Source organism: Hippoglossus stenolepis, chromosome 3 (genome assembly GCF_022539355.2).
Source record: "Hippoglossus stenolepis isolate QCI-W04-F060 chromosome 3, HSTE1.2, whole genome shotgun sequence".
In the NCBI taxonomy this organism is placed as follows: Eukaryota; Metazoa; Chordata; class Actinopteri; order Pleuronectiformes; family Pleuronectidae; genus Hippoglossus; species Hippoglossus stenolepis.
The window spans coordinates 25,337,696-25,481,874 of NC_061485.1; the positions used below are offsets into that span (position 1 = coordinate 25,337,696).

At 42.9% G+C, this 144,179-nt stretch overlaps 1 protein-coding gene across 3 annotated transcripts; it reads right to left on the reverse strand.

Annotated features, from left to right (window-relative positions):
* Positions 1–11,896: 11,896 nt before the first annotated feature.
* pdzrn3b (PDZ domain containing RING finger 3b) lies at positions 11,897–111,026 on the reverse strand. Of its 3 annotated transcripts, XM_035147978.2 has the most exons (10): positions 110,140–111,026; positions 103,571–103,657; positions 101,126–101,233; positions 20,117–20,370; positions 18,213–18,300; positions 16,157–16,255; positions 15,954–16,016; positions 15,551–15,652; positions 15,061–15,177; positions 11,897–14,299 (listed from the first exon to the last, which is right to left on the reverse strand). In XM_035147978.2, exons 1-10 carry the CDS (start codon positions 110,851–110,853, stop codon positions 12,800–12,802), a joined length of 3,132 nt encoding a protein of 1,043 aa, XP_035003869.2. In that variant the 5' UTR covers positions 110,854–111,026; the 3' UTR covers positions 11,897–12,799. The 3 variants fall into 3 exon arrangements, with proteins under 3 accessions (XP_035003869.2, XP_035003879.2, XP_035003887.2); XM_035147988.2 differs by lacking the exon at positions 103,571–103,657; XM_035147996.2 differs by lacking the exons at positions 101,126–101,233; positions 103,571–103,657; positions 110,140–111,026 and adding an exon at positions 32,473–32,793.
* Positions 111,027–144,179: the final 33,153 nt, after the last annotated feature.

Genomic DNA, 144,179 nt, shown 5'->3' on the forward strand with positions numbered 1-144,179 from the left:
GTGCCTTAAAGTACATAACAACAGTGCATGGAATTAGTTTCATATCACAACAGAGCTGCTCTTGAAAATGAGAAAATATAGATTTTTTGATCTATAGATCTGTGTTTGGTTTTTCCTTACATTTATTTTGTAAAATCTACACTTGCATAAAGTCTGTCTCACAACTGGTATAGATACTGTAAATTGTTAGCAGGTATGATATTATAAATGTCTCTATAGCAGCTGGAGTGAAAGCTGCAGTGAGTGAACTGAAGTCTTTGATCAGACCAGTCAGTAAAATAACTATGAAATTAAACTCTCTCCCAGAGCCCCCCCGACAGCGGACCCCTGGGGGTCTCGGGACCCCCCTCAAATCCCTCTTGGCCGCTGTGAGGCGTTACACTCGGGTTTCATGCATCAGCAGCCGCCTCGAGAGGAGAACTTTTTAATGGAAGTGTGGTCAGCATGCAGCGCATAACAAATCACACTAATAGTCTTGAGTCATCGAGTTAAGTGGAAGCACTCCCCTCGATGACTTTGACAGGATTAAAAGACGAAATACATGAAATCTTAAAGAAAGTGATTATAACACAGAAGTTACACTCTTAGTTGGGATTTGAAAATATTTTGTGGTTGAGCAGGACTGAAAGCTCCCAGTCATGTCCTCTCTGATTGGGTCAGGCAAGGCCACGCGCAGTCTTCCTGTCATCCAATAGAGGGTACTGTTTAGTTTCCAAGCCAGACCAAACGTGGCCCCTGAAATCAGAATGCAGGCCGAGTCATCATGCTCCTGCGAGTGAATGCATGCAGGCTGTGACACACGCTGTGCGCCTCCTTATGTGCTGTCTTGAAAAAGGCACACAGACACTCTGTCCTCCTGCATCCCTGTGCAGCTCTGTCCGCAGGATGAACCCACGCCTGTCTTATATTGTCTCCCTGTCTTAGTGTGAGGGGACGTCAGAGCTCGCTGCCTGTGAATGCTTGTGAATGAGCTGAAGATGACATAGCCGTCTTTTTCTTTACTCTCCAGATGCCAGGGAGAATGTTAGAGTCTGATGCTGCTGCTGGAGTTAACCTGTGACACATTCAACACACCTCTTGAGAAACCGCAGACATCAGATCAAGTCCCACGTGTCTGAGAAATGAGACACGTGGGACTTGATCTGATGTCTCATTTCTCACAGGAGAATAAAAAAGCTTTTATTGGAATGATCTAGAATATGGCGATTTTAAGGCAATGCAATGTGTTAAGAAAATAAACAAGGTCAGAAACTGATGTCCAGGTCCTGGATCAGGTGTTGGCCTGGTGCCAATGTCAAGTTCCATTTTTCTGGCACAGCAGGGTGAAGCATTCTGAGCCACTCTGACAAAATGGCAAACAGCGGTGGGTGGGATGCGGTTGAGTGTGTTGGCAGACTGTAAAAGTCTGGGAGGCTGGGACATTTATTTACCTCCACTTCAAGAACACCAAGCACACCGAAAAACGGAGGCGGCAGGGAGGCTCCACCGCAGGAGGCCTCCAGACAGGCTTCACAAGAACCGCTTAGCAAAGTGGGTACAGTGAGAAATACTATGTAATACTCTGAAATGGTCAGTGAAGAAATATTGGATTATTCTGATGTTTGAGGAGCTCAGTGAGGGGGTGGGACTCTCAGCGGGCACCGAACTCAGGACGTGGACACTATTGAATTTCCACTTCTTTGTCAGAATGGCATCATCACAGAGGAAGTTAGTGGGGGACTGCTTTGATTTAGACTATCTGTATCGTTCCTTATCAGATTGGCTTCCGGTCCTGTCATGCGTGCCAAGCTGAGAAATTCATTTCAGACAGCATACATGAAATAAAGTGGTGACATTTATGCTTGGCAATAAAATGCTGGTTGTAGCTCTGCCAGGGGGGATGACAGCAGTGTGGAAAGAAGGCAGGGTAAGCAATTTCCTGGGGCCCTGAGCTGAGAGGGGGCCCCTGAGTACAGCTGTTTACAGCAATTTACAATTTAGTGAAACCTCCTTAAATTCAATGATTTGTTATGTACAGGAGACTGCAACGACACTGTGGTTGAAAACCATCTATAACAAGGCAATTTTAGAGGTTTGGAATTCTATAATTCGAAAAAGTCTAATGTGCCAGGGAGAGGGGGGTCTGTTCTTTGCACAGTATGTATAATCTTGATGATAAAACAATTGTTGAGGATTGAATTTATGTGGTTCGGCATCGTGTTTCTTTGGTTGGTGGTGATGGTGGTGGTCAGGGGGGGTTCTGCATGGTTCAACGTAGGGCCCCAGATCCATTTTGCCTGGGGGCCCCTAAGTCCATTGAAACACTCCTGCTCAGGCACATAGAAATACTGTTGAACAAATAGGAAATAAGCAAACAAGTATCCGAGACAGTCTAGAGTAGTAGCGGCATCTATTGCTTTTGTGTCTGTCCTGGGAGAGGGATCCCTCACATGTGGCTCTCTCTGAGGTTTACACGTGTTTTCTCTACCAGTTTTTTTCTTACCCTTTATGAGGGTTAAGGACAGCACTGTCAAGGTTTGTGTGGAGAGCAACGTGGACCCAAAATGTAGGAGCAAGGCAATAGGCAGATCCAATTAAAAAAAATTGAATATATTCCAAATAAGGACAAAACAGGAAGCAGGACCAACAGCAGGAAACAGGCAAAACTCCAACTGTCCAAGAAAAGAAAACAAGGGAGGAAAAAAACAACCCGGCAGCAACTAAGATCATAACTAAACAGATGACTGGACACAGACAGAACTTTGGACTTGACTTAAATACAAACTGAACTGATGACAAACTAGAGACAGGTGGCACAGGACAAACAGGTGAAACAAATCAAGGAAACGCACAAAGGCAGGAAGCAAATGGAACAGAAGCACGAGGGAGATCAGAATTTCAAAATAAAACAGGAAACAGAATGAAACACAAATCTTTGCCCGGAATGAAACATAGAATGAAAGAAAATCTGAAAACAAGGAAACACAGGTAAAAGTCAAATAACCAAAAGAGTCCATACTTAGAACAGTCCAACAAAAAAACAAAAACTCCTTATCCAAGAGTATAGAGCCTGACAGAATCATGGCAAGCACCTTGTTAAGATCCATGAGACAAACTGTGATTTGTGACAATGGGCTATAGAAATAACATTTGATTGATTGATTTATCATATTTAATCTATGCAACCATCTGATATTCTTCATTACAACAAGGGACACAGCACTGCAAAATCTTGAAAAAAACAGAGCTTGGACCTGGAAACAGATATCACATGCACAAATTAACTACTGAATTAGCAAATGGTAGAATGCTAACATGCTAAACTAAGATGTGAACAGGGTTATATTGTACCTGATAAACATCAGTATGTTAGCACCGTCATGGTGAGGATGTTCAGCCTCACAGAAGCAGTAACAAATGCAGATCATAATGTCTGTTGTCTATGGCAGGAGTAGGTTTAAAACATGGATGACATGCATGACATTATTTCCAAGATCATATTCTCTGTAAAAGATTGACCACCAAAAAGAAGAAATTCTGTTTTGCCATTGTGAAGTTGGAGGAAATAATGTGACAGCCACTCTTTTCCATTTTTAATTCATTCAGGGAGCTCACTGATGGCAGGTTTCATCCACCACCCTCCAGTTCTTTATCGTTCTGGTGCTCAAGCAGTGTCAACATTTACATTTTATTTATGTCCATACTAAAATATCCATCTAAACCAAGAAACATGACCAGTATTCATCAGGTTATGGCCTCTCTGCAGGTTTACCACACTCTAATGAAGTACACTAATTGACTTTACTCACCGTGTTGGCAGCACATGGCCCGTCTGCTTCCCCCAGCCACTCAGTCTAATGGCACTGAAGAGTCTTGTTTATAACAGCCCCAGGCTTTTAGAGGCCTTTTCCAGAGATGCGACCAGCTCTTTGCCCAGGGATGTAATAAGTGTGAATGGGGGACTAATAAAGATGCAATTACAGCAGTTGTATGTGTGTGCGGCAACACTGCTGTTGAGTGGGATTGTAGATGTGCATCCTGCAGCTGAGGAGGCATGTTGCTTAGATGCTTTGCAATGAAGATGATAATGGATTGTTAGAACACACTGGAGAGGCACATTGGGAAATGTCTGTCTGAGCTGCTGCTGTCTGTCCAAATGAGAGCTGTAATTTTTCAGCTCTGTGGTTCCAGTATGTCTGACAACATAAAGTCATAAATAAATAAGAAAGTTACTGCGCTCTTTACACTAAACGCAGTTAATGTTTATTTATTCAAGCCCCTCAAATCCAGCAAAATGAAATAGACTCTTTTGAGATGGCCACTTAAACTGTATTGATCTGTCTTTCAGATGGAGGAACATAAAGTTGAAATGTAGCTTGCCACGGATGGTGGAAAACTGCTGCTGTGGGAGGCCAGGAAAAAATTGTGAGTCATAAGCGCAGTTCATTCAACACAACAACAGACCTCATGTCACATTTACAGCTGCTTGTTGTATTCTAAATCAATAGGCAGTAAAGAAGAGTTACTCACCAAGCCCATTGCATGGCTGCGAGGTCTAGAGACCATGCAGCATATAACATGGACAGGACGTGAATTACTTGTGTTACATCATGGCACACATTATAAATGGATACGCGAGATCGAGATAGTAAAATGTATAGAGCATCTAAATATAAAAATCAAGCCTTCCTAATATGTGAACTTCAGCATTACCTCATACTCTCTAGAGATCCTACTAAACCTCTAATGGTCAATAAAAGCCCCAATAAACTGCAGCACACATGCAAAGTTAGACAATACTGTAGTACTGTGTCATACTAAGGCTATATCCTTACTAGTACGTTTTATTGTTGCTACATTAATGATCCCTGTCCACACAAGCATTTTGGCTCTGTATCCGTTTTAATCCTCGTCGATACTAACATACCTGAAAACGCATATCACATGACCACTCATGTACACTGGGCCTGTGCGTGCTGGTGTAAACAGGTAGACATGTGTGTGTCTGTGCAAACAGATTGCTCAAATAATAGCGTGTCTCCTATACATGTAAGCAGTTGTATCATTAAAAAACTGCTGACCCAGCTGTTTGCAACTAGGTCAGCAACATGTTACGTTCCACACTGCTATTTGAGACTAATGTCAATTGGGCCTCATGTGATAGGGACCTAATGAATCAGCGAAGGCTACATCATGACCAAAAAGACCCAATCAGCAAGCAGCTGTCAGTGTCTTTGTCATTGTTTCCAAACATGTCGGTTTCTGTCCGTCCAGACTAAAATGCAGCCCCAGAGTTTTCAAACTAAAACGGGGTTAGCAGTTTCCAAACTTTCTGTAAGAGTAGCGTGGATTCGAGGTGTATCTTTAGCAGAGTTGATGTCTTTTCGAACGAAAACGTGGTTGTATGGATGTAGCCGTATGCCGTACAGGAATACATTTCTGTCCTGTAAGAGGGAGACAGTGCTGATATACTGTATGGATATTGTGTTCATTTTATACCAGTGAAAGACCTTTATTATAATTAGACGGCAGTTTGAGCATGTTTTTCTTTCTGCATCTGAAAGTGATGCCTGTGAAGTCTTTCAATTACAGCTTGTCGTGCTGAGATTGTAATTCCTCACTCCAGTGGGGGGATTCTTTGAAAATAAGGACCATTCCACAATCATTTCATGTAGCACATTACATTGTTGCTCATAGGACTTTCAGATATGCAGACTCACAGTTGAATGCCAATGTATTATTTGGAATAAGTAAAATGAATCGTTGCAGTCTTTGAAAGGCTGTGGACATGTTCGAAAGCAAACCTTGGGCCAGGAGGTGAAATTACGTAATACTTCTACAATTTCAGTTTTGACAAACACCAGGAGTGGGAGCAGGGGAAAACATCAGCTAGCTTGGCTCTGTCCAAGGTTGAAAGAACTGTCTAGAGTTTGTCACCATTTAACAAGCTGCATCTTATTTAATTTACCTCATCCATAAATAGACCCGTAACATAACAAGTTGTGATTTCTAAATCTCTACACTGAGTTACATGGTGTAACCATGTCTTGGCGGCCGACTCTAATAAGCTTTTTGCAGCTTTAGCGCAGTCTGTACCAAAAAGTTGCTTCAACATTTGAACAGAGGTAATCAAGTATTTTGTGACAATCCAAAATTTACACCCACGTTGGCAGAGTCTCCAAGGTTTTTTTAGGCTTGCACCGTGTGTCTGTGTCTGAAACTCCAGTCTGGCTTCGTTTTTTCTAAACTCATGCAGTCAGCCTGTTGTGACAGTGCTTTACCTAACACTTCAGGATGTAGGTGTTATCCTCACTCTCACTCTTTGAACATGAGCGCTCATGCAGTTGGCACAGGGGTGAGATAAATCCTTTGGATCTAGTGGGAGATGCGGTGGTACAGAGGAGGGACGGCATGTTTTTCCCTCTCATTCTCCTTTTCTCCTTTTGCACGTTCTGTTGCCCCCACCCTGCTGACCGAAGCCTTTAATTTGGAATGTATATAATGGATAAATTAGCTGTCAACCAATAAATCTGCAGAAAGGGAGCCATGGAGGTTCATGCGATTTGACCCAGGAAACTGCGCTGTGAGAAAAGTTGAGCAGGGAGGGACGAGCTGTGGGAGGACGGACCACTGTGAGTTATGGCTCCGCTGGGCCATAAACAAAACACAAGCAATGGGGCCTTTGAAGCTAACAAGACCACGCAAGGGTCAAATACGTAGTTAGAGACATTTATGTCTTTGGCATTCAAAGAGTTTGGCTTGCATTTTACATCGAATGGGGAAAAAATGTAGGCAGCTGAGACAAAAACGTGTGAGAGAAATTCAGAAAAAGCTAAATTCAACAAACAAAAGTCTAAGTTTTAAGGTATGGCGTGAATACAGTGTTTATTACAAACATATATCATGCTTACTTTTTGTTGAGAGAGGAATTACATTTCTGGCTTCATTCGTAACCACAGTGTTATGACATTTCATTTTTGATGGTTATCCCTGTGTGTGGTTATGTTGGAGGTGACGTACCCGCTGCTGACAGGATACGTGCTGTCTTATTGCCTGTGCTGACCTTTAACTCAAAGTGCAGCGAGATGGCTCAAAGACAGAAGCATTGACAGCTTACATACAGGCCTGGCTACAGATAATCATGGTGCCACCGTATGCTTGTAACAGAAGGTCTCTTAACGTTAATGGGGATTTTGAACTTTCAAGACATACTTTCTGTCTTGCCTTCACGTCAGACTCTGTTTTTCATCTCTCTCTTTCAATCAACACTTTCTGCCTTATCTACAGACCCGGCTCTGGCTCTGTTTAGAGTTTTTTAAATTTCGTCTAAAGTTTATGACCAAAAACTCACAAACTTGATGAGATTTGTATTTTGTGTTTAGTTCTAATCACAATAAACAAAGATGGCAAATAAATTACTGCTAAACAAATCCACATGTTAGCCCTGTAAGCTTGTTAGCATATTGAAATTAGCACTATTTCAAAGCACCAACATCCTAGCATAGTTGTAGACACATTTTCTTGTATTTTTGTTGCATTCAAATGATAAATAATCCAAAGAAAATTGAACTATCCCTTGTCTTTGCCTTTGTTTCAATCAGTAATATCACTAAGCTCGCTTTCCTGAAACAATAACCTACATCTTGTACTTCTTTATAAAATACTTTGTACTCCGATGATTGACAAGATTCAGTTATCACACACATGGCACACACATACATATACTGAAACTTACACTATCGTGTTTTCACAGACAGATGAATCATTTCACATGTAAACTATGATGGTTTGGCTTGACAAGTGGGGGAATGTATGTCAATGGCCATAATCAATTCTTTACCTCTGATAAATCTACAGTATATATCTAAATTACTGTTAAGATGGGTCCGTGCATGTTGTGCAGGCCTTTGCACATCTTTATTACATCTTTCGTAGGAAAACAAAATGTTCCTTTCCTGCCATGAATCACAGTAATGTTTCTGTGTTGTTCCATCTTGTACTTGTAATAAATCAGAAAAGCTCATGGGTTTTATTATGCATTTTACATACAAGATATATTTAGTTACCTCTGGAGACTCATTTATCCTGGCCGTCGCGTACGAGTTACTAGCAAACCCATTGTTCTGGATTGAAATCAGAATGATAAAACGCTGAAAAAATACAAACGCAGTTGTAACTTCAAACAATATCAACTGATCAGACATGAGTATTTCTGACAGAATCACAGGTATCGGTTAAATTGAGTGTGTAAATATACAGGAGAGAGTAATTTACAGTTTTCAAAGAGCTGTTCATAAGCACGTGGGCTTTGCCTTGTCCCAGTCGAAAGCTCATTCAGTATAATGCTTTTTTAAGTTTTCATCTCACATAATTTTAGGGATGTCTTTGAACCATATTTGAATTTCTGATAATTTAAAGAACAGTTTATTATTGTCTTCAATTTTATTTACCAGACAATAAATCCATTGTTTTATATATCAGGGTTATCACAGTAATCTTAATACCATTAACTTAAAACATGGAATAGTCATGCTAATCATGGTCAGAATGACTGTTCTAAAAACAAATATCAGCTCATGAATGTGGTTTAGTGATGAGTGCTGAAAATGCATTGTCTCATGTAAAGTAACATTTTGCAACATTTTAATTTTCCATTTTCCCCATCAGCAGTATTTCTTTGGATGCAGCTCTGAGTTTATTGTTAATTTCACATTTTTGGAATAAAACTGAGAAATTAAATATTCAGAGTTCATAGACTTAAATGCTCTGAGGCCTCCACATCTAAGAGCAACCTTTTTGACTGATGCGAGAACATGAATATGTGGTTCAGCACTTCTTTCTGTTTATCCAGCAGCTTGTTCTCTTTAATCTGAGATGTGAGATGTGCTAACACAGTCTTCACACCTGCTGAACTCGCTGGAGCATTGTGGTGCCTCCAAGGTTTTCTTTTCTTTTAATGTAGGTCATGCAAAAACTCAGGCACAACAACCTGGGCCACAAATAGTTCCTGATGTCACCTGTCAAAAGGAATTTTGACTATGGTGGTAAATAAAGCAATGCAGAAAATGTTGTCCAGGCTTGTTAAGCAGGTACGAGCCCTTTGGTGCATCTCAGTCTCCATTGTGAAACAGCATCAGAATCAGCAGTACTCGCAGGCAGCAGAGACGCCTCCTTATCAGTTAATGGATGAGTACACTGGAATGTCGGCCTGTTCTCCGCTCTGACATTTAAACCGATGAGTCCTGCTCTCCGGCTCAAACACAGGACTGCCAGACCGGGGGGGGATGTCCACCTTTATCACAAAGATAATAAAAATACATGAGGATAGCAAAGCCAAATATGTGATCGACTAATCTCCTGGCGTTCTGTGGTGGCAGGGGGACATCCCAGAGTTGATTATGGGAGCCTTTTGTTTGCATTGCATGCCATATTGTTATCTCCCATTAAAAGAGTGTGTAAAGAGTAGCCAGACATTAATCACAAGGCTGGGGTTCAGTCAAACTAAAGGAGGAGTAATCAATTCAAATCTGACAAGACACGGAGGAAAAAGCTGAATTTGCACCCCAAGCTGCTTCCATTATCATAATCATCCCCCTTAAGTGATGCAGACTTTATGTGACAAGGGATGAATTCATGAACTACCTGAAAACTAAAACAAGCTGAATGTATTGTAGGAACTAAAGTTTTATACAACTTGGCCTTAACTGCTTTAGTTTTTACTATTCTTTTATTTGTCTGTGACTTGAAGTTCATCTAATCAAAAGTGTCCAGGTAAATAGTGTGCACAGAAAACTATATCAATTCTCTTTTTTGGTCATTGTGGGGCAACAGAACAAGCAGCAAACTCAACAGTGATGTATTACGAAGCTGATAGTGGCCAACATTATTTACACATCCAGCAGTAGTAGAGCAAAATTAGCATGTATTTGGAGGTGTGTTTCTGGCTACCTGATGACCTTTAGTCCCATATTCAATCTCTTTTTGCTCTGTTTTTGGTCTCTACCACAGACTGTATTTAAAGATGGATGGCACGTTTACACTTCCTTCCACTATCCAAAAATAGACCAAAACACTTTGGATACCAACGCTGCATCTTATACATTTGGAGCCAGTCTATGCAGTAGTCAGGCCCAACTGACACGCTGCTCGACCAATCGGGAGTCAGTCTCAGGTGTCAACCATGACATTTCCCACCGTTTTTATAGCATCTTAAAGCAAACTTACAGGAAAAATGAGCACTTGGACATACACTGCATCAGTGTGACAAGAACCACCATAAATGACAGAAACCTTCTTCAAGATAAATATTTTTGATGTGTACTCATACTTTTTAAATTGGATCCATGCCCCCTCCATTAACATGGAGGGGGCAGCAGCCAGCCACCAGGTGGCACTTGAAACGCTTTGGCCTCATTTTAGAACACACATCATTCCTTATATACAATCTATGGTCTCTTCAAACTCCTGAGAGAAATGTCTTGTAAGCAGCTAAATGCTATATTCTCCATCTATGTTTTTCTTTTTAATTGTTGCTGCAGGCAGTGTGCAGTGAATAGAGAAACCATAAACAGCAGTTGTGGGCCATGAAAGATGGTAAAATTATCCGTAGAATAGTTGTGTTACTACAAGTGAGGATTTAAAATAGTTCATATTTATTTGTATGATGTTTAAAAAGGTATATTAGCATGTCATACTCCTGAGTTTGTAGTTACACCAAATATCTATGAATGCTGCCCTAATTGTTGTCGCCTCATTAGACACAAAAGATGTGTTTGATGACTGAAGTTGTGTAGATCAGAAGAGACATGGAGCTGCCTTTGTCCTCAGTAATGATGCACTAAACTGATAATTGGAGGATCATATGGGACTGAGGGTATGAGGTCCCTCTAACAGATGGTCGGAGACTGGAGTCAGATAAATAAACCGTTAGCTCAGCGACGTTGCCATGTGAGGGGGCCTCATGCCACATTCACTAACAACATTCACTAACACGAAACCACACAGTGTGCTGTCAGATCTTGGTTTTACACGGATGGGCCTCTTTTCTTGCTGAGAAGAACAGTAGGCCACGATGAACCAAAGCCACCGCTGTAACATCCATGTGAAGGAAGAGCAGTCATGACGACAGGAGGAAAGAAAAGATACAAAGCTTTGTTGTCAGCCTTTATGTGTGGACAGCAGGATTCTCTGCTGATTGGACTGTTGTATGTTGACGCCAGCCAGACTAACTGATACCTTGCTCTTGATCTGACTTGAATCACAGGCAGTAAACGGACTCCTGCTACTTCCATCACTACAAGTTGGCAAATGTACATGAATCTGACTCTGTGATCCGTTAAACATCCCTCCATTCCACCCATACAGAAACAAAAAAACATTCACTCTCACATTCACACCTTCGGTCAATTTAGTCTCCAATCAACCTAACCCCAAGCAGCATGTCTTTGGACTGTGGGAGGAAGTTGGAATACCTGGAGAAAAGCCACACAGACACGAGGAGAAAATGCAAAAAGGTCCTACTGCGTTCTTACGCTATGGTCCATAACACTTTTACCGTCCATGCAGACTGTCAGACCACATAGTTTCAGTTGAAGCATGCAATGAAGTTCTTTCTCATATGTGAGAACGGATCATTTACTCTTTGATCTGTGTACCCGACTCTCGTGCAGGTGAGTGACCTTCGTGCATGTGCACCCCTATCGCTGCCATAGATTGAATTCATTCTGTGGGAAATGCTGAAATGTATTCAACAAGAGAGCCTAGGAGGCTTTTGTAACACAGCGTTAAACACTATATAGAGTAGGGTTTAACAAAGGGTATATTTGGATTCTTCTTCCTCTTATGTGCCTATCATTATTATAATAATATAATTTGTTCATGATGCAACAACGCTTAAAAATGACAAATCCCAACAACGTTTCAAAGCTCATCATATATAAAACAATAATTTATTATTTCTCTCATTTTACAAGACATCAAATTGTGTGGCTAACTAAGGATTTGTAATGCTGTTATTCTGCTCAATACATGTAAACCCTAAGAAAGCAAAAGCGACTACAACGTGTGTTTCAACAAACAGACATTTCAGTATCAACAATGTGAGAAACATCTTTCTTTCTTCTAAACATACGTACAGACACAATGATATCATGTTATGTTTTTCTCTGCATTATGTAACAGATGGTATATATCGCTGGTGGTATCAACTTTGGTAGATCAGCACCCATAGAGAGAAATTAAAACTAAAAAAAGTGGATTTGTTACAAAAATTTTATTTTTTAATTTACAAAAGTCCTTTTGAAAAGGATTATGTGTTCTACCTTGCAGGGAAAAAGCATTGTTTCCATAAAAGCATTAAGTATGCATAACAGTAAAATACTGATAAGAGATATATAGTACAAACAAAATAATGTATAATAGTGTAAATGCTGGCTGTTTTCTGTATGGCACACGGTCTTTACACACTTCTGAAAACCTTCCAAAAAGTCAAATATTGTTTTTCCGTTTCCAAAATTATTCAAAAGAGCAAGCAATAAGGTAGAAAAGGTTATTGAAAGAATCTGAAAAATGTTTCCAAAATCATCTTCATAGCCATGTCGAGTTCATGTCCAAGTCCAACCCTCATCTACAGGAGCTCCTCTTCACCGCAGGGGTGGAAAATGTCTGATCAGAAAAGGCTTTCCTTATTTCCTATTTACAAAATGTTGCCACATTGAACGAGGCAGGAATCTCTACCCTAACTGGTAGTGTTCTATGTACAGTCCATTACACTCCAGTCCGTCCTCCTCTAGCTGGCCTGACACTGGACTCAAGGCAGGATTTAGACTGTGGTCACGGACAGGAGTGAGTTGTAAACCCTGGTGCCGTCTGGTGACTTGGTACCATGAGTCAGCAGTTCCTGGATCGTCATCCAGTTGTCGAATATTTTCTTATTCCTCTTTTTCATCATCTTTTTGTGGCTGAGTTCGATGATGTTGGGCTCCTTTTTGTCCTCCAGGTAGGTCTGCTCCTTCAGGCAATCAGCTCGGCTCTGCTTCATGAACTCTCGGCGCTGCCTCTGCTCCTTGGCCCGAACGGCGTGCTGCTTCCTCTCCTCCTTGCTCCAGTAGCGGCCCATCTTCAGCTCGCTTATGGCGTCGTCGTCTGTGGTCATGCCGCTGCGTTCCTCGTGAATGCGGAGGGCGCGCTCCCTCAGCAGCTTATCCCGGATGGGGCGCTTGGTGATGTAGCGCGTGCCATCGCTGCGGATCTTCACCTTCCACTCCGTCTTATGCTCCATGTCACTAGTTGTGATTGGGTCCCGGCACATACTGACAAGACTCATCTGGCTCTGGGCGTACTCCACAGCCGATTTCTGCTGGATCAGCTGCATGTAGCTCTGGTAGTGCTGGGCGTGGGCGGGGATGTGAGCGTGCTTGTAAGGCGAATGAGGATAGCTCCGCCCAGACTTACTGGACTCTCCTAGCTTCTTCTCCTTGCCCTCCGCCTGCGGGGCTCCATCTTGATCTTTGGAGGAACCTCTGCTGCGGCTTGGGCCAGAAGCATCCTGGACGGGGGACGGGACTGGTTTGAGCAACCTGCTGGTAGAGCCAGATGCCCCGGCCGGATTCTCTTCTCCTCTGCGGAGTGAGTTATCTGGAGACAGCTCCAGCGTGAGAGGCGTGCTGCGGCAGCTCTCCCCAGTGTTGTAGGCACTGGAGCTGTCCTTGTCTGATTTCTCTGGCAGCTCTGTGATGTCTGAGAGCTCATGGTGACAAGCTTCTATGCTAGTATTGTAGTTGTGGAAACCGCTGTCGTGCAGCATCCAGGACTCACGGCACTGCTCCTTCAGTTGCTGCATCTTGTGCGCACGGACGATGTTCAGGCACTCCAGCTCGATGGTGCGCAGCTCCTCATTGAGTAGCTCCAGCTCCTTGTCCACACACTCCTGGTCTTGACCTCCTGCCCCGCCGCCCTGGCAGTACAGACCCTGGGCTCCGCTGCTCCTCATCTGGCACTTCAGCTCCAGGAGTTCCCTGAAGCGCTCGCACTCGTCAGCCGGGATGCCCAGGAAGTCGGTGTCGGTGTAGTCAGTGGAGATGAACGACTCGCTGCTGAAGGGCAGGTCGGTGCTGCCCAGCGTGTCCTGGCTGTAGGTCAGCTTTCTGCAGCTGCCCAGCGTGTTGGAGGCTGTGGTTTGGTCATCGCCTAGGTTCTCCTGCTCCGAGCTCTCGTCATTCCGCGTGCTCTCATCTGTGCGCCCAACCCCACTGTCCTTCTCATGGTGGTTGGACAGCAGCGTGGCTGTGTCGGTGGTGCCTCCGTCCTCCTCGTGCTTCTTCTAGAAACACAGAACACATATAGCTCAAAGATAGTGGTGCATCTAAAGCAGCTTTCAGACATGCACTGAACTTATTTGGAGGGGCTGTATGTGAGAATGCAAATGTCTGAGTCAGTCACAGCGGACATTCTGCGAAGATTCTTCTGCCACCCCCTTGTAAAAACGATATGTCAGCGTGAGGCCATGTGAGAATACAGCAGGAGATCTTCTGGAGAATTCACCACAAGCGAGTAGGTGCATTGATGACGTTTTCTAACATGCGCCAGAAACAAAACTAGGAGCCACACACGTAAAACGCACAGATGAAGATGTCGACTTGAAAAGACAAAATTATTTGATAGGTTTTGGTGATCTGGGCCAACGGCAATATTTATACGCTACGTCCTGCCTCTGCCTGCTGAGCCAGCCCTCGCCTCAAATCTCCAGAGATTTCTGTGTTGTTGTCAATGTGTCTGACTGGAGAATCTCCTGCTGTGTTCTTCTTCTTGTTAAAAAGCATTACTTTTTTTCATTTTTTGACAAATGATCAGAGGAACAGGCTTCCTGCTGAGTTTATCTGTGAAATTATACCAAAATGTCACAGGCTCTATTTTGTGTAAATAGAAAAAATGTTGCTAATAGCGACTGAGCAGCTGTTCTGCAGATCTGGCTCTGTCAAAACAATCTCTAGATGAACATACTGTATGTAGTAATGCAGATTGATTGTGCAAGTTTGCTTCCCGAAACTGTGTGCGTGTGTGACAGAGAGAAAGTGAGTTTACCTGCTGAAGCATGCTGGCAGTGAACTGCATGGCCTGATGGTGCTGCTGCTCCAGCATGTCCATGTGGAGGTCATCCAGGAAGTCGTTCCTGTCATCATCCATCCAGCCCTCATCCAGCTGTGATGCAGCATGAAGAAGAGAAGCCTCATTAGGCGCAAACATTCATATGCAGAGTTGTGCTCAAACAGTGGTACAGTCCTACTCTTGTTTGTTCCCATCAAAACACAATACTCACCATATTTGCTTCAGAAATCCAACATATGAGGTTTGTATTGCCTTGTTATCATTAACCTTTACTGAGCTCTATATATATAAGTTCATTTATTTAAAGACCAAACAAAACAATTGAAATGCAAACACAAAATCTAAAATCTTGAAACAAAAGGAGCCGAAAGAAGAATAATCTTATATAATCTGACCTTCTTTCACAAGACATTAATTAACAAAGCAAATAATTCAAAGATCAAACCCATGATGAGATCCTAATTACCTGCATCTCTGGTCTGGCCACCAGCAGGGAGATATTCTGGTTCCCCTCACTGGTCAGCAGAGTTACAGCATCCTCCCGGTTCTGGATCTCAATACCATTGATCTTGATGGACACAGACAGAATGATTTAAAAGCCTGTCCTTATTTAATTGTAAACATGTCTGTTTGTACATTCATCGATACATAAATAAACCACAGTCACAAATCACAGTTTGCCTCAGAGGGTGCAACAAGGTGCGACATCCCTGCCATCAACCCTCCACAAGAGTGAGGACAAACTAGCATTTAAATTATACTCTAATAGGCTTAAACTTGATAAATGCAAAAACAGTAATTAGAAATCGAAGTGGAATAGTAAGTGCGCAGGTGGGTCATTGAAAAACACAAGATTATAGAAATCTCACCTGGATGATTTTGTCCCCTTCTCTTATTCTGCCGTCCTTTGCAGCAATGCTGTTCGGATCAATCTAAAGAAAACAGAGAATAAAGCGATAAGAGAACAGGATTAATCTCCATCTGTCTGTCCATGCAGACCTTTTGGGGATAATACCTTAATTTGAGCTTTAGTGTTAACATCATCATTTGAGAGTTATGGTGCACCACATACCTCACTAATGTAGATCCCAGCCTCGTCCTCGTCATCAGTCCTGTAACAGATGGTCAGGCCGAGCTTGTCTTGGATGTTGGCTCGGTATAAATCCACCTCCTGGTGCAAATGAACAAATGGAAAAGTTAATATCCACTCGCTTCTGAAATGATTCTGTTTTCCCTTTTTCAAAATTGAGGGGATAACATTTTTATTTCTGGACAGACTGAATATATTGACTATGTAATGGGATCACAGAGCAGCAGCGATCCATCAATCACTGTAATGAATCTTTCAGCCGGACTAGAGGGAAGCCATTGGTTTTTTTAGAGGCCTGTGACAGAATGAGAGATGATGCGGCCGTCTGCAGACGGGCAGAGTCCCGTCCCTCACTTGTCAGCACCTGTAATCTCACAGATACAGAGAAAGATACGAGCAGCGCTGTTCTTTCAGGGCAGAGGACGGCCTCCAGAGGTTTAATAAAAAAACGAGCTGTCCCAGAAGCAAAAGGTAAAGCTCGACATTTTGGGGAATAAGTTCATTTGTGTTCTTTCAGAGAGTTTGATGAGGATCCACACCAGAATATGTGAAGCTACAGCCAGGAGTTAGTTAGCTCAGTGCAATGACTGGTCTCAGGAGAAAACAGCAGGCACTCACTAAATCAACAGTTTACATTTAATTTGTACAAAAAACAAGTGTTAAAACAACAAATTCCGATTTTAAGGGGCTAAAGGTCTTTCTTATTTCACTGACATTTTTCAAACTAGTGATTTGGGATTGGAAAATATTTGCAGCACTGTCCAATCAAATACATTTAACTCTGTAAACAGGAAGCTGTGATATAACTAACCAGAAATAACACTTTCAGGGTAAAAATGATACATTAATATATATTCCAATTACACTATATCAAACTAAACTGCCAACCTTTTTAATGTGTTTATTTCTTTCTGTATAAATGGAGAAATATACTACTTCAGATAAATGTTTCACTGCTAGAAGTATTCGTACAGTTTACAATGAAAGATAAATATCCAGTCATGTTAACCTAATTGACATTTAGTCATTTAATCAGATGTTAGCCTGCAACATTAGATTAAATATTTAAATACAGTTTGCATCTTTAAGAAACAGCATTTAGGGCGGATGTCAAGTCAGATGTGTTGACCTTCATTCCCCTCTTTCACGCTTTACAACAAACTGACGTTAGATTTGTCACCTGGCTCAGGCAGCAGCACTTGGGGGGAGTGCAGTTAGACTCCACCTGGAAGTCACCGGGTGTAAATAATGCTTAACAATTTATTTCGTTTAGCAAAGATTTTGCAGAACGTATTAATATATCAATAATATTAACAGAAAATCTGCAACATAAGCTAAACTTTTACTAAAATAAGGATTTTTAATATGACAAACTTTAATTCATAGTAACAGATACAGATACACTATCAAATCTAATTCATTGTTGTGTAAATTAGAGACAGACACTTGGTTTAGTCTGTGTTGTTCTGCTGTGCATCTGCCATTAATCGTCCTGAACATCACCTCTCGCCTCTCCACCTCATACTTCCTCCGTGGTTATTATTAATATCGAGCAGTAGGTGGCTGGGGGTTTACTGGGAGGGGGTGTGGGGGTTGGCGGAGGTCACTGGGGGAGCACAGCAGAGGCTCGATCACGACCTCATCATGGCCTCATCCAGGCATTGTTAGTGTGCATCATAAGATTCATCACTGCAGACCCATTATCTGTGCCATCTAATTATCCAGCGGACCTCGTCTCCACTGCGCCGCGCCCGAGGAAGACTTATTAGGCCTTGTCACTAATAAGTAATGATGTCACCATTGTGCATCTGCTGGACCAAACCAACAACTCGATTTCTGTCTGGCCGATCTCAGGGTCTGTATGTAGGTTGAGTCCTCCATCAATAACCACAATACATCAGGAGCTGTGCTGGCCAGCAAGGCCACTGCAGTGGAGACACAGAGGCGACCTCAGGTCTGCTTATGGACTAATAATGCACTGCTGGCCGAAAGTAGATCTTCATTGAGGAGACAGTGGAGGGAGGGAGAAGATGTTTACCTCATATTCCAGCTCCTCCCGTTCTATGTCCTGCTGAATGCCCTCCAGGAAATCATTGGGGTCAAAGTATGCATGTCCTGCAGGATGCCTGAGACGAGAAACAAGAGTGTAATTGGAAAAGAGGGAAATGCTCGTTTAACATTTACACAGTCAAAAGTGAGACAAGCAACACATTTGTCAATCTGGATTTTAATTTGGCCCCAGAGTTTGAAAAATAAATGAGAATTAGAGAGGGAGTAATAAGAAGTCAATGCTGAAATGACTCTTGAATCAGATATATTGAAGCTACACCCGCAGGCTAATCACAAATTAACACGCTGCGTGATTAATTTGACTCTGAAATCAATTATAGAAATCATGATTATTCATTAAAGGGCAACTGCTGCTGCCACAAATAGTAGAATGAAGCCAGACTCAGAGCTGCAGGGCACGCACGCACGCGCGCGCGCACGCACGCACGCACGCACGCACGCACGCACGCACGCACGCAGAGACAGAGAGTGAGAGTGAGAGTGAGAGAGAGAGAATGAAAATGAATGAGCATAATTCTAATGTGGCTGTGTGCCTCGGAGGAGTTGTCATTCTCCATAAGTGACAGGGGCACTTTCCCTTCAGGCGTGGGACACACCCCGTGTGATCACAGCAGTCTGGGCTAGAAGAAGAAGATAAGGAGCCACTCTCTTAATTAACTAATAGGGCGAGAGGTCTGATTGTGTGTGAGAGAAAAGTGACCTTTTCAACATAGCATTCAAGACATTCAAACCAAAGATTTCCTGTATCTTCTCATTTAAAGTGGACTTTCTGGAAAAGACAGGTCATTGTTGCAGAAACGCGTTTATTCTCCTTGGCATTGCAGCAATTCTACAACTAAATATTTTTTGTTTTTATAAAAGTCTGGTTGAGGTCAGTCTCCATTACAATTTTAATGGTACGTAAAGCTTTATGGTAAAAATCATCTTCGACCAAGCAGGTTGCCAGTAAAGCTGGGCCATCTGCTGCTGCTGAGCGTCACTGTCAGTACGTGGACTCAAGATCAGCTCGCTGAATTGAGCTCGAGCTGGATTTCAAACTGAAAAAATAATGTTGGTAATAAATAATGCTGGTGGTGGTTGTTTCTGGAGAGATGAGACATGGTTCAGGAAGACTGGTTTGAGTCATTAAACCATTAGTTTGAAGGCTTTTCTGATGCCATAACACAGCTATCAGAGCAGAAATCATTTTATCTCCTGACTGGAGGTATACTACTAGGATGGAGTGTGAAGGCCATGTTGAAGAAAAAAAGAGTAAAGTCACATAACTGCTTTATGAGAATAAAGTCACAATTTTACTAGAATTAAGAAATAAGCAGCAAAGAGAACCCATGTGCGCCAGAGTTTCTCTCCTTCTAGAACCAAAATCTTGAACCAATCTCAAACTATAAAACCTCTTTAAACAGCTCACAGATGTAACCAACGGTATACAGTCACCCACTACCAACATTTCCTCCTCTACAAAAGAGGCGATATCCTTCAAGTCTGTGTGTTTCTTCGGAATGGAATAAGTTTCTTACACAATTTTTTAAAAGTCCTGATATGTATGATAGCCTAATGTGTTGCTGAGAAAGTAAAGTATTAAGTATTATGCTATTTGTGAGACCCATACTAAAGGATAACTTAAAAAGATGCACATTCCTCTTTTAAACGCAGACAACGGACCAATGTCCTGATATTCCCCCTGTAAAATGACTCGTAGCCTCAAGTTATGACTTCATTCTCGTAAAAATGTCACCTTTTTTCTTATTATTCTCAAAATCTCAAATTATACTTCGTCGTAATTTTGCAAGTCAAGGCCTTTACTGTTCCGTGAAAGTGAACGGAGTGTGTGGGGCCTCTCGCTGGGTCTTTATGAACCGAGCTGGTACTTACTCCTCTGTGAGCAGATACTCCTCCAGCTCCATCATGGGTGGTGAAGCAGGAGGCAGCTTGGTGAGGGCCATGATGTGCTGAAGGGTGATGTCGGTCTGAGTGCTGGTGTCCGACACCTGGGTGTCAGCGGCGGGGCTGACCGATTTGGGGTGAGGGGCCCGGCGCAGGACCTGGACCACGATGGGCTCCTTGGCGGTGCGGAAGGCCTCCACCGCCTGGTCGTGGGTGGCTTTGGACAGGTCCTTGCCATTGACCTGGAAGAAGGAGGAGAAGACGAGGAGATGAATTAGCAATTTTTTATCAAAAAATACAAAATAATTGCGCTGATGCAAAACATGCAACCTGTTTTTTTTCCATTTGAACTGAAAGGATACTCATTACAGCAGACTGGTGTAATGTTATCACTGATGATTAAGACCTCACATGAGAACCATGCCCACACAAACTTCAAGAAGCAGCGTAGTTCTGTTTGAGAACGACTCATTACTGCCTCGGCTTGTTTTCCAGGGTCACAGTCAGACCAAGCAGAATAAGAGCTTAATTAGCTGCCGTCTCTTTTTAATTAATCAAGGTCATTAGCCTAGGCTGCACGATGGAGCTCTCATTTAGCTAACTAATTTCTCAGCAGACGACAAATTTGACCTCTCATCAGAGACAGTGGATCGGGCGCAGCGCTTTAACCCCAGAAGATTAATTTGAGCAAAAGGCTGCGGCGTGTCGCGGAGAAGAGGCTAATTAAGCTTGGTCGAGGCACTTAAAGTTCTCTGTGTATTGATGAAAGATGAGAGCGGGCCCTCTCAAGTTCCTGCTCTCGACAGAATGTATCAGCGGATCCAGAGAGACTTAAAATGAAATGAAGGAGACTTAAGTCTGCACACACATTTGTGATGTCCAGAATGTCTGGATGTGTGCTCAGATTAAATCAAAGCATTTCCGCTCCGGCTCATCGTGTCACCGGGAGTTCACAAAGCAGCTTCTGTGGGAACAAAAACCGCGGATGTGGAATCCTGAAAAAGTGGTGGCATAATGAATTTTATTAAGAGCAGCATCCATTGCATATTGCATTCTGGGTCATCCCACTGGCCCTTCGCTTTATCGGGATTTGCAAAGAGCTTCTGGTCCTCGTTCAGTCGCCACATCATACGGATGCTTTTGTTGGTTTGTGATTTGGGGATGTGTTGAGAGCTTTGATAGGATCTCAGCCCGCGGCTCTTCCCACTGCACAGGCTTCCCCCCTCCTGCCCCTCCAATGCGCGCACACACACACACACACACACACACACACACACACACACACACACACACACACACACACACACACACACACACACACACACACACACACACACACACACACACACACACACACACACAGTCTTCTAGGAATAAATTTACTTTCTAGCAGGGCTGCTAGGCGTAGCGTTGCAAGTAATGCATCTTTAGCATCCTTCCTCACTCCCTCTGACATTGAACATACGTGTTTGAGGATTCATTTTCTGATAAACATGTAGCTGGTTGGGTGCGCCTGCCTCCGGCTACGACTGTCTCATCTGAATTCATGTCGTAGTTCACAGTCTTAAAGTGTGGTGCTGCACATCAAGAGCAGCAGCGATATTAAACCGCCTCCAGGGAACGAGCGCAGCATATATACAAAACAGACATTGAACCAGACAATGTACAATCTTAGAACATATTTGTAAAAAGGAATGTGTGTGTGTGTGTGTGTGAGGGGAAGGAGAAGGAAGGCTGGAGAAAGTGGGAACTTCATGCAGAAGTCAAAAGGGGGTATATGCGCCCACTAATAACCAGAGCAGATTAATGCTAATCTTGGGTCTGCAGTATAATTGGATCATCTCAGTGGACTCAAACTTCTATTCCTCCAACATCAAAACTTGGCCCAAAAAATTAATAGCTCATCTATTTGCAGTTTGCTTGGAATAATTTGACACTGAGAAAAGCCAGTTCTCATATCACAGAATAATAATGTGGAAATCCTTAAAAAACAACCTTGAAACTCAAGACCGCTGGCCTCTGATGAGAAGAAGAAATGGAAAACTGGCCCTGACCGTGAGCTGAAACTCAACCAGGACAAATAGTATCACAATCTAAGAGAGACATCTTAATTCGTATTTGTTGTTGCTGCTGGTATAAGGAATGTGCTGTCCTAAAATCAAACATGTCCGCACATCTTTGTTTTCCCACAGCGAGCCACGATGTTGCACATCAGCTGAGGAATACAAGCGCCTTTGTGCTTTCTTCTCTCTGCGCGCAGGCTCCAACAGTCAAACCTGGTTGCCAGGAATCCCAGGGCTACATGAAGGCAGTGAACCAGAGACAAAGCCTTTAGCCCCCGTCTTGTTGAGCCCACGGCATTCTGCCTCAGCGCTCTCAATGGGGGGAGTCTCCTCCCAGCTTCAGAGGGGGTCCCGCGGCCCCCATTCACCGCGCTCACCTCTGACACGGAGCGGCCCTTTGCAGTACACTGAGAGAAAACACACAACACTCCCCCCGACACAATACACAATGCTTCACCACCGCTGAGCTCTCCCACAACGCTACGTTAACCCTGTGCTTTAACACAACTGCAGTTCAGCTGCTTGTGGCCAACAGAAAAGTCAAACAAACGGGACTTTAACAGTTTCACTATGAATACGTCCTCAAGTGTAGTGAAAAACCAGGTTTCCTACTTGAGCTGTTGTTCATGTTGACACAACGCATCGGTGACTGACGCGCTGAAATGACTCTGTCAACCTCTGCTGCATCCTCTGAGAGGCGTCTCTGTTAAATCCATTTTAATGACAAGAGGACAGTACTTAAGTGTCTGTTGCGTCGCTGGCTGGGGAGGAATTTACACAGCTGTGGCTTTGGTTATTCACAGCCTATGTTCTTTAATTAAAATGTCACATTTGACCTCCGCAGCAACAGTGGACTCGGGGACCTGTGTCCCTGCCTGTGCACAACGACTTGGTTGAGGCTCCTTCAGAGCAATTCAGGATTTCAGATTTTCTCGACGCCTCATGTGATAGTTATGTCAGTCGTCAGCACTCTGGGTAGTAATTAGGGGCAGCAGGGGTGAGTGGCGCTGCGAGGCCCTGGCGTGGTATCATCCCTGGAACGCAAATCGAGTAGGATTGAGATGTTGATCTAGAAGTCTACGTGTGTGCATGTGTGCATGTGTGCACGTGTGTGTGTGTGTATAAAGTGATTGCTAATCCTCTGCCAGAGATGCTTATCTACCAAGCGGTGGACTCACTCTCTTTCATTACCATCATTATATTATGGTAGATGGGGTGCGGCTGCCTCAGGTTTTCAATGCATTATTTATCTATTTTATTATCTATTCAGGTAGTCTCACTGAATCTGAGCTCTCATATTCATGAGAACCCTGGTAACAAAAAAAACTAACACACAGATAATAGAAAACTGAATTTAGTTTTTGAAGTTAATAACAGCTGCCACTTCTGCCAGGCTTTCAAATTCTAAACACATTTCTACAGAATGGCTTATAGTTGATTGTTTTTTACTATTACTTATGTTTCTTTGATCTTTTTTTCATTTGCCATTACCTTAAAATTATGTTTTTCACTTTATCTACCACCTTTGATTTCAGATTTTGTTCTATCTTTGTTGTCTTTGATTTTAAATGGCATTGCATTCATTTGCTTCTAGACTTGTTTTTATTTGTCCTCTTTGTGAAGCACTAATGGCTGTTTTGAAAGAGGCTATATAAATAAAACTATTATATGAATATGACAACTACGTCAGGCTTATTAATAGGGTATGCAACCCTATTAAATGTGAAATTCTGCTCCAAAAAATTAATTAAAGGGGACATAACTAGCAGCAAAAAAGTGCCTGAGCCACCGTATCGCTAACAAAACCCACAGTTCTAATGGTTATCATACAGAACAAGGCTTTGCGGGATATTAAGTCAATTCACAGCCTGCGTTGTGTAACATTAGTCTTTGATACGGCCATTCAGTTGCCACGTAATCCTTTAATAAAGAGGAGGACATCATTACAGAGCCAGTCTTTCTGTTCCTTGGGGAAACGCACTGAGGTGAACAGAGTGGAAACTCTGGCAGGCAAACCTTTGGGAGCTGTGCGGAGAGAACCCCGGGAACTCTATAGACAGTTTAAAGAGCTTCCAGAGCCGGGGCGCACTCGCCTCCTCTTTCTGGTCGGATACACCTCTTAGACAAATTCTTCAAAGTCTGTATTTTGGAACGGAGAGGAGCAGCTGACGTGATGGAGAGCATGCAGACTTATTTTCGTGGGAGGCCTGTATAGTTTGAGAGGCAGTGTGAATGTGGGTCATTCTTCTTTAAAAACATGGTTAATCCCTCTTTTATCTCACTTTGAAACCCTTTTCATAAGAAAGAAAGAAAACTGAGGGACCAGCCAATGAGAGTGTGAGGATATGCACGCTTTTAAGTGCCTCTTTAAACGTGCACACACTGTTCTTTTACCTGACTGGATGGGAATCTCTCCATGGTGTGGGTGTTGAAAACACAGCATTTTTTATTTACTTCAGCACGTGAGTTTACTGAGGATTACAGAACAAACGGCTAAAAAGGTAACACTGAAAGAGACCCCACTGTTAACTTTCACCTAATCTGATTTAAGCACGGGACACTGTGTTCTCCAGAGCTGATCAACCAAGAATCCAAATCACTTCCAGTACACTCTGTTCTGCCTCTGTGTAATCTAATGATCCTGGCTGAAGGTGTGAAGTCAGCCCTTTAACATCAATGACCTCTGAAAGAAAACACATAAAATATCTAATAGATGAGATGATCTTCTGATGATACTTAAGAGTTTAATTTGTGTTTTTTAAGTGGAATCTCATCCATTTACCCATTAGCTTCACCATTAATCCTTTTAGGAGCCAATCCCAGTTAACACTGGGCGAGACGTCAAGTGCATGATGGACATGTCACTGGTCTATCACAGTAACTAAAAGATTCTAAATGAAAACTTAAGAAAAAATGAGAGCACCACTGCACAGTAGAGCTGGACGTGGACGACCCACTCTGCCTCCCTACTGCACAGCAGGTTCGTAGCATATATATCACAATGTTATTTTAACAAACCAGATCCACTAATAGTCTTGGTAATCACAATAAGTCAATATCATGTAGTCCCACTTGTCTGAAAAAATAAATGTGCTTTTTAACACAAAGAACTCACAACGAGTATCATTTTCCAATCAAAGTGGCTGCCTTCATCAGCCTCAAAACTACATGACACATTGTGTGTTACAGAACAAAAGGAAGAGCTCTCACACAAGCTGATAATCTGTGGCATCTGAATCGACCTGACGGTTGTCTGACCTGAGTGCAGCCTGAGGGTCACGTGAAATAAAGGGCGGAGTTCACGGGCGAGGTAATATCAGCAAATGAGCTGGAACCCCGGTTCATGTCATCAAGTCCTGCTGAACCAGGCTTCTCCTCTTCGGAACCTCAGTAGCTCCACGCACACAAACACACTCCTCAACCCACATGATAAACAAACCAAACACACATATTCCCTCCGAGTGGTGACAGTACATTCAGCTCTATGTCAGGGACAAGTCTGTTTGTTCAAGTTTTATCCAGCAGCGATCAACAGAGCTGCACAGAGATGGACTCCACTGGAAGAAGGCATTAGTCACACACAAAAAGCTCAAAGTATGGCAACGCCACAACAAGTCCCTTGGAAGTCTCATATCCAGGGAGATCACAGTTCCCTCCGTGCAGCTGACACCCACAGTTAAGCCTGAATCCTGCTGTTACTGATACATGATGTGTCAAACACACTTCTTCAAAAGGCTCCTTTTCACAGCTTGATAATCCTTAATCATTCGAACGTGCCTCACAAGTTGGAGCTATTGAACAAGTGCTCGCAGCCCACATGGGCCACGCATGTTTTATTCATGCACACGCAAGTAAAGCACTTACAAGGTGTGTGTAAGCTTATTTTATAATAAGCAAACTCAATCATGTATTAGATTAATGCAACAGCCTATTGATGCAAACTAAGAGCGCTGAACGGCTGGAAACGATTCAGGAGGACGTCTTCCCCTGATTTCCCGATGCGTCCGCACGAAGCTGAACTCCTCCTGTTCGTGTTTCCTTGTAAAAAGATCAGAGCGCCTCGTCTGTGCGTTGCACCGTAAAACAACATCTGTGACTTCAATATAGGTCGGAAATGTGCTGATTACGATTTTTTTGTCCAGTGAGTCTGTGATGTGCTTACAAATGTTATGATGTCTTTGTCATTATCTCACACTGAGTTGTAGTGCATGCTGTCCTGTCAATCACAGGTTTATAAAAATCTGTTATGGTGTCTGGTTGAAGCCTCATGGGACTTCATAAGCATGTCTGACACTGAGCCACCCGCTTGACATCTATACTGAGTGACATCTGTGGTATATGTCACGACAAAATATACATTTTCTTGTTGAAACTGGATGTGTGTGTCTGCTTTAGGCAAACTCAGTTCATTAGTACTTGAAAATAGTTAAGGTACTTAGCAAAAATGTCAAAAAGATATGAGACATGAATACAGAATTTCAATATAATGTCAAAAAGTGGCAAAATTTCAGCAGTTAAAGCGTAGGCCTGCTGTGGTGTCCTCTGGCAGCCGGTTGGAAAAAATTGATGTCAATGTTTCTCTTAATTAATTCAATTAATTCATTCATATAATACAATTTATCTCTCCTGAAAGGTTTCTCATTTTTCATATTACATCAATATGTGTAATCATATACTCAAAGCTCATTGACAGTTTGTTTTCGGACTATCTTCCTTAGTACAGTAATCCTGGCTGGGCAGATATGTCTCTGTTGTGGCTCTGATCCCTCTCTGTCATTTACTGTGGACTAACAGTAAGAACGCAGGCTCCCGGGAGGGCTCCCCTGTGGCAGCCCGCCACCTGCTCCAGTGTCTGACAGATGTGACGCCGGCACACCACGGCTGGTCTTAGCCGTTATTTAAAACACACAGTGTCAGGCCCCGGTGGCCACTGGTGGTCCCTGCTTTGTCTCCGTACGCGGCCTGTGTCAAGCCTCATTACGGGAGCTGAGATGAGCGGGAGCTGCATCTCAGGAGTTCTCTTTTTCTTTTTTCGTAAGTTCTTTGATGACAGGGTTGTCTAACAGTGGGATGGGGGGTAAGTGGCTGAGGAGATCTCTTGTACAAATATTTACATCTCATCTTTCTGTCTGTCTGGTCCAGAGGATGTCACACCGAGACCATCTGCCACTTCGCCAACATGGCGTCCTGAGCTGAGGGTGACATCTTTGCAGCCTTCAATCACAAACATGCCTAATTAGGCAGTGGCACGAGTAGAAAAAGTTTCAGCATAATCATTTGTAAACTTCTTAAGCTCGGGAGATGAAACAAATTTTGTTTTGAGAATGTTGCTCTGCAGGAAACGGAGAGAGACGAATCGAAAGAGAACGACAGATACACATAGAGGGAGAGAGAGAGAGAGAGACTGATGTCCGATCAGTTCAGCGCGGATCAGAGCCTCAACAGTCGGCTTGTGCTGAGGCTCTAATTAAGCTCTGGCTCTCGTATGAGCCGCAGCACGGCGCCACAGCCATTACAGAGTACTTCTGGAGAGATTAAGAGCCCTAGGACTGTCAAACAGAGTTTCCAAGGCCTCTACCTTAAAGTCCCTGACAAAAGCAGCTGAGCTTACATCTCCACATGGTGCTTACCTTTAGCTTTGAAGCAAAGACCGAGGGGTTCACCGCTGTCAGAGGGGTCAAGTTTAAAAGGGAGCACCGAGGCCGGTGCAGCTCAGGCCTTAAATAATTACAGCGAGAAGGGAAAACACTGTGTTGGCTGCGTTTAATAAACCTTAACAATGTTTGATCTCCAGTATGGCTGTATTTGACTTTCAGTGGTGTAAACAAAACATTTCCTTTGAGTATGCAGATAGAAAAGCTTTTCTCCATCTAAAGCGACTGTTACCATGTCAGCAGACTGTTGCCAGTGATCCTGCCAGGACTGATAAAATGCCTCCAGGAATGTGCAATCTGTTGACTTTTATAAAAAACATATTTTTCATGCCTCCAACATGGGAGTTAGAGCTAAGGTGTTTAATGAAATGGAAAGATTTCAAGTGTTCATGGATTATTAAACCCTCAGAGAGATGAGGCGGAGAGCAGAGTGGGCGCTGTGCCAGGCTCTGATCAGAAGGATCTGCCTGTTATATCATTTAAGGAGAATTAAGACCTCCCCACAATCCTGCAGGAGGTACATGCTAAGGATGTGCTGGCATAGATTTCGTACATTATTGTCGACTGTGCAGCCACAGAAGATGCATACAATATAAAAATGCTGTGCATTCTCACTAGATTGAGCTTGAGTGTGTATAAGAGCTGTGGCCACGACCAAGCTCCTCATGATCAACTCAGCAAGAAATAAGAAATTAGCGTTTCATTTATTTTCTCCATTCAAATAGAAAGACTTCTACCCGCCGGATTAACAACAGGCTGACATCAGAGTATAGGTAGACGCAGTCCACATAGTTGACAATGACAGGATCATACCAAAGTCTTTAGTGTGCTTCCTAAATTACAAACCAAAACTAACCAGATCAAATGGAAACAATGGAAAAAAAAACTTCTATTCTTGGCAAGTTCAACATAAAATCCTGTCAACTGACCATTATGACAGAAGCTGATAACAAGTCCCTTCACTGCATTTTATAATGCACATAAAATATGAAGATAGTGCAACACAAAAAGATGTTGAGAATTTGCCCAGCAGATAAATATTTGAAACATTAATTTCATACACTTCGCTCTTGGAGATGACAAGGTGGAGTCACACAAAAGTCACACAAGTGACTGACAGCTCATAACTTACACACGTATTAGGGTATAGATATATTAACAAAACTAAAATCGTTGCACATTACTCCTTGAAATTCACCAATCTAATCTTTCCCCAAATATGTTTACCACACTGTGTGGGACTCGTGGCAATCGTTTTATGCAAGATAACAAGGCGCCAGGAATTGTGTTTGCACAAAGAAAAAAAACTCACTCAGCAGCCAGCCATGACTGAATGAATCTGCTGGTGGAAGCACTGAATATCATATTGACTGTACCGGTAAGTAGAGACATTAAGGAGAGAGAGTGTATCTGTGTAATGTGACTCAGTCACGTCCTGGATACATGAACCATAATCTGCTGAATAAGGGCAGTGTCAAAGCTGACACCAATACAACACAACTCTTCAATACACTATCTATTTGAAAAAAACTGCTTATTAGTAATATATATATATATATATATATATATATATATGGTGGTATTGCATGGTGAATGCAAGTTTAGCCAAAATAGTGTGAGCTTGGCTATTATTAACCAGTGCTAGTAATTGTAGTTAAAGGGTGCACATTGTTGTAGGTCATATGTAATGATTAAACATACAGAGCGCTGGACCATCTGCTCTCTCATGTGTAATGTGTCTGTGCTGCCTGAGATCGATCTTTGTGGAATAATTGGTCGAAGGACGTGAAAAACTTACTGTTTCTCATAAATCAACATTAAATAGACAAAATATCAAACTCAACTTCAGTCACTGTGAATAGGTTAAAGGAATAATTCAATAGAGCCTGGGAACTTTACCAGGTTAACTGATCAATTCACTATTTTTACAACATTTTATAGACTGAGCAACCAGGCAAATAAAAATGCCCCAACCAGGACTTGGGTGTGATGACAAATTTGTTTGTTTGATTCTTTCCATGAGCACAACCATTACCGAGCTTTGACACAGGATAAAGGGGAAAAAGCATGTTTTTGTTTTTTCAAGGTTAACCATAAATAATCTACAGCTTGTTGTCTCTGCTGTCACATGTCAGAAGCTGACTGGTTTGTCTGAGGGCAGCTAAAAGACTTGGGAAGTTTAAACCTGTGCACTGACTTTAGCATCATCCATACTAAGACATTTTCACTTTAAAGTGAAGTGTGTTTTAGCTCTGTATCAGCAATAATCCCAGTCCATACCAACACACCTGAAAACGAATATCACATGAACAGTCATATATGCTGGACATGTGTGTACCGCTGTGAACAGGAAGTTGATTCTCTACTCTACAGCCGGTCCAATACTTACATCAAACACTACAAATGAGAAAGAACAATGGTGAAAGGTAAGATGATTTAGTTTCCTGGACCAACGATGGAACAGAACTGTGAGTTTTGCTTTCACTGCTGGTAGTTAAATTGGGATTTATAAGAACCAATCGGGAAGTGAATGCTGGTGACAGCATCAGTTTCCAAACATCTCCATTAAGGCTTGTCCAGACTTCTGGAGTTTTCGTACAGGGCCAGCGGTGCTTCCAAACGTCTTCATTTTAGGCTCTTGAAAACTCGTAAACGTAACAACGGTGCTGCGTTCAAAAGCCAAAACGTATTAGTTTGGATGCAGCCTTTCTAAACAGTGGCAGAAGCAGTAGCCGGCCACTGGAAGATAAATACGGAAGTATAAGCGCAAAGGGACACATAAAATGACACTGTGACCGAGAGAGAAGGCAGAACAATGCCAATGACAGCGATCTGCTAAACACCATGTTTTTGCTGTAGTGGTGGGTTGGGGGTGGAGTTTAGGGCTTTCTGACCCCGATGTTAGCACCCATAATCCATTTATTATGCCACTGCATAACAGCCATGTTTTCTCTGAGGCGAGCCAAAACCTTCTATCTTTTTCCTCCCGCATGAAAATCAAAGCCAAAGTATTTGCAGGCACAATGACAGACACCCCCTGTTATCTTCCCCCAGACAGTAGTTTTTCTGGGGGAGAATAATGATTGAGATCCACAGAGAGCTTCATCATTACGTTCAGTTAAAGCCGCCACTCGCCACCCGGCACCCTGTGCAGCAAATGAGATGTAATTTGGTGTGACAGGAGGATAACATTTGGCCGGGGTCCATTATGGATGAAAAGATGGAGAATTCCTTTTCTTCTTTTTTTGTTAAATCACATTTGCGCGTATGACAGCGAGCAGCCCCGAAAGATGTGTCTGTCAGAGTCGTACACGCTCTCTGCCGTCTGACAGGTCGCTGTTTTCACTCATTAGACCAGACCAGCCCTTGAATCCAAACACTCAGATGAATGAAGCAGCGCTCCCGAGTGTGTCGTCTCAAATAAGGTTGACAAAGCGGAGCCTGAGGGAGCAGAGAATGGCAACATGCCACGGAGGGTTTGTTCTGGGGCACCACATGACACTCACAGAGCAAACGATACACCAACATATTCTCCACTGAAGGAATACACAACAATTTAGTCAGTTAAAACTTTAACCTGACTTCAATAGGAGACGTTTCTCTTTGTGTTACAGTCCACAGCGACTGAGCTGCAGAAGGTGGGTTCATGTGAGTTTATCTGAGGGCAGAGAGGATCCAGACAGAGGTGGACCATGGTACATTGCTTTGAAATAATTACCAACATCTGGGGAAATTGGCAATTTGATAATTTTCTACATGAATCCATCAATAAAACATTTATTTTTTTATTTTTCAGTGTAAGGACTGTAGTTACCAATGCTAAGTTTTCATTATTTATCGACCCTTCAAATAGTTTTTAAATTAGAAATTTGTGAATAATGCCAGTGTCGAGGTTGATATTTTTGAAAATGCAGAAACATTCTGATATAAAACAAAGAAAAGTTGTCAAATCATCATCGCCAATTGATATGAGCCAAATAATCAATAAATAGTTTCAGCACTAATCAGTCTGAAGTCTTGTTTTAAAGAAACTTGAAAAACTGTAAAATCAATGAATGACAAAAAGTTGTCCTGCACTCTCATGTGAAAACTTTATACATGTTAATGGTGCATCTCTAGCACGTCGCTCTATTTTCTTTGGCGGAGGAAAACCAAAAAGAGCAAAACAGGCAGAGGAGCGTTAAACATAAACTTTGGTGGAAAACCAAACAGGGGTTAAAGCTCGAAAAGCCCCAAGTCAGCATTCAGCTGACAATGAGGAGGTGGGCAGTGATCGGCGCACACACTAGCAGACGCATTGAGAGAGCTGTCACCTCTTCATCACCCCCTCCTTTAAGCTACAGCGCACCACCTCTCCCTGACCCCTGCGGCCAGAGTTCACGCTGCTCAGCTGCGGGAGCTCCACGCGAAGCAACTTTATTGTACGCTTCTAACAACCAGCCAGTGAAAGCCCCCCCACCCTTCTTCTGCTCTGTGAGCAGAGCAAACTCACAGCTACAAGTTAACAAGTCGGACAACACCATAAACTACATCACCATTCTAAGAGAGAGACGAAGAAGCACAGTAAAACAACTAAAAGTGAGTTAGTGAGTAAAAAAAACTGCTGCATGAGGCTTGGTCACAGTACCTGGCAGACTTCATAGAGTAGTTTGTACTGCTCCTGAGGCTTCTGCAGGGTACAGAGGCTGCATCCCATGGTGGAGGAGATCACACCATCCAGGATCCCCCCTGCAGCCACTCCAGGCAGGACAAGAGAGAGAGAGAGAGAGTGGGAGCTAGATATTTTTTCTTTTTCCTCTCCTCTCTGAAATGCCTTCGTCTGTCAGCTCCGTGTCTTTTCTTCCACTGCCACACAGCGACTTCGGCTGACAGGACTGACTTCCCCCAGCTTGTGGCTCTATCTCTGCGCTCAGCCTCCTCTCTCGCTCGCTCTCTCTCTCTCTCTCTCTCTCTCTGTCACACACACACACACACACACACGCTAAGCCCCCCCACCCCTCCTCACCTCGCACGCACCCGCCCTCTTGGTCATTCTCCAGCCTTCTGCTGAGCTCACCGAGGCTGGTGCTGGGGCTCAGCTACGTAAACCCCCTCACGTTTATTAAGCATCCTCTTGTTGATCATTCATCGAGGTGGGTGCTGACATCATGCAAAATAGGCATCATTAGATCTATAGAAACAAGCTGAGTGATGTAGAGGCTTCTCACTTCTCACGACAGCATGTTTTCTCTCGAGGGGCCCTGGAAGCTTGTTTGTTAACAGCTCCACACTTTTAATTTGAAATCCAGCTGCATATGCACGAGTGCTACATGCAGGCATTTATCCGTGACAGTTGATTAAGGCGCTAATTATTTGTGATTTACGCGTCCAAATATGTACCATGGCTCAGTTGGAGCATATCCTTTCTGTGCCCCAGTTAAATTCAGCACTTTGTGACCTCTGGTAAACTAATCCAGCAGAAAGAGACGCCGAGCATCTTTTCCTCGTGTATCTCTCTCCCCACATGCCCAGGCAGCACAAACAAATAAGGCAGATAAATATTTATGCTGTCCCTCCCCGAGTGCAGCCGGACAAACTTTACCCAGCGGAGCATCCTGTGCATGTCGACAACATAGAACGGTTCTCTCAGTCCTTCATGGAGTCTGCAGCACTGTGTGCAGACAAAGGCTCCATATCTCTTGAGTGTTTGTTCCGGTGCCACACAGCCAACTGTGAGAGCTGGTTACAATCTGCGGGTTTGTAGAGGTCAGAGATAATAATACTATCGAAAAGTTTCCACTTGCAGACAACATGATGAAGTGTCACAGCAGCCTGGGCGTATGAATTCACCATATGATGCTTCCATTCCTGATTTAATAGATGTGAATTACAAAGGGTTGCTTCAGTTTCATCCATACAGCAAAATACCTGGATAGATTTCATGGCAGGGGTGGGGGTGGGGGTAGAACCCTGACTGCTGGCGATAGTGGTATTTCCTCCCACCAGATGTGTCCACTGATCCCTATCTATCAGCACCTCCACACCTTCAGCCCTTCTCCACATTATTAGCAAGGCTCAAAGGTTCCCAGTCAAATAAATGTCAAGTTAATTTTATGTAAATATTTTCAAATGCCACAGAAAACTAAATATGACATCTGAGCAAAGGTCAAATATTAGAAAAAACAAACAAGTCAACTCAATTTTGCCATATTTCATAAAGGAAACACTGTCAGAGTATCTACCTACTAATACCACAGATATCTGTTTGTCTGTATGTAGAAGACATATCCTGTGAAACATTTATCTTATTGGCTTCACACTTGGCAAGTGTGTTGTAAAGTGTGGTGTCAAATTTGGTGCGATTTGGACACGTACTACGTTCAATATAAAAACATTTTAATAAAGAGGCAAACAGCACCTTGCAGCCAGTGGAGGCTAAACATGTCTTCTTCTACATCCTCGGATAAACTACAGCAGCAGCCTTCAACTAGCTTTTATTTTGAAAAGTTGTGAACTCTGGTCTGAAGATTGTGAACAGACCACCGAAAAAGCCGACATGCAATGTATGGAAAAAATAACAGCACTTAATTAAATCATTCAGACTTATATCAAAAACCTCACACATGAACAGTACTAAAGCAAATTCAAAGCATTGACGATAAAATATTCATGATAAACCAGGTAGGATGAACACAAAGTTTTCGAACATCACTCTGCACCAAAGACTTGTAAAAAGCTCTGCACACAGCGTCCAGCACACAAACAATACAAAGTGACAGTATATTGTAGAACTGTTTGAGGAGGACTCACTGATGACAAGGAATAATTCTGAAGTAGCTCTGGAGCTTTAACACAGGACAAGAGAACAGAACATTACGAACAAGCATGTTAAGAATAGGCAGTGCAATAGTTTCGTTAAAAGCACAGGCTTTGTGGCATATTGGCTAAAAACTCCTGCTTCAAGCAAAGTTTGTTAGAATGTCATCAGAATCTACCGTTGCTAATCCCTAATTTCATTTCACATACATACACTCGGGATAGGAATTCGGCTAATGAGATTTCACTCTCCCTTTTAAATCATTTAATCTATGCTTGTCTTCTGTCCAACTGCTATGAACCAAGAGTTAATGTCTGTCTACAAATAATTTCTCCTCCTTTTTCCCACAACCTACAGAATCCTACAGGAAGATCTAAAAAAAAATGAAACGATCTTAAATTAAGATCCTCAAGGCAGAAGAAGTGATGGTGACAAAAAGCCTCGGGGCAAAGCTGCAGAGGTATCTGTGCGAACGCAACAATCATTCATAATCACTGCAGGCTTTGCTTGTCTGGGTTTTTAGGCTTAGACTTTCATCCACTGTAGCGTGGAAACTAATTCTACGCTCACATTAGTCCAACTGTTGTGCCTGGGGCAGTGATCAGTGGAGAGTTTTTAGCCGGCGCTCTTGCCTGGCTAATCTTTCTTTCACACTGAGATTATCCCATTCACTAAGTCAAAACGGAGACAGCCCTCAGATATGAACAGCTGCACTAAAGGTTATGGCAGCTATGGCAGAAAAAAAGAAGAACGCGTGTTGTGCTAATGAATAATCGGCAGCAGCAGAACATGGGGCTCAGAAGTCAAACTGGAGGAGCTACAAACTGTCCGGCATTGTGTTCGCAGATTTAATTTTGCCGCTGCTGATTAAATTTCTTGCTCGCGACAAGGTCTCTCTCCTCTGTCCCATGTGGTATGGTTTGATCTGTGGGTTACACACACACACACACACACACACACACACACACACACACACACACACACTTCAGCTTTTATTCATTACTGGTCCACACAGAGGTTCCAGTCTCAGCGGGAGCAAGACCAAGCAATAATAATGTCATGGGGTTTGTGATAATAAACATCAGCATTTGTTTTTTTAATCTTCTTTTAATAGAGACTAGAGAGCTAGAGGTTACCACATCCACTCCCAATTACCAATGTGGTGCTCGGGTCCTGTGCGTTTGATCCATGCTTGGTTGGATCATTCATATTCATAGTGACTGCCTGGTGTTGTGTCTGCGTCCCACTGGGCCCAGTTTAAGAGTCATGGTTTTAACTAGAGCCACAGCGGGATCAGGTGGCGATCGCCGCGGCGTACATCGTTTCTGTGTGGTTTATAACTCCCCAACACATCGTCTTCTTTGCCTCTGAGCTCGTCGTGCTCAGAGGCAAAGCTTCAAGAACGGACAAAGCTTACACAGTTACAGCCTGGGCTGCGAGGTATAACTGTCTTTTTACCTGGTTAACTCATTAATTGTTTACATCAAAATACACAGTAAAATCGAATTATTTGACAATACTCAAATATTCTTCTGTAACCAGTTACGACAAACATTTTAAGTAGTGGTAATATATATATATATTTTTAATATTAATTGAAAATATATTTTTATTGAAGTTAATTGATTTCCTTTCTTTTTCTATTTGAATTTCTCCAAACCTAAATATATAATCTGCATGTCTTTGGACTGTGGGAGAAACCCAGAGAAAACTCACGCAAACAAGGAGACAACAAGCAAACTCCGAACAAAAAGACCTCGGCCAGACCCCAATTCAAAAAAGGACATTTTTGCTGTGAGGTGACAGTGCTAACCACCACACCACCATGCCATCCTAACCTATTACTTACAATAATATTTATATTGATAATATTCCATTTGTTTCATTGACGCTTGTAGGCAAATATCGCCATCACAATTTCCCAGAGAACAATTTTCAATTGCTTATTTTGTCGGAACAATGATCCAAAAACCCCTAAAAAAAATCCATCTATTGATGAAAACAGAGCAAAGAACCAAATCTTCATATTAAAGAAGCTGAAAACCAAAACTACTTGGACATCCATCATTGATAAATGGCTTAAATGACTAAATGAATACTGGTAGCGTGACATTTTTAGAAATAAGCTCAACAGCTTTTCAAATAAGATTTATAACACTAACCTGTCTGTGTACTATATGACACATGGAGCAAGCAGCCAGTAACTGAGCATTAAGACTGAGGACAGGGGGACACAGCACACCCAACTCTGTCATATATAACAAATATCTACACGTTATATGTCATTTGTTTAATCCACACAAATATAAAGGCATAAACACAATAATTAGTTGTTTCATGTGTGATATGTGCTGGGCTATTTCTTAGCTGGGACCAGATGACCAACCAGTGGAGGAACTCGTGTAGAAGTGATGTTTTGGTGTATTTGCATAGATTATTATATTGGATATTAAGAGTTACAGTATGTGATCAAGTATCAACTGCACAGACGTGACCCTTTACTGTCCTCAGTTCATATGATGGCATTGCTCCAGACCCACTGAAATGAACACAACCTGACCTCCACACTTCAGTCTGCCATGTGGCAAAATGCTAAGCTATTTATCTCTACATCGTGGGAAGCCAGATCCCGGTGATCGGAGCGGGGAGAGGATTTAAGAGAAGAGGTCTTAAGAGGGTGTGGAGACCAAGTCTGCAGAAGGTGACGACGTGGCAACATGTGAAGAAACAGGACACTGATGGCTGAGTGATAACACAGGGAAAAAGCATGATGTCCGGGTCCGGTCACACGACTCTAATGCGGCATCCAGACGGCAGGATGAGGGAAAAACAGGGGGAGGAAGGGTGGAAGATGTGGAGTGATAGAGGGACGGGGGGACTAAATTGGCTACATATTGTTAATCCATGAGGGAGAATGTCATGGTGTGGCATGTCTGCTGTTTGGAGTGTGATTGGTTTCTGCAGCAGCAGGGGGGATTAACGTCACCTCACATCATGTTACAATAAGTATAAAAAAAACCTTGCAAACCCACTGTCGTCTAGTGTTCAGAAGTTTGAAAGGCCTTTACAATGACGAAAATAGGCTAGTAGCATTGTTCAATATTGCAACGATTATATGAGTTGCGATAAATACGTATTTACTGTCTTCTTCAGCTAACCTCCTGGTCACAACCACATTGACACCAATTATTATGAGGGCAGCTGACAGCTTAGCTGGGGCTTTATCTGATTGGCTAAATGGTTATGAATGCATGACCTGTACGTCGAGGGCTCCATATAATAAGTGACATGTTTGTTTGTGTTCTACTAGTAAAGGTTTAACAGTGCTACTAGTGTAGTTGTTGTCAACTAGAGTAAACTGTTTTCCAGCCCAACATGGGGTAAACAACGTTCAGCATATTTTCTTTTCCAGTTCATTTGGCTCAAGTGTTCAAGAAAACAATTTGTTTCTAATTCATCGTGTTTCAGGCAGTTTTTGCATGTGTTTATTGCACAGGTTTGTATCCCGGTGACGATTACATAAAAATGAATCATTCAGCCGAATCCACTGATTAACATAAACAGGAGGATGCTTGGAATTTCTGTTTATTCAATATGACGGAATGGACACGCTACTCATTAGATAGATAAACAAAGGAGACTATCTTCTTTTAAGGCAGCATTTATGAAGTGGTGCTGAAGTTCAAATATCCTGGATAGGAGCGCTGCCATGCCTTGTGCAGAGTCTACGCAAGTAGCGAGGTGCCACTGGTACACGCACTCGACCAATTGGGAGTCAGTATCAGCTGTCAATCATGACGTTTCAAAGAATTAATATAGTACCAAATAACAAATTAAAAACAAACCTATTGGAAAAATTAACACTGATAAAAACTTTGTATTATTAGTTTATAAGTTTGGTCCCATCCACTTGCATGGAGGAGGTGGGATTTATGACCTATACTGCAGCAAGCAACCAGATGAAGAACAGGACGCTCTGGCTTCACTTTTGGGTGCTTGATCAGCAAAATAGCAAAAATTAAAGCAATTAAAATGTTTAAGGTGCCCTGCGTAGTAAACTGAGTGTGTCCTTGTGTTCCACCAAATGGGTTAAATGCTTTTTCTCCATCATACTTTTTTTTTTTAATACATATTTAAAACTTAATTGAAGTCTTCTCTCTCACAGTCTTTGTTGGCACATTGCGGCGTATGAGTGCACATTACCACCGCCTGTCAATCAGTGATGTAATGTGAATCGCAATTTGAAAAACATGGATCCAGAGCACCACTAGAAGTTAAAAACTCCACAGGCTGCCTGTACAGTCATTAAAGAAGCATTCATGCAGTAATCCATCATGCCTGCCTTTATTAGTAAGAAGTAGTTCTGCTCTACTCATCTGAATGTGAAGTTTAAGTAAAACATGTTCCACACATGTGCAGTTGTAGTGCTTGTAGTAGGTTGGGCTGACACCACAAAGTGTCCGGTACATTAACTGTCTGCAAAGCTTCATTCAAGAGCGTTTTTGTAAATATTGAGTATTGCTAAATGTCCATGACTATGTTAAGGAAAATAATTTATTTTTATTTCTACACACGCTTTGGGATTTCACACACTGTTAAGAACACACCAACTTGCTTGTAAGCGAAACAGCTCACGAGTGAAGGGGAGCGGCACGAGGGAGCGAGCGCTAACACAAGGGATGTTAAAAAGACGGTGTTAAAAGAAAGACAGGCGAGACAGGAAAACACACAGGACCCACAGAAGACGGAACAGGACAGGAACAGAGACTAAATGTGTGGAGGAGTTTAATGAGTCTCCGGTTCCTCTCAAGTGCACCGCTGGGACCCGAGGATCAGTGTGTATGTGGATGTGTGAGTGTGTGTATCCACCTCTGTAACACTGGGCTGTGCATAATTTATCAGACAGCTGTCAGCTTTGTACTCCTATTTACTGTGTGAGCCAGATCCTGAGCCAACAGAGACTCCAGCCAGCAGGAATGACAGCCACCAAAACAGTTTAATTGGAGACTCAAGCCACTAATAATGCCATCACTATCACTTCAGTTTAATTACTTAAGTATGAGGCGATGTTTAACAAGACTGATGTGCTAAGATGCTGTAATAATGCCAGTTTGAAACTGGATGTTTTGGGACATAATTTATCTTCTTTTGTTAACAGAAGATGCAAATCGCTTTTTCCGCCCCAACCTCCCTGAGGTTGTTTTCCATTATCAACCTCCTGGAATTTAAATGCACATAATTCTTGCTTTGGGCTGTTTGAAATCACCTTCAGTTTTTAGGAGCTTGGTAAAAGAAACGCTTCAGGCATTGTGGTGAAGTCCCTGTAGTACATCATGACACCAAAAACCAACAAACAAAAAGATCAGTTTTTTGTGTGATTCCAGAGTAGCACCTCTGTCCTTCTGCAAACTTTTTCTTGAGAAAATGTTGTCAAGTTCCCATAGAACAAAACAAACATAACTAACAAAAGAGAACAGACGACAGCTTTGTGGCTTTGTAAATGAGCCAGTATCGGTGCCAAGTGAATACAGGCAGGATGGATTAAGTATAAATGAATTAGTCTTGGTGAAGACACACTAGCTCTTTCAATCATTCGCTTGGCTCGGTCCCCGGCTGACTGCCCTGAAACCTACCACCACCTATGAGACATCTGTATTTCGCTCCATAATGGGGCTAGTAGAATTACCACCCAACCTTTGCTATAAAAACGTCTTCAGCACTGTGTGAGTGTGAGGTATAATAAAATACTATTTACAGCTAATTATCCAAATGCCACGACATTCCTGCAGAAAGTAACTCATGGCGCTTGTCAACACAGTTATTAGGTGGGATATTAAAAAGGAGTCCATATTTCATCCCCTCTCCTGGACCTGAGAGCAGGGCTCAATGATGTGACTGAACTCTGTGGCTCTGCGCAGGGCTCTGCCAATTCTGGAGTCCACACAGAGTTGCTGTCACCAGCTTATTCCCTGTGCCTTCATCACTTCTAGCTGCTGAAGCATGTTGGCAGCCACAGTCAGAAACGAAAGCCTCCAGCCACACTGGGCGAGGAAGACCATGTGCATGGCTCTGGCTCTGGGCCGAAACTGTCAGAGAATATCAGATAACTTGGACAAAGGGTGTGAGCAAGCATGGAGTTGACAGCCATTCATTATTTAGATCATTTACAGTATTAGGAGTATATTCGTCAATTTGAAATTGAACCCATGACACCTATCAGCTGTGAATCAGAAGGCAGAGCAGGTCATTTATTAACTACATGGTTGGTGTTTCAATTCTGTCCACATTTCAAAGTGTCCTTGAGCAAGACACTGAACTCCAATTGCTCCCCAAGGATAGTCCTGTACCTTGCACTGTAGCTTTAAGCCACTGACGTGTGAGAATGGGTGAATGAGAGGAAGCGCTTTGGATAAATGCTTCATAAATTCAATCAGTTTACTTTAGCAGGGGTTAAAAATTGACCAGGAGGATTTCCCTTGTGCAAAGTATTCTGGTGTGGGCATCTGTCTGGAAGAGATTGGCGGGTCAGAGCTGGTGTTACACACGAGGAATGTCCAATACAGAGATTAGCCACTGATGCAACACACTTAGGTGATGCCAGGAGCCTTCACACAATGTGGAACGTAGTTATCCATCCTTTTGGACCAATACGATACAACTTGAGCAGAGTAAACCTAGGGAAGTGCGGGCAGGCCAATCACACAAGAGGGTACCAGACAAGAACTTTGGTCACCAACCTTGCAACAGTACATGGCATGGATGACACAGAGCACAGTGGAATCAGTCATTTTCAGCCAGGGAAGCATGAACATCATAATTTAAACTTGCAACATGTAGGGCCAGGCTCTTAGGCTGGAAGGCAGGTGGTGATGGCAGTTTATACCTAAGTTCTCTTTAAGAGTTCCACATCTTTTGTGGGGCTTTGTAATAATGAGGCAATTAGTCTAACAAATCAGCATCTGTCTCTCTTCCAAAAGCAAAGTCAATAAAAAAATTGTTGGACACAGCCCCCCCAAACTCTAATATCAAATATTTCCAACACTTTCAGGACCGCAACTTGTAAGAAGTTGCAAGAACTTGGTATCAGGTTCTTCTCTGGATATCGGTTGTACTTTATGAAAAATAACACTTGCTTCAATATCCACTGGAACTGTACACATTTAGGTCTTACAGCTGAGTTCACTCTGAATGACACCTTCTCATATGCTAATGGTAACTTTGCTCCATCAATCACGGATGACAGCACAGATTGCTCACACAGAAGAACCTGAAACGTATTATGACCTCCTGAGCAGGGCTGAGATTGAAAGGTTCTATAGCAAGGAAAATGACTGGAAATAGAACTAATAGCAGACCCCTTGACAATGTCTACATGCTACAGTACATTAGGTTCAGTTCCTGTGGTGGGAAAGCGGCAACACGTCAACCTGTTTGAGTGAAAGGTTCCTAAGAGTGAGTTATAGCCAAAGATCCCTGTTCAGGCCTCAATCTCATTACATTACAGTGCACTTCCAAATGAAAATCTTTGAGGTCATTGGGAGGTAAGTGACTGACATGTTGGTTGACATCACTCAAACGTCTCAATACCCAGACGGATGACCGTGTTTAACTGCCCAGAGTCAGCTGTGACTCATTCCTACCTTTAGCACTACACAGGATTTTTGATGAAATTGCTGGAGATGCTAACTGGATACCTCGATCAGTCAGTAAATCTCTCTACCAGGTGACATCCAGCCCTTTAGCCCGGGCAAGGCAGTCACATCAGGGCAGTAGAGGCCGATTCACTGCCTCCCTGTTGTTATTTTTGCTGAGTCAGTGAACAATTTCAAAAGGGACATGCCCACTGCTCTTCACATGTGTCAGGCTCTAGTGGCTGCCAGATGACACATTCTAAACGTCACTTACCACTTCACAGTTCACAGTTACCACTTCATAAGTAGCTGAATAACTATACACCAAGGCAATTCACATAAAGGCAAGATGTAAGAGCTTTGAGCCATTTCACAGTCCTTTATGTTCTGTGTTCAAAGAAAAATGGTTGCGCCTTTTAAATACTGAATATATTCCTATCCCAAGGAAAACACACAGACTTTGATCCAAATATTAAATGTCTGCAATATTAATGTAATAGCAGGCGTCATTGTTGTTTGGATACACACTGTCTCTTAACCATTCTAGGACATTTAAGAGGTGTGAAATGAAAAGGTTGTACTTCGAGTATCATCATTACCAAGAAATCCCAGAGGACACCTGAGACAATCTGGTGTGATGATGAAGGCTGACCTTTTGGATTAAAACGAAATACAAGATTCAAGTCTCTGTCACTTTGAAACAGGTTTTTAAGCAACAAATTAAGCTCTGATACGGTGAATTGAGCTTATCCGTCCTCGCTTTTTATCTTCAAAGGTTAAATTGTTCTATGCCCAGAGCTCTGTTTTTGGTTTACACAGAATTTGTAACCAGTAAATACATAAACCTGATTGTTGCTGCCCTGCTCTTATTGTACGTTCACACGGTTTCGAAATAATGGAAAATTCAGGTGAATTCCAACTCAAGTCGGAAAAATGTAAACTTCGAAAGTCGGCAAAAAACATTACTTACTTATGAACCAATTAACATACATTTACAATTGCACAGAATTACTTAGCAGCTTGTAATGTGGACGTGTCCTATGTTTCACTTTGTCACTTGCAAACTGCATATCTATCTCTCACAAGAGCCTAACACCACTTTTTAACCAATACTGATGTTTTTATGATTAACATGCACTCGTTTTAAACGATTCACATGCCTGTCACACTTGATCCCTGTTCTTTGCCCAAGAGAGAGGTCAAGGTGTTGTTTAAAAACCCCTAACACATAAATACAACACATTTTGTTGATAGCCTCCATGTTTTTTCCCTATTCTGACTTCAGAAGTCCAAAGTCCAACAGCGACTGGACAACTGGGTGATGCTAAGTTCCGAGGAGCATGAGAATACACATTTAGCCTGCCCCAGAAAAGGGAGACATGCACGAATACTAAATAATAATTAAGTAATTAATGTCATTATGAAAATTCAATTATAATGAAATCCCCAAAAAACACAAAAAAAGAAATAGGTGGTAGTCAGTAGTGCAGGGATTGGCCGATTGAAATTTTGCTGTGTGGACGTTAGTGCAGATAAAACAGTGCGGGGATCGGCCCGTGGACTAACTGCTGCTGGAAGGCACGGGGCGCCCGGGGTCCAGGTGTGTCCCATGTCGCTGATTAAGATCCTAATTGGTCTTCGGCCCTGGAGACAGAAACCACGGCAACAGCAGAGTGAACCAGGCCGGAGGGGCCGTCACGTCGACACAGGAGCACTTTGTTTTCCAGAGTTTTAATGTTTTACATCACTCATTATGCAAACATTCATGGGTCGTCTATAATGGATTACATTTTGCCAACAAACTCAAAGGCTTCCCATGACACATCTGCTCTCGACAATACAAACCAGGTTTGCCCACAGCTAATTTAATTATCAACTCCCAGGAAATCCATGTGTGTACAATGGCCTGTTTCTTCACTACTGATCCAATGATGACTCAAAACAGAGAGGCTTTTAACGAAGGCAACTCTAATACCATTAGCCTGAGAGGAAATGAATTGGTGACATGTGTCAATAAATGTACTGCAGTGGTTGTGCAAAGTGGTGCAAATAGAATTATGTAGGGTGCCAATGTGTTATTATGCAAGTGTCCTTTCACTATACAAAGCCCGCAAAAAGTAATGAATAAAATGGAAATGTGAATAGCAACTGCAAAAAGATGTTCATGCTATGATTTCCCTATTTTTTTCTAAATAAACGAGGCCATGAGAGCTTTTACCAAACAACTTGGTGAATCATAATGAAGCCTGTTTTTAGCCTGCACATCTTTTCAAATGAAAGACATTACATGCCACAATTATTGACACCGACGGCTGCCAGGACAATTGGATAATGCGGATGTCAATATGAGGCACTGGTTGAAAACATTTCATGTCTGATTCAGTCAGCGCGGGGCTCAGTTTATTTCACATCAAAGTGGGAATTGGAAAATGGTCCCAAAGTGCAGGTTTCTGCTTTGATGCTCTGAGCATCATTAACCCAAATATAATTTCTCTGGCACTATTTCCACCAACACATCTTCAGAAGGAGAGTGTTTGATTGAAAATAACAAGAACTGTAAAATTCAGCTGCCTGCCGCCTCCAAACGCATGCACGCACGCACGCACACACACAAGCACACACCTCTCGCCTTACACCCTATTCCCTTCTAAATGGAGGAGAAAAATGCGAGTGTGCTTTTAAGGAACCCAAGCCTGTAATTTCCATCTAGTTCCAACTTAATTTGCCTTGAAGTAACCTGCAAATGCAGCCTTCACAGAGCACAGTGCTGTAGTGCTGAGAGGACCTTGTGCATTAAGAGGGAGAGGCTGAGAGGGAACCGTCATCTATTTCAAGAAAAGCGAGGGGAGAGAGGAACAAAAGAGCAGAGGGCAAACGGATGCTGGATGGAGGGAGCAGGGATTGAGTGTGGATATACAGAGAGAAGGGAGAGAAGGAGATATGGCTGTGGTTTAATGAGGAGACAGTGATTTTAGGAACGAGCGGCGGCGGGGGGCGGGGGGGGGGGATGTTTTGATCTTTGACCTCTCAGATCCTTCGGTGTGGGTGACAGGACTGAGTTGAGACAGGGGATTAAGGTAATCAAGGGCAGTAATGAGAACAGAGCGCACATTCATCAGCCCGGACATTATGCACCATACACCTCCTCAACCCCCTCACACACGTGTGCCTGAACATACACATCATCTTTGCCTGTGGTGGTTTCCTTCACTATGACAGAAGGGGGCCACAGCAGACAGATATAGATGTTTGGAGCAGTGCCCCGGGATCATCCCACCCCCAGTTAATAGAATACCTAGCCTTTGTCCCACTTTACAAGGACGTGTGTCTATTAGCTGGTTCAGACAACACTTCAATGTGAGTCAGACAGGACTGAGTTATCAGGAAGTGGATATGTGAGGTACAGAACATCAGCTGCTAGCCGGACATTTATTCTTTCCAGCTCTTGAAATATGAGGAGTTGCTGCTATTTTTACTTATTTATAACATCCGATATTTCATAGTTTACAGTAAGTTGGACAAAACTAACAATTTGAAAACATCAACTTGGAGTTTCTGTACTTTCATTTCTAATTTCTATGTTGATCCATCATTGACATCAGAGGTGGTAAATTGCACTGTGCTGTCATTACATAATGGTCAAATTGAGCTTTTATGATTCATAAAAATACATTTGCATTTACAAATTTTATATTTGATATAATATCATTATTTCCTATTATATATGTATATATATATATATATATATATATGTAATGTAAACCAAAGGTTGGAATGGTGACTATCTTTGCCAAAATTGTGCGATAAGCTATGAGGACAGGAATGAATGATACCCAATACAATGTTGGAAAATCCTGAAAACACTGTTATGGCACTTTGTTGGAAACTGGAACACTATCTTTGTTTTGATTTAGTTAGGATTAGGGATTTTCAAGTAGGGATATAATATAAAATAATAACGGTATCCCTAAAAAATCTTGAATGAATAAAAAAAAAGAGAGAGAGTAAGCCGACTTTGTAATCATATCTCAGTCGGTACAGCAGCGAGCAGAGGTAGAACAGGCCTTCTGCATCCCAGCAGACACCCTGACAAGGCCAAGGGTTGAAGAGGCACCTTACAAGGCTACGCTCTGACTGCAGCCGACTGGTGGAACATGACTTCATTCTAAGGTCGGCAAAATCCCTTCAATCGCTTCAAAGTTCGGGCTCAGTTTTTAACACCTACAATGGGAACATTGAAGTCCTCATAATGAGGATGCCACATGCCGATATCATCTTTCACAGGCTCCATCTGACCGGTGCTCCTGTTGGATGAAGTCATGTTCACCGGTGCACATCCCTGCTTCTTTTTTTTTTTTTTTTTTAAATCACGTGTTTTCAATTACTCCAGGAGTGCACAGAACCAAGTTGTTCTGTAATTCAATAAAGGACACAAAGAGTCAGGCTGAGCGGGTGGGACAGCCCGGCTTTGTCCTGGGACAGCTGAGTGACAGGGGTGAGTTTAGGGCCTCCGAGCACACAGTGGTTACTTTGTACCTGTCAGTCAAGCTGTGACACAGACAGCCTGCCGGGGGACAGGGGGGACACCTCGAGAGGGGAGCGAGGTGAGAGGTCCTTGACCGAGGGCAGTCCCCCCGCCAGCAGGTGATTCCCACCCTCCGCCTTAAAAACATCAGTTAACAAAGAGAGGCACAGAACAGCTGGCTGCTGCAGCAGAGCAGACGTGTGTAGAGACAGACATGGACCTCAGGTCTTTGAGGCTGTACTTAGATGTCCTGGTGCTTTTAATCGTCAGCATAAAAACATACTCATGATGATTATTGCTGTGTTCTAATTCAGGGACTGCATCCTGTGGAGGACTCTGCCTGCTCATGCTAAGATGGCCACGCCTTCAAAGCCCATGTCGTCGTAGACCAAGTAGTCTGCAAAGGCTGAACTGAAATGAGATGTTCTGGTCCACAGAGGGTTTCCTATTTGCTTCACCAGTTTTGCCACTGGTGTGCAATGTATCTTAATATAGGTTGGCTGAGTAGGATCCACTCGTGGCTCCTTCATTGCTCAGGAATGGAAGGACCTAGTTGCAGCACTGTGACACAGTCGGTCCCCAAATGCAGCCTCCGAAGGGGGCGGCCCCTGAATTGGGACACAGCTTATGCATAAAATCATATCTTAGCTTAGCATGTTAGCATGCTAACGTTAGTTAATTTGCAATAATTACAAGTAAGTACAGCTGAGGCTGAACCTCATTAGATTAGCAGGTGTTTGATCTTGAACAAAGACACTGGAGGTAAAAGTTGAATATTAACCTGCTGATGGCTCCAGGAGAAAATATATTAGGATTCATACACTGACTAATAATGGCTCTGGAAAAATATGATGATTTACATATGTACTGTATATTACATTATAACAGTTCCTACACATTTGTGTACTTTTGATCTGGGGGTTAGGTACTATGTGTTCTTCCAATTTTGTGACAACAGTTTGCCGAAGACCCTTTTTATTGTAATAATTAAAAAAAGGCACAAACCCAGGTCGATAAAGTCATTCGTTTTTTGTGGCCTGCACCTTTGAAATAAACCTGGAAACTGTCTCATTAATACTCTTGAACCTGAAGATATGTCCCACAATTTTGTGGATTACTTCCACACAAGACTGGAGGCTGCTTTAGCATCAAAGAGGAAACCAAATCTATATTAATGTCCCTGCTTTTGAAAAGAGATGCTCATCAATCAATATGTGGATGCTGAGTATACACACACTTCTGGCCATATAGTTTATATTTCAATAGTAATTACAGCAGTGCAGGTTTGATTACTCACAACTCAGGTAAACAACTCTTAAGTAAAGATGGTTTCTTTTTTACTCTGTTATTCTGTATTGTGCTTCTAAACCATCTCTATTTGCAGTTTTCCAAATGCATCACTGTCAGAAGAGTCCGAGCTTTTCTTTCCACTCAGGTCCGCACTCTAAGCTCTTCAGCTCCATCTATCTCTGTCAAAGCTACGAACTACTCTTTCCTCAGTCCACCACTGACTTCTTCCTAATCTACCGCTCTCAGCTCACACACCATCATTCAAACTGCTTCCGAGCCAGTGGACGTGCCTCAGCCAAGAAAAAACAAAAGATCGATATTTTTGCAGCTGAGTTGTGGAGGTGAGTATTGGTAGGTATTACCCGGTCACAGCTGGTTGTGCTGGCAGCTGGAGTGAACGGCTACAGAGAGTGGCTCTCACAGACTGAGACTTCTGGATAACACTAAAAAACCTGGGGCTCAACACTGAATAGACAGGTTAAATGTAAAGTAGAGAAATGAGGAAACACTCACTGAAGACTCCACCAGCAGCATAATCATGATTATACAGAGCTGAACATAGTAATGCCAGTTACAACTCAAACACATGTGCTTATAATACAATGACAAGATCTTAACTTGAGTCTCGGACAAAAGACCAGCAAGTTTTTTCAAAGGTATTTCTTAGTTCACATTGTGCCTGATATTTCAGCCCCAATGTGACACGTTGACATAAACACGAACATTTCGGCGATTGGTGGCGCCCGAGCAGATCATGCAAGACGAAGGACATGACGTAGACATTAAATGACGTATAAATTCTACAGCGGAAACAATGTGTTTTTGTTCAAGTCAAAATCTTTTTATATTGAGGTTTTACAGGGTAACAGATGTACAGCCCTGTTTGTTCATTAAAGAAAAATTGGTGATAAGTGTACAATGACAGCTGCTGAAACCAATCCCAGTATATAAACAAAGGATGTATATATAGCGTATATACAATAAAACAATCCCTCCTGTACCTGCCTGCCACACCAAAGGCTAGTGGAGCTGTACATAATAATCAAGGATTTACCAACATTTACAAAGACGTATATAAAAAAGGGTCCCCATGCTCGAGTTGCAGGACATGATATCCATCAAACATGTCAGCATCAGTCCTAATCACCAAAAGCTCTAAAATCTCGTTGTCTTTCCAAGTTGGTGACTTCTATGTGTCTGACTCCTCTTTTTCATCCTGAGATATTTATATTCTTTCTGTTTTTAAGTTTGGCTTCCGTTGTGTGTTAGAAACATCATCAACATCCCCACTTGCTTTTCCTGCTGTATTCTCACATGGGCTCACTCTGATATGATATTTTGCAGACATTTTACTAGGAGACTGGCAGTAAAAACTCCAGAAAATGTCCAGAGAAACAGACATTTGCGTTCTCACACATAGCCCCTATGGAAAGATTACAGAGTTCATGTCTAAATGCAACTTTAAAAATAAAGAACCGATGGGTGTTAAATGCACCAGTATTTAGGGCTTAATAAATATGCTTTAATTCAGCATATTTTCATGTCAACAATGATTCAAAGTTTCTGAGTTTCTAATCGTATGCAGAATCCTGACTAAGTGGATCAAATAGCAGCCGTGGTGTAACTGGTGCACCATAAATACAGCTTATTTTGTTTTTCTGCTTCCAGTCATGGCGGGCCGTGGGGCCACAGTCCCTGGCCTTATGCAACCTCACATTAAAATGATTTCAATGAGCTCCATGCAGCGCAGTGATACAGACGTTAAGTGTGAGAAAACAAGACTCCTATATCTGGTAGATACTCAGTATTGACAAGTACCCTGAGAGGAGAAAAATGATTGATGTTTCCAAAATTGTATTATTGTTAGAGAACAATCCTCTGACACAGCTTTCAAGTTTTTACAATGGAATTATTACAAAATAATTATTTTAGTGCGAACAGCTCCTTATGACAGAAAGCGTCTATTTATTCACTGGCAGAAGAAACACAAGAGACTTTTGACGAGCAACAACAAAAAGCCAAATTCAACCCAAGCAAACTAGAAAACAAGGAAAAGACGATCAGATTTATAATTCAAAGTCCCTGCACGTCTCTTCCCCTCCTCCACTCCCACGTCCCAGTGGACTGTCATTAGCCATCCCATGGGAATATCTCCCCCTGCTCCTAGAGAGCCACAGGTAGACATGTCTCACTGACCCCTGTGCCTTTTATACTAGTTTTTCCCAATTGCCTCAACACACACATGCTCCTAAGAAAAAGGTGAGCAAGGAAAACCATTAGCCAGAGTCACCTCAACGAGATCATACCCCATAAAACAAAAAATAAAGGCAAAGACAGGCAGAGGCCCATCACATTCATTAAACAATAGAGTAGAACAAGGCTAATACTGACTTGAAACTAACAAGTAATTTACTGTTAGATATAGCTGTAATGATATTAAGACATTGGTGTGTGTGTGTGTGTGTGTGTGTGTGCGCGCGCGCATGGATTGAAGAGACGGGCAGGCAGCATCTGGGAGAACAGCAACAATGAAGCTAATGCACATGCCGGGCAGGACCCCAGTCGCCAAGGAAACACAATCTGTGTCTGACCATTACCATGGCAACCTGCATCCCAAAACTGTCGAGGGCTCTCTTCAAGGGGCGATGTCCCAGAGTTAGAAGATTTCTACCTTAAGGTTTTCTGTCCCCCTCAGTCACCATCGGAATCTTACAAAATGAATAGAAGCTTTGGAGATTTTCCATTGAAATGCTCCATAATAAAAGATTGTGCAAACTCAAAAAAAACCAACGTCTGAGGTCAACCCCGTCCTTTCAACCGCGAAATAATCTGAGATAATCTTTTACAATTAGCAAGGAAAGAATTTGCATGCTGAAATATCAGCCAACGTGCCAAGAAATCCTAATGATGTTTTTCATGTTTTCCATTAAATTGATGCTCCTTGGCCAGTCAGTAAAAACCAGTCTGCATCAACAGATCGGGCCTTTGAGCTCCCGCTCTCCGGTGGCTGCTCAACCAGCTCAGCTACACACACAGTCATGTTATGCAACCCGAGCTGGCCCGAGAACGTGATTTACTCCGTCTGGCCGTAATGCTGCTCTTGATGTGTAATGAGTACGAGGGTTCAGGTGAGCTGGAGCTTTTGCTCTCTCTCTCAGTGCGCTCACTTTAGTAATGAGATTAGTGGTTCAAATGGGAGTTGGGGAGGCAGAAGGATGGCAGAGCAGCAGATATATGGAGTGTGTGTGTGTGTTTGTTGTGGGGGTGGGGTTTACATGCATGCCTGCATTGACTGGCCCGAGGGGCTGATCATCAAGCAACAAGGGCAGAGATTAGCTCCCGATTACATCACAAATCTGCCCCAAGCTTCTGTCCTCTGCCAATACATAGTGTACACCACTGAGATCACACACACACACTTTCTAGTATGCACACTCATTCACATTCCACCACTCGATGGGAAACAACAAATAGCTTGCCCATGTAAAACACACATCTCACAGAGAGACGTCAGGCTACTGCCTTCTTGCAGTCCAGACTAAACAGCCCTCAGAAAGCTGCAACACTTCATAAATATTATTCAAAAGGGTTTGATATCAGGTATAACCTACCACATAGCCAAACCCCTATAGGGCCTTATTACATATATATTTTTAAAGTGGTCTCCAGTGTGCTCACTGCAGCGAACTATACAAAAACAAAAAAACGTATTTGTTGAGATATTGCTCAGTTCTTGGTTTGCACGGTCCTGCAACTCTTTCACACAAGCACAAACAACACTGCTGGTTTTAAAGTGGATTTATAATCTGGCTCCACTTCACCACCTCGCCTGTGAGACGCCAGTTTCCCCTCTCCGAAATGTTAGTACGTATGTGTCAGCTTTATCAGAAGGTGCACAACTTCTCCCGACAAGTTTGTTTTTATAGATCCCAACTTTAGCGTGAGAAGTGCCGTACGCATCTTTCAAACCAATTTGAGTGAACGCAACAGGTACCTTCTTTTCCTATTGAAATCTTTTATTATCCTTTAATAGGTGAAAATGTGTTGAGTGTATTAAGCTGTGATGTAGATGGAATATTGCACTGAGAGTTGCGGTTGTTGGCAAGCAGTCAATGTGTTCCTGACGAACAAGGAAACCGTCTTTTGTCCTCACATGCTGCCAATAGAGCTCGGGGGATTGTCCTGTATGTGCTCCACAGTGACATGCATATTCATCGATCTCATTACAGGCAGACAGTCCTGCAGTCGGGAACATTTCAGAGACATCCAGGTTTTTCTCTTTCTTAACCATCTCACAAAGCGGTGAGGATTGTTTTGCTGTGGGGAAGTGGGATCAAATGAGGACAAGACAGGGAGGCTACTTATTTAAGAGAGCGCCTGAGTGAGCTACTGTAGAGTCATATCGCCACCTACTGGCGGTAGTGAGAAATGTCTGGGGGTGAACACCTGAATGCCCAAGGAGTCATCAAAATGCTCAAAGCTTTGTGTGTTCTGCTTTCTTGTTCGACATATATTGGCTTTCACATATGTCCAACGAGGAAGAGAGGAGAAAGAGGAGGGGATGGCAAAAGGCAGAGAAAGGAAGGGGAAGCGGAAAAAAAGCATAAACAGGTAGACAGACGAGAAGTGAGGGCGGGCGTGGGGCTTTTAGCAAGCAGAGATTTTGTGAAAACAGCTTCGAGAAGTTGCCTAATCTCAGAGAGCAGTCCTGTGTGTGTGTGTGTGTGTGTGTGTGTGTGTGTGTGTGGGGGCTGGTGTTTACCTGCTAGATTCTACAGCAGCACATCAATCTCAATGTGGGCCTCATGCCGCCCGCCCTCACTGCTTTTGGCATTTCATCACTCCTCCCTCCCTCATGTCCTTCCATCAAGTACCTCTCCAACAAGTAAGTGTGTGTGTGTGTGTGTGTGTGTGTGTGTGTGTGTGTTTGTTTCAGGAGCCCAGCTGGTTATGTCGGCAGTGGGAGGAGAGGGAAGAGGAAAAAGAAGGGAAAGGAGTGTGGGGGAGCCAGGACCGTGGCTCCAGTCTAGCATGACTCAGTCTGGGTGCATCCATGCCTCTGGGGGAAAACATGCACAACACGGAGCAAAACACACATTTCTCCCCCTCGTCTGTAATCAGAGCGTTCAGATGCTCACTTTCCCCCCTTTAACAAGCATTCTCCACGTCTCTTAGCCCAGCTGCTCGGAGCGGTAATAACTAAAATGACAGGAGGGTGGCTGGAAACGCATTAGAGCAGGGTCTGTCAGGGAGAGCTGGGAACAAAGACCTGTACCCCGGCTGCTTCCCTGCTCCAGAGGCTCCGCTGTGCTGCGGACTGAAAAAAATGCGACGCCCAGGAGAGGGAGAGGGAGAGAGAGAGAGAGAGAGAGCACAAACTGAACGACATAAGAGGGGCTGAAGCGTTTACAGCCCTGGGGGGGTGAGAGGGGTGGGGGTGGTTTTGAAGAATGGCCCACCTGTTCAAACAGCCACAGCTATCCGGAGGAAATGAAAACTTCCATCTTAGCAGAGCTTCGCAGATCCCCTGCACACCAAATCCCCCTGCACTTCCACACTGGCTCGCTCCCTATCTCTCTGTTTCCACAGCTGGCTCCAGGAGCGTCTCTCTCTCTCTCGCTCTCTCTCCCCTGCCTATATCTTCACATCTAGACCCGGCGCAGGACCAAATAAAAATCCCTCAACTCATTCAAGTGGAAAATTAAAGTCTTAAAACGTCAATGTTTCCTGCAGTATGTCACATATATGTCTATAAAACTTGCAGGCCGACTTGAAAGTGGGTCAGCTCCCTGCCCCGACGCAGCTGTAATTATTCACCGGCCCACTCGCTCAAAACGACGCCACAGGAACTGGATGCAGCTCGGCGGTGCAGTGGAGGTCAAAGTCCTGCACAATGTTGCTGTTGGTGAGTGACAGTGAGGAGGGGATAGGGGGACAAACGTGGACTGTGACTGACCTTGGCTGGTCATTGCTCAGGTCACTGCTCACACTGAGGCGTGGGATGACTCTCAGGGTCATGCTGGGTATGACCCCTCTGACCTTAAAGGGCTGTTTTTAGACAGTTAAGAATGGCTGCTTTATGCAGCGCCGACAGGAAAAACACAAACCGGTGATACTTTTATTCTCCAATAAAAACGACAAGAATATATAGTCATTTAAGACAGGAGAATTTTTTTTTTTTTTTATTAAATAAATAAGTTGTTACTTTTAGGATTAACTCATTGCTGCAGTCGTTGCCATTTGTTAGTTGACAAAGCTGAAGGGATAATTTATTTTTCTGTTGCACTGGACGAATGGGAGCAGAGTTTCTCTTGCACAACTTTACCCTAAAGCAAAAGCAAGCGTCTCGCAGACTGTGGGTATTAACCTTGAGTTTCCAGCCAGTCTCGGCCTTATCAGCAGATGCAGACTCCTGGCGTCAGACAGGGCAGACTGCCGTACCTGGAAATAAACATCACCTTAACTACACCCATCGCCAAGCAGATATCCTCAGGGGGGAGGCCAATGAAATATCTGACAATGGGGGAACAGCATGCCAGCAAGTACCATCAGCTCCTTTTACGAGCAACTAATGTACTCTCATGCCTGTCAGGGCTGTCCGTTATTACTGTCATTCACTTGGTCCTCTCAACACAGACTCATCTGATGACTCATGCTACTGAGCAGGAGCAGGGGGATGAAGAAGAGGTGTTGTTAATGTATTCTGTCACCTCTTCGTTTCCCTGAAGGCAGAAAGGCCCGCACCAATGGGTGACGGAGGAAACGCGGCGACAAACGATTGAAGCACTGGCTCGTCCCTGCATGGTTTGACAGCAAAGCTTTTGTGAGCTTCCACCAGAAACCTCAAATTACACCTTTCAGACGAGTCGTAAATCAGGCGCTTGTTGGTTAAATGCTTTTGTGTCAGACATAAAACATAAGCATGACAGGTGGGGAGAGGTGAGGCAGCTACTGAGAGTGTAAGAGTAGAGTGGAGCTGCGGTGGAGAGCCTTCAAACTGGAAATTCACAACAACTGAAAGTGACATGCTCCTTTCACTAGGACTTATCTTTCCTGACAAGCTGCTTGCAAGAGTGAAATGGCTCCGAAATTGTAAGTGAGGACTGTGACCACCAGGGGTCACTCCCTCCCTCCAGTGTTGGGTTTTTGCAGAACAGGGCACGGCCAGCTGGACCGCAGTCAAGAGTGATCTTCACAGGACTGAGTCTCGATCCAGAGACACCAGCCTGTAGCTCCCGCAGGTCGTCCTGCATGTGCTCTTTAAACAGACAACAGCTCCAGTTACATATTAGATACATATTTTAGGGAGCATATAAATACTTTATGGAACTGCCACAGCTGGCACTGAAACTCGTAAATCCCTTCTCATCTAATTTGTGGAAATATCTGCCAGGAATATTCCTTTGTCTTGGAATTATAACTATAGTACAACTCCAGGGATCTTTTGCAGAACAATGAAAAAAATACAGCAAACACAGCACAACCCACTGTCAGGCTAAATCACAACTCAAGTATAAAATGGTGTGCCAGAGTTACAGGCCACACCTGAGGAGGGAGAGAAACAAACAATAAGAGGAGGAAAAGCTCCCAGATTAACCTGTAACTGTCTCTGCAGATGTTGGTGACAATTTTAGTTTTTTTATTAAAAGCGACCAAGAGAACAGCAGCGAGTGTGGGAGGTGGAAAAGTAAGAGAATAGAGAGAGAGAAAGAAAAGATTGCTGGATGTTTAAAGTCTTTTTGCTCGTCCCACCGGGCCCTGCAGCAGCAGCACAAGGCTTACAGTTGACATGGCCCATCATGGGCACATTCGTACTTTTCCAGCAGGCAGACAGGAAGCACCTGGGTCCGAGGGCCGGTAAATGGCGAAGGGGGGCTCCCCGGCTCCTCAACCGCACCCAACTCAACACATCATCAGCTTGACTAGAAGGGTCCTGCGCTGCGCTAAACAGCACTCCCTAGCTGCATGTGTGTAAACAAACATATCTCGGCTGTACGAGGCGGTGGCACAGGGGAGTGAGCTCTTTCATTCTGCGTCCACCCTCAGGCACAGAAGAGGCACAGTAGAACAGCTTGTAGTAGAAGTGTCAGTGATGAGACACGCCTTTTTTACACGGATTTCCCACAGCTGGGCTGGGAATCCAAACTATCGCGAGCTGCCACTATAAAATGGAGGAAAAAAGAGGGGTTGTGTGTAGAACATGACTGATGAAGGTCTGTGGGGGTTTCGGGTGGAGCATAAGTGGCTAGGTGGAGGTCAGGTGGGGGTTGAGCTGGGCCTGGTGGGCACTGGGGCATGCTGGGGGCGAGTTTCAGTGACTTGCTCCTGCTGGGCTCACTGGGGTACCAGAGGCTGGCCACAGCAGCCAGAGGCAAGTTGCCCAATGTAAACAGCTTATTCTGGTGGTGAGCTGCTGTAACAGCTGCCTGGTCATGAGAAAGGGAGGAGAAGAAGTGGATGAGGTTGAGGGGAAGGAGGGAAACAGGGGGCATTAGGGCTGGAGCAAAGGGCTGGTGCAGGGGGCCATGGTTCCAACCCTCACATCGATCTTTATCTATCACGGATTCCCAGGGAGAGAATTACACAGAGAACAGGCCGGGGGCAGGCGGTGCAGTTCACACCAGCACTTCTGAAGCCAAACACTTCTTACACACTCAGTTCCAGAGGCCCTTGGCAAATCAGCTCTCATGCTACTGAGAGCCAGAGTGTTGAAAATGAAGTCAGTGAAAATTCATTTGCCTGTTACAATGGACTTGCAGTAAGAAAAAAAAAAAAAGCATCACATCCAAGATTTTCCTCTCGCTCTTTTACCCATGACCTGGCGTGAGAGAAAGAAATGATCCCTTGAAGGAAATCGAATCGAATACTCTTCACTATTGTCGGCTTGAGCTAAAAAGTACCCCGACTTTTGCACTTGTTGTTGTGGTTATTTCTGTTCGTCCCTCATATAATAAAGGGTCCTGAACAAACCCCACATTGTTGGGCAATTAGCACCTGTTTTGTTTTCCATCTTCGCGGCTCGCAAACCACTCAGAGGGCTTTTAATCTTTGAAGACGCTTCAACAGCCGTCAATTAGTGGCTACTCTTTAACTTTGACTAACAAGTTACAACTTCTGTGTGAATAGTACAAGGCCTAAAAAACCTAAACAAATATTTCAAGAATATTGCTGATCTGATGTTTATTCAACTATTACTTTAGAAAACATTTGTTACCAACAGTCCAAAATCCAATCAGGTAGCCAATAAGCTGCTCTCAGACATGCACTGAAATCTTCTGGAAATTTGCTGAAGGGCCGGAGCCCGTGTCAGTTGCTCCAAAACGCAGCCCCCTAGTTAACTGATGGGAAGTGTCCATCGGAGCCCATGTGAGAACACAGCAGGAAAATGTCAAGAAAATTCACAGTGAGCAGGTGGACGTCTTGATGACATTTCTAATAAAGCTTTAAAATGGGTTTATACTGTATGAACAATGGCAGGCTTATTTTGTGTGTCTGTCTTTTTCAATAATCTGTGACTCAATGCGACTAGCTGTCCCATATGCCCCCATGCATTGGTCAGACATAGAAACTCCACCTCCAACCAACAACATCTCTGACTCATCCACTGATACCTGCTAGGCCTTCCCTGTAACCCGGCTCTGATTAACGAATTAACGAGCTCAGGTATTTATCCCGGCTTCAGGTAGAGGTGTGGAGGAGTTCACGACTGGGCTTTTGAGGATTAAGTCTCCTTTATACCCAGATTACGCAGCATTTAGCCCCCCTGGCAGAAGGCGAAGGCGGGGCATTTTGTCGGATTCGGGGAGGGGAGTCAGGTGTGCCCTCGCAGATAAGCCCAAAGCTCCTGGTAATGAAAGAAAGGATGGTGGCCACTCCCCGGTGCTGTCTTTGAAGTCCAATCACGCGGGACACTTCCCCCTCAAAAGGAGGCACCCCTGGACGCCAAGATGCACACACAGCCTCACAGAGGTCGGCATTGATAAGGAGGATCAGGATTAGACCCATTCGACCTTCGGTTCTCTGTATCTCCCCCTCTCCCCTCATGTCACTCAACTGTACACAGTCCTACTGCCCTTGCACCCACTAAGGGAATTTCATTTCTCACATTGGAGCCAAAGCCTTGTCAGAAGCCCAAGGTGACAAGGGAGGTCTTGCTTCAACTTTCCTCTCCCTTGATTGAGTTCCAGTTACGGTGTCTGCTGAAAAGAAAGTGCTCGGGCTTGTGATACAAACCCGGTGTTGATCAGCGTTTCTTTTTTGTCAGCAGAGCAAAGGTGGCAGAAAAAGAAGGTCACGAAAAACACTTCCAATGCATGCACACATTAAATGAGCAAGTAAAAAAACCCCCCCAAAAAAAACAGTATGAAGGCTCTGTGAGACACAGGGATGCTTTATAATCAAGTTTTACTCGCAGGTACTGCAAGGATGTGGGCCAAGGGGGGAGAGTTAGAAGATGGGAAACTCGGCAGCTAATTGAGAAGAAGAAGCCTGGAGCACAGAGACAGAGAAACGGGGGGTGAGGAGGTAAACACGAGGAGAGAGAGGTGAAATGTGCGTCAGAGCTGCAGGGGGGCTCGCCTACGGAGCAGCAAGGGATGTCACTGATGGACATGTTTGACATTGTACTAACAAGCAGCCTGTGGATTGCACAGCACACATATACACACACTGAGCCACATGGGCATGCCAAAACATACAGTGCAGCCCACAGACACAGAGAGATCATTGTATTTCTATCCTTGTGAGAACATTTCACTGGCCACAACCATCTCCTAACAAGAAACACACAACACACTGAACATCTGGATGTGTAACTTATCACTCTCGAGATTTTCATTATCTCAAATACCATTTATAGCCTAATTTTTTTGAGCACAATTTCATTCTGTGATTATTTGTCCACTGCAGTAACTGTTACTAGCGGTAACCACAGATGTTGCCATACCAACTCAGACGATTCCACCGAGACCAGTTTATTTGTCACGCATCTTGGCTATACAGATGCACAGAAATGAACTAATTGAATAAAAGAAAATAGAATACAATTAAGATCTATTGTCAAGAATACATAGTGAAAATAACAAAACTCTCTCAAAACTATTCACAACAATAAATGGTGATGAAATAATGATAGAATAACAATTTACCATATCCATAGAGTTGCACAACTAATCTCTGGAAGTAAATGACAAAATCTAAATTATTTTACTCAATCACATTCACCGTCAGAGCTACATGTGCTTCTTTTTAACAGCGAATGTACCTGTCAGCAGTCTGGAGAATACCAAAAAGGTTTATGCTTTCTTTGTTCTGATCCATGTACACAGTACCAAACTTTTACAAATTTAATAGAAGCATCACCTCTTGGACGCACTGAGTCAAAGTTGGATGAGCTGGAGCTGCTCCCTGCAGCTATATAGGCAGTGTAAGGCAGGTTGAGCAGCAATGCAAATTCGACTGCATTTTTATGGAGATGTGTTGCCCTTACCCAGACTTGACAGCTCCAAAAATTGCTTTAAGAAGATACCATTTTGCTGTCTGAATTTAAAACAGAAGTTAAAAAATAGCAAGGGACTGACAAGATCAAACCATATGACCTAAGGAAACTGGGGAAATGTTGTTGAATACAGAAAGAGGAGGTGTGTAAAGGATCAAATATATCAAAACTGGGTCTGTGAAGGTTACAAGCTGCTTTCAGACATGTACTGGACCCTGCATGTCCTCCGTATTTTCTCCACAGTTTCTTTGGACTTTATCCACCTGACCTCCTAGTATAAAGTCCGTAGAAATCCAGGAGAAGTCGATGTGAGGACACAGCAGGGGAAGATTGTTGCGTTGAAGATTCTAACACAAAAATGATAAAACTAAGAGAATAAATATCTCCTGGTGAAAAAGTGGTGTCATACATTTAGAAGACACATGACCATCACGTTATCTCTGCACCGGAGTGAATACGTGACTTCCTGTCTATGCCTGCTGCACCTGGATCCTCTTGCCTGAATAATGCTGAGGACTTGTTGCTTTTGTGAACGCGTCTGTGCAGAAAACCTCCCAATGTGTTGTGCATGTGCTAAAGGAAAACTGGGTAAACTCTGTAGCCAATTCTCTGGATTTTACACGTAGATCATGTCTGAAAACGGCTATAGTGTATTTACCAGATGTGGACAGTCCAATGAGAGGTACTACCAAGCTGCATTGTAAGAAATGTAGGACCCAGGATTTCTGAAGCTTAACCAGGAAATAAAAGTCAGGATATATGAACCAAAGCTGATTCAATTTGAACCATGCTTCTTTAAAACCATCTTGTGTGAGTCCCTTATGGCATTTTAGCATTCAAACCAAGCCTTATTGCTAAACTTCCAATTTAAGCCAAGCAGGAATACAAACACATCTTTATTCTAACTTGTTTAACACAAGACTCAATACCTGAAAATTACAAACAAATGAGGACAGGAAAAGGTCTTCAGTCTGTTTGAATCTGTTCATCCATTTTCCCAAGTACCTCTGGTCTTCATTAAAAACACACAGCAACACTAACACATTTTTATCCTCTGAGCAACTCCCACCTGAATCAAATCTTGGTTCAGTTGCTAGATGGAGGGTTTTAAATAGGGTGAGGGATTCTTCAGCCGATCCCTGCCCTGGGTAAGAGGAATGTACCCTAGTGTGTGAGTCGCTCTGACGATGGGGGGGGGGTTGCACATTGTCGCAACAGAGGATTTGTATCCAGCGAACAAGGCTACCTCCAGCTGTGTCCAAGTCCAGCGGGGTTAAATTAAAGACAAGCCACACAGCTCATGTGTGTTGTGTTGGCACACTTGTTAAACCCTGGATCGCTTAGTTACAACTGCCTGGCTCATTTTCAAATGATTGTCTCCCAGATAAATGTCAGCGAGCCTGTATTCATTTCCAAAAGACTTCAACTAATGACGGTTCGCTGACTCTTGAAGCTGGCTTTAACAGATTTTGAAGGGTAAAGTAGCATTTGTGCCAGATCTGTCAGTATGCTCCCAGCCACTTACAACTTGCTGTCACTTTACATTGATGCCCTCCAACCCAACCCAACCCAGATCTACAGATGCCAAAGCGCTGCCATAATTCGCCCTGATGAGCTGGGGCTGCTGGCTCGTCATGGGCCAGAGCTGTAATCCATGTTCCTCCGACCCCTCGCGCACGTCATCAGCTGATCAGCAAATACCCCCCTTGGCATCTTCACTTGACTTAGAGGCTGATTGAGGGGATTTGGAGGGAAATGGAATAATGGAAGTAAAAACTGTGAAAGAAAGACAATGAGCAGAAAGAGAGAGCGGAGAGAGAGAGAGAGAGAGAGAGAGAGAGAGAGAGAACACATGCTTATTCACAGCGACGACCCAGAGGAGAGAGGAGGGACTGGCAGCCAGTTAGTCGCTGGTACTGTGAAGCACAATCGAGGGCAGATTGCAGTGATAGTATGGAGGTGTTGGGGAGAGGGGATGTGGAACAGTAAGATAAGGCTCATTATCACTTCTCTCTGCATCACATGGCACATCATCCCTCCCCCCTCCATCACCGCCCGTACCTCTCGCTCTTCGTCTGATAACAGTGCATTCCTCCCCCCAGCATTGCCTCCTGGCTTCAGAGCAGCATGGGGCCCGGACCCCCTCCCTATCATGGGTACTTTTGCCCTCACCAATTACGAAGACAATAATTCTTTTTTTCTCTATCTGATGCGGGCCCCTTGAAAATTCATTGTAGATGTCTAGATAGTTCGGGGAAGGAATTTTCAAAATTGCCTTTTTCTCTACTTATCTAAAAATGAATTCACCCATCTGTTTCTATCTACATGTAGCTGTAGCAGATCCAATACATGCCTCCTCACAAGGTGCAACCTAATTTCAAAATACATGACTTTCGCAACAAGATCACCGTAAACTGATCCGACCATGGCCTCGCTATTCTGTGCAAACAGCAGTCCAAAACAGGCCTGGATTTATTAGTCCTCGACGGGCCAGGCTGTGCTCTTTACCAGCTGCCCACATAAGGTTTTATCATGACTGCTGCAGCTCTTTTGTAACCTCCTGCTCAACCCATCCACTGTGGATTCTTACTGGCAGCCCGGCCAACATCAAACCGCATTAACAGCGGGAGTTTGGAATATGCAGTGCAAATCCAGTCGACTTGACAACCGTGTTTTTGTTGACCCTCCAGAAAAATACTAATTTCAGATCATTTACCAAATGCGATCATAACTGTTTATAAATACTGAGGGGTACCTCAAGCTCAGCTTGGTTGTAAACCCTCAATGCAATTGGGGTTAGTTAGCAGCCAAGCAGGGATGAATGTGATCCCTATCTGAGGTCATGACTGCGTGGTTGTGTGTAAGGGAGAACATGAGCAAGCCAGCAAAACTATCAGCGTTTAAGGAAGTGTGGTCTGGCCAAAGTGGATGAAGGTTTGGAAGGGAAGTGAGTTTGAATGCGAGACTCCACAACACGCTCTGCCCCCCCCCCATCCCAACGGTCGGGTTGGCCGGTCCTCTAGAGAACCCAGTTCAAATGGTCTAATTAACCAAGGATAACCGAAATACACCCTCAACGTGGTCTCTGGGTGACGCAGCTGTTTCTCCTCAGGAGAGGCGACCCTAATGGGCAAAGCAGTGATGATGTCATCCATCACAGGCAATACGGGCATAGGATTTGGTCACAAACCAACGTCCCTGGGTTTGAAATGTGGTGAGATCAAGGGTCAAAATGTCAAGTCTTAAAAGGGTTCTTTACACTGAGAGTTCATTGTCATCAGCATACTTGCAGTAATTTCCGCTGCTTCTCCTGTGGTTGTGCAAAGACAGAACCACCAGGATTTACCGTTCTGACTCTGAAACACCACTACGTCACTCCTGCGTCTTGACCAGCCATGCTACTATGCTGTGCAAACACTTTATTTGCCAACATGGAAAAGGCCTCTGGCCTGTAGTGGTATAAGACAACAATAAACTGAACAAAGGGAAAAACTTGACAGTGTATAAACCTTTTTGAAAATTAGTCTTTGTATTTCTTATTGTCAGATTCTTGAAACTGTTGCAGATAACAAAAAATTTGGCTCATTCCGTTGTTGTCTCTGTTCATTGTTCATGATAAGGATGTCTACAACTTCCCCCACAATGTCAGAGTAAACACTCTTATCTTCAACAGCCCCTTTTCGTCCTCCCCTCCTCTGCTCCCTGTTGCTCCCAGGATGTGGTCCAGGTCTGGGAAAGGCAGGTGGGTTATGTAAGAAAGAGTTATGAGTCTCTGCAGGGGAAGTGTGCAAAGGTGTGTGTGTGTGTGTGTGTGTGTGTGTGTGTGTGTGTGTGTGTGTGTGTGTGTGTGTGTGTGTGTGTGTGTGAAAGTAGTGAGGGGGTGTGTTGATGTTGCTGAGATTCTCAGTGGTCTTTCTACTTCTATAAACCGTCTAGAGTTTCCTGTCCTCTTCACATATACAGACAGTGTTCCTTTCACATTTTAGACATTGACAGCTGACACTTGAATCCAGAATGACGTAAAAAAGAAGAGGTTCACTTAAAGAATGACATTTCTATATGGCAAAAAGTAGTTTGGAGAAACTGTAGAATCGTTGCTACAGAAAAGACAAAAGGGATTTCTTCTTTCCTCAACTTCTCAGTCGAATCTCCATCACATTTTTCACATCGACAATGTGACGATCCAGTTGCTCTCTTTTGCATTTCTCTTCCATCTTTGGGCCTCAGTTCACAGCCCTTTAGTATATATTACAGCTAGTGTCACTCATCTGTTTACCTCTACAGTATGCTATTAACTTGTTCTAATCACATGCTCTCCCACTCAAAGTTACTCTTTGGCACTAGCTTCAGGATTATGCAAATGAGTAAGTCAATACAGGTTAAATCTCTATTATCGCAGAGCCAATACTCTCCTCTTGGCACTAAACCGCCACCAGTAAATGGCTCCTTTTGTGGCGTCGGCACAAAAGGAAAAGGAGGAGCGATAGCCGGGGCTGTGTGTCTGTAATGAGCGGCCAGGTCTGACTGACGTGCAGCATTATTAGCATGACACAGGCTGAGCAATGGGAGCTCCCAGATTACAATTTACACGCTATCTTCTAACACCGCTCAAGTCAAGAGCCTGTCACAACAACAGGGACCCTGGGGATATCACACACACACACACACACACACACACACACACACACACACACACACACACACACACACACACACACACACACACACACACACACACACACACACACACACACACACACACACACACACACACACACACACACACACACACACACTCTCTCTCTCTCTCTCTCTCTCTCTCTCTCAGAGGGGAGATATCAGGAAGGATGGAAGCATTGAGAAACTAAAATTGTGACACTACTTACATTCTCGATCAAAAGGTTTTTTTTTTTAGGACTGGAAATCTTTCTTACCTGCAGACACAAAAAGAGAAAAAGACAGACGCAGAATGTTAAATGTATTTCTCGAGGACAGAGTGTTCATGTCACTTGTCTCCCTGTTGGTTTGGCTTCATTCTTCTCTCCCTCACACAGACAGAGAGGGTGACTGGATGTCCATATTTGGCCATGTGGGCGCTCCTCGAGACGGCCTCCGTCTAGTAACACAGCGTCTGGGCATTAGTCTCTCTCCACAGTTAACCCTTATATTTAATAAGGCAATACACACAAAACAGGTCAATGTACAGGATTCACAGAAGTAAAGTTGGTGTAAAAGTAACACGTTAAATGCTACTATTACTTTTTCTTAATTAGGTGCTATATACCACCACTGTATCCCCCAACTTGGATCAAACCGAACACAACCAATGGAAGCATACCAGCAGTCATAGCAACAATATAAAGAAAGATAGTAAAGGTGGTGGAACGTTGATGGTTTGGTTAGGTTCAGACTAACAACCTACTTGCTTTGGTTAAGGAAGAGACATTGGTTTGGGTTAAGTGCTTAATGTGTCCATTCTTCCAACCTCCTCTGAATGTGGACTTAACACTCTTTTTACTCTTTATACGCTTTGCTCCCATCATAATTACTGCAGCCACTAGACGTCCACCAACAATAAAACATAAATACGGGTCCTAATTAGCTGCTGGCACAAGCTTTTTTATAAGAGGAAAGCACAATAATAATACTTCAGTAAATGCTGCTGTTTCTATTAAACACTAGTACTACCACTGTTGCAACTTCTTATACTGATACTACAACTTTTACTGCACTTCCAGTAGAAGGTGTTGAATGACATAGAATATTGCTTATTTCATTTAAATTCTGCATACTCAGTAAAGTACAATAAATACATTTAAAGTTACTATACAAAATTGGTTGGCAAAATGAATGTCACTGATCATACATTGATATTTTGTAAAAATCCATAAAGGGCTTAGTATCACCATGCAGTACCCTGCGCTGCACTGTAGGCCATAGCCTGACGTGCACCTTCCTAGAAATGTAAATACACATCACACCAATCCAGACTGCGACAACTGTGATTGTTTCTCAGTGGCCAGACAAGCACACAAAACTCACCCTCCTTCAACCTTAAACTGTTTAATGGTCACACATCATCTTCTCTACACTACACACACAGTGGCATAGAAACCCCCAAAGCAACTTGCAGAGCGACACAAACACAGCAGCACAAAAAGTATAAAAGCTCACTGCAGCCTTGGTCACTTGCGTAGGTTCTGCGTCAATCCTACGCAGAAGTATAAACCAGGCTTTGAAGGATTCCTGGTGTCAGTCCCCAGCACAACAGCATCGGAACCACATGGAAATTGCATGTGGTCACTTTTTAATCATATTTCCTGCTGTACATGAGTTTTGTTAATAGAGATTGGGGAAAAAAGCCCAATTACTTATTTTACTGCATCTCACAACAATATGCTGCTGCTGCTGGAAAACTATTTCACAAACATCTCAAATAAAAGTTCAGCAAATAGCGTGGCTCTGATACAGGAGCACACAATTCATGAGAGACACAGAGAGGGGCTGGGCTTCTTCTTAATTCCCTGTCTAATTACTCGTCCCCAGCTCACCCCAGGTCAAAGACCCTACAGGTCCCACTCTAATCCGTCTCCTCGGCCCACTTCAAAGAGCCCTGATTACAGGGAGGAGAAGAATGGTGCAACAGAGAGAGAGAGAGAGAGAGAGAGAGAGAGAGAGAGAGAGAGAGAGAGAGAGAGAGAAAGCAGACAGGGTGGAAATATGGGGATGAAAGAAGGGAAGGAAGGAAGGTGGACAGAGCCAGAATGGAAACATATCTTGTCTGTCTCTGATCCGTCTGGCGTGGAGGTCCGATCAGCTCCCAGCTGATGCGTCTCCACTGGCTTAGCTCAGCCCTGGAAGGCATAAGCCATGTGGGACTGGGCTCAAATCTGCTGCATTTGAGGGTATGAGGCACAGACGAGCGCGTGTACAGCCAGGTTTTTTTTTCTTCTCCCCATTGTCACATAAACGCCAGGCTGATCCTCAGCGCACCAATAAAACAAAGCAGACAAATGCAGCATAATAGCGGTTCTGTTTCTGTGAACATCTGTCTGTGTTTTTGAATTATTTCCAATCTTCCATTGAGACTGTCTCAACTCTCCCATCTATTACATGACTTGAGGAGCCAAAGCATTCAGAGCGGAGATAAGGAAAGGCTGTGCAAGCACATCAGGGAGAGTGAGCCAACTTTCTTCCCAGAACAACAGACTATATTGTTATCATAACCCCAAACAAGTATGTCCTGTACAAAGCGTCTGTCTGCCCGGGTCTGATTACAATCAATCAAAACCTTCAAAATCAAGCTGTCAATCATTTTTAAACCTATACGTTGTAAAATATCACACACTTTGTTGTGCTTTTTTGTTGCAATTTATCATGTCCTGACTTCCTTTGTCTTTCTTCAGGCATGGTAACAATCACATGCTGTTCCTTCGCATTTTATTTACTGGTATTTCAAAACAAAGCAACCGATTCCAGCTGAATCTATAAAACATCACTTCCAGTGTGCCGGAGGATTTTTTTTCAAGGAAACATCCTCCCAGGGACTCGTAACAACGAATGAAAACAACTTTTGTACCAATTTATTCACTTTTGTTTTCAGAAGCCGAGACAGGCCAGATGTACTTTGTTAAGGAAAATAATGTGGATAATTAGTGCAAATGACAGCTTTTGAAATCTAAGAGACAATAGTGAGAGGACTGAAGATAAAGAATCCCTGCCGGAGCACTGTACTTCATCTCAACAATGCTCTAAGTACTAATATATATATATACAGGCCTGGAGGCCTGAGAACATGAGTTTAAAAGTATCCGTTTAAAGAGTTTAAAGAAGAAGTGAGGGAGAAAACAGATGAGGGGAGTGAGGGAGAGCAGAGGAGGGACGGATGAGAGTAGGAGGACAGGCTTAAAAGTCTCTCTCTCTCTCTCTCTCTCTCTCTCTCTCTGATCAGCGGCTGGCCGCTGGCTAGACTCGTCTGTCCACAGGTTTAAATTTAGGTCGGATCAGACGCGGAGCTTCGGCCCTCGTGGCCAGCCGGCGCGTACCATCACTGACCGCATTATCATTTCTCCCTACCTCCACGCAGGGGGGAGAGACGTGGCCACCCAACACTAGACCTGACTTGATGCATGCAGAAGATCTCAGGACTCATAATCGGTGCAAAGTGAAAAGTATTACCTGAACTTTACGGCTGATGAATATGTGTTTTAGGACATTTGCGATGTTTAGCTCTCGCGTGTCATTTTGAGTAATAGCGGTTTAACACTGCGAGAACGCTTCCCACCTACAAATCTAAATCTTAACATGCTGTGTACGTTATACTCTTAAGTTCTGGACCACCAGCTGAATTTCCACTGTGTATATAAGCTGACAGATGGTGGTTTCAAGAGCAATTTCTTCTTTGTGTTCACTCTGACAACACAGAAGACTCAGAAATGCATCAGCCTACTACAATGAAGCATTTTGCAGTGTGCAAACAGCAGTTCAAGCTGGGGTAATGATAACAGTGAGATGTCTTATCAGAGCTTCTGATGTGGAAAGTCTGACCGGCATTCAAATCAGCAAATAAGGCATAATTGCGGACGGGCTCATTCAGGTCTTTGAGGCACATCTTTTTCCATCAAAGAATACGAGGCTGGAGAGTATCTGTTTACAAGCTATTACTCACTTCCCTCTCTAGCTGCCTTGTTGTCCACGTCGCGCTATCTTTTCTGTAATTGCGCCTTATTATACTGGAGCGATAAGGGAATGATGAAACAGGGACACCGCCACTCATGTAAACATTTGGATGTGATTTCGGCTTGCGTTATCTTTGCTGTTCTCTCCCAGTGTCTAATGTGTGTGTGTAGGGGGGGGTGTAACCCTCCGACAGGAGACGAGCCACAACCTTCTCGACAACAACTGAAAAGAACAGACAGCATGGAGTCTCTGCAGCTGTTTCTGCGCGGCCGCAGAGGGGAGCTTTTAATTGAATGTGAATGTGAGTCGCACAGGCTTTTAATTTGGCCTCGGCTGGAGACACACACCACGGGTGGGGTGGAGCTGGGGCTTGGTGTGGGGGGTTGAAGGGAAGACAGCCCCTGCCTCATCCTAGCCATCACCTTTTTTTTTTTTCTTAGCCACCCACGCGTCACACGCCTCTAATTACAAGTCATGGGAAAGCTGGGAAAACAACAACATTTTACAACATTTTACAACAACACAACACTCGGATGTGCAGAGATCAGGCTCTAACATCCGCAGAGCCTCAAATCAAATTAGGCAGCAGAGACAAAAAAAAGAATGAGGGGGAAAAAAAAGGAGGCTCAGCTGTATCCTTGCGTAATGAGTAGGGGACGGAGACACGTGAAGGCTCCGGCGAGGCGGTGAGGAAGGGGGCCTGTGGTCAGTGTCTGTCGGCTACATAACAAGGCATGTCTATGTATTTAAACAGCTGTAATTGTGTGATATCTCCACAGGCTGCTTGGTGACGTGGAGCGGCAGACGAGGGCCCCGACTCGTCTCTCCGTCCTGCCTCCTCGCAGCTCGCTACATCCTCAGTGGAAAACATCGCATGGCGAATAGATGGGAATCCAAGCACAGGGTCATTTTTCGATTCAGTAACTCACAATGCCTGCGCGACTGGCATATGGGTTTCATTTGCTCGCCGCTGTAGGTAAGAGGGGGAGAGGGACAGAGGGAGCTGTAGAGTTAATAGCCTGAGATAACTAAACTTGCATCAATGAGTTTGATTCTGGATTTAATGTCCTTGTGAGAACGACTCCTTCTTTCAAGTGCTAAGCTGACTTGCATGCACTTGAAAGAAATGCAAATGCAGCACAGCAGCAAGCTCTGTTTGCCTTCTTCCTGAAATATGGGACTGTTTAATGTCACCGATGAGCCCAGTTTGTTGTTGTAGTGCTCCCCACCCCCTCGGCCCTGCATGTGTGTGTGTACACACAAGTAACCACACAAACACAAACAGACAGGCGGTGGGAATGTGGGCCACACACACACACACACACACACACACACACACACGCACGCACACACACACGCACACACACACCTCTGGGATCCTGAGACAGAGCACCTTTTCAACAGACAGCACTAACTCACGGGTGTGCAGTTAAACGGCCCCGGGGCATGGCAGTGGTGCGAGGGCCAAAGGCATGTAAACACCAGACGACAATGAGCATACTGACCAGAGTGCACGCTTCTGTCATTCAAAGCCTCTTTACAACCCTGTTCCCACAAGCCACAGAGCTGCGTTGGAAAACAATACGCTTACTTTGCATCACTTACATTCTGTCAAGTTAGCCGCACTTGGGCCAAGCCGAGGGGATAGTAAAGCTCCAAACCGGAGGAAGGAAATTCAAAAAAAAAAAACTCAGTGGAATGCTGCCCTGCCCGACAAAGACGAGCCTTTGAGGAGTTTTGAGGTTGTTCAGTGTCAGAAAAGGAGGGAGAACTTACTGTAAAACGCATCTGTAAAACAGGATGCATCAGTCTGCCACAGGGAGAAAAATATCATCCGAAAAGTCTCATGAAGCATTAGTTTGGACCTTTTTCAAATTACATCTGGAGATGTTTAAATGTCATTAAAATATGTGCTGGCTGAACGGCCTGCATGGGCTCAAATTACAGCCCCAAAATGGCTGGAGAAACATGCAAGTCTAGCATCTCTCCTCATCACGAGTTTTTTTTCCTTCATAAACAGTCAGGCAGAACCTCAGCACACAGCTTTATATCTGTGAAATATTTACGCTCTGGTAATGTGAAAACTAGTTTGGTGGGAAAGTCGATCAAAGCCTGGTTTCCTTGTGAGTTTATAAAGGCGTGAGCAAGACGGAGCGAGGGGAAAAATACAGAGGTCGCGATGGTGGGTGGAAATGGTCGGGAGACTCAGCTCTGTGTGAGTGTCTGTGTGCGGCCCTTGCCAAGAAAAACAAGGCCTGAGCGACGCTGGGATCTGATTTCAGCGCGGAGGCATGGCAGGAAACTGGTTCCTCTTGGGGGGTGGGGGGGGGTTTACACTTCATGTCCTCGCAGAGAAAAGAGAGAGACAGAGAGAATTTAGAAACAGAACAATCGTCCTCTTCACTCAGCGCCCGTCCAGCTACGATGGCTGACATACAGTCAGAGTCTGTGCAGGCAGCGGTCGGATTTTAACCTGCGTAGTACGTCATCAGACGGGCACGAGGCCCTGATGCAGATCCTTGTGCCACGGGGAGGTCAGCTCAGTTCAGAGCCGTGTATCTGCATCTGGATCATGACTCCCTGGCTGCAGAGCCAGAGGGATACAACTCAGCACATGTGCAGAGAATTAGCTCTGGCTACGCAGCGTTCAGAGGCTTAAAAACCCTTTGTTACTTAGCCTCCATGTAACACGCTACTCCGCATGTGTACAACGTACTTGATCTTATTTGTCACTGGCTTTGCTTTTGCCGCTTCTAGGCATCTCGCAATGACAGCGACTTCCACGGCGTTGTCCAGAGTTGTCCAAAGGGGGAAAAAAAGGAAATGAAGCTGATGGAAAATAAAGGGTCTGGGCCTTAAAGGGTGTGAGGTACTGTGAGGCTGTTCTGGAAATGAAGAAACTCTGTGTGAGGGCGGATGAGAGACGTCTACGTCAGAGGCTCGTGTCAAAGGAGACTCATTTTCTACACAAACAAAACATGTCGTCTCTTGCTTTTGTTATTCTTGCATCCTATTTCATGTACATTTTAGCAGACTCCCACCGAACGCTGACACAGTTTCCAGAGTTGATACAAAATGAAATTTCTCTCACTTTAAAATAATAACAATATCAATATCGGTGTCAAAAGTTCAACATGGTTGTTTCAAATTTATTTGATTAAAGACGAAAATGAATGCCAGCTTTCAGAACTTCTTCTGAAAGTTTGAAATATAGTATGTTCAAGCAGTCTTCTTATTTAGAGATGGACTGCTCTAATTAATGAATATATTATATATATATATATAAATATTCATAACATACATAAAGTATGTGACTTAAACCCTAAAAGCTGCCACCTCTTGAAGGGACGACTATAGGCCGGCACGAAATGATCCGATCTGTGCAAATCAATGAGGAAACTGTAAACTCCCCACATACCGTGGATCAAAGAAACACATATCATGTTTCCATCAGGTTTTCCAACATCACCTGTGGTTTGTCTGAGGTTTTTTAATTATATAATCTCGCCGCAACTTCTTCTTCTGCAATGCGGCATCTGACGGGAGAGTTTGCACCGCTGCTTATCTCGATGCACCATCTGCTATGTGGACTGCATATGCATGCCTAGAGTTTTTGATTAATAATGCATGTATTTTATTTATTTATTTACTTATTTAGCAGAAATTCTGTCAAAATCAGACATATACCAAAATGTGTTTAGGATTAGCTACCACGGAGGAGTGGATATCTGCTCCGTGTTTTTCTTCACTCAACAAGTCCAAATAGTAGTTTTCCCCTCACACACTGCATTTAGCATGAAGCCCCACGACAGGTCTGAGTGAAAGAATACTACTGCACTGAAGACAATCTTTTGGCCCAGTGTGCTGGAAGACCCCGAGGGCACCGAGAGGAAAAACAAACCAGGGAGGAGGAGAGTGGAGGGGGTCCGGCCCCAGCAAACACAAACACTGCCATGTTGCTTTTAGCTAAACCCTTACATCCAGTACCACCGCCCCCAGGAGCTCGCTCCAAAACCCAACCCCTGTCCACCAATACCCGGCCCCCTCCCCCAACATCCAGGCTCCACGCCGGACAGCCCAAAGGTGGAAGTAATGACGCCAGATGTGACCAATCAAGCTGATAAAGAGCGGGGTCTGCTGTGGGCCGACGCACAGCTGTGGGCGCAGCTGTGCCGTGCGTGTCAGGCCAACTCACTCGCTCCGAAATGGAGAAGACGAGAGGTAGAGGAGGAGAAACAGCCACACTGTCCTGCAACAATCTACTTAGAGCAGAGCATCGACACCTCAGACAGATTCATCCTTCACTTAAAGCCCAATAAAGACTTTATCCTTGTGTTTCTAAATTCTCCTTCTCTATTCTGTTATCCTCTCTTTCTCCTCCATCCTCCCTCTCCCTCTCAATCTCTCTCTCTCTCTCTCACCGTCCCTTGTCCTCTATTGTGCCGAGGCCTGCTGAACACATTAGCAAGATATCCTGTTCTGACAGCAGCCTTAGCACAAATCCAGCTATCATGAAGAGTTATGCCATCGTAGTGAGCTGCAGATTTGGAAGATATAATACGAATCAAACCAAGAGGGACCTGGGGGAGAAGAGACGAAGGGAGGAAAAAAAACCTACCCTTCTAAAGACAGCAACAATGAGGGAAAAGTGGAGGAGCTGCAAACTCGGAGACATTATGTACAATGTTGTGATTATGCATTTGAGATAATTCGATCTTAATCCGATTAAAGACTGAGGAAACAATTTTTCACTGCAACAATGTCCTGCAGAGTTTTCATATTCAGAGTTTTACTTTGAAACTTCTGTGAAAAGGGTCAGATAATTCCCTCACCGCCACAGACTTCAGGGATTTTCTAGCAGCAGGGGGGGTTGAAACAAGGCGGAAGAAGCCAGATGGCTCCGACTAGTATTAAGAAAATGTCACGCGACTCAAAGAAGTTCTTAGAATAAGTTTGTACCGAGGGAACTTTTCAAGTATGTGACCTCTGAAGGCAGATTTTTCTTTTGCTTGCTTCATGAAAAAGAAAAATATGATTTTACGAGAGTCAGTGCTGGCAGAAAGAAGAAAGAGTTTTAGAGTTTTTCTTGAAGTACGCACACGTCTTCCTCTTGCTGTAAAAAAAAAAGAAGAAAGACAGAAAGAAGCACATGCTGGTTACTCCTCATCCTCCTGTTTATTTTCCACTTGCCTTTGTCCATCCGTCTCCTCGACAGCTTCCCCTTCCCTGCCTCACAGTTCAGCCATTTTATGAACAATCTGACCACACTAAGACGTAGCTGACGCAGAGGTCAATCAGGAAGACTTTTCCCGTCTCATTCATTCACAATCCTCCATCAATAGCCCCGTCTCTTTTAAGCAGCTGACTGTTGGAGGTTTACGGTAATCCAATCAGATTTTGCCATGATCTCCATCAGCCAATTATGTTGTTGCTGTAGAATCTTAAACCTGTTCCCCTCTTTGTCGCTGTCAGCTGTCATTTCATTGATTCACCGTGACCCTCCTCCCCAGTCACCTCCAGTCTCCATATCCACCAATGTCTGGACCCCTGAGGGGGGTTTCCACACCCCCCAGTCAACCCTCATGACATCACAAAGGGTCTAAGCACCGAATAGATCACATCACTTTCTTTCTTCAAATGAAGTCCCTCCTGATAGGAGGTTATAATAAATAACTAATAATAATACATTTTATTTCACGACCCCTTACAATATATCATTAATAAACGCATTAATAAAGTAAATCGAAGAGTAAGATGGTATGTATGGTAGACTGATCTATTCAGATGCGTTTGTCCAGTTGAGGTGGCAGAGGTTTCCAGAGTCGTGGGGCAGAGCAGCTGAAGGCTCTGTCACCCACAGAGTTTAAATGTTGAGTTTGAATGTTATGTGACGTGCACCGAGGCAGGTAAAAAACATTGCATTAGTTTGTTTAGAGCAGACACAAATTTGGGGCTTGCAAATTGAAGCTGACAAGATGGATGAATCTGTTGACAACTCAACTTTAAATGGACACAGAAAGTTTTATGAAGCAGCCCGGCACAGTGTGATGTTTACAGTAGCTCACTTTTCCAAAACATTAGAGAGAAGATATGTACTTCATTTTCGAGGCAATTACAGTGATTGTCATGTTGGTGCTTTAATCTATGTAAGGTTATCAACAGTGTAAACACAACCTGATTAAAAACACCTCGCTTTCAGCCACATCTTTGATTTTACTTGAGCACCGTGCACATAATTAGATTTATTCAGATTTTTTTTTTCTTCTTTTTGATAACATGACAAGTGGTGACAACGGACACGTCTGCTGCGATAACAAATCCGTCTTGTTAAAGTAAATGAAAAAGAGGAGATCAGTGACAACTTTTAGCGAGGGCTCCTTGAAATATGAACACGGCAGCTACTTCAAAACACGCACACCTTTTCAAGGAGACGCCATACTAATCTAATCAATCACAGTAATGATGCAGATTTAATCAGCTGAGATGCTGCTGGGCTCATTCTTTTCCTCAGGCTTCATGTCTGGGATGGGTGGGAGGACAGGTTTGTGAAACAATAAAAGCTTTGAAACAAAAAAGTTCCCTAAAAACAAGTAACCACTGTTTTGTAAGTCTGCTGGCCAAACTGTGCAAACGTCATTGAGGCTGCTCATGATTGACTTAGTACCCTCAGAATCCAGGCTTAAGGATGACTAAAAGTTGTATAAGAAATTGGATTCTTGACCGAGGCATGTTTTTTATGGCTCTCCCACAGGAGCTGATGCTGCTACAGACCAATCACACAACAGGCGCTCTGTTGTGTGCTCGGCGAGCTCCTGGCCACCACTAGGCCTCACTGGATGAATGTGGACCTTTAAGAGTAAACCACACATACGCAAACACACACCACACACGTATGCACACACAGTTGGAAAACAGTGTGCACATGCAAAAGGCAGCTACAACGATTCATAATCAAAACCCCATGTCACACGAAGGATGTTTGGATGTGAGCGGCATGCCACTCACGACTATCACACAAACACACAACACAAGTACAACCTGAGCTGTGATGGGAGAGGGAGCAACCGCACACCGTCTCTTTCAGTGCGAGAACAATCCGGAGGAGAAAAGGCTTCTAGCGCTCAGACAGAGCCCTCACTCACTTTCAGCCTCTGCTGCTAAAAGCAGGCCTCCAAGGTGTAAGGATACAAATGACCTAATCCAGGATAAACATAAAGCTGGGCGGTTGAGGAGAAGGTTTATGTGTCTATGAGAGTGAACAGCATGCCAGTGTTTCAGGAGGCAAACTACCCAGAATACCTCCTGCTCGAACACCAACATCTGAAAGCGCCGGCTATTAATAAAGACTGTTTATGAGCTGTCGCACCGCCTCTTGGATATATGTTTTTTTTATGCACTCAGCACTAGTTTATGCAGGTGGTTATCAGGGCAAATCCACTTGAAGGCATGTGCAGGCTGAAGATGAAGTTACACGGCTATGTGCTCATCCGTCCTATTAGTTTCCACCAACGCCGATTGCTTTGACACTTCGTGCCGTCCAAGCGTGGCGACAAAACAGATCGGTGTTGCTCATGCCAAATTAAGGGCTGATATACGGCTCCAGTTTCGAGGTGAGGTATCAGTGCCAGGCTGAGAGCGTGTGAACAAGCCGCAGACTTGTAACTTCAGGATCCAAGGACGATAACTGACATCTGAAAATGGCGAAAACACACCCAGGCACACCAAGCGCCATGCAGCAACATGCAAGACCGGTCATGATGGAAGCTGCGAACACTGAGAATAGTAGTGGCACCTGTTGGTGGGGGGGGGGGCATCGAGGAGGGAGCTGCCCCGCCAGGGTCTGGAGCAAAAACAGAACACACCCAGAAGTGCTGCTAATGTCGTACATAACATTTCATGTCAGGATTTAGAGCAAGACGATACGATATCATATCTAACTTTTAAATTAGAACATTCTACCCAGAACCAAACAGAAGCCCAGAATTAATAAAACATAAACCCTGCTCAGCTCAGTACACTCTGTGCAGCCTTTGCCTGGGATGACCAGACAAAGATGTCAGCTCACTGACACAGCAAAGGGGACATAAAAAGATACTTGCTTTAAAGCTAGGGTTGATCATCCTGAAAATGTTAGCAAGAGCAGGCTACACTTTGAAAAAATGCAACCGATACATCCCACCCACTCCCATCAGCCCTCTCTCTCTCAAAGCTACATCCTCGAAAGATGTGAACGTGCACTGACTGACAACAGCTAGAAGGCGACTTTTCTCACTATCATCTCTGCTTCAGCTGTGTATGTCTGTCCAGCTGAAGACATGTGCAGTGAGAGCCTATGAGAACACAGAAAAGTGGGGAAAGGCAGGTGAGTTAGTGACAGACAGGTACACCAGCCAATCATTTCATTTGGTCTGAATGAAACGATTGGTTGTGTTTATTACAGACCTGCGAGGGCAACATACGCCAGCCTTTTTAATATTATTATATTTAAAAAAATAATAAGATATAAAAAGTATCTCAGAAACAAATGACCAACCCTACCTTGAAGTGAATAAACTAGATCCAAGATCTGCAGCTGAATGTTGGTAACAGTTCTTTCTATATCAACACTGGGTCAAATGACTCTGTATAATGTGAAAGGTGAACACAGTATATTTAAGCCTGTTTTAGCCTGTTGCATCTCATTGTTTTGGTTTTCCAGCAGCAACAGGCCACAAAAAAGCTCAAATAAACCCACTGCACATGAGCTGCACTAACAAGTGAACCAGAGAGAGAACCAGATATTTCTAGTTGTTCGCCCCATCAGCTTTACAAGGTGAAAAGATTCTTGCCATGATAAACAATCCAAACTTAAGTTAGAAAACAACTTTTTTAAAGTAACATCACATTTATAAAAGTTTAATCAACAAAATATAGATCTTCCGCTTTGTAGAGTACCACTAATTCTGTTCAAATGGGACCTGGAGAAAAAAATGCTTTTGTAAAAACAGCAACAATGATGGAAAAGTGGAGGAGCCGCAAACTTGGAACGATCGTTTACAATGTTCTGATTGTGTTTGCATGCATTCAAAAATAATTTTATCTTAATCCAATTAAAAACATTTTTCTGTATAATGCATACGTTTGTGCACTGCCACACTGTCTTGCAGAATTTTCATATTCATTTCACAGAATTTTTGTTTGAAACCTCAGTGAAAGTCAGATAATTCCCTCAATGCCACAGACTTCAGGGATTTTCTAGCAGCAAGGGAGCTTGAAACACGGCAGGAGAAGCCAGATGGCTCCAACTAGTATTAAGAAAATGTCACTGGACTCAAACAAGTATTAAAAAAAAATTATAAAATCATTTTGCAGAAATGTCTGTGAAAAGGGTTGGTACAAGGAAACGGAGGAGATCACCTAATTCCAGTTGGGTCACTTCTAACCAGTGAACAAAGGACAGCGCAAAAATAAAGATAAAGAAATCTCTTATTATTAAACTCAAAGTGTTTTAACGTAGAAGCCCTTACACTAAAATAGAGATTAAAATAAAAGGTTTCTTGGCCTTTAAACATCCTAAATTTGAACCAGGAGATACAAAAACCAAGATCATTTCAACAAAAGATTTCAATCTTAAAGCAGCGACAGAACTAAGTGTGCTGAAATGTGTTTGTACTGAGGAGAATAACCTGAAGGGACAGTTTTAAAAACACTAAAAGAGATTTAGGTCATTACTGGGGCCGCTAAGCATCGCTCTCCCTCCTCTGACTGATGATGTCTAACTCCAACAATGTGGCCACGCAGGGCAGGGAGATATTAATGATGTCTGTAAATACACCTCCTCTCCAACCAACACACACACACACACACACACACACACACACACACATCATCTGCTGCTTCACTCAGGCCTGAGTCAGAGCAGGGAGATGAGCTCAGCTCCAGCTGGATGCTGAGGCAAGCTTTAACTCAGTCATCCACTTCCCTGGCCCAGCACAGCTCAGCACAGACCCACACTGCCAAGTTTAACATTGCTGCCTGCTTCAGCTCCTGAATCAGACCCACTCTAAATCACCAGGCGCTCCTAAGAAGATGCAATTTATCACTTGCATGGGGTGGAAGGGGCTCTCTACGTAGTCTGCTAATGAAATAAGAATGGCTCATCTGTGTAGACATGAACACCGTTACAGTTCACGGCCCTCGGCATTTTGCCCGCGCTCTGACTGGGCTGGCTTTAAGAAGATTTATACTCTCCGTTTGGGGAACGGGGAGGTTTCCGGTCCAGGCCTAAATCATGACTGAAACGTCGAGAAGCTAATTACGAGTGCAACGGAAGGCAAGTGTGGCGACTGTGTGCTTTTTTTTTTTCAGGAGGTCCATCTGAGCATTGTGCCACTAGCCTCTCTTCCCATGCATGGTAGCTTAAATCCACAGTGAGCTTTGGTCGGAACTTGAGTGCCGAGTCACCTCCAAGTCAGATTTTCTGCTGATAGTGGAGTAGCCATCTGGGAAGCTTTCAGTAGGCAGAGCACTATACAGGGAGCTCAGAGCAAGTAGCTGTTCATGGTTTTGACAAATGTGTAATGTGCTCTGGGACTCATCCATGCATAATGTTAAATGGCAATGGGCCTCTTCTCAGCTCTGCTTTTCTACTGAGAGGAGTGGAGAACCGGTTTAATCTGCACTGCAGCACACCCTGCAGAATCAGAGAAAAGTCTTTCAAGTCCGCTGATTTTCTGAGGGAAGAAATCCATCAATCGATTACACTTCGGTCGGCTTCTTGAATAAAAGCAGCACAAACAACAAAATCGCAGCAGCTCAGACGATAACAAGCCACAAGTGCTAAACAATCCCAAGCAAAAGATATTGACTGAATCTCTTCCCCAACACTCACAGCTCTGAAGCATGCTCATCAGCTAGTCCCCACCTGCTGCACCGAACCCAGGCCCACACCCTCCCTCTGTAACTAGGCAGCATGTGTTGCTAATTTGCAGGCAGTTGATGTTGATTAGCTGGGTTATGACATCCCGCGACCTCGGCTGTAGGCAACTACATAGTCACACATTCTCCAATTAGTCCTGTGGCGTTTGGCTATCAGGCTTTACGGGGCCATAAGAGGGAGTTATGTGAAAAGTCTACAGGGCTTTAGTTGGACCCTCACACACACATGCACGCACATATACACACACACACACACACACACACACAAGCTGAAATCACGAAAAATCAATGCATGGAAGCACTAATACTTTCATCTATTCAGTTATGTACATTGATGCTGTGCCTGTTTAACTTCACTCCACGTCCAACCGAAGAGCTAATGATGTGTGCACAGCGTAATGTTTCACAAGTCCCCACTGAACCGCAGTTATCCCCTACGTACACAAAATATGAACTCCCAACAGCTACATTGTTCTTAGGTAACGTTGTTTTTGCAGGCGTACTGTTGCTTAGAGCCTGAAGTAATTTAATCTGTCAATCAGAGTTGTGGGGTGAAACAACACGAACACAAAGTTAAGCACCACCTCATACCACTGCTTTACTAATTCACTAGCTCTTCTGTACGAGCAGCAAGTACACATCCTACACATGAAATGTAGCAACCTCTGTGGTTCAGGTTTATTTAGGCTACATCAGTCAATGAAGAATTAACCAATTCATAAATAAAACAGATGGCAAGTTTGCCATCTGTTTTTGTTCTTATGCTAAATCAATCACTGGTCATTTATCAAGCAACAAAAAGCCAAACACTGCAGTTCAAACTTCTGTGTGAAGACTTGCTGCACTTTTCTGGTTTATATAATATGATGTTATTTTCAGTTTTAGACTGACATCCAATTATCACTTAGAGTGTTGTGACAGTAGCTCTTCGCAGCAGCAGTAAATCTTGTTGTAGTGTCTGGTCAAGCACACAGTATAAAGAAGTTAATACACGATCGCAGAGTCACGAGTCAGACTCCACAGAGCCGAGGCTAGCAGACGTCTCCCCACCTACATTCACTCCTCCAAAATGACTCCATTACTGTGACAAGAGGTAATATTCTAGCAACAGTACTCAGGGCTTCCTTGGCCTGCATTATGGACGAGTGACAGATTTAGTGCGGTTCTTGGATCCTATGGGGCTGAAATGACTTAATAAAGTGAAGCTGACATTTTGAGTACGAAAGTGGAAGGCTGAAGTTGAGAGTTGGGAGCTGGGACGCCAGCACTGTTTCCTATCCGGGCAGACGTGTGCGTGAGTGTGCGGAGCAGCAGAAACCACCAGAACCTGATCTACAACAGTACATGCAGTAAGTGTAAGGACCCTCTTTGGGTGGGGGGCTGAGCTGAGTGGTGATATTAGTGTGGAGACAACCTTGGCAAGCAATACCAAATTCTCAAGTCAGCTTCCTGTGTGGGTAGCCTGGAGAGACCAGAATGAAAGTTGAGCCAGTCGTCCACAGGAGCCACCTCAGCCATTTTGGGACCTCAACCGTTACATCATGATGGGAGAGCTGGCTTGTCTGGTTTGATGTTAACCTCGAAAAAATTGAGACATGTTTGCTGGGCCTCTATGATAATTAAATTCATTCCATTTTCTATGGTGCACCTAAATGTAAGTGGAGCCCTAAACCCAAAGATTAGTCCTGAAATAGATCCTCACTGAAGTGGGAAAAATCCAAAATTACTTCACTTCATAGAACTTCCTGACTCCGAAGATCTTATCGGTAAGATCTTGACAGTGGCTCTGACAAAGATGAAACACCCAGAACTCACACCGACACCAACCACACACAAAGAAGATTTAATTCCTTACAGGTACAGACTCACACACACAAAAAAGAACAATATTGTGAGCAAGTTCTGTGGGTTTTCTTAGCTGGACAAGCTAGACCAGTTTTGTGTGCGTGTGCGTGTGTGAGTGTGAGAGAGATTGTACCCCTCACCCTACCACCCCCACCTCTCTTGTCCGGCTCCTCCTCTCTCTCCCAGACATGCTCTGATGGAGAGATAAGTTGAAGGTCATCCTGAGAGAACAGAGGCTCCGCTAAGGAATGTGTGGAATGACACTGCTCTTGTTCTCTGGACAAAAAGCATATCAGAGGCCGGCATGGTGTCATATGGGCCTGTGTCATCACCGCGGTCAGGGGCTGATGACTTGATTTTCGGAGAGCACGCACGCAGTCAGCAGCTCATGGGCACAAAACCCACATTTTCTTTGATTATTCCCTTTTCTTACGCGGACAATTCCAAAATTAAACAAAATTGCCAGCTCAATTATTACGCTGGCAAACCTTCAGACCCAAACTGAAACAATTTAAAAACTTGTGTGTAGCTGTCTATGCAACCAACACACTTGTTGTAAGTGGCAATGAAAAGCTCCGCGAAGCAGCACGAGGCAAACTAGTAAATACTACGAGAGTGAAAAACGGGACACAGTTCTGAAGACTGATCTCTTTGAAGAACCTTGTAAAATTAAATTCCTTTTACTTTATGCCAAGGTGTTTCTTTTCCAAACAAAAAGAAAATGAAAATCCAGATCCCGGGTTTCATATGAACTTAGCTAGAGCCACTGACATCAAACTCATGAAATATGAACACACCGCAGCTTATCGTGTTTGAAAACTGTTGTTTGAATGGGCAACAGATCACGACTTTCTTTCCCTCCCACCCCCACAACATCCATTATTCTCAGGCTCATTACTCAAAACTATAAAGAGATCCAACTGATACATCAAGGTTAGAGACGGAGTGATAACTGAGATTTCTATTGGCAATGTTAGCCTTGCTCTACTCATACACATTAATAATGTGTTTGAGACATTTGAGCCTCCCAGCTGCTCCCATCCAGAGCTGTGTGAGGCTGGATGAGTCCGCCTGTGAGCTGCAAGAAAATGAATATGGCTGCAGATCTGTCATGCAGCACCAGGCCGACCCTGCCAAGTTCTCTGCTGACATGTTAAGATCCAGTAATCACCAGAATCTACAAGCAGAGACATTATCATGGAAATCAAGTATAGATGGCTTCGGGCCTGGGAATTAAACATGATGGGCAATAAGTTATCTGCATGTTTTCATCAGCGAGGGATGAGACTCTTTCCAGCAGACCCTTCTGCACTATAAAAACGAGACAGGTTTATTTCTTAAATTTTTCTTTTTACTGTAGCGAAGCTCAAAAGGAAGCCTGTGCAGTTTTTTGGCCACACGGGGGCGCCAATTGTTGAGCAGATCCTCGTTTTGTTCGTAGCTCATGCTCAACTGGCGTGCACACAGAGACGCGAATGAACATGCGTTTGTCTTTATACACATTCCTGTATAGTGCATGCATGCCATAAATCACAAACAGGAAAGGGAGATTTAGTGTTAGCTGAAGCTGCTTTCAGACATGAACTGAAGTCTAGACATTTTCCGGAAATTTTCGAGAGGAGCTGTACGTGAGAGTCGGTTAATCCAGACTCTTTCTACAACTTTTCCAGCCAGCCGTTGTTTAAGTAAACCCACGTGAGAATACAGAAGGAATATTTCCAGAAATTTCACAGCGAACAAGTAGGTGTGTTGATGACGTCTCTAACATGTGATGGAGTGTAGCTGCTTTGTGCTCGTTTCTGCTTGCCTGTATACCACTTTAGACGATTTCAGCTTGTACGGTTATCAACACAAAAATATACATTCAGTCAGTAGCTTCTTCTAGGCATTCTGTGAATAAAAACTCCCTGCAGCAGAATTTACCCATCATATCCTGCACTCTGCATGTTCTACCCAGGCGCCACCCATCACCTGAATGTTCTGAAAAATGTCTTGTTGCTTTGAAAGCGTCTGACCCCACCAAACTCCTGCTGTGTTCTTCATACCCGATAGGCATATGTTGCATATCGGAAAAAACCTATGCCACAGTTGCAATACATGACATCAGCCAGGCAATGGCCAGGTCGAAGAGTTGGAGGGTGCCTGGAGTGAAAATGAACGTCACAAACAGCAGCTGCTCGTATTATGTGGTGAAGTGTTTCCTGCTGAAAAATGACAGATGCAGCAGGAGCACAGAGTTCTGCACACAACTGTTAACACTGAGAAGGTAAATGGTGCTGTCAGGTCAACAGGGACTCTCTCATTTCCTGCTCACCTGCAAGTTGTGACCACCTTCAAAATGTTTAAAAAAAAAAAAAAAGAAATAAGTGGAGTCTCAATCTGAAATGATCTCAGCTGGAAACATCTCATCAGCTATAGACCTGCACATGAAATGATCCATGTAATGAGAAATTAAAAGGGCAATTATGGACCTCAAACACTGGACATGTCTGCAAGCTGAAAAGGGGGCTACAAGACATTCATCAGTTTCAAGCTGCTAATGGGTCGAATAGAAAAAATTGGTACCTGCAAAATAAGGCAGGGTATCCAAATATTTTCCAAAAATTGGCTTTGCAAACCTTTTTATGAGGCAGAAAATGCATTCAGCATTTTTCATATGCTTCAAAGTTAAGAGCCCTATTTACACATGTCATTTCAAAGCCTCATTTGCAATTTAATAGACTTGCTGTTACACTTTGCCAAATATATACGCCGACATTAGCCTGATCATTAATCTAATAGCATATGCCATGGTTGTCCTGGGCTTCATGCAAATCAGGGCAAGCACCTGAGAGGTGGTTTGAGGTGGGAAAGAAGAAAACTCTACTGGGTGCATTTAATTATTCAGGATATAAATGTGACTAATGGTTACTTTCAGAGTAGATACATAAATAGAAGATGGTGTTAAAAATCATTTGGTTTCTGGTACAGGCCTCAGTGACACCTCATGCGAATAGAGGCCACTGGGCTTTTCCTTCACTTTGGTGGTCCCTGTGCTGCCAACCTTTTACCACACTCACAATGGACCACACATTCAGCTCAAAGCAGGAAACATTGGGGCTGAAAGTGAGCAGTGGGTCAAAAACTGGCCCAAACTGGATGTGCTTAGATAAGCAGAACTGGGGGGGATCTGCCCCTCGGCGCAATACAGCAAACAGCCTGCAGGCACTGCAGGAATAGGGAGATCCTGTTTTAATTCCACTCCTGCCTTTGTCTCCTCCATATTTTCTTTCACCAATATGGTTATATGAGCCTTTTTTCCCCCTGTGCTCCAGATGGGAAACTGTACAGGAATGTTTTCTCAAGCTCTCTTTAAGGTGACCATACATGCACCATCCCCTCCTTTGTCCCTTCTTGTTTTACAATATACAAAGCTCCCTTCACTGCCTCAACACAACCTTTGTGCAGACTTGACAAAATGGTGATGTCACACTTGATAATCAGCGTGCAACTTGCTCCTTAAGCACAAGCTGAAAGTGTTGCACCTCAAGAAAAAACCCAATCAACAGCCAACGTCCTGAACCGATACTCTGCAAAAGACATTACTCTGCAACCCAGGATCTCACTTTATTAGCTTTTTTCTCATCCAAAACTTCAGCCCTCTTTAAAAGTGTTCACAAAAGCATATTCTTCAGTTGTTTTCCGATGAGGAAACATTTGTACAAAAAGTCCTTTGTAGAATCTTTAAGGAGGTCAGGAACAAAGGAGAAGTACCATTTAAAACAAGACAAATTTATCCCATTGCAGGTACCTCTTTAGCACTGTGTCCACTCCCCCCTTGCTGATAAATGTTGTTATTGTTCTAAACTAACAAATCCTAAAAACCTGAGCCCTGCACACAGGCTGATTTATAGTTTCATAAAACCAAATACGTAAATGATGCATTCCTCGCCAAGCTATTTCCATACTGTGTTACCTTGGGGTTTAGGACGTGGACGCATGAGTTATTAAGCTTGACATGCTAAAACGTTATTTCTTTACTTGGCTCGAAAGCAAAAACCTGATTTTATATACACAGTCCACGGCTTAGGGCTAAATGGTGCAGGCTATTAAAGGTATGCGGCCAAGAGGGAGATCTTTGTGTTCTTATCATTGATTCAGCGCTGAATAATTTATAATTCGTCTCAGGTGCTGCTGGATCTCAGCTCAAAGTGTTGTCCTCTTGAGCCTAGCGTGTTCTTGATCACTTTGACGTGTAGACAGCCTCATTCCTTTGTCGAGGCCGAGCACTTTTCGTTTTAAGACACGCTTGTTTACTATTTATAGATCAAGCTCTGGAACAAACGGCACAAAGGAAAGATATTTTTTGCAGAGGTGTGAAAAAGACTAAAAAAAATGACTAAAGTGAATCATGTGTCGGTGGGTGAGCGTTCTTCCTCTGGTTCCGGCTGGATGAGTCTTTGTGATGAGAGCAGTTTTACTCTCCGTGTTGACTTTTGCTCTGTGTAGGAGCTGGACAAACTGCTCAGTCAGCTGTAAAAGCCCGCGCAGCAGCAGCCTCCTCGGTAGACGCCGCAAACAAGGGGTAGCTGGGCGACACTACAAATGGGTGATGCAAGTTGAAGATTACCTTAATCCCTGTTAAAGGGATGTAAATAATATGCAGCCAAGTGGCGCTTCTCCCCAAATGAACCCTCTTGTTGCTCACTGGAGTTGTTGATGTGAAACTGTGAACTTTATATGTAGAGTCCTGAGGTGCTAGCCCACAGACACATGCTGGGAAAAAAAAAAAAATCACACAACGCCACACTTCATTAAAAAGGTGTACTCTTTAATTTCCATGTCATGTATCTGTAAACTTAACACTAAAGGTATCCAATTGGTTTAACTGAGTATATTTTGAATTCTGAGTCACTTGAATGTAACACACTACAATAACACCATTCATGGTGCAACAGGATGACATTCACTTCTCCCCCTAAAGTCCAGACTTAATATTTAGCTCCGAGCATTCCATATTTGGACACACCGACAAGAACCGAAGCATCAAAACCACCGAGTTGCATTTTTTCCTCCGAGAGTCATACTTGATTAATCAGAGGTTTGGAGAATAAAGAGAATAAATGTGCGCTCAAGATGAGGAGGGAACCATCTGAGCAAACACTGGAGGAGACAGTGTGGGAGACAGCGAGACGAGTGAGAGTGTGAGGCTTTCAAAGTCAAAAGCAGCTACTTGTCATTTCAGCGTGATGGCAGAGAATGCTCTTGGAAAAGGCTAAAGCAGGAGTGTTATTTCACCGCCCCTCACCACCGAGTGAGTGGAGTCTCCAGTCTGGCCCCCTAGAGTTTCTGCATCATGTAATTTAATTCATGGGCTGCAAAACACAGCAGAGAGAGGCGGAGACACATAACCACAGCAGCCATTTATGAATGACGGTGATTTTGTGCATTTACTGCCAGACAAATGAGTGCATAAACATCTGAGAAAACATTTCCAGCAATTGTGAGGGAAAAGTTAATCCCTGTTCTAGTCTGTAAACATTAAGTACCAGAATACGAGCTTGCTGCAAGATCTTCAACCTAGCCCTCGTCATACCGCTACCAGTGGTGGCCCTTTATAGCCCTTGACCTCATCGGGTTGGCATGTTCTTCAACACAAAAAGGTGAGGATTCGTTTTTTTTAGTCCAGCAGAGCCACGTCTTAACCATTCTTAGAGACGTTGTGTTTGCATAAAAAAAGTTTGCTTCAACTGCCAAGAAATATTACTAACAGCCATCATATGTAAGGCAGCACATCGAGATGAATAATAGATTTAGAAGCATTTCATGGTCATAGAGAACTGCACTGCAAAGAATCTGGGCAGAATTATGTGTTCTCGGTGGATGTGAACTCTTCGATCCTGCCCCCATCCTCCCACTCCTGTCCTGTCCTTCATTCCTTGTTAGTATCTGCACGCTGAAAGGAATTTAACTTCTGTCACTGCAGTGCGTCAGAGTGAAGTGAAAAGTCGGGGGTAAGTCCAATAGGTAAGCCACGGGGGCGGGTGTGCAAAAGCCTTGGCCCCCATGTGTGAAGCTGCACCGGAGTACCTGGCGAGCACCCAGCCTGTCATCTGATTAACCCCAGCCTAGTTAGAAGAATTCTGTGAGCCGAGTCAGAGGAAGGTCAGAGATGAAAGAGTCGTCGGATCCGAGCTTTGTCAGCCAGCCCCTAATGTACGAGCTTACATAAATATTGACTGAATTCGGAGGGCCATGTAAATTGTTCTGCGGTAGAGAAGCAGAGAGATGGCTACGGCACGCTTGACGGAGTCCTTTAGGCTTTGAACGTGTTTGAAAGTGTTGACTTTCATCACTTGATGAATCGCTCACCCTTCAAAGGAATCCCATGATAATGAACTGTGCCCACTTGAACGGACATGTGAAGTACATGCTGATGGTACGGTTTTAATCCACCTTCAGGAGAGATGAAAACCAAATCCAACTGCAAATGGATTGTGATCGATGAGAAAGGCATTTGTCTAGACACATTTTGAAGGAGCCTTCAAAAGGTTGGCTCAAGTAAGGATTTGTATATTTGTCTAAAAAGCTGCCCGATGACTCCTTGACAAATGATGTTGGGTAAATAAACTTGAGAGCAGATACAGCCCGGCTTGTGCGCAGTCCTGTTCTCACTGTTGGAATGTTCTGCCAGAGACGAGCTTACGAGACAGTGATAGTGGAAGAAAAACAGAAAAAGTCTACAGCCAGTCACATCCAGCCACTCAGCACGGTAAGTCTTTAAACAAAGGTCACAAAGCCCAGCACATTTGGTTCAGATCAGTGAGGTCGTGACCCGCTCTGGGTTTATTTGGACCTTTGCACCAAAATAATCACAGGGCTCTGACTCTGCTGTGACAGACATTAACAGTCTGGAACCACTTCTCTCTCTAATGCCAACCTGAATCGTGAACTTAGGGGTTAGTCGGTGCCATGAACATTTCCTAATTATTGTTTGAATTATGTTTGAGTTCTGGAAGTGGAAATGTTTCTTGCAGGAGGAGTTAAGGCTTTTCTAGGGGCAGGAGAGTGTGTCAGTATTACGCGCTGCGGTTGCGGTGTGTCTGCAGGAGCAAGGCGGCTACTTGGAGGTAAGGGACTGGGAGGAGGTCCAGATGAGACAGACGTTTTCATTTTTTGTTTAACCTTTATGTTCAGAATTAGGTAATTAAGCCACACGTGGTTCTTATTTTCACTGACAACATGTTGTGATAATGTTCAGAAAAATTACAGCAACCCTCAAATTTTGTAGCTTTTAGAAAGTGGAGGCAAGTTGTGACATACAGATGTAAGGGGGGACTTTGTCCCGGGTGGTGGTCCCAGCGGCATTCGTCTTATGTTGTGCAAGGCTGTTGTCTGTGAACACACTGAGCTGCAGCCATGCTGTTCAAACTGCACCAGCTCAAACTCAAAAATCTGATAAAGGCCTTGTCTTGATGTGCCAAGGGACAGCTGGGAGAGGTCTTACATTTCTTTGGCTCGGATTCAAGGAATTTGAGTAGTGGAGCACGACGCATACCCTTTACCTGAGATACCTTGTTTAAATCTTCAACTTCAGACTACAGCAAGCAGCACAGCAAACTTTACAGTTTACAGCAGACACTGAGGGTTTCACGTCAGACATGAACAAACTGTTTCATCTCTTCTACTCATAAAAGAGTAGAAGAGTTGTGTGTGTGTTTTTTGTAAGCCATAAGCCCAAAAATAAAGGGCCTTGTGTAAGATCCGCTGTGTGTGGAAACCAAGCCCCGGCACTCAGCATGCCTTCGCTGAGAGACAGCAGCTGTTGGCCTGATATAGCATGGCCAGAGAGCAGAGAGGCCACAGCGTGAAAACCAGCCTTGTTCTTTCACAGGCTCCCTTTCTCCAAGAAAGACTACAGCTACTCTTCGTTAATAAAAGGCAAAGACAAAGTAATGACATTCACATTCTGACTCTTGGTATTGACAGACGAAAAGAAGACATTTTGGGATTTAAATTACAGAACTACGTCAAATGTGATGTCTGCCCACAGTGTTTCAAAGACAAACTGAGTGATAACATTTCCAAATTCGTTGTTATCTACCTCTGCCCTGCTTCAGGTGGCTGGATTCCTGAACTCTCATATTTATCTGTTGTTTTTGTTCTGTTATCGCCAAGAGAGCGTGTCCAGGCAGAATAGGGCCAGATGATGCTATATGATATGAAAACAAAAGAGAACATAGATATCTGGTCTGAATCTAGGCCGTGGCTGAGAGATGATGGTGACCCTGTGCTTAGGAAAGCTAGACAGAGCAGAAATCGAGCATTCAAGCAGGGTTCAGGTTAACCCCAACCTTAAACCTAACCCTAACGTTAACCTAAGCCAACAGACACCGAAACAAAAAAGAAGAAACTTAGATGACAAAACTCAGTTTACTTTCGGATTATACCTATAAAGCTTAAAACTTCATCTTTGTGCCAGGTATATGACTGCGTTCCACTTCTATGTTACAAGAGTTTAAAAAGGTTAATCTCAGTTTATGTGGACTCGACGATGCGCACACACACAAACTGGAAGACCTCCGCCCGCTGCAGACGAGAAGCCTCCCTGCCTTACCCTCGCAAAACTATTTTCCATCTTCCCTCTTGGCACTCGCGGCCTCCTTCCATTTATTTGCAAGGTAAACTGTCACAGAAGAAGGGAGCGTGGAAACTGTAGTGACAAAAGGCTTAATTTCCCTGTGCTTAAAAGTAAACCCAAGGCAGCGGGGCTTATGGTGTTATGAGCATTGAAGAAAAAAAACAACCCACAATGGACTTACAAAGGCCTATTGTCCAGCCAGGATAGGCATGACGTTAGAGACATTAAATTACTCCTTTTCTTTCTTTTCCTGGCCTGCTCCAAGTTTGAGACTACTGTTTTCATAAAGTGGCAAAGAGGGAAAATATTCTCTTTTAAGTTCGCTGGGAGTTCTCACTCAGGGGAATATCCTTTACCACCTGCACATATCAATCACGCATTTGGCCAAGCACTCAGCTGGAATACGGAGAGAAGACGAGGGGAGAAAAAAATCTTTGTGGATCTCACTCCAAGACAAAATGGCTGGCACTGTGCGTCCGCTGGCATACGTCTCTGATTAAATGCTACATATATTCTTGCTGAGGTTCTAATCAAAGCAGGCCTCTGTTAGCGGGGAGCACAGGTATCTTTATTGACACCTTGGCATTGACCTTGGCACGGGGCTCTGCGCTCTCAGCCGGTGGTCCCGGGCTTCTCCTGAGCCTGCAAGTTATTTTCCCTGCCTAAGCACCGTCGTACTAATCTACTGGAATTTGTGGACAGAACCTATTCGACCCCAGGTACAAGGTGTACCATTTTAAGTAGAGGACAAAATGCACAGTGGATCAGCGTGAATAGAGGAGACAAGTTATTAAACATATGCTTTTCATAAAATTGCACGCTCCCTCTGGTTTTTTTCACTGCATAACTCAACACCTTTTCACAAGTGGCCTCTGAATAGTGTGATTCAAAACCCTAGTAGCGTCTAGCAAGTTATTCAGTGATGACTCAGGGAAAAGCTGTATTTTTTTCTGGTTACTCAGTGATGCAGAGCATATGGCATATATCACTGCATATATGTGGAAATAGAAGACAAGGAAGTGTGCTCTTACAAGGAAAGCACCTGTATATTCTCAGGGAAGGGGAGTATAGGGAGAGAACCCTTCACTTCCCACTATAGAATAACTCATCCTCAGAGGGTGGGGTGTCTGTGGGAGGCGCCTGCAGAACATCTCTCTCCCTTTTTTTTTTTTTTTAACTCCCTGTCCCTGAAAAGCCTGCTCAATGAGCCAGCTCTGGCCGTTCCTCCGGGCTGTTTTTCTAAAGGGAAGAGGAAGTCTTGAATGAGACAGAGAGGTAACACTTGAAAAGGAACATCTCTCCCAGGGGAACAAGAGAAAGGCCAGCGCATAGCGGCGTAACAGACGGAGAACCACGCTTACGAACAATGTTTTCTATTTGCACACATTTGCATGAGAAAAGGCTGCGCAGCGGCCGTCGGTTCCACTAGCTGGCTGCTGAATGGAGGGGAGCTTCAGACCTCAGCGAGAGGCTGGGGAGAGTGGGAGCGTTGGTGACTCTGCAGCGGGTTGTGTCATCGGGATTAGTCAGCAAAGTGAAGGAGAAAAAAGAGCAGGTGTTCATATTCATTTTACACTGCAAGACTAAATAAACATGTAAAGTTAAGGCACATAAGCCATAGTTCTCTGCAAAAAATGTGTGTTCATGTGGTCCAATTAGCTCAGATATCACTGAACATCTGTCATGTACAGGAGGGACAATTATGTACGGTGATGTCAGCCCTGTGTGTTTTGCATCTGTCGAGTCCTAATGAAATCTAACATCTGCTGGCAGCGGCCGCGGCCTCAGTGCTGCAGCGTGCGGAGGCTGATTAGGCTCGCAAGGCTTCACAACAGTCTCACGCTTGTTCTGAAGGTCGGACCGGCACATGGGATGTGAGGGAGCGAAACACTTTAGAAAAGTCCTGTGTGCAGAGATAAACCATGCAAAGTGGTGAATGTTGAAGTGGCTGAGTAACTTTGGTGATTTGGTTCAATTTAAGCAAATGTTCAAAATATGGAGTATAAGAGAATAGGCACCATGACCAGCAAATACAGGCAGAATGTGCAGGGAAACCTTCACTGTCACTTTCATTCAGGAGAAGCGCTGTGCATCATCCACAGGGAGTCTACCGATATAAAAAAGTGACATTTAGGACTTTTTAAGACCAAACCTGCGATGGAAAAACCTGACCTGTAAATTAAAATGTACTTTCCAAGCAAGCACATTCAGGTCCATTAGACTCAACCGCGATGATCCGAGTTTCTCAGACTTTTAACACACAATGCGGTTTGCTTCATACACTTCCAGGAACTGGCTATAACCACCACGAGTACTCATCATTCTCAAGTCACTTATCGTTAAACTTGCCAATAAGTGCCAATAAGCTAGTTAGAAGGCTGATTGGAAAGGCATTGGTTTAAACCATAAACGTAACCAGAGACAGACTAACGAGGCAGAGCAAACCAGAACTGAGGATTTGTCTTCTTCTTTGGCAGAGTGGAGACATTCTCATGGTGACGTGCCTGAAAAAAACAAAACTCATCTAATTTGAATTTAAGAAAATGTATTTTTTCCCAAGGCCTTTTATTTGTAAAATTGAATTTAAGACTTATTTTTTAAGGACACGCAGCCACTCTGTATCAAATCAAATAAACCAATGTAGAACAGATACAATGCTGCTAATGTGCACATATATCACTGTGTAGGTAATTCTTGTGCCACACATGGCAGCCTACACATATTCCACCTAAAACACACCAAGACTGGCAGTTGGTCCGAGTATCATGAGCCAAACGCATCGTAACAGGTCAGATTCATTTGCATTAAGTTGAGACTGAGTGCTCCAGACTGCTGAGTGCACGCTGAACCTGCCGCACCACATTCATCACACTCCGTCTCCGACTGATCCAAGCGAAGGCTGCAACCTGAGGCAAGTCCCCTCACCTCACAGAGAATGTAGAGTACCTCAACGCAGGCCAACAGGTAGAATAAAAATAATTAGCCCTGACCCATCCTCCTCTGTATAACTCTGCTGCCCTTGTTGATGGCCAGTCTTGCACTTTATTAAAGTTGCGAGGAACAATGAAGTTTAATGAGTTTAGAGGTTTGTGCTTCAGAATGGAATTTATTGAGACCTTAAGGGCAGACAGGAGTTGGAGAAGCCTTAAGGGAAGTTTTAAAATCTCAGATTTCACTTTTGAGTATTCATGTAACTGCGAAAAAAAGAAGAAACAAAAAAAGAGTCGAGCCGACAGTACATGATTAACAGCCAGTTGGGTTAAAAGTCATTGGGAAAAGAAATGAAGTCCACTTCATCATCTCACTGAAGCGGCGACTGTAACGGTTCCATATGAGAGGGGAGACAAGCGCACTCTGGCACTTTGATTGATGAGTGAAATCTATAACCTATAATCTCTGGAAGGACCCATGTTGGATCACACAGTGCCACACAGACCATGTTTAAATCACTGTCAGCCTATGGCCATTCCCATAGAAACAAACATCTGCTGCCAACAAGTCAAGAGATGGAATCTGTGTCATAAAGTAGGAAAGTCCCTCCGTGTATCATAACCATGTTGGCACCACTCGTAAAACACACTCGCAGGAATCCAGTTGTTGTGTCAGATTAGCCAACTCTACGCCTTGTTCAGCGGAAATTATACACAATGTACGTTTCTATTAAAATGTAACTGGAAAACTTCGACAAACAGAGCTGTGTGCTTGTCAACATCTCGTGATTTATTCTAAAGTTCTACCACTGAGGCGTGGTAGCCAGTTTCTCCACCTAATTGATTTCCCTGCATGGAGCATTCCTTCAATTACCACTCATTTAGTTTTTATCTTTGCTATTATACTGCTCTATCTATCAGCTCTAAGTGGGATAAACTTCCTCTATACAGGACCAATGATAAGTAGTGGTATTTGATCCGGTCGGATACAGTGAGGTATTTTTGTGTCCCTGCAGAGTGTCCCTCAGACAGAGATGAGTAAGACTTCGAGTCTCCAACATTTCTGCCTCGTCTGCAGCACAAACCAAAGATTTACAACTTTGAAAATGTAGAAACAGTTTTAAACTGTGGTCTACACGCAACATAAACATAAATCTGGTGCAAAATGTCAACACTTCTATTAAGATGATGGTTTTGGGGGATTGTGCCACTGTTTCCCATTCCCATCGCGTTCCCTTGTGAGATACATGCTGTGATCATATTAAATATTAAGAAAGCTACTTTGGCGTGTTGTATTATTTTGGTGCCGTTACAAAACGTTTTGGGAGCTGCGGTTACAAGACAAATGGAATAAGACTCGACCACAGTGGAGATGAACATAACAACTGTGGTAGAGACATTTTGCTGCCAATTTGACAAAAGATATTTTATATAGGATTTAAGGCAGCAAATAAGGATTATTTTAATTTTGGTTAAATACTATATATGAGATAGAAAAGCGTCAAATTCTCCAAAATGAGAGGCTGAAACCATGCTCGGTATGTTTACTGAGGTCTAAAATGACAAATTAATTATAAAACTGGTTTCAAATCAATGTCATTTTTAACATTTTATTCCAAAAATACATGCAGAAATTGTTTCGAGGACCAAATGCTACATGATGAATACAGGATATTCCCTCACATAAGGAGTTGACAGATCTGTAACTGATAACTATTTTTGTAGATGTTGACTGTTGTCAACTTGACATTTGAAAGACAGAAAGCTTAAGAACCGCTACTGAATGAACGAGGAGGTAGGAGGATTCTTATGTCAAATAACTTTAAAAAGATCAAAAATCTAATCTCTAACTATAGGATCATGCAGTTTTTAATGTTTGTTGGTCATGGATCAGTAAAGAAACAATGACGTGTGTTTTTAGTTTGTTACGAGAGAGTTCATTTTACCGTTGTTTTAATAGTTTTGTTCAAATTCCAAGGCATTTCAAATGTTATGTAAACACTTAAACTGATCATTTTAGAAATGAGTATGTGTCAGGAATTTATCTATTACGATTATCTGTGCATCAGTCTATTTATCTAAATATGGTGCCAAACATTTTGTCTCAGGAATTTGAACATGCTCATCTCTGCCCTGCCGGACGGAGAGAGGCAGAGAGACACTGGTAAGGCCAGAGGGAGAAAGAGAGAGAGAGAGAGAGCGAGCGAGTGGGCGGTGATTAACATGCTGCAGTCAGGATGCATTTCAGAGGGGCACTGGGAGGAAACGACGGGCCATTACAGCACAACTAAGGGTCTGTTAATCAGCCTATTAGGGTTTAATTGAGGGTAGTTAATTAGGAGTCAGTGGGCAGTCTGTGCTTGGGGGTCAGGGGCTGACATGAGAAGCAGCTGGCAGAGCAACCTGAGCCGATTGTTGCTGATCCATTTACACAAGGCCTGTGATTGATAGGCAGGAAAATTAGCCTTAATGACAACTGTCTATTTCTGCCCCCGTCGAAACCTTTCAGGAGCCATAAATTAAGCCACTAGCCCCGATGAACAAGGAGCCGGCTGAGACTGGGCTGGAGCAGAGCAAACACATTTACAGTAGGCCCAGACTGGACGTCTCCGCAAAATCGTCAAGTGTCGGCTTGCCTTTGAGGACGCAAGCTGTTTAAACTGAGTGGAAAGTACAATATTCTGTGTGTGGCGAGGGACAGACACAAAAGCCGCCTCTTGGCTGGAGCAAAGCCTAAGCTCACCTCACACCATCTCTAGACTGACACGACTCCACATCTTAAAAACTTTTTTCCTCTTCCCCCCATATGGAGCAGGGGAAAACAAAGATGTGCTTGTCTTCGCTTCTTATAACCAGCTCAGCAAAGGGCAGCAGCATGCAGCTACCACCAGAAGCTGATTAAACTGACTCTTTAAAGTTAGATTTGTTGTTAATGTCCTGCTCCGGCCTCAGCTGGACCACGGGGCACAGGAATGTGGCTCACTGCTAGGATTGGCCCCGCTTAGCCTTGGGTGGATTCATCCCGTCTATGGGCCAGACAGGAGCAGCGGAGCGGGGCCACATTCTGCCTGGCCTGCCCATCTGGGGAATAAACACGCTGCCTGCGCAGGGGCCAAAATCTAATAAAGACTCTGACAAAGGGTCGCTTCTTGCCTCAGAAATGCCAAACAACATGTGATCCCCTAAGAGAAACAACTTCTACGTCTGTTCCTCATAGCCCTCCGGGTCAGAAATAACACCTAAAGAACTTTTGGCACATGCTGTGGATGCCATGTGCTGCAACGACTTATTGGTGACAGTAGGAGTGGAGTCAATCGCACCATTCTCCCATTCACTATTCAACGAGACTTTTTATTTATCTAGGACGATTGATGGCGTCCTAAAATCACCTTTAGGCAGATTCAGTAACAGTGAAAGCCTGATACAAATTTTTGAAATATATACATTTTTTATTCCTCAAAAGTCGTTATCAAATCCTGATGACAAAGAAATGTAACTGATGCTTTTTTTCCAGGATATTGTACAGTTTAACCATAAACTTTATTATAAATAACTATAATTAAAAAGAAAACACAAATACAACCAAACATATAGAACTTGATTTAAAAAATGTTTTTTATGTAAACTAAACAAAAATGCACATATTTTCTGCATTGCTTAGTCTGTAAAATAGAATTGTTTATATCGGCAAACATAATCTAATACTGATAGGGCTAATATCATCCAAAATTATAGGCTTATTAGAAACTTAGTAAACTCCAAGCAACCAAGGCTGAACACAACAATCATGAGTGGAACCATCAGGTAAACAGTTTCATTCTGAACTCGGAAAATGATGCTTGAAAGTAGCGTTGTGTAATATGCCATAAAATACATACACGACATTACTGATCATTCACTAAATCGACCATAAAACTGACCTGACTTTTGTCATTACGCTCTTAAAAAGTCTAAAAGGAAACTTTTAGCCATGATTGGCAGAAAAAGGCAGCAACTTGCTTCAGATTTCTCACAAAATCCTTAAAATATCTCAATCTTCCTCGCCCTGGAGAAGAATAAAAGCTCATTGACATGCACGCCTCCGACCCGCCTCCACTAGAGCTCGCCTCACATTTCTGTCAGTCACTGCTAAGTGCTATCTGGCTTGGCTTTTAAGCTGTCTCTGGCCTGGTGATTTGATACTTAAGTAGCTGCGGGGCAGTTTGAGGTGTTTAGTGGCTCACTGTGGGTAACCTCGCAACTCACACGGCTAATGACAAGAAAGAAACAACACATGTGCTGCCTGAAAGAGAGTCACAGTCACATGTTTGAAATACAGACGTGAAATGCCACTTTCATTTAAAACATTTACAACGTTATTAACTTTAGCCTCACTGATTCTTTAATAATTAGTAGTATAAGCTGTAGCGATATGCTAATAAGAACAGGATCTATCAAGCATAATAAAGTTGATCTGGTCATCAAAGTCTTTACTTTTATGCCCTTGCCACCAATAAAGTCAGTGTATTTAGAGCAGCCTCTTTTGCATTTCAGACACATTTAATTGTGACCCCTAGCATTTTTTTCCACCATATTCCTCCTGCTCTTCGACAAGCCAATTAAGCAAAATAAAAAATAAAAAATGCATAATGCATCTCAAACAGGTTAAATGAACAGATGTAACCGCCAGTTAATCCGACTTGCATCATCTGTTACAAAACTGTGCCAGCGTAAACATTCCTGCTATTTTTGGCTCAAAGTTTTAAGACACCCTGTCGCATGTTGAGTAGTTGACACTGAATAAAAACATTATTGTGTTGAATGCTGCCCTTCCAATTTTCACTGTCCAATTCTAATTACATATAGTTATAGTTGGGACACTATCCTGTTGGTTAGCCCCTCACCCAACCCCCCCAAAACAACACACAAACCCATCCTCCATATTGGAACTGGCATCTCCCAATGTCAGTTTATTTTAAAGTAGTTGTTGCTGTTCACCCTCGGCGACCTGGGAATGTTTGCTGAGGATTTACAAGGCGACATTTACAACAGCAGCCCGGGCGTCTCCATTCTCTTCCTATTTTCACACTCAGGAGCCCACACAGAAAACTCCCCCTTCACCCTGAGAGCTCCTGCACAGTCATTCTGCTCTTGCAACATGGGTTTAGTCATATTGCACAAGCAAAACAGGCTTGATGAAAGTCATTTTAGTGGGAATATGGATATACTCAGAAATCAAACATCCGGCAATACTTAATGTGAAGCAAGAGAGAAAACTAAATGCAAAGGTTACATTGACATGGTCAACAACATTCAAGTACACAATCATAAATTATCAAAGAAAGTATAGCATGGCTAAAGAAAAAGCCCGTAGTTCTCGACCAGTCCCACTATTAAACTGAATCCAAACTTATTTATCTAACCGTGGCAGACAGATCCCGACCAGAGTGCTTGCGGAGCAAAAGCAAACACACCTCAAGGTTTTTATGAGAAAAATGTCTGGATGAACAAGGAGGCATTCATGTGCTGAATCATACCAGCCTGTAGCTGCGTTAGAGGACAGCCATCTGCCATCACACTCCCCCGCTAAGAGCCTGTTATAGAAGGAGTAGCTGTGGATCATCATGTACATGTTACATCCATATAGACTTACTGGAACTAACACTTCTGCTGCAGGAAGAGAAAACAGCGCTACGGCTCTTGACGGAGCTGTAGTTTAACTGCCTCCTGAAGCGAACGCGCTTTTCCCTTCTCCATGTAACATGATTGTCCTTTTGCAGAGCGGCTGATCCCCACAGCAGCGTTGTGGCTGTCAAAATTATCACCTCTGTTTGCCGCTAAGCCACATTCCATGTGTTTGAGAAAAAAAACTAACGTTTTCCATTCCACTGTCAAGGAAAATTACAGTATTGGTACTAAAAATGACTTGATTAACTCACCGTATGCTCGTGCTAGCTTACAAAAAATGTAAAGGATTTAGCAGATAAAGAAACTGATATTTCCCTCTGAAGTTGGTGGAGATAAAACCAGAGCTAAAAAGACAAAGAGCATTGGACTTATTGTTTGGGACTCCTGAAATATGACTCCAAATGAAATGCAAACGTTGCCCTGTGTCTGCTGAATATGTAAACAAGGAAGAGCTATTGCTAACATATTCATCATGCCGACTTTATAAGGTGACAATGTGTCAGTGTTGTGTTTTGAGTTTGTTCCACTACCACAATGTGTCCAAAAAAACTATAAAATGGTTTCAAGAAGTGGTTGATAGAATGCAGAATTTTAAAGCATTGGATGAATCTGAAAGGTTTAAACCGAGAAACACGTCTGAGCTTAAACAGACAAGAGATAACTCAACCTTTGCACTGAGGTTTAAACTGGTGATTCAAACCTTTTCCCTTTGTCAGTGCCAATTCACACTGCAGTCATCAATTAAATGATGGATTGATTGTAACCATTGTGGTCAACAGCAGCCTTGATGAATCTCTGCCCAGACTGTAAGATTAAAAGCTGTATCTAAAAAATAATCAACATACTGTCCTAAAATTAAAGAAATGATACATCACACAGGACTACACCAAAAAACCTCACATCCTGTTTGATTTTCACATTTCAGACCATGGATTAATTCTTCTCTCAATCAACTATGGTATCTTTATGTGTATGTACTTTAGTTTGAAAGAATCTTCCCAAAATAAGAACAAGGTGTGATGAGAAACCACATTAGTAGGCTTATGCTTTTCTAACGCGCCACGTCCCACACAAGATTTTAAATAAGACAAAGTTACGGTTGGTTTCAGGCCACAAGGTCAAAACACGAAGATGAAACTCCCTTTAGGTGCTTGGGATTAAATTCCTTTGATTCACCGTTGTCAACCACAGATCCAATCACCTGAGGTTAAAGATGCAACCCACTAAACTATAAACATGTCACAATGACGTTGCATCGGACAAATCATGACATGGAAATTTGTTGCTTAAATAACCTAACAAAGGGAAATTCTTTTGGAAATATGAACCACCTCCACTATCAGGTTTCCCATCCGATGAAAAGCTCCAATGTGGAACAACAACTCTGTACCGTCTATACATTTCTATTTCAATGGCTGAGTGATTTATTTTGTTGGTTTTTGTCCACTAATACCTCATCTCTTGAAAAGAAAGGGTCACTTAATAGGGTGCTTTGCTACCTCCTTAGGCTCTTCACATCCTCTGCGCTCCTGTGTTCTCCTTGTCGGAGAGATTTCGTGACTTCATTCACAATGGCTCCGAAACAAGACAAACACAAGTGCAGCATTATCCTAAATTACCCGAATGGCTGTGAGTGGCTATCTGAACACTAAATCCACCACAAGATATGGTCTCAAGTAACAAAATACAGCAACATCTGGCCCGTTAACATGACTAAACCCGACCTTGTTGCGCTCGCAGATGCACGCAAGCTCGTAAAAACAGACACTACAGATGGACGCAAACACACACACTTCCACTGATTCATGTTCGTCGTCTTGCTAGTGGCCCAAACGCAGTGTCTCTTTCTGACCTCGAAACACCCGGATCCAGGTGAACTGCTGGCTCAACCTGTTAAGGGATCTCATGACAAATCTCAAGTTGCAGTGAGCTTTGAGACCCTTTATTGGGTTACTTGAAGAAATTTAAAAGAGGCTATGTCACATCCTAGGTATGGTGTTGCAATGATTGCAACATTATTTAGGACCCCAGGGTGAGGTAAGTCGTTTGCATTTGACTGCATGAATGACAGGATAGAACAATCAACAGAGCCCAGATGTTGGCATCTTCTTTTCTTGTAAACAATTTTCACAAACATCTCTGCGAGCGATGTGATGGTCAAAAAGCCCTGGGGGCAATTTCACTTAGGTTTGACAATAAAGCTTATGACAAACCATATTTGTCATCCTGCGGCACTTGGTAATACACACTCGTAATCCACATAAATCTCATTGTTCAATGCAGTCATTGTGTGAGACCCTGGCTGACAACTGTTCTATAAAAGCAACCTTTGTGATGTTGAGTTTCTCGACGCATCCCTCAAGTTGACCTCGGGGTGAGCCGGCTCTTCCACACGAGATTCTGTTTAAAAGGCGAGAGGAGGACGCTACACGGCAGCACTGTCATAAGGGATTTGTCAGCGAGGAAGCGAACGCAGGGCTCCGTCTCACTCAGCAAAACCAAAGACAGACATCCTCGCCTCAGGTTTATCTCGGCATATCTGCAGTGATGCCCCACTTAACAAAGGCTTTGCCTGAGTGTTGATTGGTAGAAGCATATGTCGAAACTTGAGCTGTCTGCAGGATTTACCATTTCGAGCTGATATAAAAGCACAAAATGTAAAATGCTCATGCGATGCGTCACATTTGCTGCTTTCAGCCCGAGTTTCATTTCCAGAGGTCACTGGAACAGAAATGCGGAGTGATGGTCTCGTGCTTCCTCGCTCTCGTCATCTTTATAGGGCAGACAGCAGCTGTCACATAATCCAAGTTCCACATCTACACCACATTGACTTCCACATTGTTTTCCTGCTCCAGGAAACACGACAGGGTGGGCTACACATACCTCTATTATTCTGTCGTGGATTTGAAGGCCTCCTTCCTTGTCCGCTGGACCATCCTCGACGATCTTGGATACATAGATCCCTTCATTTGAAGTGCCGTCATTATCATCCTGTGAAATAAACAGCAGTTATTATCTCCAGCATAAGAAAAGCACAGAGCTTTAATTGTTAAGGAGAGAAGTAGTGTGAACAAAGGGTGGGCGAATATACCAAAATATATCACTATCTTTTTTACACATGATCAATCTGTATTGTGACCTTCCTTCCCACTTTTGACATGTACTGGAGAGAATATCCTGACAACAAAATATTCCATTAACAAAATGGTCATTAAAACCCGAGTTTTGAATACTAAATAAAGCTGAAATCAGCAGTCAACAATAACACTGGACCACTGAATTAAAAAAAAAGATCTTTCACAAACTGTTTCACAAATTAAATAGAATAGCTGCTTTTATCAATTTTTTTGACTGCTCTAACGCCTCAGTCATTGATGAGTGTTTATGTTTCAGGAACTTGTGATGTGCAGATGGGTGGGGTTGAAACTACCTGAGTGAAACACTCGCATTACCTTAGAAATGCCAATCATTGGCCGACAAAGTCAACAAATAGAAGGAATATCTGACTGAACCACACTGCAGACATTGAGTCCTTTTTGGCAGCAGCTCCTCATCCGCCATGATGTTATTTCACATTGGATAAACATACAGTATATATCATGCATGAAAGAGATACATTCTGGCCAGTCATCATAACTATCCAGGAGTTTAGGTTTTTGTTGGTTTGTAAATGTTACATGGATCGACACTATGTGGGTAAACTGGGAATAAGTAGGACATCAAATGTTGCGATCGACACTTTGCTTTAAGATGGTTAACAATATGAAATCATCAGATCACCCACCCATTGTGACATTAGAACAAACATTGAATAAATAAAGCTTTGTAAAACTACTTTAAAAAGCTCAGGGATTTCATGTAAACATTCACGTAGGTTGAACTCACCAACCAAATACCTTTTACTGAGTGTGTCGATATTAAGATTGAAATATTCATAACGGTCAATATCACGATAAATGTTACATTATTTCTATTAAGTTTAACCCTCCTAAGCATTATATCAATATATATTGAACTTTTTTTATAACGCTATTGATGATCACGGCAATTTAATTACAATAATTATTGATATTGTTTAATTGCCCAGCCCTATTGTTGATTTAATAACAAAAACACATTGTAATCACCCTATTGAGTGGTAGCGAACAGAACAACGGTGAACAACAGCAATTTAAAAAGGGACACTTGAGGAAACCCCACAGTCACAGTGCGAACTCTAATTAGTCATTTCTGCTCTGCTTCCTCTTTCAGTGGCATCAAGTACAGTGAATTTGCAGCAATGCTTCAACAAGCTCACTCCCCTGCCATACAATTACTCCTATCTTGAGAGCTGTGGACAAACTAGCCCTTGTAGAGACCACAAAACCTGGCAGCTGATTGCTCTTACCAAGCCATGCCAAAATAACAGCCACATGAAACGCCCTTGTCTGAGGCTACAGGGATATTAGCTATTTCCATTTTAATGAATAGCTTCTTACACAGACTGTTGATTTGAGGCTAGCAGGGAAAGAAAAAGCCAAGTATCATCTCCGCTCTCTTCTGGTTGAGTTTGATACATGGGTTCTGTCACAACAGTGAGCAAGGCTGCAAATCTACCAGACCATGGAGTCGGGTACACACACACACACACACACACACACACACACACACACACACACACACACACACACACTTTTTATAGTTTCCAGCAATAGAAAGTTTCACTGTGTTAAATATCACTACAGAAATGTGCGTCACTGTGGCTGTGGAAAAAGTGCCCCGTAACAGTTTGAGTGCAGTCCCGGTGAAAGGGATACAGGGGAAACACCATTTCAATAGGATCGGCAGAAAGGAGATCCATGTATGGAAGACAGAGTTGAGATATTTTCAACCCGTCACTCAGCAGACAAGCGGCATCATTAATGACATTCACTTCAGAGCCCCGAGGCAAGAAACATTGTGGCTGTGAAAGGTTCAGGGCGGAATAAGAGACCCTTTCCACTCCTCTGTGTTTACCTCACCACCGAAATCCCCTCAATTAGAGACAAAACAACTGTGGTCGAAGCCATAATCCCAGATTTAACTCTCATAAAACTAATTATACTTTTTTTAATCTGTGATGCCAAATCCGCTAAACCAGACCAATATATAAACACAATAAAACTTGATAGATGCGGTCCATCTATCCACAGACTACAAAACACATGCATGACTAAGCTGTGTCAGTCAGTACACAGAGAGCTTGTGGTGCTCTTAAGTATGTGCTATTCATTCCTGGGTTGCCATATGACACTTGGCTGATCACCGAGGGAGATGAAAGCCTCCAAGATCGCTCGGCTTTTAACCTACCGCGCATGGCCTTCCTCCTACGATGTTAAAACCCAGAGATCCGCCCTCACGAAGAAGAACAACCGTCAAGCTTTTTGTCTCGCCTTCCTACGGACAGACAGAGGAGAGACACGTGAACAAAGAGATGGCAGGAGGTTATTCCTAATAATCTATCATTAGCTCCAGGTGAGCGACAGATTGATTGAGCCGGCTGCGTGGAGAGGAAGAACAGGACACAGAAGAATATTTTCTTATTAGCCGATAATTGAGGGGCTGAAACACATAAAATTACAGATAGAGCAAGGTGCAGGGGCAGGAGAAAGTTAATGACACCATTCCCTGCACATTAAGGGGAGTAACTGAAGAGATTGGCTTAATGACACCTCTTTATTCCCATCTTCACTTGGGCTGAGCAGATAATCAATTTTATGGCAAAACTGCAATTTCGAAGAGTGCAACCTCGAGAGCTAAACGATAACAACTCACAGAGTTAACAATGCCTTACAAGCTGCAGGAAATGAAAGATTTAAATGCAGCTGTAGATGTCACCAGCTACAATGACAACTGTTGCTGGCGAAAGGTCTTGAACTGGATCGGGTATTTTCCCTCTAGTAGCTCAGCTCTAAACTTCACCGTACTCCAGGCTTAGCCCAAAGAGCAAAAGTGACCGTTTCAAAGAGGAGCCGCCAGCCCTTCCCTCCCGCAGACCGTTGTCCTATGTAAATAATACACCAGCGGACCTCTTACCCAGTCGCAACATGACATGAAGAACGCTGGGAAACTCGCCTAGTCAGCTCTTAATCTGTTTTTTTTAGCAGGACTTAGAGGGGAGTTATGAGGTAGCATAATTTCAGCTGCCACTCCAGTATGCCGCTGCATAGTGGGACTAAATATAAAGCAGATATTATTGGCATGTACAGTGCCCTCACTGCCATATAGGCTAAAACGACCGTCATGTGCCTGTCGGGCCATGCTGGAATGTCCACTCCCGCACAGTGTCACGGACACATTAGTGACACATGCTTCCATATTATGGTCGCTACAGCCGTTATTGTCAACAGGAGGACAGTTGGCCGTTAGGTGAATAATGAGTTGGATATGACTCAGAATTTAACAAAAATAAAACGACAGGATAATTAAGCTGAAACTGCCACAAGCCTCAAAACAAGCCGGAAGAATTTTAAAAAGGTGTTTTCACATGTCGTCTACAAATGAACTCAGAGTAATTAAGCAGAGGATTTTTTTCCACATCTGCGAACACTCGAGCCAAGCTCTGATCTCCTAGAAATGAAGTGAATCCCTTCAGGACGTTGTGCATTTCCTAAAGCTTTAGGAATGCCTAGGTGATAAAAAATAAAATGTCCTTATGACCAAATCAAGATCATGTGGACATCATTTAGGGGAAACACGTGTCAAGTAAACAAAACTTTACTGGGGGGAGGAGAAAAGAGAGGAGGAAGAGGATGAAGGAGAAGAAGAAGGAGAAAAGGAGGAAGAAGAATGAATAGAAGTACAAGAACAAGGAGGGGAAGAAGAGGAGGAAGAAGGAGAAGAGGAGGGAGAGAAGGAAAAGGAAGGAGAGGAGAAATGAGAGGAAGAAGAGGAGCAAGAAGGAAAAGAGGAAGGACAGAAGGAGAAAGAAGAGAAAAAATGAGGAAGAAGAGGAGCAAGAAGGAAAAGAGGAAGGACAGAAGGAGAAAGAATGGGAAGGAGAGGAAGGAGAAGATGAAGAAGAAGAGCAAGAAGGAGAAGAAAGAGAATACGAAGGAGAAGCGCAAAAAAAGGGGAAGAAGGAGAGAAGAAGAGGAAGAGGAAGGAGAAGAAGAATCAGAAGAAAGGAAAGGACAGGGGGAAGATGATGAAGATGAAGAAGAGGAGAAGGAAGAAGAAGAGGAGGAAGAGGAAGAAGAAGAAAAAGATGAAGAAGAGGGAAAGAAGAGCACAGAAAGAAAGCAAAGTTGCAGTGAAACTTCAGTCTGCTGCTCTCTGGTGACTTGGCACACTCGCAGCGGGCCTTCACCTCAGGACCAGTCACACTTTCCGAGTCTGTCCTCCGTCACACTGCCTTCCCCTCTGTCTTCCTCGTCTCAACATAGAGCATCTAATTATAGTGTAGCTACTTAGATGTAGAACGAAAAAGGAAATATTGATTCATGAACTATTGGCCTGAGAGCCAAGAGGAAAAAACTCAGTGACCTGGTCATCTGAGGGAATTCAGGGCGGGAAGGTATGATGGATTTCAAATCAATTAGGAGATAATTACTGAGTGAAGATGATGCATGTATTCAACGGAAACAGCAGCATCATCAATTTCTGGAAGGGTTGTACTTCTACAAGCCATTTATTAATATCATATTCAATTGACACCCATGCGTGAGAGATAACTAATGGAGCACATTAGTCTATTAACTTATCTTGTAGATTCATGCTTTAAAATTAGTCCACAATTAGCCTAATCAGATTGGGCCCCTGATTACCCAGATCAAATTCAATGCAGCTTCAATCCGTCCGATGTCTTGTGATTTTGATTGATGCTCTTTATCACATCACGGAGCGCAAACACTGTCGTCCGCAGCAGCTACAGAGGACGCTCGGTTCAAAACAGAGATCTGTGGCTGAATGGAAAGTGGGACAGCAGTTCTAGCAGTCCTGAAGTGAACCACAGTCAGATCTGAGCTCCTTTTTGTTTTCGCTTTGGTTTATCGCCCTCCCTCGCTCACCGAAGAAGTTTAACATGTTGTAAAAGGGGCTATTATTGGAAACTTCAGTCGCTTATTCCACGTAGCCAGGCCACCCTGATCTCCTTCGCAGTCTGCGTCTGATTTTAATGTCTTAAGAAAACGTTAAAATCCTCCATCTGGCTGCGGAAGCGCTAAGACGAAGAGTGACAGACACTCAAAAACAAAGTAAAGTGGGTTACCCGTCAGACGTCGCATGAAATGATGGGTCTGTATTCACTATTTGACAGTGATTCGAGGAACAAATATGTCACAGAAAGTCTGGATGATAGAGCCTTCCCACCACAGACATTTAGTATTGTGTAACACAGCTGGAGAATGATGCACTTCATTTAACTGTTCCAGCTGCGTGCTGTTGGGAATGCTGGCTCACTGTGACTTTGAAGGAAGCCATCATAAATGTCAAAACCTGAGCTTCCCTCCTGAGTAAGGTTTAATAGGCCATAAATCTCATCTAATCTGACTGATCAATGATCGACTGATCATTTAAATCACAAAAAAGAAGTTAACATGGATTTATAGTCGACTTCAGGCGTCAACGGCAGCTTCTGATTTATAGCCGAGGGTCAGATTTCACACGGTTATATCACCTGCACAGCACTAGATGTACTGTATGTGTTGTATAGGCCATATTATAGCTTATATTCCCCCACAGTAAGATACACAGGTTTGAAGATTTGCAGTTTCTTCCAGGTAACTTAATATGTAGAATCCTGTTGTGTAAATCGCTGTGTTTACATACAGTCATTCTGAAGCCGCTTTCAGACGGAACTCCGAGTGATTTTAGGAGATTATCCGGGAAATCTGTATGTAGGAACGCAAATGTCCGAGTCAGTTGGTGCGGATACTCTGCCGAGTTTGTCCTGGCCTAGTCTCTTAGTAAAAACTCTGCATGATGTCTGAATGAGCCCACGTGAGAATACAGCGGGAGATTATGTGGAGGATTCACTGCGAGTGTTGGACTGAAGAAAAAAAAACGTGTTACACTGAAAATACCAAAGAGGATACAAATATCGCAGGATGAAAGAGAGAGACAGAGCCAGACACTGAAGACGGCGAGAAAGATGTCAACTTGGAAAGACAGAGACTTTTAGTGATAAGGGCCGACGCAGGAGTGGATGAGCTGTAAACAAAAACCCATGAACTACGCAGCTGTTGTATCCTGCGTCACCCGTCACCCAAACACTATTCAGATTTCTGTGTTCTTGTGAATGTGTCTGAGCGGAGAATCTCCTGCCGGGTTGTTCATGTGTGGAAGGCAAACTCCGGAGAAAGTCCGGACCCAATTTTGCGTATTTTGGCTTTACACATCTGGGATCAAGGTTTTAACTTCCTTATTGTCGTCTTTGCTCTCAACAGGCCACAGAGGTCAGAAAGACTGAAACATGCACAAGAAAACACTAGCAGCAGGTCACACTTGTTGCTGTAAGCACATGATATGTCTACATCCCAAACATTAGTTATTTTTGGGAAGGCACACATCAGGTACAACATAACCTTTACAGCCCATATGGCAGAAGCAGAAGCATAAATCCAGCTATAGGGTCTCAGAGAGTTCCCGTCATAGTCTGCAACTCGCCTGCTTCCCAGAGCTAATCTCACTTGTGATGCTATTTCACACTGATTCTCCTACCGAACAATCCTGTGCTGAACCCAATGAAAGAAAAAAAAAAAAACTTTTAAGACAAACCGCATCATTCACAAAAATGCTCCTCTTTCTCCTCCATGGAGGATTTCCGGAAGAATTCCCACATCTTCCACGTACAGTGCGTTTAAGTTGTCTGCCTGTTTACACTGGGAATGCATATATCTCAGTGGAAGGACTTATGCCACTGTCAAATCAACCATGATAACCAGCTGTGCTACAGGCCCAGCAAGCTTCTCCACACCAGCGTGAGCGATTCCACCAATTCCCTGCATCGGTGGTTTTGTTGCGCAATTCACCATTCTACCGAAACTCGTGTTGCCGAGAACATGAGCCCATAATGAATAAATGAAATCACAGAGCCAGAAAAAAAAAAGACAGAGATAATTGAGAGAAGAGTGAAGTCTTTGTAAGAAGCCACTTGTGTGGGAAACTGCACTGACAAAAACAGGGAATTAAGAGGTGGGAAACGAAATGAGCACAACACCGGAGAAAAAGATCCCACTCACTGATTACGTGGATGAATGGGAACTTTCATCCTCACTTCACTTTCGTCCTTCAACTGTCAGCAGTGTCTGTTCAATCTGTGCAACTCGTTCCTCCTCTTCTTGGACAGACTTTCTATTAACTAAGCCTTACTAACAATGTGACCCCCCCCCACCGCAGCAGCGCAGCCACACGCCATATTCATTCATAATTCAATTCATCATAGGCCTAACTGCATCCTTTGTGATGCTGAGAATTACCAAGAGCCATAAAAACATCCTAAGGCTTCACCCACAGGTTTTGTTTTCATTTGGAAACGCATCACCTCTGCTACAGATACGCCTGACGTCCACACTATACTGCAGAGTATTAAAACAGAGACGTGTAGAAACGCTGCTGGCCCCGATTTAGTTTGAAAACTTTAATTTGATCTGGACGAGCAAAACCTGAGATGTTTGGAAACGAGGATGTAGACACTCACAACCGCTTGCTGATTGGGTCTTTTCTGGCCACTACGAAGCCTTCGCTGATTCGTCAGGCACCTATCACATGACCCCCTTACAGAAGAAAACAACTGGCAGCCCCAGTGTACAACGCAACATGGATAATCAGTTACAAGCGTTGCCGACTGTTGTCTTTGCTAACAGATGTTGTGCAGTTAAATTCTGCATTTCACAATGATGCAATTGCTTACGTGGGTAGAAGGTTGAGATGTTATTCGAGGAATCGGCAACAATTCTGCAAATAACAACCAAATGCTTCCTGTTTACACCGGCAGGCACCCTCATGCCCAGTGTACAGAGGTTCTTTCAGTTTGAAAAAGGCAGGGCAGGGAGGGGGGTTAGTAGTATGAATGTATTGTTGAACCAAAGGACCCAGAGATGTACATACTTTATGAGATTTATGAGAAATGCTTCATCTTTAAACAGTGTAAACGGACAGGGAACACTCATCAAGTCTTTCTCACGCTCACTGTGTTCACTATCTCCAAAACATTGTCTTTCAAAAGGACATTCGGGCCCTCAGAAGTTCTTCTAATCGCTGCCGGGGCCCCTATTGGAAATCTATATCTTCCACCACACTCACACAACTTCAAATAGCTGATGACAGAAAGGCTCAAACAAGCATGCTGCTACAGCGGGACATACAGTAGAGCTGGAGACTGGCCCTTGTTGTGTACAGAACTGCAGTAAATATTTGGCCCTGCACCCCCACCCGAAGACTGCCAGCTGGCCAGAGGCACAGCTGACATCCCCGACGCTCACAGGGGGGAAACAAACTCCTGAAAAAGTTGGTTTCACAAGGGGGAACAGGTCAGAAAAAAATACAAAAAATATTCAGTTTGTCTTCCATTTGCATCTGTGATGAGGTAAAATCTAAAGAAGACATAGGTCACTACTGAGCCAAAACAACATGGAGGCCCAATGAAAGTGAGATACTGAGTCCCAGAATGCATTTGACATTTTAAAGCCTGTAAAGTTGGATCTCCGACATTTATAAAGCAAATTGACTCAACCATGTTGCAGATATAAGTTAAAAAAAATGATGTTGAGGTTCGGTTGTTGAAGTTCTAATAAACTTTTTAAGGTGAAAGTGTGTGTTTTGCTGTTTTCCTTGTTGTTTCATGCATTTTGTGGTCAATCTGCAGGTTTCTTCTCAAAGAGAGGGACAATGACCAGCGGATTCCAGAGGGGGAAAGTTCCCTGAGAGAGGAAAGTTACCTTGCAGGAGAAAGCCACGGTCTCGGTGAGGGAGTCGATCCTCTCGCTGTACTCGGTGAATTTCTTCTGGTACTTCAGCGCAGTCATCTGCAGCTCGCTGTGCACGGAGGACAGTTGCGCCAGCAGCGTCTTCTCCCTCTTGTTGGCTTTGATGGTCTGCTTCTTGAACTCCCGGTCCAGGCTGAGGATCTTGCAGTGCAGCGCGCTGTTGTGCGCCTTCAGGGCTCCCAGGCAGCAGTGGCCGCCCGACGTCTGCTCCCGGTGGGTGAGCATCAGCCCGCAGCCGCCCTCGCAGTTCCCCACCGGCCTGTAGTCGCACGTCTCCCGCGCGTGAGCGTCCACGTCCCGCAGGGTGAGCACCTCGCCGCAGCCCCGGTTCCGGCACTTGGCCGGGCTGTAGTCGCACACCTCGGTGTGCTCGGCCAGATGCTGCAGCCTCACCACGGCATCGCAGCCCCGCGCGTGGTTGTCACATCTGATCTCCAGCTTCAGGATGAGGTTCTTCAGCGGCAGGACGTGGTTCAGCTCCTTGGCGGAGATCCGCTGACATTTGACGGGGCAGCTGCTCTGCTGCACCACCCAGGGCAGCACGCAGCCGGAGCAGAAGACGTGGCCGCACGGAGTCGTCAGCGGGTCCTCCAGCACTTTGTTGCACAAGTTGCATTTGAAGTCCGGGTCCACGGTCCCCTTGAAGCGGTCCAGCTCGAATCCCATGGTTTCCCCCCCCCAAAAAAAGTCCAAATCCGAACTTGTGCGCTCCCACCCCCGCGGATCAGAGTCGGAGCAGTGGTTGTTTTCAGCTGGTCATTGGTGAAGCTCTCACACACACACTGAGCTCCCTCTCTCTCACACTCACACACACACACTGAGCTCTACACTCCTCTGGCTCTGCTCCGCTAATTGACACACACTTTTGATGCCTTCAGGTCCGCCTCGGAAAGTCACACTTTAAAAGTTGGGGGAAAGTTTCTAACTCTGAGAGGAATGACTTTAGTTCACTTTTTCAAGTAGAAACAACTTTTTTGTGGAAATACAAAATAAAACAGACCCAATCTGAAAAAAAAAGTGGACTTGCTAAAAGTTAAACTTAAGAATTTACACGGAAAGTTACAGAAAGTTACAGCAGTAATCTATTCCTCAATATGCTAAGAGCAGTTGATCCCACTGTACTTGTGGTCTTTGTTTAAAAAACCCATCAAATTCATACACCGTTTGAGTGACTTTAACAAGTAAACGCACCAGTTCTTGCAGTCAGTGAAGGCATCACTCATCGGGGCGAACATTTGAATACCGTATCTACTATGTTAAGTGCGCAGATAGTAAATGAGTTATTTTATTGACACAAACAAGTAAAACATTTGGGTCCAAACAACATGAAAGGCATTCATAAACAAAACAAACCATTTCTAAAACAAAAAGAAAAAGGATATTAAAAGAAAGCTCCCTGGAGCCATAATGTTGCAAGAGAAGTATGTAACATAACTGAGGTTTGTTGATTTGTGTCCACAAAGAGTGAACTCAGTTTCATCGGAATATTTCATATGGATCTCATACAGGATATCCATATGAAATATTCCGAACACAAGTATGTGTCCTTTGTTCCGTATGGCAGTCTTACAGAAACACACACACATACACGATTTTCAAAGTTTGGTAAACAAATATATTTGGTGTACCACATATTTAGATTTTAAAATATAATTTTTTTAAAGCAGTGTTAGGTTATTTATTTGGAGCCATTGAACACTCCTTGGTTGCAATTTACTGGCTGAAAATATTGGCTGACTAAAACTATAAAGATGAATGTGAGGTGTTATAAATTCCACCCACTGTCTTCATTTACACTCTTTGATTTTAATAAAGTCAAATACTGTAGTCTATAGTGCTATTATCGTACTTACACAATGCCAAGCTATAACTAAACATGCCACACATAAATATGTCTACATGATGAACTGCCAGAATGGAGCGCACAGGCCTACATATTAGATAAGGTGACATGACAGTCAGAAAGTTACAACTGAGCGGGTGAGCGTTCAGGCATGCACAACACTTGTGAAAACAAGCAACTTTGGAAGGACACTAGCTGTACAACCGCAAGCGAAGACTTTCACGTCGCGACACACTTTGACTGAGGAGGAGATCAGGTGAAAGTCTGGGGGCCAATCGACCTGCATCACAATGTGTGGCATGAAAATGAATATTTGAGACGCCGCCATTAGATTTGTGTTGAGCGCACCTCTCACTGCCCTCTGCATGTGAAGGAAGCGTGGTATTACACTTTTTTTCACCACCCTGACACTTTGATTTGGCTGCATTTTCAATCCCAGCAGGAAGTCCTATCGTATCGAACGTATTTGAATTGTAGATGAAACTCCAGTGGGGAAAGAAAAGCTTCTGCTGCTCTCGGCAGAAACGGCGTTTGTCGGGTCTGACCCTGTCTCGATTAGACACCCGTTCCTACCAGTCGCCTCCTCTTTTCGGAAATCCCGTTTTATGCAATGCCATGCTCAATAAAACCTTTCCATATGTGCATTATCCAGAACTAAAAACAAGGGCTTATCAAAGACTTCATGGACAAAGTGTGACAAAGAGAGTCTGAGCTGGCGGGTAATCCTATACTGATGTTATGGGATGTCTTAGAAGGGATGAGAAAAAAACCTCCCTGTGCAGTCACGTCAAAGGTCCTTGTTCTGTTTACAGCCTGGTTCACACTGACATTTATGTGATTAAATGTTTTTCCCTGCTGGTGCTCCTTGGGTCATGGCTTGATTTCTTTTTAAAATAACTTTTAATACAGTAAATACATGGTGTGTCAGGAAATGATTAAGCAGATGTAGAAAAATGGACAGATACAAAATGGAAGGGAGGGCTGGTGTTTTACTTTAACACCTGTTTCTTCAGACGATAAATTAATCTTTACAAGGATAGATGTAAATGTCAAATCTTGTACTTTTGGTCATGTACCTTATAAGTTTTATGCCAGAATATTGTGGTCAGCGCTGCAGAATCAAACCAGCAACCTCCCAGTTTTACACTTTTCCTCTCAGCCTCAGGGCCAACATGCTGCCTGTGATTTATTATTTCGGTGCAGGGACAAACAACTTGCCTGTCTGTGCATGGCTGTTTACTGTGAGAGTGAGTTGTTTGGTGTGCCTGGGCTGGAGACATGTTTGCTCTCAAAATGGAGACAGAATAAATAAGTGATTGTTTTCATAGACCGTGTCAGAGTCAGAGCGAGCAGGAAGGTGCATGGCAGAGTGAAGTTATTGGGATTTCTGCGGTACAGTACATTGAGGCAAGTGATACGGTATCTGCAAGACTGGTTTGTTTCGGAATGTTTTCCATGAAGCTGGGTCAAGTGGCAACAGAGGGGGCTTTAGATGAGTCCATGTTGGGTCCAGCCTAAAAGACAGACAACGCCCCGGTGGAGATAGGAGTTAATCCCCCTCTAACCTAAACTGTGAGTGAGGGATCAGGACAGACAGGGTTGAAATGCTCTGACCAGACCCTGCAGGTCACAATAGCATCTGAAGATAATTTCCATGCAATAAGTCAAGCTTCCAGTTTTGTAGTTTTACGGCTCAATAGCTGATTCTCATTTGAAGCAATAATTTGAACATTTTGGAAAATGTGCTTTTATGCTTTCTTGCACAAAGACTGGAATCAAGGGGAAGTTTTTTACTAGAATAAAATTACTTTTTTTGTGTAATCTTGCCAACAAACAAACCCAACAGTGGTGAAAACATAACCTCCTTTGGTGGTGGTAACAACAAGATGGGATTTTGTGGGGATTTATTTACCAGATAATTTCTAGGTTGTATTGACTTCCTGTCTGACACAAGCAATAAAACATGTTAAATAGAAAGTTTTATAGGTGCTGGTCGGTAATTCGACCCCCTTTTACCTTTGGACAGAGCCATAGTACCTGTTATCATCTGCTTTCTGTCTTTATGCTAAGCTAAGCTAATAGACTTCTGGCTATATAGCTATATATTTAGAAAACAAACACAAGTGTCAATATATAATATATATATAAAAAAAGTATTGATCTTCTAATCTAATGCTTGGCAAGAAAGCAAATCAGACTAGTTTCCAAAATTCAAGTTAAAATGGTCACAATAAAAAAAAAGATCCATCCATAATGGCTGCACTGTTAATGTGAGGAAACAAGTATTCAAAGTAATCCATGCTCCCAGCGATATATCTATAGTGGCTCTGGGTTTTATTGTGGAGCCATTTTACTTGAAGAAGCCTTTGTTGTAAAGCAACAGAGAGATCTCGGTTTCAGCGTGTATGATGAGGGTGGTTTGTTGGCTATATGGCTTTGGAGTTGAGCCATTTAGTAATCATCACCACTCTTCTTTAGATATGTCAAAGGCATGAGGGCCATGTGGGAAACTGCGAAGATGAGTTATTGCTCCTCGGGATGCCTTTTCATGTTCCGCTGAAACATGATGTACTTACAAAAGAAATACACTATCCATCTCACTGTGGTTTCCCATGCGCCTGTGACTCCCTCGGGAGTCAGTAATATTATCAAAACTAAGTTGAGCCCCCAAATGATTTATCCGCCGATAGTATAGTTTGTTTTTCTTACAAACATCAGTGACTTATTGTGCCGTTCGCAGGGGGGGGAACTGGAGCTTTGTGGCTCCGGCGCCCTGAGTGAATAAGTAACTTTAAAGGCTGTTGGTAAAGGTCTCAGGGTGACCTTACTACAGGTTGGGCTTGTGACTGGAAACCAACGACGCCGCGTTCGTCTTCACGACTGACAGATGGTGTGATCCAAACAACCACTCCGGCCTTGTCGGTGTGTTTTGACAGAGAACAGCGGCTCAACCATCACAACATCCTCACGGGCATAAACATGTGACTGAGCGAGTGGTAATGATTGCACAATGCAGGTGTCAGCAGAGGTGTTGTTGAAGTGCACCGGTGTGACGCTCCCATTCAATGGTTAACACACTGTGCCACAAAATCAACGTCTGACTAAACACAATAGATAATCAAATGCAGAAAAGTTTAGAGATCCACGGCAGAGATAGTGAAGTGCAAAATATTTACAGTTGCTGAATAGTTCATTATCACAAGCTTGAAGAAAAGCCAATACAGCTTCACTTCCCCCGGTAGACTGTTCTGAACTCGTGAGGTTCAAAACAGGATGTGGGTTAGGGCAACCCAGATTTACTCAAAAGCAAAACTGCACAATGTAGAAAATCCCCATTTTCTATGAACTAAGTCAAAGTCTTTGAACAAAATCTGACCTATATCTGAAGTCACATACAGTAGCTAATTAAATCTTCATGGCAGAGTCGTGCAGACAGAAGCACAGAGACACTGTGCCTTTGCCCTCTGGCTAAAGAACCCTTCTGGACCAAAGGAAAATAATAATAATCATTATTACAAGTTTTATTGGCGCGGAGCTGCTGCTGCTGTTATTATCGCAATGCTTGTGAGAGAACTTGTCCTTCACACCATTCTTTCCTGGTTTATGCAGGAATGGAATGTAAGTTCTTAATTACCATGTAGGTGCTGTTTAGTCAGTAGTTATGGCTGCTTTTGCATGTTCGCCCGGAGATAATTGATGGCTGTTCAATATTTGTCATTAGCGTTAGTGAAGTGATGCCACTGTGTGAAAAGGCTTTTCTCAGGACAGGGAGGAATGCAAACCCATTATAACCCCCCAAAAATTCACATGCACTTTCATAAGTCTGCAGTAGATGTACAATAATTATTCAGTAAAACCTACTACATTTGACCCAGTAACTTCATGACCAGAGGCTACTGTGAGTGTGAAGTTTAACAGTAATGTTTGGATTCCACAGCCTTGGCCTATTGGACCACTCTATATTTATGCCAACAAGCATAAATAGAGTGGGTCACTGTTTATCTGTGTGAATAATCTATTAACCACATATGTAGACTTACAGTGCAGCTAAATCAATTTTATTCTGAATAGAAAAAAACACGCTGATTGAACCCTGTTGAGACAAACTGGCCCATGATTGACCCAAATTGCCAACTGCGATCAATAGTATTGATTATGTGCAATCGTGTGTTTTCTACCTGAAGCTCCCAGCTGAGCGTGATGCGCTCTCGAGCTCGTATGAAGCCCTCAGCATTTTTTCAGGAGGACTAGCATAATGCATTAGTTACAGAGGTTTCCGAGGCACAAGTGTGTAATATTAGGAACAGATGAGTCCCTCTGCGGGGGGGATGGAAAGAGGAAGGGCGCTTCAGAAACTCCAATCAAAAGTTCCTTTCTGAAGCCTGTGAAGAGCTGCTGATTTTCTAGCAGCTCTGTTCTCACTGGGTCCATAAATAACAGGCAAAGTAGACTTGGCACATCTTATCTCTGCAGCTTATTACAGAGAAAGAAAATCGTAGTTCAAAGATAAACCATGTGAGTGTATTTGAGCTCCACAGTTATATAAAGCGCATTTAATGACAGTCCAACACTTATTTGGCAGATTTAACATTAAGATTCACAACATATCTTGACAACTTTGCCTCAAATATTTTAGACGTTTGGTGCTGATTGTCACTTCAGCCCCCCCATCAGGACACTTTGGACACTCCATACGCTGTCGGGACATCTTGAACAAATCTGCTGTCTGTGTGTATATCAAGGACTTGAAAGTAACATATGATGCTCATATTCAGATTCATATAATATATATCATTTTGTGTTATTACCCTACTTTCCATTACTGCAGCACCTCTTTTAAGCCTCTGTCTGAAAAACTTGGTTTGAGCTCCTCTCTCCTTAAGGCCCCCCTCCTGATAAAGCCCAGTCTGCTCTGGTTGGCCAGTTGTGATTGGTCAACTGCTTCTCAGCTCATATAGGAAATGTCAGCCTCCACTCTTGCTTTACCTGGCCTTGTTAGGTGCCAGGCTATAGTAGATATCTTGATGTCTCACCATGCCCAGGATCGGCCAAACTACTGACGTGGTTTCAGGAGCATTGTTTTCTGTGGGGGAGTGGATCTATTTTACTACAGACTTTGGGCTTTTAATATTGCAGATATTTTATATGAACATAAACCTACAACACAGAGGAAAGAAAAAGTGAAAAAGCATCTGTCTTCTTTAATTCTCCCCATGGACAAATACTACTTATTTTAGCTGCATTTTGCTCTTTTGTTACAATGACTTGTATTCAATGCTCATAGCTGACTTGGATTCATCAACAGATGTCTTTATTCACTTAAGCCGTATGACCTCCGGGTAAAACCCGGAAAATTGCCTACGGAGTTTACTCAGTTCTCTGCACAGACACGTTCACAACAGCAACAAATCCTCTGCATTATTCAGGCGAGAGATCTAAAGGTAGAGTGAATATTGGACTTGGTACACAAGATGGCCAGACACAAGACTCCATCATAATAATCATAATCATAATAATCAAAATAATTGTAGCTCTCTTCACAACAACACAGACACAGGCTGGTTATAATGGGCGCTTATTGTTAGGGAATGTCTCGTCTCTTTGTTACATCTTCATCTTTAGTCATGCCACTTGCACCCTAACGCCATGGCACCAAAACACCAGACTCCAAACACCATACACCAAAACGCTGTGAGAACTTGTTGGCCACTTGAAAAGAGGTTTAAAGTTCTTTAAAAGTTCTTTCGAGTGGTCTTAAAAGCCCATTTACCATCTGCTTTAAGGGATAGTTCACTGAAAAATATAATATAATAATATTATCTACTCCACAAAAGTCCACAAAACACGTTATAGTTTCACGGGTAAACAGCGTTGCAGCCAAATCCAATATACATCACATATAAAGACAAAGCAAGACCATAGAAATAAGTTTTAAGCAGCTGATGAATGATAATATGAATGTAAAAGACAATGTTGCAGCTGAATGTGTAAATAAGTAACTGTTTGTTAACAGGATCACCATCATCAACTTAAAAGGTGATGATGTGTCTGTTTTCACACCTATTTTAAATTAATTACTTCAGGTTTAAAGGATGATTACATGCATGAGCTGCACCCGCTGATGCTCATATTCGCCATTTGATTTAACAACAGCCGCCTGCTCAGCGAACAGTCTGAGGTGTGGGAGAAGCTGTTCCATGCTCTCGTCAAACACCTGCATCGGGGTGACAGCAGGATCGGAGATGCAGATAAAAGCCGCTATGACGAAAGCTGTTTGATAATGAGAACAGCAATGAACCAGCGAGCTGTGACTGGAGTGTTGACAGGCTCTCCAAGAGCCAGGCTCACACAGCGTGAGTGCGATGTGAGCATGATTCCTGAGAACACAGCACCCGATCACAGTTGATTGCTTAAATACCTGATAGTCAAAGTATGGATAATTTCGGTTACAGGAAAGCCATCAGAAAACAACATGTTTGGATGAGTCGGGTGTTAAAACAGATCTTTTTCAAAAAACCTAGAAGCAGATTTAAGGGTTAAATTTGAGAGCAGAGTCCTTATCAGTGACTTCGGCTGAGTTCCTGCAGAAAGTGAAGCCAGATTTCAACTCAACCGAAACCGACGTTCCATTTCTTTGCCACTTGCTTGCCACAAAGTTTCTAGGCTAGCTGTTCAGTGGCCACGCTGCCTCCATTTGTGTCACATCAAACGTGTGCAGCCACCAATGAATGTGACAGTGTTACCCCCCCCCCCCCATGCAGAGCCATGGTTTAGGGAAATTAGGGAATGCAATTATTCATCTTCATCAAACATACAGACTAATTTGAATATAATTACTTAGCACTGTCAACATTTCTCTACTTGTATTATACAAGTCTGCTACTGGTGACTTATATGTGGTAATGATAATATAAATAAGAATCAAATACAAGCACACGCACACAGTTGTTTTATTTTAAATATTAATCTCTCTGTGCCACAAAAATCCCATTTATTCCCTGATGAACATGAAAGAGCTGTTATGGCTTGGGTTCAGTTCACATTTGTCCTTGTGTACAATACAATAATGTTTGGAATAGGCCAGCTCAAGATTAATATTTGGACACTTTTCAAATATAGTGTGCAGACCTAAATAAGAACATAAGGATATGTTCATGCTGCTGGTATCTTTTGCTCAATTAATCTTGTATGGAAATAGAACTGTTGGTCTGGGACTGTGCTCATTAAAAATCGTAACAGTGAATGTAGTTTGTTCAAATGCTTAATGTGACCCATGATTTTGGACCAACTGCAGGAAGTTGGGACACTAATATACAATAAAAGAGGAAAAAGAAACAGAAGCAGCTCACAGGATTGCTTGGAGTCATAAAACATCAATGCTTGTAGTTGTAATGTTTGAATAATGAGGACATTCATTTTAGTGGTGGTAATACCATTGTGAAATTACAGTGGCTATGAAATTGACAAAATGAACTAGTTCATTCATTTTCTCTATTCAATGGGAAAGCTTACTTTTCGATGCACTTTATTCAAAAACGTTAGTGACTACACTGGCCGGATGGACAACACAGCAACATCAGATGCACGCTGGTCTGCAAACCAATCAAGGTCATGTATAGGTAGATGATGTCGGCAGGATGTATGTCTTGCAAGTCTTATGGTGCTCCATATATTACAATGCATAAAAACATTTCAATAAATAAAAAGAAAATCTATGGTTCTAAGTTTTTTCCCATGTCAATGTCATCATTCTGGGACTTTGAAGCCAAATCAGTGGAGCACACGTTTAATCTTGATTTAAAAAACAAGATGTATAAAGAGGAAGTCAGAGAAATTACACACCAATGTTTAGCGAGGTCAACGAGCACGACCAGTCTTTTCTACATAGAATAATTAAAACCATTCATCCAAATACCAGTTGTTTCTCTGGGGAGGGTCTCAGTGCCCTTCCACAGTTAAGTGATTAGTTAAACATACACAAGGTGACAAAAACTGGGATTAAATATAAGAATAATGGACTGACAGTGTCATGATTGCGTACATTATCAAGGACAAAAATAAACAGCCTGATTGGAAGCACCAAACCAGTTATTCCAGCAGTGCACCAGCGAGAGGGGTTCACTGAGGGATAACTCAATATACACGGAAACAAGGCAATGGTCTGTGTAAGTAACATTAGGAGCTAATCGGAAACAAGCCCCTTCTAATTAGCCATTACCAAAATAACAGACTGAGGTCATAGTTGTTGCCTTCCCTTACGGGGAACACTGGTCCGGGTTTGACTCAATTTGAACGGTTGCTGAACTGAAGTATTTTTAGACTCGCAGCCTTCATCTGAACAGATGCCCACATAATCAAGTGAATTTTCTTCAATGATTATCAATTGTCATGTCAGATTCCAAAACACACATTTATATTAATTATTGTGTTCTCTTTTTGTTGCTCCCGTCTCTCTCTGTAGCTTACGTCCTTGGTGTTTCCTCAGTGATTTGAGAGATCACTTGTGAGGCAATTCATGTGTTCGGGAACGCAGCGCTGTGTGAGTGTTCAGTTGATTAAGCTCTTACAAGGCCCCCAGAACCCATTATCTGACTTATCCTTTTACTATGAGTGATGCAGAGACGCATTTGGCAAATGAGAAATATGGAAATTTCTCATTTGTTTGTTTGTAGAAAAAGGTGTTTCTATGCACCAATCTGTTTGTAGCAATGCTCGACAGGTGTGAGGTTGTTGGAGTATTTGACAGTTTCTATACCTGAGCTTTGACTTTTATTGTTGTATTCGTCAAGAATATTGAACCTTACAAGATAAAGCTGGAAATCTATAACACATGCAGCTTTCAGACATGCACTGATCTCCGGATAATCTCTTGACATTCTCAGAAGGGGCTGTATGTGAGAATGGAAATGTCCTTGTGAGACGCTCCAGACGTTCTGCAGTGTTTCTCCTGCCATCCCCCTGGTGAAAACTCAGGAGTCCAAATGAGCCGATGTGAGAAAACAGCAGGAGGTCCTCCAGAGGATTCACCTCGAGCGAGTGGGCATGTCGATGACGCTCCAACCCAAGATGGACACAAAACCTTAAGAAACAACAAGAACACAAATATCTCAGGATGAAAAAGCAATGCGACACACGAAGAAGACACAGACGAAGATGTCAAGAGAGCTTTTGGTGATAAGAGTTGACGCTGGTGTTCTTTAAACAATCTCACATGATCTCCACACGTTACGTCCTGAATGCTGCACCACCACTCACCTAAACACTTTTGTTGTTGTTGTGAACGCGAGGATCTCCTGCTGCATTGTTCATGTGAGAAAGGCAAACACATTTCTGATCCAATTACCAGGGTCACTCCGGAGTTCATGTCTGAAAACAGGTCAACTTTACGGGACCTTTAAGTTTCTGTAGTTCAGTCATACCCTCTTTTTCATTGCTGGGGATGCTGCCATAAACAAAAACTACACAACTGCACACCAATGAGTATTTTTCTACCAGACATCAACAGCATCTGTAAATTCATCTGCATATATAAAGCATATTGTTTTTTATTACCCAAATTATTATTTTCTGATGGCAAATCTTAATATTGCAAAGAACTGACTTAATAACTTAGCTTCAGACCTGACTTAGTGATCCCATCATTGCAGGGCTGCTCATACTACTCTCGCCGTCCTACCTCACATGCCTGAGAGGCAAATACCTCAACTCCATTTGGTCCAAAGGAATCTTTGCCTGCCAAAGCTGCTGCTGCTCTACCTGGCCAGATCAGATGGGAATGGAGATAACGTCTCTGCTTATGTTCTTTGGAGCAGTGTGAAAGCAAACACACCTCCAGTCCACAGCCGAAGACAATTCTCCCTGTAAACACTGTCCAAAAAGAAAAAGGAAAGAAAAAAGAAAAACAGGCCCACTCCCTATTTGGCTTTTTTAGATAATGGTTGTTCTACTGAGGATCGCGATGCACGATAAATCTCACAAAGGAGCAGTGTGTGGGCCGGGCCCAAAAATAACACACTGCAGCTTTGGTTTCAAAATATTATGTGAAAAAATATGTTAATTCGTGTACATAACACAAATATCCTATTTAGCATTCTGGTTTGTGACCTACTTGTTACACACAAATGAGCAGGGCCTAAATAACTTCTGCATTTTGTAGAAGAATATGAAAATGTTCGTCTTGAGGCCGCCCTGGTCTGTGTCTCTGGGACATAATATAGAGTAAATATGTAGAGTAAATATTGTGCTTTAAAAACAGTAAAATGATGAATTAAAGCTGGTGCGACTAATAAAATGTAAAACAAGGAGGATAAGATGGGGCAAATCAATCAATCAATCAATCAATAGTACTTTTTGGATAGGTGGAGGTCACTTGAGTAGTATCCAATAGAATCTCAACATGAGAAAAACAAAGCTGTCAAAAAACAGATAACGCTCGAAGGGCCACTTCAGTTGTTTCCATGAAATTTTATGTGTGTGATTCCTGGAAAATGGTAGAAATGTGCTTCCGTACAAATGCATTCAATAACACAACTATTGCTCTTTGAGTCTCAACAGGGTAAAAGAGGAACTGCTCTCACCAAAGAAAGAAGGAACTATAGGAGAAAACAGTCTCATAATTAGAAGGTGTCACATGTCAACATCTGTGAACTGGTAAGAGATATAAGTTACACAGCCATTGCAAATGTTTTTTTGTAGTGCTGTTAACAGTCGAAGCTTGGCTGCACTTCTTCAAATCATCCTTTATTGGTTTAGCTGCACATGTCCGAACACAGCAGGTCTAGATGTGTTTTTGCCTGAACGAGCCCAATGTAAACTGTCCATAACAGCATTTTAGCATCAAGAGACCAGACTGGTTATTTCCTCAAAGCACAAATTACTCCACTCGTAATAATCATACCATACACACATCATCTCATAGGTCCATCTCCTCAAACAGCGATGACCGTCAACCAGCTTCACCTGATGTCATTATAATGAGGTCATAATTATGGGATCTTTTCTTTTCTTTTGCTCATAATCTCCTAAAACAGATTTGTTTTTTAGGGCATCAGTTTTTCTGTCTGCTTCTTTTCTTTGTTGAGTACAATGCACTTCTGTGTTGCATTACATTATTACATGTAATTTGGCGGACGCTTTTATCCAAAGCCACCTGCAATTAGTGTATTCAACATCTACGAGGCGCCATTTAGGGGATCTGTATCTTGCCCAAGGACACTTCAGCGTGCAGATGGGAAAGACTGAGGATCGAGCCCCGACCTTCTGGATGGAGGACGACTGCTCTACCCGTCAGCCACAGCGGCCCCCTTCTGTATTGTTTGAATCCTTCAATACAAGCCTCTCTACTGTATGGAGTGACTTAAAAGGATTGGTTCATTCAATCACAGAAAAGCATTTATCGTTTATCCCTGGCAGAATCCAGTTGTTTGTGATTTTATTTGTCCAGTTTTTTATATGTGACTCGAAGACAGCTGTCTCCACCTTGACACAGATGCTACTGTAATTCAATGTGTGGTACTGAAACCATTGAACAATGACACAATGTGTTTTTCCCCCAGAATCAACGTCCTTTTCACTCTGGACCTGACTTTCAACAGTTTTCACTGTAAATATCATCTTCTGAACATATAGTCCCTCTTCAAACTGTTTAAAATGCCTTCTTTACATTATCCAAAACAACAGGGACCTGCATCTTTTTTTTTACTGCCAACAGAGGTGAAAATATTCCTCTTGGAATTTGGCTGAACCAACTCTTCGGGAGTCACTGCGATGCAACGAAATCAGAAGTGGGGCAATTGATTTGTGTGGTGTGGGTGACTGTGGGGGTGGGGCTCTCCTGAGCTATCAGCATTATATGATGAGACAGGGTGAATGTTGAACTCAGTTGGAGCAGAACTAATGCACGCTCACAGAATCACAAGTCCATCGGGACGTCATTAGTACCTTTAAGAATGGCAGCTTGAGGACTGTGATGCTTATTAAAACCAGACCATTTTTTCAAAGCCACGTGTGCGGCATTCCATCGATAACATTATTCATGACACTCTAATATATATATGACACCTTTCAGACACGCTCCAGCGCTTTTGTTTTCCAAATAAAAACTATGAGCATGTAATGAGCTTGATAATGATCATCCAGGAAACAAGGACTACTCTTAAGGAGTTAGGGCAATTTGCACTTTTCTGCATTTTGTGCACTTGAAATTAAGGTTCCATTTGACTTAATTTTGTTCCTATCTAAGATTTGTTATCAACACATTCATATTCATGATGTTGTGATGTTATTTCTTAACTTTTCTTGCCTTTTATCTATAATATGACATGATATGCTAAATCTTTGATGCTGAGTAACCCAGAGATTCATTGGGAAAGCTCAGCATTAAAAGTTTTATACACAGCAGTGATGTGTCTTCTGGTCTGTGTGAGCTGTCCATCTGGCTGCCCTGGTGCCCTCCAGGTCAGATGTTGACTCTGCAGCGGGTCCAAATCAGTGATCTTCAAGGGAGACTAAATAAGGCGTTGTGCTGTAATCCTTTCATGCCACATACAATAAAGCTCTGAGGCTGCATACACAGGCCTCATACCAGATGGGGCTTAAATACCTTGCATATCCTGCCACTTTTATCTGGACGCTCTCCAGCGTAGCTTAAAGTTAGCCCGTGATGTCATGCCTCTCAGTGTTGTGGCCAGACGTGCTTTTGTTATAAAGAGCCGTGTCGACGTCGGTGCTCATGAGAACGCAGCGAAACCACAAGAAAGGTATCGCTTTGACGTAGAACACGTTCTTACAAAGTAGAGCAGCTCCTCATTCCACACTTACAAATCTGCTTAGATTCATCGACTTTGTTCTTTGAGTGTTGCAGCGGAGAAGCACTTGCTGGGCTCCAAAATCATAACATCTGTGGTAAATTTAATTCTCCTGGCCTATATAATATGGAAAGAATTCACATAGTTAAACCATCGTCGATGAGAAATGTAATAGTTGATGAGTTAGCTGCTCAGCAAATTATATTTTGGACCTTATCATGGGAAAATGGGGCCCACATATAATAAGACATACTAAACGAGATAGTAAAGGAGCATTGCACTGATTTTACACATCATAATCGAAAAGCTGCTGGAACAGTTGCATAATGTCGCTCTGGAGGTCTGAGAAAATGATGATGTCATAGTGATTTCATCAGGATTATCTGAGTTTTGAGACAGATTTATGTAATTAAGTTACAAACTGGAAGTGAAAAGTTTGAAAGACACAGGCAGCCAGGGAGAGTTGAATGAAATATGCTACCAAGCTGCAGTGACTATCCCAACGAATATTGGTATTAAAAGTTTATACAGACATGCATGGTCCCCAGAGGATGAAGCCATCTGTTCTCGTTGATCCCAGACTTTGTATCTAGTGTCACCATGAGGTCATCTATGGTTTGTTTAAATGTGTCACACAGATTCCTGTTCTCCCCAGTTGAACAGAAATGACTTTGGTTTTCAGTTAACATTTCATGTCCACCATCACAACAACATTTTAATTTGTACAATATGTAACTTTGTGACAAAATACATGCTAATGTTGTTCAGTTCCCATCAGCCTCCGCTGCACTTTATGTGTAGAGCTAATTAGCTCGTTTTTACAAGCTGACACACTGAAGGCCCTTTTCCACTGGGAAAAAGTCCCGCAAACACCCACTTACATCTGGATTCTTCTACAGATGAATACAATGACACATGACTTTGCTATTTTGGCAGTCTAGATGATGACGCTGCGCATTTTCTGGTGCGACTTTATGATTTGCATTGAGCTCTTGACGTGTACAGTAAATAGCCATGGACATTAGTGTACTTTTTTTTTAAGATCTCAGGAACATCAGTCTTTGTTTCGAGCAAGTTGCAACACTGGCAACACAGAGAAGTGGGGGAGCTTCACAGTTTCCAACACGTCTGTGATGTTTAACATGACTCATCAGGGAAAAAATACACAAAGGCAAACTCCTCTTCTGGCAAAGGGAAAGGAATCAATTGCCTTTTTTTTTTTTTGTGGGTTTACATATTTACATGGGGTTTAGCCCTACTTTTTGTGTAAACAAGGTATAAAGAAACATTTTATACTTTGATTTATAGTGACAAAGCCCTGTTACAGCAGACTCTCATGTCCCCCCAACTTTTGGATTTTTATTATAAAATTGCTTAAATAACCCGTTAAATATAGTGTCACAGTATCATGGAATTGAGTCCACACAGTAAATAAATACATTGCACAAATATAGCATAACAATATGGATATTTGCAGTTGTTGAAAATGTCTCCGGCCTCATGAGGTTACGGAGTGAAAAAGATGGTTAATCTGGCAAGAATCTAGCCCACGTGAACAAACTGAAATCCCCTCCAAAGCAAATCTAATATTACACATCACATACTGTGGCCATGATTGTTCCACCACAACTTCTCCAGCGCTGATGTTATTCAGACAAACATTCCTGCCTCTTTGATAGGAAAAAAATCATAATTAAATGGATAACGTAAACAATTTTGCTTGAGTGTGTCAATGATAATAGAAGAGCTGACCAAAAGTACAGAGAAGGCACATCTGTATATGATAGAGTGAGCAAACAAAGTGAGCTATCATATGATATTTGAGTTATGAATGCCAGAACCATACGATGATGATTTTTCCAGCGATTTCAGGCTTTTACTGATTCCTTGCAGGCACAGTTCAGCTTGGCTCGGGACACTTATGTGAATACAGGCTCTCATTACATGATATTAGTTAATGCGAGCCTGGCGTAAGCACACTCTTCTCCCTGTGGGATTATACGAATATACCTGCAGGATGCAAATCAGTGTTTCCTCACACCGGAGAGGATTTACCTTGTGGAATCCTAATGAGGGCATAAAGATTATTTACTCATTCCCAGGGACACATGGGAATGTATTAATAGTAAATTGGTGCATGTTGAACCAGCCTGTTGAAAACAGATGCAAATTAAAGGGGAAAAAAGGTGATACATTATCGGACCGCAACACAGTTTACGGTTGTCTCCCACAATCCAGCTCTTTTTAATAATCCCAGTCAATTTGAATATCAACACCAGTTTCACAGATGTCCTTTAACACCATGCTAAATCAGAAAATTAACCGCTTGAACGGTTCTTCACTCACGCATCAATTCTTGAAGCAAGCTCTGAGGAGAAGAGGAAAAGTGGGATTCCTGCAAAGCGAGATATTCTTCAGCGTACATGCAACTAGTTTTTGAGACTTAGCAGCTGCATGGTTTCACCCCACCAAACCCCCTCTTCTTTCTCTGGCACGCTGAAACCACTTCAGCATTAAACCATGGAAGATGAGCAGGAAACATGTGGCGTCCCCGTGGTCATCATTAACCTTCTGGAACGGCACCAACAACTGAACGCCTCCTCGACTGTCCACTGTTGCTTAGCGATGGACAATCAGCCACACAAAACAGATGCACATCTCAAAAGGTAGCTGCTCCCACATCAGAGATGGACCAGCTCTACATTCCGCCAAGATGCTTTGTAAGAAAAGGGGGCTTTTGAATGAGCTGATGAAAGTGAATAAATTAAAGTGTAACAGCTGAGTGCAGGGGTTGAAAAGGGCAAACATTTGTAACCACTTAGAGCTGCTGCTGCTGCCGCTGCCGCTGCCGCTGCTGCCGCTGCTGCCGCTGCTGCTGCTGCTGCTGCTGCTGCTGACGTTGCCTATGTGCACATAATCCATTAGACAAGAGAGAATTAGGAAAAAGTGATTTTTACGTTTTTTCAGAAAGGCGTATTTTCATAAATGAGTTGTTTGTGTATGTGTAGTTTCACCAGCAGCATCTGGAGTGTCTCAGAGATGTACTCAGGGTTAACCAGACTGGTGAAAGCAACCAAACCTCCAGCCCAAGAGTTTGTAAACTCTCCCAACCACACATGTGGATCTGGGCATATGCTGCTGAAATTTGGACTCTGTCATGTGCTAAGCCCTGGGTGATAGCATAATTAAAAAGGGCCCTGATGAACAGATGACATCGGGTTCAAAATGTCGGAGCAGTGTCTTTTCTTTGCGTGTAACTCCTCGGTGAGGGAGGCGGCAGCGAGCACTACGGGATATGGGGCTCCCAGGGACCTCTGCTGCATGACATATGTGTTCCATTACAGTTCATTTTCAAACATTTCTGCAGGACTTGTGGCTTCACAGTCTGCTTGAGAAGGAGGATTAGGCCCTCCTGAAATTGATTTATTTCTGCGCCCTAACTGTTTATTAAATATAATTGACCATCAAAGTTGTCACAGACAGGAGGGGAAAAAAAGGAGCTGCTACTCGTACCGCAGAAAAGCGAAGCTTTCTTTGAAAAGCTATTTATCTAAAGAATGTCTTAGTTAGAGGCTGGACTGGGAGGCAGAAAATAGGTCATATTTCAACCACTTATACAACCACACTTGGTGGCTGCAGGATTAATTAGAGCCAAAGTCATAATAAATATGGTAAGTTGTCTCAAGTGAAATAGTAAGCTTATACAGTGCCTAAAAAAAAGTGGGCCCTGTAAAATAGGACAATTATCCTCAGATATTCAATATGAAAATTCCCGGTGTCTCTCAGATTATGGTCAAACTGTTTCATCTTCAAGTTCCCAAGAAATCTACCACATTTCTACATCCACGAACATTTCATTTGATGAAAAGAAACTTAACCTCGGGCTGGGAGGGACTGGACTTAATACAGGAACAGATACCGACTGACTGACATCAACCATGTCAGCACTCAGAGCGTGTCACAGCCCTGGTGGTCTGTCTCTTAAACAGACGTACACTGTAAAAAAACCCATAAAAAAACAGTAAAAGGTCTTACTGTCAGATTTTTTAAAAGTATAAATACATACAATCAGCAATAGTGTGTGTACATTTTGTACTTTTACATAGAATTCAGTGTGATTTTGTTCAATACCATTAATCACTTGAATAGTCCTCTAAAATCTTTAATATCCCTTTATGGTTAGTATTTTTAATGAAAATAATTCCCTGTGTTTTTATGGCATTTACACTTAATTTATAAAACACAATTAACTTTGAAATAATACAGTACGTCTCTGTGAAATAACCTTTTGTACAGTCTATGTCTAGTGTATTTAAAAGCCACAAGCCTTTTTTTTTCGTTTGATGATTTGGAAGGACAATCCATCCTTTATCTTTCCAAGGTAATACCGATAAAATCCATAAAACAAAATAATGCTTATTGAGTTTCTATCATATGACAGATAGTTTTTTCCCTTCCTGTGTGAATGACAAAACAACAAATTACTATTTTGGTGGTGTGTCAGTGGAAGGATGAGCACAAGACAGGACAAAGACAGACAGCATGTAATTGGCAATGACGATGTAATAAATGCTTGTTTTCCCGGTTTAAACTGAAGATGTCATGGGTTTTCAGAATTAAAACAAAACAGCATTGTCCTGTCCTGTCACAGATTCCATTGCTATTCATGCAACACATCCATATTATCTTACGTCCCATAGCTGCTTAGGTTTGATGCACATACACATTTTAGTATGTTTTGAAGAGTTAGAAGTGTGGAAAGTTGGATGGATTTTCAGAAAAATACCACATAACTGAAACAGGCGAACCATGCAGCTAACAATAGACTGTAAGAAAGATGGACGACATGACTGCTCCCCAAAAGTAAAGCCCAAGCATCTTGATTGTCACCTGGGAGCTTGCTTCAATGTAGCTCATAAATGTCGCCTTCTCTGTATTAGTGGTTGGGACATGGGCCAAAGTAAAACTCAAAGTACACATAAAAATACATTTTTCTCAAAGATTTTTTCTGTCTTGTTTGAAGTGTTCATTATTCTGATAAGTTTGGTTTAAGTTAGTTAGTTGATGCTATAAAACGGGTTGAAACGTCACGATTGACAGCTGAGACGACCCCCTGAACCCTTCAGTGCAGATTTTGGGGCCAGGACTTTATTGGAGACATGTCCTCCATATTTATTTAAAGTCAATGGCAATAACTAGTTAGCTGCTTTACTCGCACCACTTCACCAAAAAATTGGGCTTCTGATTTCCTAACACATCAAAGCTTTATAAAACAGGGAGATAAAGTTAACAACAGCATTCATCTTGTGTTATTTGCTGGTAAGTAAACGTCTATTTTATTACTGACAGTTAACAGTTCGAAATAAGCCCTTTCTTCTGTTCAGCGTGTCACTATCTATTAAGCGAAGCATACTGTGCTGTTGAGAAATGGAGGTACGGGGCAAGACTATCTTTAAATGTCTGTGGACCATTAGCAATACCTCCCTAACTCAGAGGTGAGGTTGCTTGTGCTTTGTCTGGGTGTGTCAGATTGATGAAAGCTAAGTGCCTTTGGGCAACATTAAGAGGAGCTACAGAAAAGCAACGTTGTTTAGCTAACACAGGTACCGTTAACTAGAAATAGCGGCAGTGAAAGTGATGAATTGGGCAGTAGACTTTTGATGTTGTTTTGGTGCGCATTTAGCTCCAGCTCCTTTTTTAAGGTATCGATTTCTTTATGTGGAGGAACAGAGTCTCCGCAGAGTGTTGTGTATATCACAGTGGGTCTAATTGTGGCTGGCAAGTCTGCAACTAAAACAAGTTGAAAAGTTGTCCTGTCCTTTACTTTATTGGTAGGTTGGGTTAAATTGTTTCTGGCGTCCGTGACAAGCGGCAAGCCTCTCTTTTTTCAAACTTGCCTTGTGAAAAATGAGTTGAATTCAAGCCAGGCTGCTCGGCGAAAGCCCCTTTCCCCCTTATTTTCCATTCTTCCTTCAATTTTCACCCTGTCTCACACTTGAGTTGAACCATGTTGAGATTTTTATGCCCTCCAAAAGGTGACAGGAGAATAGGTCTGGGTTGTCTATGACTTTGAGGAACGTGACTGTCTCTTTGGTCTTAAATCTGTATTAAGGACACACGATCAAGGGGATGCCGTATCTTTTAGATTATCTCTTAGCTGCTCTGATGTGGTCAAAATGAACTGATGTCCCTTCAAAGAATTACCCAGGAAAGTCACATTCAACTTCACACAATGATAAATACCATTTGGAGTCTAAAATTATTTTCCAGCGGGGGAGAATCATTGTGATGTATCCTTATCCATCATCATTATCTAATTTACTGTTTTATGCCTTTTTAGTCGACAGAATCCACTCGTGCCCCTGACACAGTAGAAAGCCGAAGCTGTAATGATCTGTGTCATTGATGAAAGCTCCCCACATAACTGAGCTGCAAGTGATTTCTCAGAACACTGACTCTCAATCATTTCCAACATCTGGAACAACTATGGAATACATAAACAAAGAGCCGGAGTGGGGGCTGGGTGCGACTGTTGCAAGGAATTCAAAGGAGAGCTGGGCAGTTGGACGCAGAATTAGTTGCGAGTTTACAAGATGGAATGTAAACAGGACTGATGGATGGGTCAGTAAAGCTCTCTGTTGTCCTGAGGAAGTCTGGTCAAGAGCTGCAGGACCCCCGCTAACGGGCCCAGATTATGTGGAAATGGGATCTCTGCTCTGGGGAGAGCATTCTTCTGCTCATGCTGCGCTTTTACAGTGTATCAAAGTCACATCTGAGACTTCCCCTGTTGGTTTTCTTCCCCCGACGCTCTGACCTATTGCCTTGCATGCTGCTGGGTTTGTAGATTATGTACAAGCGATGTTCAAACAGAGCGTTCCTCTTTGCAAAGCTTATTTCAAAGCTTACCTCACTTAGTCCTGCTGAGGGCAACTGCCATGGGACTCAAGTCAAATAACAAAGTGGAGAGACATTTGAGCCTTTTGCCAAGTTGGAAATGATGGATGGGAACATGTAATGACAAAAGGATGATTTAAGTGTTGTTGTGATGCCATAAGATAACTACACAGCTTCAAAGAGCGCAACTCAAACGCAAGAAAATGTGGTGTCCGTTGAACATTTTAAAGGGGGCTAAAAACAGATCAAGAAAATGTTATATTAACTATAACAACCTTATTTATATAGCACCTTTAAAAACAGCCGCTACAAAGTGCTTCACAAAGAAGACTAATAAAAACAATAATACAAAACACCTATGACAAGAAGAAAATGAATACAATGTCATTCAAATTCAAAGGCAGCAAATTAAATTTGCTGAAATTTAGAAATTTAGAAATTTAGAAATTTAGAATGTGCAATTCTAAAATCTTTATATGCACATAAATCCATGTGTGAGCAAAACATATTTCAATGTACATCCCCAAGCCAAGATTAGACAGTTGAAATGCACATTTAGGGCTGGTACCATGTCTCTATTGTTGGTCAGTTTGTGGGTCCATCAGACTGAAGTTTCATTGTTATCACCACTTTGGTCCAGTCTCATCAACTGCTGGATGGACTGTAATGAAATTTCATTCAGACATTCATGATTCTCAGATCACAGATCTTAATGAATTTGATGGGATCTCGTGACTTTTCCTCTCCTGCCACCTTCAATTTTATATTTGAATAATATAAATATAAAATATTTAAAAAATCCTTTTTTCTTTTGCCGCAATTAGGATACAATTTAAATTTGTCCAAGACTTTGATTTTTGACAAGCTAGAGATATTACTATCATCCTTACCTTCACTTTGTGAGCATGTCCTCCCAAGAAAAAGGTCAACATCATTTGTTTAAGGAAATTGTAGTCGTAGAAAATTCTACGGGCGCAAAGGATGAGGTAAGGTGACAGTGTAGACTGAGTGACAAAGTCTGCATACAGAGGAAGTAAGGGTGTACAGGTAGGTTCATAAAAATTAATCTTTCATATGGGAGATATCTGTTTGTTTCCCCATTTCAAACCATGACCACGATTTTGTTTAACCATACTAGTGTCCTAACCAGTAGTCTTGAGCCTGATGTTAAATAGGCAGGCTTCTAGTGTTTTATATTTGTGAAGAACTTTGTAACTTTGTTTTGAGAAGTGGTATACAAATAAAGATATTACTGTTGTCAGACTATTACTTATTTCAATCCAAACCATATATCTTCCCCCAAATGTCACCAAGTCAATGTTGTGCCTAAATCTAACCAAACCTAAGCCTCAGTGCAGCCACACTGACTTGCCAGCATGGCTGTAGACTCTTGGCATTGTTACAATTTTATTAAAAGCATTCTGTAAATCTTCTACACATCCCTCATATGCCTCAAAAGTTTTTGCCACTTGGAAGTTGAAACGTCTCTTTCTCGCAAACGGCTTCACATTAGAACCTGAATGGAAGGAGGTACATGTTTATATCCACGAGCTCTGGGAGCTATTTACACACTCTGGAGATGAGCTTTCATGTCAAAAGCTAATTTCCCCTCCAGATCTGAATCAGTTCACAGGGTTATGTAAAATCTCACCCTCAGGATGACATATTAAAAACATCAAGCTCGGTAAAGCAGCATGCAGGAGAGGGATCTATTAGTTTTATTTTTTATTTTAATATGGCTGCTCCTTATTATCGCGTATCCTTATCACAGCAGGGTTTTTGAGAAACATCAACACTCTCTTGTTCCCAGGCCAGAAAATCAAATGTCTTATCTGCACAGACAGATGCAGAGATGCATGGGGGAGGTCTGAGGCACGTCAGCTCCTGCAGACTGAGAGCTGCTTGTCAGGTGAGAGAGATCTGGGAACCAAGAAGCCATCAGTCAGGTCCCGACCTGTCTAATGGGACATTTCTGCTCCAGAGAAGTGTCACTGATATGAATGATGAATAATGTTCAGTGTCACTGACCTATTTGGATGGCCTTGTCATGTAATGTTAAATGTGGGATAAATTCAGATTTACAATGGAAGGGCTTGCTTGATGACACGACTGTGTGCAACACAATGTCACATTATCCTTATATATAAGCATGCATAGCTTTAGCTGTAAATCACAGTAGAAATGGGTTTTCCTGCTGATTGCATGTCCCTTTATAATATAATATAATTTAACATTTGCATATCAAATCCTGGCATTTGTATTATGTCCCATACTGCAACTCACGTTTGCAATTGCCTGTCCAACAATTTTTCTTCTTTTCCAGTCACTACTTTACAAGATAAACAACTCTCTCCAAAAATTATAGCAACCACAAAACCAGGCCTGTTATCTGTGAGACGAAACCTGGAGCTGCTGCACACACACAAAAACTGTGTTTGTTTGAATTTTGACTTCAAACCCAGCTGTGCTTTCTCGCAGTGATAACAGTCATGGAAAAGCATGTTTGCTTCCTTGTGAAATAACAGGAGCTTCTACCACTCTCTCCATGAAGCTCTTACCTCCTTCAGCGAGCAGCGACTATCATCAGGAGGATGACGTTTTTTTCTTCTAGAAATCACAGTGGGCCCAGAGAGCTCAAAACACTGCAACTTACAGGTATAATATGTAACAATTCTACATTCAAATGTATTAATATGGGACTTATTTGATATATTTTGTTGACTTGTGCACTTACATTATCCAAAATGTTTCCAATAATGTTAAAACTCAGAGAAATCCCTTAGTTTATTCAAGCTAATGGGACGTTTCATGTTGTCGCCTTTCAATTGCACCATATCCACTTTACCTGTGGCTTTGCCAATCTCTGCTATAACTTCTGGGGCACACAACAAGTTTCAAGTTCCAAACAGTATTTTGATGAGCTGTGATAACTTAATATTGTGAGTCATTAAAATTTGGATATTTCTGTGTTATTGTAATTTGTTATTGTTTTGATTGAAAGTCCCCCTGGCAGCTGAAGTTATATATTGTACGTTTAAGAAGACACAAATCACGAGCAAATTAAGAAAATCTGTTTAATCAATTCGACCACAGATGCGCTGCAAATACACACAGCCATTTTCAAATAGAAGAACATGCTGTAAAAGCACACAACACAACCAAAACTTAATAATTTGAGTGGTGATATTATGTTTTGAAAACAACAGATCAACAAATATAGCTGGTACAATATACTTTTATCTCTCCATTCCATTTTCTTTGCAGCGACACGATTGTGGGTGACACAGCTCCTTATACATCTTGACCCTCATCCTCATCCCTTGTACACTGATGAGAGACAGTGACACAGACAGCAGAAGAGGGAGGAGAGGAGAGTTGAGCTGCCACCGGTGCCAGGAAGTACAAAACTGCCTTTTATCTGAGAAAAGGAAATGCATTTTCACACTTCAGCTTTTCAAACTCTTCATTTTTCTATTTCCGACCATGCATCTCCAAACAGTGCCCTCCAAAATCCGCCACACTCACAGTAGGTTGCTTACATCATAAAGGCAAACAGTCTCTGGTGTCAGGAGAGAGGAAGCAGTGAAAATGTGAAACAGATGTAGCGAGAGGTGGAGAGGTTGGCTGGTGAAGTGGTTGACGACAGCACTGAAACTGGGCATACAGTACAACACATACACTGACACTTACTGACACAGGGTAGGAGACTAAGTCACATCTTCCACTATCACAGTGTCCAGTCTTATTCTCCTTTAGTGACTGTAATCTATGAGGATCATTTATTAGTCTACTCACAGTATATATGAGCACAAAACCTGCTAATTACACTGTATAGTATATGTTAATCATGCATTTTCATCTTATTCAACTGACTACACATCAATTAGGACTTAAATTTACCAACAAACACTGGAGTGGATTATCTATGTTAAATTTACACACGTGGGAATATGACTGCTTTAGATGATTGTCTTGATTTGAAGACCACCACTCGTGATCAACACCCTGAAGGAGTAATCTCTTGCAGATGTTCTCTAATGCTTTCTCCAAATGTGTTTAATTTGACTCTTCGACACAGCTAAAAGAGACCATATATCATGAACAGTGAAGAAGGTGGACTCTTTTCTTTATGGGACGTAAAGACATTAAGACATTATGGGTTTTCAGAAGTTTTTAGCTAACTGAGTTCTGCATTTAATCCCTAAATATGGTTTAGTATTCAAATAAAATATGAAATGCACCATTTTTGTCTGTATTGGTCATTTAATAGACAGTTTGAGTTGAGTTTGTCTTTTTGATCACAATATTTTTGGTGGATCGTCACGTCTTTTTTTTATTTGGTTGTATGTTTTATGAAGTATTAGTGTGGGAAACTCTAGGAAACTCAAACCAGGAATGGATAATTAGACCAGCATATACATTTTTAAAATAATATTCAATATGATAAAAAAAAGTATTGATGATGATCTAGTTAACTGTCAATAAGAAACACGTTTGCAGGTTAAGTCTTGTTGCCCCGACAGTAGCTCCAGATGAAATGTAGCCGCTTCGCAGATTCAAAAAAAAAAGAAAAAAAGAAAAAAGTGATCTCTGTACGAAGAACAGGGCTCAGATCAGTACGTTAAAGAGTTGCTTTGATCAGTATTGAGCAGGGTATCATTCTAAATATGAACTGACCTTCCTCTTTAAGTGTGAAACATCGGAGGCCAGATGCTGCGGGTGCTGACCCTGCCCAGGCGGCTTTACCCACATAAGGTGATGTGATCCCCTTGGGCTTAACACCAGTATGACTGTGCTTCCTGTGTCAGCTCCGCAGCATCTGTTCCTGCTTAGCATCAACACTTGCAGACTTCCAGCAGCCGTATCAATGTGCATTGTTTTAAGAGCTCTCGACCTTATTAGACAACAACTCTGTTCCCCTCTGCACAATATTCAAGTTGTCAGGATAAACTCCTTTCAGGAGTCAAACTGGTAAAACACTAATGCAAACTGCCTTTCTGTTATTTTGTGGTTGTGTGTGGAAATCATTGTGTGTTGTCTCTGTCCCACTGGGAATATAACAGTGACTGAAGTGCCTTGAGGAACTGCAATGATGCACTGAGCGTTGGCCCAGGGTTCGTCTGACTTCACATGTTTGACTGCCGGTCATGGCGCTGATGAGTCGGAGGGCAGCAGGAGCAGAATAGACCCCCCCGAGAGATGGACTCCAAAGGTCCTCTGTCCTTGACTTTGGGGACCCCATCTGCATTGATTCATTCTGTCACGCTCGTCTCGAAAGGACAACCACGGCTGCTGTTCTTTCTCAGACGCCACCTGGCCTGTGTCCTCCCTGACTTTCTGACCTAACGCTCAGATTGCCTCCCGGGAGGTTGACGGAGGCTGCTGTGTTTAGTTGGTCCAGTATTTTGTAACGCAATGAGCTATATTAGAAGGCTGGCCTTAATCTGTGTTAACATTTATTTCATATATGAATGAAAATTGGAGAAAAACAAGCATTCTTCTCCCGCTGAACAGCCGCATTTACTTGAAACTCTTTGAAGGGGTTTTAAAAGCTGAGAGGCTTAATCAAAGGAGATTTGCTGCTGTTACTTCACAGAGTCTTGTACACGGGGATCCAGGTCAAGTCGGTTCCTACATCGGGCTCCGACCACCTGGGCTGAGCCGCCGCGCATGTGAGCGGATATTGGACGGACGGGAGACAGCTAAATTAGACCCTGCAGATAGCGGTGGAGGGACTTTCCTCGCAGAATCAGCAGGGAAATGAGGAGTCAGAGAATCAGATGGAGTAGATTTGCGGTCCTGAAGCCAGTGCGGCCGGGGGGAAAATGTGCCTCTGATGATAATGAGTCTAACAGGGCATCAACTACACCCTCACCACCGCTCTGCCTCCTCAAATGTTGCTGTGGAGCTACTGAGTAAGCCGGGGCGGGTAATCAAACTCATATCCTACAGGAGTCATGTTGTCGCTGCTACTTGTGCTGCAAATACCTCTGTCCCAGAGGTGCATTACAAACAGCTGAGCCCAGACACGTCTTTGTGCATCACTCAGACTCAAACAGCATGGGGCTGACACCATCCACGCGTTATTTACACATCTGAGAGCCTCCTATCAGGGCTGAGGAGTGCGAGGGAAGAAAACACACCAAGTAAAATGGAGCTTAATCAGCGATTGTGCCTTGATTGTGTTGGAGCTCCTTTTCTCCCCCTTCCTGTAAACTTCTCAAAATAAACAGCAACTGACCTGAAAGCGCTCTCCCCCTGCCATCACAGGCATCACACAGCCCTGCAGAAGTCCACAAACCACTAAATTACATAGCTAATATTCCCTCTGCTGGACTGTTCAATGCGAATGCGTCGTAAGAGAAAAATCAGCTAAATGTTGGAGAGTCGGAGACAAGCCGGCACCAAATAATTGAACGTCACAGCTTAATTAAACGTCAAAGTCATGTGAGTGTAGGTTAGCAGCCGAGCAGCAAACTTTAAATGTAAAAAAAAAAAGAGAACATCTGGATGGGCCGACGTGGATTCTAGGTTTCGCCTTCATGTTGTTATTTACAAGTCAGCGTCAAAGTAACGACAAGTTTTGCACAAGCCAGCATGAGAGCGCAAGCCCCATAATTGCCAAACCACTGGAAGAGGAAATGTAATCATATACAGAATACAAATTATGGCCCAATAAAGATTAGGTAACAGCATGAACAAATTAAAGTGCTGTGAAAACGGAAGGATTAGAGCAATTACACTCATTACACAACATCCATCTCTCTGACCTGAGTCTGGGCTGAAAAACACTGAGAACAGGAAGGCGGAATCCATAAAAGTGCATGGAGGAGGGAAAAAAAAGGAAAAAAGAAGGGAGGATTGTGAGGAATGCTGGAATCTCTTAATGCACACATCCAGCGTGGAGTCAGAAAATAGCAACGTGTCTGAACAGCAGTAGGAGGAATCATGAGTGGAGGTAAAGACACAGTTGCCGTAGAACTGCCTCTCGCCGCGGGGCTGCCATAAAAGACGATATAAGTGATACCGCCGCACACAATGGAGAAATGTTAAGTGAGAAGACAATGTTTTTTAAAAGGGAACAAACGCTCCGTGAGTCAAATTGGAGTCGACATACATGCTCTCAATCTTATCTGGGCCAGGTTACCTGACAGGCAGCCTCCGGGATGATGATGAGGAGGAGGCTCGGAAAAATAAAAGCTTCCCTGGCGTGGAGCCAGCTATTTGTTGTTCCCTCAAATTAAAATCAGCTCTGCTCAGTTAAACAAGAGGGAAACCTTCCTCATCAGCGACGGTAATGACACGACATTATCTTCCATTTGCTTTTTGCGACTTCGAATGCTAATCGCGGGACTGGTGTTCGTGGCCATCCATGCGAGTTGAAGCTTCTGAACACCTAACTTAGAAGCATACTCAAAAGCAAGAGTGGAAATTCCACTTTGTTTGTGGAGATGCTGATGATGCTGAGGACGGCGTGATGACGATTACAGGTATGATGGTAATTGGATGGCGGCCGAGGAGGTGGCCCTGGTGGCGATTATGAGTGCTGATTGTGATAATGAGGACGATAACGATGATAACAACTATTACAATAATCAGCTGAGAGGGGAAAGAAGGGAGACAGACACGGGGATCAGTGTTTTCATACGACCTCGTCTCATTAATATCTCATTAGGGAACATTCAGGTTGGGCTCACTTACGTCAGGGTAATTATTTTTGAAAGGTTACGCACACATAATGAACATGTGGAGAAAGAGTCAGATGCTGCTCAATATAAGATTGTGTGACAGAACGAGACACAGTCAAGAAGTCAACTCGCAGTTTGTCAGATTTTACATGACTCCCTGTTCTTTGACGTCTGGAGCCACCGTGGCTGATCTCTACAAGCAGAATCCAGCTGTGGTGGCAAAACAAAAGGAAATCTGGCCCTCACAAGGGAACTGAAAATGCACGACGACTGGACACGTCGGCCTCTCTGTGTATGTTATGCTGCTGCTGGTTTAAATCAACACAACCCCTCACACTGTATTTTCAGGCTACCTCTCTCTCTGAGATGGCCCAGTTAAATGGAAAACAGCAACGAACACACAAACACACGCACACACGGAAAATTCTTCCCTGAATGCTCTGCTGAATCGCAGGGAACAGGAGGATGCCGGCGCTGTTTTTTCTTCTCATGTGTTAACCCACTCACGAGCTGCTCAAGGCATTTAAGCTCACGCACATCCCTCAGAAGTTCAAGGGGAGACAAAGTGAAAGGAAATCTGAACACATGACCCTCTTAAAGGATACGCCTCAACTGGCCTTTTGTAATGGCTTCGCTTGACAGACACCAGGTGCAGGGAGAAAAAAAAATTCTTTGGGGTTGAAACTCCACCGGATTTTAATGGCTGTGGATGGGTTTCACATTAAAGACAGCGCCGCACGATAATGCACATTAGGACAAAAGTTACAGAAACCCAGAACCCCCACAAAGAGACACATAACGAGCAACCAAATAAACTTGTAACTGATTAATCAATCGTTCATTTTTGCTGCAAAATCTAAGTTAACCTCAGTGTTTGTTACCTCTGTCATTGAGGTTTTCATTGGCGTTTGTCTGTTTGTAAATTGGCAGGATTACCTAGAAAAACTACTCTGCTGATTACCACGAAACGGTGGAAGGATGCGGTATTGGTAGGGAAAAACTCATTATTAGATATTTTGGTTTGGATCCATATCAGGGGTCAGATCCAGGAATTTATTTTCACTTTCTTTAACATTGTGAGATATAACGTATTTCTACATTTTCCTTGATTTCTCAGAGAATAATTCGTGGATCTGGATGAAAACAACCTGGCTTGTTTAGGGGACTGATATTTATGGTTATGTGCACTTTTAAACAGATCCAAGTAAAAAATGTGGCTCAAGTGAATGTAAATGTGGTTTCCTAAGGGTTGGGTCTTGGTGGAAGTATATGTGCTATATATCCACCGGCCACACTGGAAGTGACCAAGCTGCAGGGTCCGATTTGCTGCTGCACAGACACATCTAGGATTTATTTGAGCACTAGTTACTGTGAGACTCCATAGGTCATTGTTTGAATCACTGCATAATGTATAGAGTGCTGAATCTACAGAAATTGACCCATGCGTTCGCCCGGGCTAAGACCCCTCCTTTGTATAACGTGAGATGAACACTGCACTGACTGTGTGGGAGCTGGTGATGAATCATCAGTATGGTGAAAGGTAAATCTGAGTTAAATGAACTGCATTTATATCGAGTATTTTTCTAGTCGTAACAACCAGTCACAAACGCACATTTATTCAGCGGTTTAGCCTACGTGCTCCATCCCATTCACAGAGTGCCGACACACTTCAACATGCACACTGGAGGAAGCGGGGATTGAACCAGTGACCTTGTAATAATTGAAAAACCCACTTCACCTCCAAGACAGAATCAGTGCTAACACCAACATGGCCTCAGGAATCCGTAATGCACCAGAAAACTCAGACAGCCCTCCATTTTTTTTGGAGTAGAAAGTAGTTAGCTCAGTTTGCTGCCTCTGCTAGTGGAGTGTAATATTAGCAAGATGGATTGTGGTGAAGCGTGGGAGGGAAAGGCAACCAGCACGAGAAGGGAGGAGGAAGAGGAGTCTGTAACTGAGTGAGGAGGAACTGATACGAGGGCACCGTGGCAGATTTCCTTTTGTCCTTTTGCCTATAAATAAAATCCAGTCATCCAGTCATCATCATTGTGGATCACAGTCCCAGTTTCTCCAGTCAGTCCCTCCAGGATGTTGCCGTGTCATAGTTATAAAATTAAATTCAACCAATCCCTGTGAATCCTGCAGAGCCTCACAAATTTGACCAATCACTGCAACTTTTCCTCAAATTCAACTCCTCATTTCTGTTTCTAAAGATGGAGAAACAAATCTAACATTAGTTACTGCTAAAGGGTGCAAGATCTCAGTGTGGGTAAACTGGTTTGTATCATCTCCCACATCGAGTTGAAACACAAAAGGAGGTTGAGCAATAAATACTTATTTTTATCAAAACAATCCTGTTGTATTTAAATCTGTTGCAAATGCTGAAAGAATCAATGTTGGTTTCATTAAATATTTAGTGTGCACGTGTATACCTTTGTTCAATTAAGTTTTTGAGGTCATTTGTTTATTTAAGAGGGGCTAGACAACACAGCTGTTGAGTCAGAATAAGCAATATAGCTTATTACCTCGACCAGGTAGGTTTTCTTTTCATCTGCGACTTTTGATTTTACTATGTTATCAAAATTATCAAAAATCTTTAATGTGATCAGTTTGTAGAACATCTCTACAAGGTTCATATATCTGATCTCAATATGGGGATAAAGCGGCCAATCGGCCTTGGACGAGGTATGAGTTCTCTGTCCTGGTTTGTATCTGCAGTCCTTGGGCAGGACAGTGTAAAAGACAATACAGTGAAATACAACAGTACATCACATGTAAAACATCAAAAAGTTTTCCATTTTCCAAAAGTTCCAAAGGTCAATAATCATTTTAACTCTTGTATTGTAAAACGTGTGCATTCTCTGATATGGTTGTGAATTGACGTGTGTGTGTATGTGCACGGTTGTGCCTGTGAAACGACGAATAAAGTCTCAAATAACGTTTTTTAAACATGGTGTGGAAGCTTTAATATACAAAAACTTTATTTTTTGCCATTTCCATTTGCTCCCACAACATCATCAATACAAAAACAACAAGCATTGCATATTTTATTTCTTTCAGAAAAGCTGCTGTGAAATCAGACATTTTTTTAAGCTGCAAAAATCCTCAATACAAAAATCCTGTGAAATCCTGGAGGGACCGTACAGTCCAATTTCATTACAATGGATCCTCACAAATGTCTTAGGAACATACATCTTAAATCAGTGGCAGTTGATAGATAACACTGTGTGGGCTTGTTAAAAAGAAGAAGAAGAGAATAGCGATTACGATGCACAGCACAGAATGGGAACATGGAAGAACGCCACGCAGAGGCTTGAAGCTTAGACACCATTTCCACAAATAAATACTTTTATCCTCTTTTACTAAAATTGAAACATGTAAACAATGGACACACTATCATTATAGTGTCTATTTTCTAATTAACACACACACACACACAGTCAACATTAACCTTAACCTAACCAAACCTGAAAACATGTCTTCACCTTAAAATGTAATGATTTGGACACATTATCATTTTTATCAGTTATCAGTTATTATCAGTTTATATTTTCTAATTAAAACACAACGAGTTCAGCTTAAGTATTCATATTTTTGACAATGACAAAAACCATGCCCTCACACACACACACACACACACACACACACACACACACACACACACACACACACACACACACACACACACACACACACACACACACACACACACACACTAAAGAGAGAAGAAAGACAGGCTCTAATAGGAGATAATGGATTCTGGGTCAACACCTGGTAATCCTTACGTCAGTGAAAGGGAGGGCCTTGACATTTTCCAGAAAGTGCCAAACAACGTGCCTGTAATAAGAAGGTCAACTAAATTTCAAACACGGGGCAGGCTGGAACAAAGAAGCACACAGGCCGAATATGTGAAACCTTTCGGATGGCAAATTGAAAACGAACATATTACTGCATCAAGTGGTGAAGATGAAAAGCTAAAAAACAAGGAATAACTTCAAATTGTGTATCGTCTTGTGTCTTCATTCGAGGGAAGCTACAGACTCATGTTGGAAATTTTGAATAAAACTTTTAATCACTGGGTTGGTGATTTGAACCCCTGACCAGATAATCTTGTTTTGGCAAACAAACAGTAAAATGTTCTGCCTCGGCTGCATTTATAGGTTGGCTTTTGGTTGCGTGTGCGCCCGCGTGCACGTGTGTAACCAAAGTCATTAAATGAAATAGCACATGTAGCTAACGTTTCAGACGATTTCTCTATTTATAGACGTGTAGAGGACATGGTTGACCCAGAAGAACCTCTCCCGCGGGGCCGTCTGTTCTCTGTCCAGACGCTGCAGATTTGGTTTGACTCCTTTGGAGGCAAATTGAAAATCCCAGTGTAATTCAGACGCCAAATTAAAACAAACAAGCTTCAAAAGGAATGGCGAGCCGCTCCTCTCAGCCAGTGTGTCGTGTTATTTTAAATCCCAGTCTCAATCCGATTGGCCGTGATTCAGGGAGAGTGAGAGGCCGGAGATGATGGAGGACTCCAGGGTGCTCTGATTGTGAGTCTGGCAACACAATGACGCCCCCTGCTGTCTGACTGTAACCACCCCCACCCCCTCAGCCACTCAACTACCCTCACACACACATCATCATCACATACCACACACCCTGCAGCTCCAAACCCCAGCATGGCTACTGAGAGGTCCTCCTGGCGTGGGGAGCGACCTCAAGGCTGCACACGCTCTTGATGTGGACCCATTGTAATAATGAACCCCT

Bases quoted from the DNA above. Each gene is read 5' to 3' on its own strand.
- pdzrn3b (XM_035147978.2), bottom strand. From the start codon at position 110,853: ATGGGATTCGAGCTGGACCGCTTCAAGGGGACCGTGGACCCGGACTTC. The intron at 103,658-110,139 runs GTAACTTTCCTC...GTCTGTCCGTAG, and splicing joins CCGTGGCTTTCTCCTGCAAG to GAAGGCGAGACAAAAAGCTT. The intron at 16,256-18,212 runs GTAAACATCTTC...CATTTGCACCAG, and splicing joins GGGAGGAGCTGGAATATGAG to GAGGTGGATTTATACCGAGC.